The sequence below is a fragment of the Odocoileus virginianus genome, chromosome 33 (assembly GCF_023699985.2).
Source record: "Odocoileus virginianus isolate 20LAN1187 ecotype Illinois chromosome 33, Ovbor_1.2, whole genome shotgun sequence".
NCBI lineage: Eukaryota > Metazoa > Chordata > Mammalia > Artiodactyla > Cervidae > Odocoileus > Odocoileus virginianus.
The window spans coordinates 7,271,615-7,393,510 of NC_069706.1; the positions used below are offsets into that span (position 1 = coordinate 7,271,615).

General features: G+C 49.4%; 2 protein-coding genes across 4 annotated transcripts; both read left to right on the plus strand.

Annotated features, from left to right (window-relative positions):
• Window positions 1–2,051: 2,051 nt before the first annotated feature.
• METTL22 (methyltransferase 22, Kin17 lysine) lies at window positions 2,052–20,295 on the plus strand. Its single transcript, XM_020882073.2, has 11 exons — window positions 2,052–2,133; window positions 6,201–6,343; window positions 7,939–8,283; window positions 11,589–11,629; window positions 11,719–11,863; window positions 15,613–15,684; window positions 16,708–16,761; window positions 17,642–17,722; window positions 17,914–18,016; window positions 18,875–19,043; window positions 20,189–20,295. Exons 2-11 carry the CDS (start codon window positions 6,238–6,240, stop codon window positions 20,264–20,266), a joined length of 1,194 nt encoding a protein of 397 aa, XP_020737732.2. The 5' UTR covers window positions 2,052–2,133; window positions 6,201–6,237; the 3' UTR covers window positions 20,267–20,295.
• Window positions 20,296–34,496: 14,201 nt separating this feature from the next.
• On the plus strand, window positions 34,497–120,585 carry ABAT (4-aminobutyrate aminotransferase). Of its 3 annotated transcripts, XM_070460667.1 has the most exons (17): window positions 34,497–34,610; window positions 76,481–76,636; window positions 79,597–79,711; window positions 86,575–86,672; window positions 88,459–88,488; window positions 90,739–90,856; window positions 93,711–93,760; window positions 101,489–101,569; window positions 102,149–102,241; window positions 102,720–102,782; window positions 103,747–103,810; window positions 104,818–104,966; window positions 107,525–107,662; window positions 109,248–109,415; window positions 111,136–111,282; window positions 115,532–115,643; window positions 117,325–120,585. In XM_070460667.1, exons 3-17 carry the CDS (start codon window positions 79,642–79,644, stop codon window positions 117,444–117,446), a joined length of 1,503 nt encoding a protein of 500 aa, XP_070316768.1. In that variant the 5' UTR covers window positions 34,497–34,610; window positions 76,481–76,636; window positions 79,597–79,641; the 3' UTR covers window positions 117,447–120,585. The 3 variants fall into 3 exon arrangements, with proteins under 3 accessions (XP_070316768.1, XP_070316767.1, XP_020747963.2); XM_070460666.1 differs by lacking the exon at window positions 76,481–76,636; XM_020892304.2 differs by lacking the exons at window positions 34,497–34,610; window positions 76,481–76,636 and adding an exon at window positions 61,825–62,603.
• The last annotated feature ends 1,311 nt before the right edge of the window (window positions 120,586–121,896 follow it).

The following is a 121,896-nucleotide window of genomic DNA, read 5'->3' on the forward strand; positions in this document are numbered from 1 at the left end:
GAGTGGCTAACACTTCTAATCTCTGCCTGCTCTATTCTCACAAGTTTTTAAATAAAACAATTCCAGAGGTGTCTACACCATCTTCCTCAGTGACCTTCTAGCACCCAGACAGTCCCTGAGAACCCAAACAACACTAGAACGAGGTCCCAAGATGCACAGACAACTCTCTGTGTACTGTCCCAGGGAGTTCAGGAAACAATCTGTTTCCCTTGAGAATATTTATTTATGTTGCTCAGTCACCCCATTGATGCCGCGCCCAGTTTTATCCATAAAACTTATGTTAATGCTCTGTAAGTGAAGTAAAAGTGTTACTTGCTCAGTCGTGTCCAACTCTTTGCAACCCCATGGACTGTAGTCCGCCAGGCTCCTCTCTCCCTGGGATTTCCCAAGCAAGAATACTGGGGTGGGTTGCCATGCCCTTTTTCAGGAGACCTTCCCCACCCAGGGATGGAACCCAGGTCTCCTGAATTGCAGGCAGACTCTTTACCATCTGAGACACAGGGGAAGCCTATGAATTACGCATGTGTGCACTCTTTACATCTGCAGTCCTATGTGCTTGGAAATTTACTCGATGTACAATGGCTGTATCAGATTTCATTTCCTACTAAATGCCAATTAACATGGAGGTTCTTAATTCACCTGATGTTGGAGACTTGATGAGTGGATGAATGAATGAAATGAGTACCAGCTATTATATTAATGGGTACTAAGAGCAAGATGACACCACACTTATGGCAGAAAGCGAAGAAGAACTAAGGAGCCTCTTGATCAAAGTGAAAGAGGAGAGTGAAAAAGTTGGCTTAAAACTCAACATTCAGAAAACTAAGATCATGGCATCTCGTCCCATCACCTCATGGCAAATAGATGGGGAAACAATAGAAACAGTGAGAGACTTCATTTTGGGGGGGGCTCCAAAATCATTGCAGATGGTGACTGCATCCATGAAATTAAAAGATGCTTGCTCCTTGGAAGAAAAGTTATGACCAACCTAGACAGCATATTAAAAAGCAGAGACATTACTTTGCCAACAAAGGTCTGTCTAGTCAAAGCTATGATTTTTCCAGTAGTCATGTATGGATGTGAGAGTTGGGCTAGCTGAGCGCCGAAGAATTGATGCTTTTGAACTGTGGTGTTGGGGAAAACTCTTCAGTGTCCCTTGGACTGCAAGGATATCTAACCAGTCCATCCTAAAGGAAATCAGTCCTGAATATTCATTGGAAGGACTGATGCTGAAGCTGAAACTCCAATACTTTGGCCACCTGATGTGAAGAACTGACTTATTTGAAAAGACGCTGATGCTGGCAAAGATCGAAGGTGAGAGGAGAAGGGGACGACAGAGAATGAGATGGTTGGATGGCATCACAGACTCAATGGACATGAGTTTGGGTAAACTCCGGGAGTTGGTGATGGACAGGGAGGCCTGGCGTGCTGCAGTCCATGGGGTCGCAAAGAGTTGGACACGACTGAGTGACTGAACTGAACTGAACAGCAGGATAACAATAATTAACAAATACCTAGCATAGGTTTCTTGCCTAGAGAATCCTGCTGACTGAGGAGCCTGGTGGGCTGCCATCTATGGGGTCGCACAGAGTCGGACACGACTGAAGCGACTTAGCATGCATGCTTGCACTGGAGAAGAAAATGGCAACCCACTCCAGTATTCTTGCCTGGAGAATCTCAGGGACAGAGGAGCCTGGTGGGCTGCGGTCTATGGGGTCGCACAGAGTCGGACACAACTGTAGCGACTTAGCAGCAGTTCTAGGTTAACAGCGAGGCTCTAGAGCCGTATTCTCCGGTTCGAATCCAAGCCTCACCACTTAGCTGGGTGACCTTGAGCGAGTTATGTCACGGCTCCCTCACTCGCATCCAACCCAGGCCAGCCACCATCTCGCCAAACCCGGGCAGGTGACAGCAAACCTGTGCAGGCGAGAAACGAGCTTCTTCCGGGCTGCCCCTGACAGCAACACTGGCGCCCAAGCGCGATTCGGCTGGTGGGCGTGGCCACGAAGCGACGCAAGGAAATCGTACGCGCCGAGGGTGGGGCCGCGCCTGCGCAGGCCGCCCCGCCATGGCGGCCGCCTGAGCGCAGTGGTGAGAAGCTCTGGGGGCACTTCGGGTTGCGGCAGGCGGCGGGTAAGCCCTTTGGAGGAGCGGCGGCAAGGGGAACGATGCAGGTGGCCTTCCGGCACCGAATCTGGCCTTGAAGCGCGAGCTCCCACACGGACTTGAAGCCTAAGCCACTCAGCCTCAGTTTCCCTAAGCGAGGATGTTGGGGGGAGGAGTCCCTGCCTGCCTGTGGGTTTCCGTCTGGGGTCCAAGCAGCCCCCTGGGTTTCGGATTAGGAAGGGACGACGATGCCCGAGCTGTGACTCCTGGTTGAGAGGGCATGCGTAGCCCGCCGGCTGGAGTCCTCAGACGCGGCGTGACAGAGGGAACGAAGAGCCCTAACGACCAAGGACCGTGGAGCCCCTGACTCTGACCCGCGCCGTGACCGGGGCCAAGTCTCAGCTCCCCAGCCCTGGGCCTCGGCTCCGGAATCGCGCCCAGTTCCCGGTCGTTGATGACTAGGTGACACCTGGCAGAGAGAGAGCCTGGGAGGCAGGCAGGTGTTCCAACCCCCCAGATCCCGGCAAACTGCTTTTAGCGGGCACCCTTGACAGGGTTAGGATGACAGCGTCGGCGTCTGGCCCCCATAGCCTAGAAGAACCAAGGACACTTGTCAGCAACTCCTGTGAGATGAATCTGCAGCACGAAGGAGGGGGCGGAGGTCCTATCTGCAGTTGGGGTGTCCTTTCCCACCTCCCCAGTCAGGAGAGGGGACTGAAGCCCATCCAACCCCAGTATTCACAGACCAAGACCATGAGTCAGCTGTTCCTAAGTAGAGATACTGACTATTGCCTTTTCCCATCTTCCAGCACATCCTTTAATAATTATTCTTATCAATGCTATAATGATGAAAGTGAAAGTGAGAGTCACTCAGTCCTGTCTTAACTCTTTGCAACCCCGTGGACTGTAGCCCCGCCAGGTTCCTCTGTCCTTGTATTTCTTCAGGCAAGAATACTGGAGTGGGTAGCCATTCCCTTCTCTAGGGGATCTTCCTGACCCAGGGATCAAACCCTCTCTCTTGCCTCTCCTGCACTGGCAGGCAGGTTCTTTACCAGCTGAGGCACCGGGGAAGTTGAGCACTTACTATGTCTTGAACTCTGAAAGTGATCATTGTCTCGTTTAATGCTCATGTAGACCCTGAGACGGGTCCAAGGTGCCCCCGTAATTCCCAGAGATCTGGTTCTAGGAAAAGCCCCTTAAAGGGAATCCCCTTTACCTAGTACTTCATTGTAGGGTGTGTTTCCTGGTAGGCCAGGGCAGGTTGGTTTTCAAAATAGAAATTTCAAGGAATCTAGATCGTACCACCTGAAAGTGCCCAATCTTGTCTGATCTCAGAAGCTAAGCAGGGTTGGGTCTGTTTGGCACTTGGACGGGAGAAATTTCAACTGCAGGTTAAAGGAGCTTATTTTTTTGTCTATATTTAAAAGTATTGATGTATAAGTGCAGTGTTACATCTTTTAGTCCTCAGGGAGCCAAATTTGCCTTTAAAATGATTGGTCATGGTTGGCCTACACTGTGTTTAGAGTGGATCCTCTTCATGGATCCATCCTAATTTTTCCAGTCCTCATTGTTTGAGGGCTTTTGCCTGTGAGGCAACAACCCTCCCCTCCCACCCACCCCCAGCATTTCTCCTCCATCACTTTCTACACCATGAAATCTTGCATCCATTTATCAGATTCACAGCTTCACCTCACAACCCACTAACTTTGTGCAGGTTTATCGTGTCAGATACAAAAGCCAGCGTGGAGTAACTCTTTTACAGTAAACGTTTGTGTTGGTACTTTTGCTTCCCCGTGGCAAGTGCTTAAATGTAGGAACTCCAGTTATGTGGACTCAGATTATAGACCGTGGTGGCTTATGACGATCCCATTTTCCAATTGAAGGAATGGAGGCCCAAGAGGTTTCATGATATTCGTGGGGCACACTGCTAGTGCACACATCTACCCAGACAGGAGTAGTTCCTGTTAGGGGATCAGGGATTGTGGCAGGTTTGTGTCAAACACCTGAAACCAACCCCATGTCAAGAAAATTTTGGGGTTTATTTACAATTGCTGTGTACCAAGGACTCTGCTCAGTGCATGACACACACCCTCCACATCCTGCTGCCCTCAACCCCGCAAGCTGAGAATGTAGCTGAAGAAACTGGTCCAGAGAGGTGAAGTGATTTTCTCAGGGTCACAGTGAGGAGCTTGGAGACAAGCTTTAACACCTGCTCTGCCCAGCATCACAGCCCTAGGCTCTGTCCACATGCTGCTGCTCTTTGATGCTTTTTGATGAGGTGGAACATTTGATGGAGGAAGAGCCTTCCTGTTTTTGTGTCTTTTTTTTTTTTTTTTTGGCCATGCCTAATGGCGTGTGGGATCTTAGTTCCCTGACCGGGGATCAAACTCACCCCCTTCATTAGAAGTGCAGAGTCTTAACCTCTGGACTGCCAGGGAAGTCCCAAGCCTTTCTGTTTTGTTTTGTTTTTCCCACATTTTAGAAAAGTTTATTTTTGTGTGTGTATGTTGGTTTCTGCCAAACATCAACATGAATCAGCCACAAGTGTACTTATGTCCCCTCCCTCTTGAAGCTCCCTCCCACCTTCCTCCCCACCCCACTCCTCTAAGTTGTTCCCGAGCCCCAGTTTGAGTTCCCTGCATCATACAGCAGATTCCCATTGGCTGTCTGTTTTACATATGGTAATATAAGTTTCCATGTTAGCTCTCTATACATCCCACCCTCTCCTTCCTCCCCTCCCCACCCTCCCCGTGTCCATAAGTCTGTTCTCTATGTCTGTGTCTCCATTGCTGCCCTGCAAATAATTTCATCTCTACCATCTTTCTAGATTCCATATATATGCATTAGCATATAATATTTTTTTTTCCTGACTTACTTCACTGTGTAATAGGCTCTAGGTTCATCCACCTCATTAGAACTGACTCAAATGTGTTCATTTTTATGGCTGAGTAGTATTCCATTGTATATATGTACCACAACTTCTTTATCCATTCATCTGTCGTTGGACATCTAGGTTACCTGCATGTTCTAGCTATTGTAAATAGTGCTGCAGTGAACATTGGGGTACGTGTGTCTTTTTCAGTTTTGGTTTCCTAAGGGTATATGCCTAGGAGTGGGATTGCTGGATCATATGGTGGTTTTATTTCTAGTTTTTTAAGGAATCTCCATACTGTCTTCCATAGTCCAAGCCTTCCTGTTTTTAGCCACTTTGCCTCCAGCATGGTTTTCCAAATTTTAGTTGTTGGGTCACCTTCATAATTCTTCAAAACCTATATATCACCTGTACAAAGTTTCCTTTAGTTGATTTTGCTTTAAATCCACTCACTTTTTTTAAAGTTTAAAAAGAAGATTTTAAAACAAATGATATGTGGGCAGCTGGAGTCAATTTCTGGGAAGAGAGACGATTATAGGGAAAAAACTACTCAATGTGACGTGTAAATTGTGATTAAATACTGTTTTAAGAAAAACTAGCGGCCAGAGACAAATTGGGTGACTAATGGAGAAAACTGACCATGAACTGGGTTTTAAATGATATAAAGGAATTGTTAGCTATCTTAGGTCTGCTAATGGTCTTTTGGTTATGCAGGAGCATGTTCTTACGAGACAGACAGATGCTGAAGAATTATAGAGTTAAAATGTCATGATGTCTGGAAGGTGCTCAGTTCAGGGGAGAAAAAAAAACCTAGATAGATGGATCACGTACGACAGTGTGCATGATCATTGAATCTAAGCAGTGGGTATATGGCTGTTCATTACACTGTGCCCTCAATTTGCTAGTATTTGAAATTCTTCATAACAAAAAGGTTGGAAAAAATAAAAAGGGTAGGAAAACTGTTTTCAGTGTAAATGGAAATTTGGATCCCTTGCCACATATAAAAGGTTACTTACTATGAAAGTCAACACAGTGCTAAACAGAGTAACAGCTCTGTTTATTATCTCAGCAGGGCTCTGAAACGTTTACCTGCAGGATTACGAGAGGACTGAAAAGAGAAGCCTTTTTTCCAGGGTGACCTGGAACGCTCTGCCCCCAGGGTGGGTCACTCACACCGCTCCCCCCAGGACCTGCTGTCTGAGGACTTGCTCTCGCCCCTCAGGTGCTGCCGTCCATGGTCACCAGCTCCCGCGCCCGCCATGGACGAGATCACCTTCAGAAGTGACACTGTGCTGTCAGACGTCCACCTGTACACCCCGAACCAGCGGCGCCTCATGGTGCGGCTGAACGGCATGGGGCAGCCGGGTAAGCTACCGCAGCCCAGGAGCCCACTGTGTTTTCTGCATTCTCACAGAAAGGATGGGGAGGACTGGCTTGTCTGACTTAACCCTCGCAGCACTTCTTAGGAGCCCCTGTCTCACAGGGCAAGCCACCTCCCCACCCTTCCCCGAGCCCCTGCCATGTGCCAGGCCGGATGCGATGCTGGGAAAGTGGAGGGGATGGGCTGAACTCTGCCCTCGGGGAATCCACAGACCAGTCGGGGAGACGTGGCCCTCTCCCAGGCTGACTCCTCCCACCAGGGCCCCCTGGTTTCTTCCCACACACCCTCCCCAACTCCTCTAGCCCAAGGGATCTTTTCTTTCTTTCTTTTTAATATTTATTTTTATTTAATCATTTTACTGCACCAGTCTAAGTTGCAGCACACAGGATCTTTGCTCTTCTCTGCTGCATGCGGGACCTAGTTCCCTGACCAGGGATCGAACCAGGACCCTCTGCACTCATAGTGCAGAATCTTAGCTGCTGGATCACCAAGGAAGTGCCCCAGGGGATCTTATGAAAAATGCAGATCACACCACTGCCCAGATTCAGACCCTCCAGTGGCTTCCCGTGCTCTCAGAACGAAACCAGAGTCCTCACCTTGGCCTTTGAGGCTCAGCCTGGCCCCTGCCCAAGTGTCCACACCTCTCTCGCCTGCCATCAATGCCCAGCAGCCACTTCTGGGTCCTTTCTGTCCCTCACACCAGGCACACACCTTCCTCTCTGAGCACCTTTGCGCCTGCTCTTCACTCTGCCCAGAACATTCTCCCCTCCCGGGACCTCCCTGGCCACCCTCCCCAGCTCCTGTCACCCTGTGCTTGCTTATTTTTCTGTCGTGATTAGTTACTCTCCCTTTCCCTCCTGTCCCCGTTTGGATTCCAGGATTCAGGAAACTGGTTCAGAACAGATGAGCTACTTGGCCCAGGGGGTCAGACAGCAGGGGCACAGAGGACTGGCCCGGGACTGTCCACTCAAGTCCTGGCACCCCCTACCTCCAGCCTGGCACCGTACTCTTACTGAAACTTGTCCCGGTGACTCTCTGGGCCCCAGGTGGTGAGGACCTCGGCATCCGTGTCCCAGCCTCCAGACCTCAAGGCAGGACAGTGTGGCAAGGAGGGCAGTGGCCCAGGGGTCGGGGAGACTGGATTTGGATCCTGCCTCAGCCACACCCACAGCTGTGTAACCTTGGTCAGCTCACTTAACTTTTGAGCCTCAGTTTCCACGTCTGTAAAATGGAGCAACACTGTTGTGTTCATGGCTGCTGTGAGGAGTAAATGAGAGCACGTGAGCTGAGTGCCTGCAGTGTAGGTCAGAACGTGGCTGCTCTGAGACCACAGTTTCACAGCCGAATCGCACGGGCCTTTTCTGCTGCCGTCACGATGTCTGCACCTGGCCCTTTTCTTTTCCACTGTGGTTTATTATGTGACAGTGAACATCGTTCCCTCTGCTATGCGGTAGGACCTTATCTGCCTCCCCGCCTCTCCCCACCCCACCCAGCCTTTAAAATTCTTTCCAGGTGGAAATTGAGGAAAGGAAATAGGAAAGGAGACAGTGTAGAAATACTCTGTATGTTTCGCTTTCAGTCTTCCTGTCCCAGTTCAAGCTTCTGTGGGACCGAGACTCTCAGACTGACTCAGGGGCCGAGGGTAGCGATCACACAGAGGGGACCCCTCCCGCCGGCACTGTCTGCAGCCACGTGGGGGCCTCCCTCCAGGCGGGGGCCGACACCACCACCCCAGAAGGGTTGGCAGCTCAGCTGGACGAGGACGGGGACTTGGACGTCGTAAGAAGACCCCGGGCTGCCTCTGCCTCCGAGCCACCAGGGCCTCCGAGAGACAAGGTACATCCCATGATCCTAACGCAGGAGGAAGACGACATCCTGGAAGACGAAGCCCCAGAGAGCAGCCCCTACAACGTCATCAAAATAGGTAAATAAAGGGCTGCTCACCTGCCACCAGGGCAGCACCACGGTGGGTCAGGGCACACGGCCCCCTGAGCGCTGGCCGGTCCAGGCATCGCAGGGCGGGCTGGGTCAGCGGAACCTGAGCACGGACACTGGAGCCTGCCGGGGAGCGTGCCAAAACGTGGTCAGATCCCCCTCCTCCTCCAGACTCCTCACTGGCTCCCGCTGCCCTCAGGACACAGCCCGCGAGCTCCGCTTCGCTCGGCCCACCTCCCCAGCCTCGGTTCCCACACCGCCCACCCTCTTAGCTTCCATGCGCTTCCTCACCTGCTCACCTCTGCTGGAGCGAATCTCCGTCCCGGAGGGCCTGCCCCGCCGCTGCTTCCCTGGCTGACACGTTCCCGGTTGTTGTAGTGCGAGTCCCAGCTCGGCAGTCAGCTGTTCCAGAAGCCTTGCCGCTGCCACCTGCCTCAGCATCCTGAGCCCACACGGCTGCCCGGCTGTGGGTCGGGGTTGTCGCTGGAAGACTGGGCCAGCGGGGGTGGGCAGCAGGGAGCCCTGGCAGATTCCAGAGCTGGATCGGGGCAGAGGAAGACAGAGAGGGAAGTAGGTCCATAGTCAACCTGGAGGAGCAAGTGGGCCAGTCAGATGGCCCGGGGGGTGGGAGCTAGAAGCTGGGGGCGCGGGGCGGGAGGGGGTCTCAGCAGGCCCTCAGGCAGGGCCCAGAACATCCACACCTGCCCGGGGTCAGGGCAGAGGGCATTGGCGGAGCAGGGATTTTGATCTCCGGAAATGCCAGGGGTGGAAAGCAGCCAGGGCAGGAAGTAAGCCAGCAGTGACGAGGCACCTGTTGTGTTGTGATGTCCATCTTCATCACCTCAGTGGTCTTCACAGGCCCTCTAGGGCGTGGTTCAGATGAGGACGTGACAGGCTCAAGGCTGTGCAGTTTGGGGCCAGTGAGGGAGGTTCTGAACCCATGCGGACCGTCTCCGGCCACCCCTGCCCCTCTCATCTGCAGGGAGGAGCTCTGATTTGAATCTGTTCATTGAGATCTAGAATCCAGGTGGTGCCTGAGGTCCCAGGTAAAGGCCTCCCTCAATACTGGCCCAGGTCAGGGGCATGGGGTCCACTGGACTGTCTCAAAAACCCTAACAGAACAGCCACTCTGATTGGTAGCAGCCTGGTCAGCGGCCCAGCACACAGTGACCAAGTGCCTGCTGCTCCTCGGCCAGCTGGTTCTAGATCACCGGCGGGGCCCCTTCTCTGTTTCCTGTGGATTGTCTCTAGTCCCTGTGGCCCTCCCAGGGATGAGTATTCCCATTTCCCAGAGGAGGGAGCTGAGGCTCAGAGAGGTTGAGGAACTTGCCCACGTCACTCAGCTAGTCAGTGCAGAGCCTTGACTCTCACCGGCGGTGTCGTACCTCACCGGCTCTGTCTGCCCACGTCGTGTGACCAGAACATTGGAAAGTTCTGTTGTCAAAAATCTTAACGCTTACTCGTGGACCAGCCAGGAATTCACAGACACAAGGTTTCAAGTAAATTATGAGCATTTCCCCCATTTTATAGATAAAGAACTGAAACCCAAAGAGAACACAGAAGAGGCAGGGCTGGAACTTGGGCTGTCGGATCTCAAGTCACTTGCCTTTTCCATTGGTCTGAGACTCACACCAGTACTTTAACCTCAGAGCTCAGTCTCCTTTTCTGTGAAATGAGTGTAACCTCCCCTGGTTGTAAGGAACAGAGGGAGCTGGCCCACATAGAGCTTAGTACAGTGCCTGGCACATAGTAGGTGCTCAATAAACATGAGTTGCCGTCAGCTTCATTCCTGGGGACCAATCTGAGTGCGCAGGAGGGAGGTAGCTGAGGAGGAGAGTCTGGGTTCCCACAGGCCTGGAGGCTGTCCTGACGGGCCGGTCACCCCTCAGACACTTGAGACTATTTGCCTCATCCCCTTTGCTAACCCTGGGGTTTCTCATGGGGCTTCCCGGGTGGCTCGGAGGTAAAGAATCTGCCTGCCAATGCAGGAGGCTTGGGTTTGATCCCTGGATCAGGAAGATACCCTGGAGGAGGAAATGGCAACCCACTTCAGTATTCTTGCCCGGAAAATCCCATGGACAGAGGAGCCTGGAGGGCTACAGTTCATGGGGTCACAAAGATTTGGATGCAACTGAGCTACTGAGCACACATGAAAGTTCCTCAGGCTGGGCTTTTATGCTCTTACGAGGCCACTGGGATTGTTTAAGTGTAAACTGGCTTTCCCATGAGGCACCCTTGACCCTGGTTAGGGAGGCCTTTGAGCCCACAAATGAGACGATATTATTTCTGCATCTTGTGAAGGAGCAACTCATGGCTCTGGTGCTGAGGTTGGTGACTCATGCCACCAGCCAGACCTGTGACTGAGCCTGGGTCACCCTCAGGTCTGTGAGCTCAGTCCACGTTCTCGCTCAAGGGAAGCCAGGCACCCCTTAAATGCAGCCAGAGGCAAAACTTCAGTCCACGGGACCTCTGGGAAAAAAGACCAGGCTCAGACTACCGAGATCCCTGTGGGAGGGTGCCCCCAGCTAGGCCATGCAGAGTGGAAGGAGGCAAAGAAAGATGGGATGAGGCCCCTCTGCAGGGGGACCCGAGTCACGGCGGGGACAGTGGGCCAGGGACAGTGCAGGGGCCGCAGAGACTGGGGAGGAGGTGCGATGCGGTCTTTGGACTAAAGGTCCAAGGCAGCTGGAGAAGAGAGCCCCCCGGGAAGGCCTCTTCTCACACACACTCGCCCCTTCAGCCTTGCTGTTTCTTCTCCCAGCCCTGCTCCCTGCTCCTGGCTTGGCGTGAGCTGGGGTTTGATGTGAGCCAGGCTGCCCTGCTGTGCGTGTGTCCTGGTGTTTGATTTGCTGGCCGTCACCATCTCACTTAAAGATGTGAGAGCCGGTTCTTTAACAGGAAAAATGTTTTCCGTCACTCTTCTTGACCTCATAGTTCTGTGCTCCATCCCAACGCCACTAACCGGCACTAGATTGTGTCCTGTGTTTGAAAACACTTCAAGTGGAGTGTGGGGTGTGTGTTGGTGGTTAAGTTGGGCCGAGTCCTCTTGTGACCGGAGTGTCCCGGCCGCAGTCTGGACTTGAGTCCAGGCTTCAGTGATCTGAAGGAAAGGAGTACTCCTCCTGCCCTGGAGGCTAGCGGACTGCCGCGTGACCTGTTTTGCTGCTGCTGTTTAGAACGCCAGCCTCCAGCCCCTGTCCCACCATGTCGGCCACCTCCCCCGCACCCCGTCGCTGTCCTGTCCATCCCTGTTTTCACGGTCGCCCTTTCTCTCTTGGTTTCCACCCTGTCCAGAGCACACCATGGCCACCCCCCTGGAGGATGTTGGCAAGCAGGTGGGTAGGTCCCATCCTCTCCCCGCGACCCTGCAGGGTCTCTTGAGAGCCTTAGGTCACCCGCCGTTCCTGCCCCCTCTCCCCTCCAGGTGTGGCGGGGTGCCCTGCTCCTGGCAGACTACATCCTGTTCCAGCGAGACCTCTTCCAGGGTCGCACGGTGCTGGAACTCGGGGCGGGCACCGGGCTGGCCAGCATCATCGCAGCCACCGTGGCACAGACCGTGTATTGTACAGGTAATGCCCCGCCATCACAGGCTACGGGAGAGCTTTTTCTTCACAAAGGGTGTGCTGACTGGATAAAAGAGGGAGGGAGACTGGGAATCCGACCTTGGCAGCTCTTGATTCTGCCCTTCTCCCTGGCTGGTTTTCTCCACCCTCTGTGTTTTCCCAGCGACTCCAGCAGGTTCAGGACCAGCAGCTTGGCTGGTACCTCTGCTCACACCCCCTCAAGAAAGTAACCATCTCAGAAATCAGGAAGAATGTACCTCTAATAAGGCTTAAAGATGGGCTTCCCAGGTGGCACTGGTGGTAAAGAATCCACCTGTCAATGCAGGAGACATAAGAGACACAGGTTCAATCCCTGGGTCAGGAAGATCCCCTGGAGGAAGGACTGGCAACCCACTCCAGTATTCTTGCCTGGAGAATCCCATGGGCAGAGGAGCCTGGCGGGCTACAGTTGCAGAGTTGGCTATGACTGAAGTGACTTAGTAAAGGCTTCAGTTCAGTCGCTCAGTCGTGTCCAACTCTTTGCGATCCCATGAACAGCACGCCAGGCCTGCCTGTCCTTCACCAACTCCCGGAGCTTACCCAAACTCATGTTCATTGAGTCCGTGATACCATCCAACCATCTCATCCTCTGTCGTCCCCTTCTCCTGCCTTCAATCTTTCCCAGCATCAAGGTCTTTTCAAATGAGTCAGTTCTTCACATTCAGGTGGCCAAAGTATTGGAGTTTCAGTTTCAGCGTCACTCCTTCCAATGAACACCCAGGACTGATCTCCTTTAGGATGGACTGGTTGGATCTCCTTGCAGTCCAAGGGACTCTCAAGAGTCTCCTGCAACACCACAGGCTTAAAGACAGTTTATTAAAGACAGTTTATTATTTTTTTCCTGATTATAGAAATCTTGCCTACTCTCTTGGACAATTTGTAGAACAGCAAATAAATTTCCTCATAATTTCACAATCCCCAGATAGTGTCAACAGTGTGCAGGTAACTGCATGCCAGACATGGGAAACCTGGGGTGAATGAAACACATCAAGTCGCTGTATGCGGGAAGCTTCAGAGTCTATTTTTTAATAATTTTTTAAATTATTTTTTACAATCTTTTCCTTTGTGTGTACATGCTCCCAAATAACTTAGATCAAACTACATATATTCGGTGCCTTATCCTGTCAAAAATGTCAGAAAATAGGAAGCACATTTTCCATTGTCATTAAGTTATTGGTAAATAACTTAATGGCTGATTCATGTCAATGTATGGCCAAAACCACTACAATATTGTAAAGTAATTATCCTCCAATTAAAATAAATAAATTAATTTTTAAAAATTAACTTTTAATGATCAAGCAGTATTTCATCCCTTTTCTCTTTCTCTCTTTTTTTTTTTAAACCATTCTCCTGTTGCTGGACATTTTGGCTGTTTTCATGTGGTATGGTTTGGTTTTGATTTGTTTTGTTTTTTGTTTTTCTTTTGCACTGCAACCAATACCTTTGTGCCTCTTCAGTTGATGATCCTTAAACCAGATTCCTGGAAGTGAGTGGGACCTTTCTTAAGCTTTTGATGTTAGTGTGTTAGTCACTCAGTCGTGTCCAACTCTGCCACCCCATGGACTATAGGCTTCTACTCCAGGCTCCGCTGTCCATGGAATTCTCCAGACAAGAATACTGGAGTGGGTTGCCGTGCCTTCTTCCAGGGGATCTTCCCAACCCAGGGAACAAACCTGGGTCTCCTGCATTGCAGGCAGAGTCTTTACCATCTGAGCCACCAGGGAAGCCTGTACTTACTTGTTAATGTACTTAATGATTGCTTTTTAAAAGCTTTATTTTGAAATAGTATTAGATTCACCCAGAAGTTGCCAGAACAGCACAGAAAGTGCCGTGCACCCTCCCCCCAACTCCTCCCATGATGACATCAGGGGTCACAGCCGCAAACTGACACAGGGCAGTACCTCCAGCTACACTCCAGACTTGACCGGGGTGCTTCCTCGGGGACAGTCTCCCAGTTTGTAAGAAAGTAGGATCTCAGCAGGCGATTATTATTAATGTTGTTCTTTTTTAAATCTTTAATAGCCGCTAGGCAGAAAGTGGTGTCTGCTGACACGCTTTGTGTTTCACCAGATTCTTAGTTTATGTTTCCATGGCGCCCGTCTTTTGCATCTGAGCTGAGAAAGGGGAAGCCTGGGAGGCAGGCGTCCTGCTCAGATACCCTGTGTCAGCCGCTGGTCAGGAGTCTGCAGCAAGGCCACTCTGTGGCTCCTGGACAGTTGGTGTAAATGGCCAGTGAACTTCACAGAGTCAGGCCACCAAGCAGCACCCAAGGGCTGTGCTCACGCCTGGAGCCTGACACCAGCATCTCATCTGTTAGTGTTTATCTTCCCCTTGAGACCGCGTGCCTGCAGGCAGCATATTACAGTTAGTAAGGCCTTTTCGTGAGCGCCAGCACCTGCAAGCTCACAGCGACCCCAGACAGCCTGTCAGCATCCCCTCTTTCCAAACGGGAGGGGCTGAGGTCAGGAGGCTGGCCCACAGTCACCCGGGGAGCCCCCTCAGGGCCAACTGAGGGATGAAGGGCAGAGGCAGCCCCAGGCTCCGGGTCTCCCACCCCCACTCAGCCAGCACTGCCCCTCTCGAATCTGCTTGGCACATTAGAATCCAACACGAGATCTTCTGACAAAAATACCATAAAGGCTTAAAAACTGCTGACCCAGCCCTGTGCTGCCAGGAACATCCCTCAGTGTTCTGTTCCCAGAGCCCCAGCAGCAGGGACAGGGCTTCCCGCCACCCCCACTCCTACCACCCCCGGGCTCTGCATGGTCCCTGGGTAGAGACAGTGGGCCAGTCCCAGGGAGGTCTGGGGGTGGGGGGACGGCGGGGGGTGCTCCATGGTCAAGGAAAGCCATTCACAAGGCTTCCCGTGCACTCCACATGCTTGCTCTCCTGATTGAAAAGTTAATTTTGGCAAAGCACCGCCCTGGCCCCCTTCCAGGGCTCACTGAGCTACAGCTCAGTTCTACTCAAGTGGCAGGAACCCCTGCCTGGTCAGAGCAGCAGGCGGGTGGGGAGATGCGATGGTGGCGACAGTGAGTCAAACCCCGGGGCGTGGCTGTCAGCCCGCCTGACGCTGCTCTGTCCCCACCAGTCACATCCAGATGCCCTCCTGGCTCATCCATCTTTGGTGGCGTCAAAGAGCGAGCCTCGATTTGGAGTCAGAGATGCTTGGGTGCAGACTTTCCTGATGGTCTAAGGATCCGCTAAGGATCCTGCCAGTGCCGGGGACACGGGTTTGATCCCTGGTCTGGGAAGATCCCACGTGGCGCAGAGCAGCTAAGCCCCGGGCAGCACAGCTACTGAGCCCGTGCTCTAGAGGTACTTGGGTTCTACTCCCAGCCCTGGCTCCACCCAACCACATGACTCGGCCCCGGCCACTTCGTCTGTGACAGGACCGTGAGGCCAGCTCAGGGTCGTTAGAAAGGTCAAGGGTGGACTCGGGAAGCACATGCATGTTTCATGAGCTCTGAAGATGCTGGGAGCTCTCATTCCTCCTCTCTGGAATGCAGAGTCTGCCCACGAGGACAATTTTCTCTAAGGAAGAGATCGTGAGAAGGAGCCTTAAGGTGAACATACTTCATTTTGGCATGAAACACGCAGGAGGAACGTCGGTTTCCATTTTGCACGTCTCTGCCGCCGGGCCGTGGGCAGAGTTCTGCAGGCGGGAGCACGGAGGTGAAGGGCCGGTGCTTCATGGCTGCTCTCTGTCTCCCCAGATGTCGGTGCAGACCTCTTGGCCATGTGCCAGCGAAACATCGCCCTCAACAGCCACCTGCTCGCCTCTGGAGGTGAGGCCTGCTGGGTCCCCGCCCGGGAAGGGGGCTCCTCTGTCTGGCAGGTGGTCCAGACACCCAGAACCGGGGCACCGGGCGGCAGTTTCCCCCCAGACAGGAGGGAGCAGACATCCTGGCCTCGTGGCCCTGCAGCTGTGTGATGGCTCTGTCCTTCCTCCTCTCTGCCCACGCCTCCACTGCGCCCACCTCCGCCCTCTCCTCCCCGCAGGCCATGGGGCCTCCGCCAGGTCTCCCCAGCTCCTTGTCTGACCGCTTCCCTCCCCTCTGAGCATCTTCCAGGGGCAGAGTCTAAGCTCCTCCTCTGGCTCCTGCCCCCTTTCCTGACAGCTGCACCATCCAGCCCTGTGCCCAGAGAGCCACAGACTCACCTCACATGCCCTTCCTTCGGCCCGGGGTGCCCCCTGCCCCATCGGCCTGACCACCCAAAAGAGGATGCTGCTGATGGAGGCGCCGCCTGTGCACACCCCTCCCTCACACAGCCAGGGGCATTTCCCAGACTCGGACAGGGTCAGCCGGTCCCACAGGCTTCAGACCCTTCCGAGATTGCCCTTTGTTCTTGGAGCAGAGACCCAGCTTGTTTGGTCATCTGGATCCTGTGCAGTCTGGTCTCTGCCCATTGGCAGTCCCTACCCTACCTCCACTCCAGACATCCTGGCCTGGCTGGAGACTTGGTCTGGAAGCATGTCCTTTTCATATCAGCATCTGCTGCCCACTGGTCTCCTGGGACAGGGACGTGCCTCATAAGACTGCTCCCTGGGCCAGCACCAGGCCTGACGCTTAACATGAAAAGCATGGGATGGGGGACTTCCCTGATGGTCCAGTGGCTACTATTCCATGCTTCCACTGCTTGGGGCCCCAAATTCAGTCCTCGGTCAGGAAACCAAAATACCACAAGCCACACAACATGACCAAAAAAAAAAAAAAATAGTGGGACGGGTGGCCCGTGAGGTGAAGTGTGAGGCTCGCCTTCCCTCACTGTGCTGAGTTTGGGGAGCTGCGCTTGCATCTGTTTTGCAGGCGGTGTGGTCAAGGTCAAGGAGCTGGACTGGCTGAGAGACAACCTCTGCACGGGTGCGTGGCCGCCTCGCTCGGGTCCCTGTTCCTTCCTGCGGGGCTCCTCGGGCCGCCTCGAGGCCGTGCGCCCTGTGGCCTCGGCTGACCAGCCGGGCCCTGTGTCCACTGGCCGATGAGCGACAGCTGCCCTCCGTGCTGCCCATGCCAGGCGTCCCACGCTCGTCCTGTCGTTCGGACTCACCGCATCACTGTCCCATCTGTCCTGTAGTCCCTGGGTTGCGCGGGAAGACGGGTGCTCAGAGAGGTTCAGTGCTTGCCCAGGGCCACAGGTACTGGCCGGGCAAGGTGTGAACCCAAGCCTGTGGGACTCCAGGGCTGAGACCATTTGCCTGCAGGAGTCGGCTCGGGGTTCAGGGTCCGCTGGGCGGGGGAGATTGCTAAATTTTGCTTTTTAAGTTTCTTGTACAGACTAATTCACACTCACACCCTTGCTCTTTTTCTTGGTACAAGAACTTTTCCTGCCAGACGTGGGGTGAGGAAAACCATTGTTGCGTGCGCCCAGTGCACTTGAGGTCCCTCGGTCCCCCTGACAGTCCTGTGAGGGAAGCCTGTCAGGCCCATCCTAGCATGAGCACCGCAGCCCAGAGAGGTGAAGCGCTTTTCTCAGGTCACACAGCAAGTCCACGGGGCCAGGAGTGCCGAGGACGGAGGGGCAGCCCCTGTTCTGTTCAGGCTGCCGGCCGAGGCAGCAGGTCCGGCCCCTCGTGGCTGAGGCAGGCCCGGCAGAAGCTCCTGCTGGGATTCAGGGCTGCCTGGTGGTGCCCACTGTGCCCCCTCACCCGCCCCGGCTTCTTCTCCTAAAGCTTACTGCAGTCCAGTGAGAACTGGTGGCCCGCAGAGCAAGGGCTGAGCCCATGGTGTGCTTCCGCTTCCACAGACCCCGAGGCCCCCTTCAGCTGGTCCGAGGAGGACATCTCCCACCTGTACGGCAACACCACCATCCTGCTGGCGGCCGAAGGTGAGGGCGCCTCTGCCTCACCACACGTGGTCCTCGGGGGGTGGTCCTCAGGGCTGGCCTCCCGCGCCACGGCTCCTGCTGCTTTCCTTCTGAGCTGCGACTGATCACGTCCATACAGGTTCCGTCCCGGGGTCCTTGGGATCCGCTAAGGGATCCTCCTCCCTGACGTTTGCCTGTTTTCTTCCCCTCAGTGTTTTATGATGACGACCTAACTGATGCTGTGTTTAAAACCCTCTCCCGACTGGCCCACAAGCTCAAGAACGCCTGCACCGCCATCCTCTCGGTGGAGAAGAGGTGAGCTCCGCGCGGGCCAGGCCACCCTCGCCTGCCATATGCGTCCATCCGTGTCGTCCTTGTCCCTTCCTCATCCAGCGCCTGCTGTCCCTGACACACACAGCCTCGTGTGACCCCCACTCAGCAGCATGTGTACAGGCGCCGCCGCCCCCATCACACAGCCACGGGGAGGAGGCTGAGACTTCAGGGGGCTGGAGCTCTGGGGACCCGTCCAGGCCCCGCTGGGCAGTGGCCACCCCGGAGCCCAGATGCATGGCCGCAGCGTTCACCAAGGCTCTCCCTGTCTGTGCCCCGTGCCCCTGTCCTCCCCGATTGCACTCACAGCCCCTTCAGGGCGCTTCCCCCAGGAGGTCCCGAGATGCTAGGGCTCCCTTTGCGGGAGTGACCCTCACGGTAGACGCAGCGCGGGGCCGGCTACACACATTTTCCTCTAATTCATAAGCTAGCCCACAGCTCTCCTGAAGGCAGTTTAGAATCGATAGCAAAAATCAAACCCGAGCAGACTGACCGACCCAGCAGCTCAGCTTCTAGAACCGGCCCTGTGGCAGCGATCTCGGGCGGGCACAGAGCCATCCAGTCGGGCACGGCTGCTCCGGCAGCTTTTACACAATGAGGCCCAGGACGCCCACCTGCTTGGTCCCCGGGACCTGTGGCACCTCGTGGACCTGATCACTTGGTTTGAACTTGACACCTGCCCCTCCCCTCTGAGCCCCGTCCTGCGGGGGTGAGTGGAGGTGGTCACTGACCCTCCTCCAAGGCTTCCTGCTCAGCACGCGGAGGCGCTCGCTTAAAGTCCGGAGGACGGGAGGGACCGAAAGCCCCGGGGGTGATGGCCGCACTCTCTCTGGTTTTGCATAGGCTGAACTTCACGCTGAGGCACCTGGACGTCACGTGCGAGGCCTACGACCACTTCCGCACGTGGCTGCGGCGGCTGGAGGGGCTGGCTGGCGGGCGCCTGCGCTTCGCGGTGGAGCCGGTGGACGCCTCGTTCCCGCAGCTCCTGGTGTACGACCGCATCCAGCAGCTGGTAGGTGCACACGCCGGCGCCGGGCTGCCGGCTCTGGGCGAGGCCGCGGGCCGCAGGCGCAGGAGGCGATGAGCCAGCGTCCTGGTTGGGCCCGGCCCGAGCTCTAGCGGCTCATCGCTGCGCTGGGCCCTCCTGGTCTGGCGCAATGAATGGTCACCCGGCTTTAGGGCACGTCCTTTCCACGCGGGCAGTGCGGACTCCGGGGGAAGCCGGCAGGCGGGGAGGGGGCGTTTGGTTGGGCCGACGGCCACTCTTCACTGTGAAAGTGTATGGCCTCGCCGGCTGTGGGGGGTGGGTCTGATGGCCCTGGGCCCTTCTAACTGGCAGGCGGGGTCCTCTCATGTGGGCCTCTGAGCGGTCACCCTGATGACAGGCGCCAGGTGCTGGCTGCCCCCCAGCCCAGGCAAGGTGAATTCCCAGGAAATGGCAGCAGTGTGTGCTCGGTCGCTCAGTCGTGTCCGACTCTGTGTGACCCCATGGACTGTAGCCCACCAGGCTTCTCTGTCCTTGGGATTCTCCAGGCCAGAGTCCTGCAGTGGGTAGCCTTTCCCTTCTCCAGCGGATCTTCCTGACCCAGGGATCGAACCCAGGTCTCCCACACAGGAGGCGGATTCTTTACCAGGGAAGCCAGGGTTAACCCTACAGGCACATCACTTCCTATTTCAGTTTTAAAACCAGCACTGGGGGGAAATTTGGGAAGTCTAAAATCCCCTTTAAAATTCCTTAAAATGCCCAGGAGCTGAATTCATAGAAGTCCCAAGGGCTTTCGTTCCCTCGGCCCCTTGTCTGCAGCCGCCCTTTCTCTGGGCCTATGGAGACCAGGCCTGGCTCCCCCTCGTTCTGTCCCACCAGCAAGCGCAGCGCTGGGCGCGCTGCTCCCAGAAGCAGGAGCTGTGTGACCTGCTGCCATCCTCGTCCCTTAGACCACGGGGCAGCCTCAGCCTCTCAGATCCGTGCCAGGACTCAGCACGCAGCTCCTCCACGGAAGAGCCCGAGCCGTCAGAGGGCCCGCCTGTTCTCCAAGTAGCTTCCACGCTGCCCAGTGTTCACCTCTTGTTGGGGCTTCTCTTTTGTCAATTTACACCCCTTTGTGAAACTAAAGTCTTGTTTGCTCACCTGGGAATCCGTCCCTCCGTTTGCTGCAGGAACTCTGGAAGATCTTTGTGGAACCAATAACAGAGCCCATCGTGTCTGTAGACACAGCTTCTCGACCGTTCTCGTGACATTTCTAATAAAATTGAAAGCTCACAAAGTCATGTGCTTGAGAATTTTATCATTGACTTTTTATCATTTAAAAAATATGGTAAATGGATCTTCTCTGACCCAATATGGTTTTAACTCTTCATAACCAAAATCAGGGGTGTTTGGAGCAGACGTAAAAGCTACTCCTCTGGTCCCCCAGGCTGCCCAGGGTCCAGCCTCCCCAGCCAGCTGCCTCGTGGGCGTTTTCCTTCCTCAGCCTGGGCTGGTCCCCCCTCCCTTCTCTCCACCGTGTGTCACCGGCACTGGTGTCTGTCTGTCTGTCTGGTCTTTAACCCGCTTCCCTGGGCCTCACCTCCGCTCCTCCCACCACCTCTCTCCCTCCTTCTCTCTCCTGCTTTCCAGTTCGAGTCCTACCGTCCGTCCCTGTGCTCCCCTCCCCGCACCCCCTCGATGCTCCTGCACGCTTTACCCTGCTCCCCAGGGTGAGCACAGCCCCACCCCAGTGCCCCTCCTGCTCCAGCCCAGCCACCCCTGCCCACGTCGCCGCCCCCCAAGCACAGGTCCCATTTCTATCCTGACACACTGGGCCAGGCTTCTCCAATCTCAATTCATTTTCTTTTCCCAACCACTCTACTCTAGTAAGTCAGCAGCCTGGTTAGACCCATTTAATGGTTAAGAAGACTAAGGCTTTTGAATGGGAAAAGTCTCCATGAAGTCAGGGACATGTTTGTCTCACACACCAATCCATTCCTGACGTCTGACCCTGGCCCAGAGCAGGGGCTCAGTACATTTTATGGAATTAATTGTTTGGAGGAATTGTCACTTAGAGTGGTGTTTTTCAGTTGTGGGTGCTCTTGCTTTCAGGGGCATTTGGCTAAGTTTGGAAACATTTTGGGTTGTCACACCTCGGGGAGATGGGTGCCCCCAGCCAAGGAGGCTGCTCAACATCCCATACCGCAGGACAGCCCCCACAGCAAAGAACAATCTAGCCCGAAAATGGTAGTGGTGCCGAGGCAGAGAAACCGTGACCTGGAAGAAGAGGATCAGCTACTTTAGGAAAGAAAATAGGCCTCGGTTGAACCTGCCGTGAAGGCAATGCAGGAGAATGAGTCCCAGCCTTTCCCACCAGGAGTGGAAGGAGATGTACACGCACCATCTTTAAATCTTACAAAGACCTTGAGAGGCAGAAGGATCCCTATTTTAAATGTGAGAAATCTGGAGTTCAGAGAGGTTAAGCAACCTGCCCACGACCACACAACTACCATGTGGCGGAGTCAGGCTCCCAGCCCAGGCCTGTGCTCTCCGCGCATCCCCATTGTGGTTCCCAGACCCAAGTCAGACCTGCATTCCGACAAGACCCAGGGCGATTTGTGAACACAGAGGTTTGCGAAGCCTTGCCTCTGAGATCTTCCCCTTTTCCAAGGTTACTATACACACCAAAAAACTTCCCTGATTGTTAATTGGCTGTACCCCAATACAAAATGTTTTGAGTTTTTAAAAATTAAAATTAAAAAATAAATTTAAATTTGTAAAAAAGAAAAAAAACTTCCCTGATTGACTTGCCATAATCAAGCAGAGTAGCAGATCAAGACAGGATTCATTTATATTTTAATATGGATTTCTGATGTAATTCCACAGTGATAAGACTGTATCATTTCAATACCTTTAGACCGTGAAGTTTTTGCACCTTGTTTTATGTCCCTGGATATGTTCCAGTGTCTCCTGGTTTATAGTCTATGGGAACTTGAATAGAATTTGTATCCTACTGTTGTGTGAAAATTGTATAAATCTTAATTATGTTGAATTGGTTCACAATGCTTTTCAGGTCTACTATATCCTACTTTTCTGTCTATTCTAATAATTTTTAAGAGTGATATTGAAACTCCAACTAAAAATCTTAATTTATCTACTTAAATAATTTTAATATATAGTGGAGCTATATGTAACTTGAAGAGGAAATAACCTCTTGATGAAAGTGAAAGAGGAGAGTGAAAAGGCCAGCTTAAAACTCAATCTTTAAAAAACTAAGATCATGGCATCCAGTCCCATCACTTTATGGCGAATAGAAGGGGAAAAGTTGGAAGCAGTGACAGATTCTCTCTTCTTGGTCTCTAAAATCACTGCAGATGGTGACTGCAGCCATGAAATCAGAAGATGATTGCTTCTTGAAAGGAAAGCTATGGCAAACCTAAAAAGCAAAGACTCACTTTGCCGACAAAGGTCCATATAGTCAAAACTATAATCTTTCCGGTAGTCATGTATAGATGTGAGAGTTGGACCACAAAGAAGACAGAGCACCAAATAATTGATGCTTTTGAACTGTGGAGTTGGAGAAGACTCTTGAGAGTCCCTTGGACTGCAAGGAAATCAAACCAGTCAATCCTAAAGGAAATCAACCCTGACTATTCACTGGAAGGACTGATGCTGAGGCTGAAGCTCCAATTCTTTGGCCATCTGATGTGAAGAGCTGACTCCCTAATGCTATGGAAGATTGAGGGCAGAAGAAGAGAGTGACAGAGGATGAGATGGTTGGATGGCATCACCGATTCAATGGACATAAACTTGGGCAAACTCCAGGAGATGGTGAGGGACAGGGAGGCCCGACGTGCTGCAGTCCACGGGGTCACAAAGAGTCAGACACGACTTGGCGACAACAATGACTTTCACCATTTAAAAAAGAAAAAAGAAAAAAAAGACAGGATTTATTAATAATAAGTGTTCAAAACAGTACCACCGGTGACTTTCCCAGCACTCCCGGGGACAAACCTATCAAGGTAATTGACACCAAGCGATAGAGTTGTCATGCCTTTCACTTGGTACATCAGGGGACATGCTTTTATGTGCAAACCACTCGGCCTGAAAGCTTCCTCTAAGTGGAGCCTGGAATTAATCTTGATTCACTATAATTCAAAGCATCATCAGATTTTCACTCCTCAGAGTCAAAATGCACCCTTATCACCATGTTTTACAGCTTTGCTTGAGCTTCTGGAAGTGCCTGTTTGGCAGTGATATTTCAGAATCATCAGACCATCAAGATGTTGTACTAGGGTAGGGAATTAATCCAGGCCATTGGACTCAATTTTTTTTGGACATGTTCTAACATTTTCAGAAGATATACAGCCCAGGGAGGGGACTTGATGGTTCAAGCCTGCCTGGGAAATATTTGGTAAAACTAACAAACAGGAATGATACGGGCCCAGCACTTCTCAAATTCTATGCATACGAGTCACCCAGGGTTTTGACAGACACAGCTTCTCAGTCCCAAGTGGGGCTGCATGTTGCAATTTAACAGGCTCCCAGGTGATGCTGGTGCTTCTGGTCAAGGGACCACAGGTCATCCCTGGTTGAGAGCACAGACTCTGGGGTTGGGCAGATCTGGGTTCAGTCCTAGCTCTGCCATGGACCAGCCAGGTGACCTTGGACAAACAACCTAGTCTCTCTGAGCCTCAGCTTCCTCATCTGTAAGATGGTAAGACCCCATATTCATGGAGTTACTGCAAAGACGACATTAGATAAGCACAGGAAGATGCACCAGGGGACTTCCCTGGTGGTCCAGTGGCTGAGAATTCGCCTTGCAGTGCAGGGGACACACGTTCGATCCCTGATCGGGAAACTAAGATCCCTCATGTCCTGGAGCAACTAAGCCCAAATGCCACAACTACTGAGCCTGAGCGCCACCGCTAGAGTTGTTCCCATATGATACAATTCCACATGCCACAACTGAGGCCTGACACAGTTGAATAAATAGTTAAATATATATATCTTTAAATTTTTTTAAAAAGATGAACCGGGGAGGTTTTCACTAGATGGCAGGTATTGGCCCAATGCAGACTCATTGGGGTGGGAGCATTTTCTGTTTGTACACTGTGGCCCGCATGATTTGGTCTGATTGTCATCTTCTCCTGCTGGTTGGAATCACCGAGAACCGTCTCTTCCTATCCGTGTCAGTAAAAGGGGTGCTGGGAATTCCCTGGCAGCCCAGTGGTTAGGACTGCGTGCTTTCACTGCCATGACCTGGGTTCAGTCCCTGGTGGGGGAACTAAGATCCTGAAAACCGAGCAGTGCAGCCGGGGGTGGGGGGGGTGGGCGGGAGCAGGGAAAAACAGACACAATAGCTGGACATAGAGCAAATCTGAAGAGTCGCATTGAACAGACCTGGCTAAAATCCCCAGCTCCGTGTTATACACAAAAGTCACTTTGGAGGAGTTGGGTGGCCTTTAGAGGAGGAACAGGCAAGTCACCCTCGACACCGCCGGTAGGGGAACCTGCTTCCTGGGGAAACGATCTCGGGGTCCAGGTATCTCCTGCAGTAACAGTGGCCCCCAACCTTTTTGGCACCAGGGACGGGCTTCATGGAACACAATTTTTCCACGGAGTGAGGTAGTGGGCGAGGGGCGGGGGCTTAGATGGTTTGGGGATGAATCAAGTACGTGACATTTATTGTGTACTTTATATTTCTATTATGATTACATCAGCTCCCCCTGAGATCATCAGGCATTAGATCCCGGAGGTTGGGGACCCCCGTCATACAGGGTGGAGCTGAAGTGGGATGTCGTGTCTGCCCATCTGTGGTGAGACCCTCATGTGTGGGGCTGACCATGCGCTGGCATGCCAGTCCTGGCCCTCTGTGACTCTGATACTAAGCTCCTTACAGGCGCCCCAGCTCGCTGGTCTCTATGTCAAGGTGACCCTTAGGCATCTGGGCGCTCAACTGCAGCAGCTGTCCGGGGTGCCCCGGCACTGGTCTCCTGATGGGATGACAATGCCATGCATGCAATGCCCGCAGCCTTCTAGAAGGCTACACAAGAGTGGTATTAGATCTCAGGAGTATGACTGCAGGGTCAAACCTGGGCTCAGGTGCTGAGCAGGCGGTCAAACCACAGATGAGGGAAGAAGGCAGCAGTTCACCCCTGGTCCCAGCGAGAACCTGGGAGAGGCTCCTCATTCTGAGCCGTTTCCCATCTGGCATGGTGGTACAGTGCCTCAAAGCCGGCATCCATCAGGACTTGTGGACCCTGATTAGTGATTCTGCCCTGAAACACTGGGGCAGCCAACTGGTGGCTTTGAAATCCACGAACTTTTTTTAAATCTGTGAACTTTTAAGTGATGTTACGGTCTCTCTCACTCTCACTCTCTCTCTCCAATTCCTGGGTCGGGAAGATCACCTGGAGGAGGGCATAGCAACCCACTCCAGAATTCTTGCCTGGAGAATCCCATGGACAAAGGAGCCTGACAGACTACAGTCCAAAGGGTTGCAAAGAGTCAAACACAGCTGAACAACTAAGCATGCACACACACAATGTCTCTCTACCAGCAGACTGAGAAATCAACCAGCTGGCTTTGTGCATTTTAACCCTCTGTTAAAACCACAGGCGATTTCCCTGGTGGTCCAGTGGCTAAGACTTCGAACTCCCAATGCAGGGGGGCTGGGTTTGATCCCTGGTCAGGGAGCTTAGATCTCACATGCCACAACTAAGGGTCTGCATGCCCTAACTAAAGATCTAGCATGCTGCAACAAATACCCAGCACAGACAAATAAAATGTTTCTTAAAAAATAACACCGCAAAGGGTGAGGTCAGCCCCCTCAGACCAAAAAGATATCTGTGGGCTTGGGTGATGGAAGAAGCCCTAAATGCTCAGGCCTCTGTCCCCTCACAAACACTCTTCTCGTCAAAACAATCTGGCACCTGGTGACTGTGATTTCTGTGCTGATTAGACAATGTTCACAGATGATTGGAAAGAGCATAGGAATCAGAGAAAGAAACAATCCCACCTTTGATGATTATATCCATAGGAATAAACCAGTGCAGTGCAGTGCAGTGGACAAATGAATTAATGGAAAAAAATCAGTCTCTGTTGATTGATAGATACCTGATCCAAATGGATCTTGAGTTTGTTTCCCATACGGAAAGCTTGCTGATTTTAAGCAGCAGAGTTATAATGATTACAATCTAACTTTGTTCTTAAGCTGCCCTCTGTATTGTGTCTGCGAGTGTGTGTTAGTCACTCAGTCATGTCTTGACTCTTTGAGACCCTCATGGACTGTAGCCCGCCAGGCTCCTCTGTCCATGGAATTCTCTAGGCAAGAATACTGGAGTCGGTTGCCATGCCCTTCTCCAGGGGAACTTCCCAACCCAGAGATGGAACCCAGGTCTGCCGCATTGCAGGCAGATTCTTTACGATCTGAGCCACCAGGAAAGCCCACCCCATGTTGTAAAACCTTAATTAATTAGAACTCAACCTCCTAAACTTGCTTCCCCATCATTTCCAAGGCTTACGCCACTGGGACGTAAGCATAGTTTGGCGACTTGAAAAAGAATCGTACATAGCGCATAAGTCGCTAAACACCTGGGCAGTGAGGAGCCACCTAGAAAGATGGTGACCTCAGAACATGAGAAAGCCTGAGACAGGACTTCCCTGGTGGTCCAGTGGTGAAGACTCCCCCTTCCAATGCAGGGGGCACGGGTTCAAGCCCTGGTAGGGGAATTAAGATCCCACCTGCTGCAAGGTGCAGCCAAAATAAATAAAGAGAACTCTTTAAATTTAAAAAAAAAGATTGTTTAAAAAAAGAAAACATGCTTTAGATAGATTGGGAGTTTAGGATGGACGTGTACACACTGCTATATTTATAAGAGATGACAAGGACCTACTATATAGCACAGATAAAGCTGCTCAATATTCTGTAACAACCTAAATGGGAAAAGGAATTTTAAAAATAACAGATACATGTATCTGTATAACTGAATCACTTTGCCGTGCACCTGAAACTAACACAACATTGTTTTGGGTTTTTTTTTAGTAAATTTTTAAAAGTAATTAACACATATTGTTAAGATGAGATGCAACAGAGAATGAGATGGTTGGATGGCATCATCGATTCAACGGACTTGAGTTTGAGCAAACTCCAGGAGACAGTGAAGGACAGGGAAGCCTGGTACGCTGCAGTCCATGGGGTCGTAAAGAGTCAGATGTGACTGGGCAACTGATCAACCATACATTTTGTTAATAAACTATGCTCCAATATTAAAAAACAAAAAACAGACCTGAGTAGACTGCTCCTCTGGGAGATTCGGATGAATGAATGAACCTCTTGGGAACCAGGGCTCCCCGGCCTCCCTGCTCGGCCCCAACCTGAGGTGACAAAAGAGTTCTGAAAACTCCTTTTCTCCTCCCACCTCGCCTCCGAGCTGGCCCCTGGAGGCCTCTCGCCAGGAGGTGGCGCCCCAGCCTCATGAATCGACAGCAGGAACTGCAGTGAGGAATCCAGGACACAGTCATCTGTCCCCTTGGCCACTGGCAGCCTCTCCCAAGAGTCACGGGGGGACTCTCTACCCAACCCACGCTACATTATCTGATGGCACATTAGTTCCAAGAGCGGTCAGCACCCAGCTAAGCCCATACCCTAATTCAGATCAAGCCTGGCTTCCTGGTGGCTTTGATGGTAAAGAATCCGCCTACAATGTGGGAGACCCAGGTTCAATCCCTGGGTCAGGAAGATCCCCTCTGGAGAAAGGAGTGGCTACCTACTCCAGTCTTCTTGCCTGGAAAATCCCATGGACAGAGGAGCCTGACAAGCTATAGTCTGGGGTCACAAAGACTCAGACACTACTGAGCGACTAACACACACCATGGCTCTCATTTATCAGCCCACCAACCTTGAACCCATTTTACAGATAGGTAAGCTGAGGCTCGAAGAGCACATGTAGGCTGTCTGAGGTCACACGACTCTGAAGTAACAAGAGCGGGATCTAAGCCCAGGTCTGCCTGGCTCTGTAGCCAGCATTCTTCCAATTACCCTTTTGCCCACGGTGGGGACTGTTTGTCTGAAGGCAAGCAGGAATCCTGTGGATCGGAGACTATGTTATGACATTGTGCTGGGATAGAGCCAAGGGTCTGATAGGCCAGGACTGAGGTGTGATTCTGCCTCAGGCCTTAGGAAACAGTGGACATCGGAGCCACACAGGACCATTCCTCTGGGGCCGGAGTGTCTGGACCAAGGAGTCAAGCTCCGAAATGGGTCCTGTGGGCAGATTGAGCCTGGAGCTGATGGTTTGGATGCAGGGGTCAGGGACGAAAGGAACTGAGCCTTCTTTCCCCTACCCTCCCTGCTGGCGGCTCCTGAAAGGCAACAAAGATTGGTGGCTAGAGCACAGGCCTGGCGTCGGAACTGGGCTCAGACCAGCCCGACACTCGTTTCTCTGAGCCTCGATACCTGTGTCTCTTAAAGATGGTACTTGACAATGCATGTAAAGCATGTGGCTCACCACCTGATTCAGGAGAGGCACAGGAGACGGCAGTCATCATTTTCACCTTCATCACCACTGCCATCACCATCACCATCATCACTCTTACTAATTATTCACTGTCGCATTTCTATTAACTGCCTGTCTCAGTGGGGGATGGAAACTCCCCAAGCAGCTAATGATGTAAAACCACCTCACTTGTCGAACCATTTTGCCTAAGTGTTATTTGACTGACAGGATGGGTTATTTTGGGGAGGAAAAAAAAATCATTCGAGCTCTTGAGTGCACCATCCCTGAAAGGTTTCCACGACAACGCACCCCTGGATGTTCCAGGGGGAAGGCAGCCACGTGGGGGAAGAGCGAGAATGAAAATCAGAGATGGGGAGGGGTCCCCCCACTCCTCCTATTTTTCTGGCTGTGTGCATACAGCAAGACGCTTTACACAGGTTCTTTACACCTCACCACGACCTTCAGGACTAAGCACTATTACATTTTCCAGATGAAGAAACTGCAACTCAGAGAGATTAAAACTTGCCCAAGGGGGGCTTTCCTGGCGGTCTGGTGGTTAGGACTCTGAGATTCCACTGCAAGGGGCACAGGTTCAGTCTCTGGTCTGGAACTAAGATCCCACATGCTCCGTGGTGTGGCAAAAAAAAAAATATATATATATATATATATAAACAGTGTTTCTCTGGTAGCTCAATGGTGAAGAATCAGCCTGCTGATGCGGGAGGCTCAAGTTTATCCCTGATTGGGGAAGATCCCACATGCCGTGGAACAACGGAACCTGAGCACCACGCTCTAGAGCCCAGAAGCTGCAACGACTGAAGCCTGAGAGCCCAGAGCTGTGTTCCTCCAGAGCTGCTGCAGTGAGAAGCCCGAGCCCTGGAACTAGAGAGCAGCCCCTGCTCACAGGTAGAGAAATGCCCTCGCAGCAGCAAAGACCCAGCACAGCCCCAAAAAAGCACACACAGAAGACTTGCCGTTTGGGGCCAGACAGCTCTTTGTCGCGGCTGTCCTGTGCACTAGGGATCCTGAGCAGCATCTCAGGCCTCCTTGCCCTCGGTTCCAGCAGCACCTCCCTCCTCTCCTGCTCATGACAACCCAAACCTGCTCCAGACAGAGCCAGGCATCCCAGGTGCTGACCCTGGGCTAGGTTAATAGTCATTCCGTACACATGTAGGGCACACTCCATCTGGAAAGCTCTGTCACAGGACTTGCCTCCTGGGATCCCATTCGATGGTGTGACTTTGAGGTCTTTTAACAGTGAGGATCCTGAGAACTGGGGGTGAGCCCCGTGCCTGACCCAGCAGACAGACACGGGAAATCAAGGGAAAACTCAACCGTCTAACCTCCTTGCTGGGCAGACACATCTTGCAGTACCACCTCTTCTAATGGGCAAGGAAACAGAAGGTCAGGGCTTCCCAGGTGTCTCGGCAGGAAGGAATCCTCCTGCCAATGCCAGAGACTCGGGTTCAGTCCCTGGGTCGGGAAGATCCCCTGGAGAAGGAAATGGCAACCCGCTCCAGTGTTCTTGCCTGGAGAATTCCATGGACAGAGGAGCCTGACGGACTGCAGTCCATGGGGTCGCAAAGAGTCAGACATGACTGAGCAACTAAACAAAAAACAAGAGCAAAACTGAGGGTCAGAGAGGAGGAGTGGCCCAGGGACCCCTGGGCCTGTGAGCGGCAGGGCTGGGTGGGCACCCAGTGAGTGGTCTCCAGTGCAGCCTCCAAGGGCTCCAGACCTCAAAGGTCACATTTGTTCACATGGAACCATCCAGCTCTACTTGCTCTGTGGTGTCACAGACTCGAGGATGGGCTGAGGCAGGCGAGGGTCACGGGCATTCCGCTCGGGACCCAGCATGGTAGATGTCGGGCCCTTGGTGACACATAGGACCGTGGCACTGAGGGGAGGGCTGTCACCTGTGGCTGCTGAGGAGAATGGAGGATATTTGAACGTTACATGCTGCGACGAAGATGGAAGATCCCTCCTGCCACAACCCGGAGACCTGGTACAGCCAAATAAATAAATATCTTTTAAAAAAAAAGATATTAAGGAGTTCCCATCCTGGGTCTCAAAAGACACTTACTCCTTGGAAGAATAGCTATGACAACCTAGACAGTGTATTAAAAAGCAGAGTCATCACTTTTTTGACAAAGGTCTATCTAGTCAAAGCTATGGTTTTTCCAGTAGCCATGTACAGATGTGAGAGTTGGACTATAAAGAGGTCTGAGCACTGAAGAATTGATGCTTTTAAACTGTGGTGTTGGAGAAGACTCTTGAGAGTCCCTTGGACTGCAAGGAGATCAAACCTGTCAATCCTAAAGGACATCAACCCTGAATGTTCACTGGAAGGACTGATGCTAAAGCTGAAGCTCGAATACTTTGGCCACCTGATGGCGAACAACTGACTTATTAGAAAAGACTCTGATGCTGGGAAAGATTGAGGGCTGGAGGAGAAGGGGGCAACAGAGGATGAGATGGTTGGATGGCATCACTGACTTAATGGACATGAGTTTGGGCAAACTCCAGGAGTTGGTGAAGGACAGGGAAGCCTGGCATGCTGCAGCCCATGGGATCACAAAGAGTCAGACACGACTTAGCAACTGGATCTCAGTCAGCCCCTGGAAGACACCTGGAGCCCCAAGCGGCCCCACAGGAAAACCGTGGGGCTGCGGGAAATGCAAGCAAAGCTAAGGTGAGCAGGGCTTTCTCCACCTGCCCACAGTTTTCTTCGCAAGTGTCACAGTGAAGCTATTTGAGAATCAGCTTGCAAAGCACCTGGCTCTAAATATCCTTCTCACAGGCTCCCCAAAGCAGAAACAATGCGGCACCTCCTGAGTGTCCTGCACCAGGCCCTGACCCGCAGTGATGCTCCAAACGCAGACGAATGAATGAATGAACAGATGAATGAAGACGCCGCCACCCACTTTGTCTCCCCCCATTGCCTTAGACCAGGGCTTGGCAAACTTTTCCTGAAAACGCCAGATGGTAGATATTTTTGGCTTTGCAGGCGGTACGGTCTCTGTCGCAACTGCTCCTCGGCTCTGACATGGTAGCATAAAGACAGCCACAGACCTCCAGAAGTCGGTGGGTGCAGCTATGTTCCAGTAGAACTTCATGCACAATGAAATGTGAATTTTATGCGATCTTCTTGCCATACAAACTATTCTTCTTTTGATTTTTTTTTTCTACCATTTACAGTGTAAACCCCATTTTATAGACTTTATAGCTTGCGGGTCTTGTAAACTGATGGTGGGTTGCATTTCACTTACACTTTTGCTTTTTGTTTGTCACGTTAACTATTCTTACAAAAGCAATGTGTGTGTGTGTGTGTGTGTATATATATATATATTTGTTATATAGAATAATTAGAAATTAGTAACATACAGATAAAAGTATAGTCATCCACAATTTTAACATGCGGAGATAACTACTTCTACTAGTGGGCACTTATTTCATTCAGTCTGTTGATCTATATATCATCTATATTGGTGCTCTCCAGTGTGATAGACAGGGGTTTCCCTGGTGGCTCAGCGGTAAAAGAATCCACCTGCAATGCGGGAGATGTGAGTTCGATCCCTGGGTGGGGCAGATCCCCTGGAGGAGGAAATGGTAACCCACTCCAGTACCCTTGCCTGGAAAATCCCATGGGTGGAGGAGCCTGGTAGGCTCCTGGTAGGTCCACGGGGTCACAAAGAGTCGGACACGACTGAGTGACTTCACTTTCACTTTAATTTCATGCAACAGATGTCCTTTCTGAGTCCCTGTTGTACTTATAAGTACTTATAAGTTGTTTCCAGTTTTTTGATACAAGAAACAAAATTACAGTAAACCACTTTATCACTAAACTTTAGCACCTTTCATTGTTTTAGGATAAATTCGTAGAGATTTAACTGCTAGGTCAAAGGTCAAGCTTATTTTTCAGATTTTTTGAATAGGAATACTCAGCTTCTTCCCAGAAAGGCTTTGAACATTGATATTCCCTACAGCAATTTATGAAATAGTCCATTTCCTTGAAACCTCCACAAATAGTGCTAGTTATAATAATAAAAACGAGGCCATTTTGGTAAATGAAATTTTCTATCTCTTTAACTTGTCTTTCTTTGGCAAACCTTCCTCCCTTCCATATTTACTGACCATTTTATTTCTTTGGACAGTAAAAGGGATTATCTGCATGGCTTGGGTTTTAAGGAAAAATTTCTAACATAGGCCTCATAAAGTTCTGCAAGGTGACAGCATCAGCATACCAAAGGGACTGGCAAAGCTCTTGCTTTTAGCAGAACTGTGGTTCATGCTATTTTCCAGCGATTCCTTTGTGTTACTCCTCTTTTTGGCTGCACTGGGTCTTCGTTGCCTCACTCAGGTTTTCTCTAGCTGCAGTGAGCTGGGGCTACTCTCTACCAGTGGTGCACCGGCCTCTCACTGGGGTGGCTTCTTTCATTCTGGAGCCCAGGCCCCAGAGCTCACAGGCTTTAGTAGCTGTTGTCCACGGTGTTAGTTGCCTCTCTGCATGTGGGATTTTCCCAGAGCAGGGATTAAACCCATGTCCCCTGCACTGGCAGGCAGATTCTTAGTCACTGGACCACCAGGGAAGCCCTCCTTTGTAATATTCTTACTTATTGTTTCTTTTGGTCCCTGTAGTCACAGACCACACTTGAGGGCAGGTGGTTTGTTTGGCAGTTTTTAAACGTATTCGTGCTCAGTTGGTTTAGTCGTGTCCAACTCTGTCACCCCATGGACTGTAGCCCACCAGGCTCTTTTGTCCATGGGACTCTCCAGGCAAGAATACTGGAGTGGGTTGCCATTTCCTCCTCCAGAGGATCTTCCCAACCCAAGGATCAAACCTGAGTCTCCTACATTGCAGGTGAATTCTTTACCCACTGAGCCACCTGGGAAGCCCCATTTTTTTTTTTCTTTATATTTATCTTAATTCCCAGGACTATAGTCCTGCTCACCTGATCAGAGACCGGGCTGTGTGGATTCATGGAAGGCAGGACCTCAGGGTTTTGCAAGATGCAAACAGACAGAGGAAATAGTTACCTGGTCACGCTGAGTGGGGAAACCCAAGCTGTATTCTTTCCTGGCATTTTGAATTCTGGAACAGCTATTCATCATGAGCACTGGTGAGCTCTTGTTGTTCTGATGGGTAGTTTCCTGTGTCTTTGATTTTACCATTGAATGATTGCATCCTCTTTCCAAATACCTTTAGAAAGCTACTGGGTTAGGAGTCATTCACCCTTTAGTATTATCTAGTTTTCATACAGCACTTTAATTTTTGTGAAGGCAGCTTCATCACATCTACCCTCTCACTTGTGCTCATGAAGGGGGTGTTATCACCGCTGTCTCCACTATTGAGGATCAGAGAGGCAGAGTGACCTGCCCGAGAACGTGCAGCAGGAAGCATGGCCTGCTAGTCCAGTGATCTTTGCACTGCCCCAAGGATGCAGTAGCTGGGAGCTGAGAGCGAGAAGGCCCTGAGCACTTGCACGGAGGGAGGGTGTGCGTGGGGGACGAAGGAGTCGGAGGGGGACCTTATGCTCTTCCTCCCTCCCTTTCTTAAGGAACCTTGTCTAACTCTGAATCTAGGTTTCCGGAGCCCGCGATCCAAGGCGCATGGTGCAGAGGGAGCAGTTACACACGTCCGCAGACCCCAGTATCCAGAAAAGGGGCAGGGGGCAATTAAGGTCTAGGTTAAACCAGCCTATAGAGCCTCCCCTCCTACCCCCCATTTCAGAGACGGACTCCCCACACCCCAGCTCGGCTGAGGCTCCTCGCCGCCGCGGTCACAACCCGGCTCCTCCATCCCGGCCTTCGCGGTCCCTCCTCCGGGCCCCCGGCTCCTCCGCCCCCGGGAGGCAGAACTCTGCCCCCGGCCCGCCTTCCCCCGCCCTCCCGGGGGCGGTGGCCCGTGGCGGGCGCGCTCATTGGCGGCGGCGCGCGCGAGGGCCGGGACCCGCAGCGCTGATTGGCTAGCGCGGCTCGGCGGAGTCCAGGAGCCCGGCGAGTCGCTGGGGGAAGCGGGGCAGAGACCGGGCGCCGCCGGAGCGCAGGGCGCGGATCGCTGAAGTCGGAGCCCGGCGGATCGGAGTCCGCACGTTGGAGCAGAGGCCTGGAGGTAAGGACCAGGCGCCTGGTCGCGTGAGGCGAGCCCTTGCGCGCGAGCTGAGATGGAATCCTTCGGCCCTGCCCCCCAGGGAGCAAACACGGGGCATCTTCTCTTAAGAGACCGAGCCCTCATCTTTCTGAGACGCGGGTCCCTCTCCCCCGAAAAGAGAGAGCCGTCCACCGTCCAGAAAACAAAATAGTTTCCTTTTCCCTTCGGAAATGGGCCCTTCCTTCCTGGCCCCCCGGCTCTAAAAATAAGATTGGTCTCCCCACATTCCCCCTTGGAATGGAACGTGCTTCCCTCCGCCCCCAAAGTGGGTTCCAGCCTCCCCGGGTTTCTAGGGCCCATCATTTCTTTGGAGACGCATACCTCTCCCCCATCCCTAAAAAACTAAGTTTGGATTCTTCTCCCCACCCTCCCTTCTCAGCTCGGAGATAAAGGGGTGCTTCCTCCAGGAGGGAAAATAAGCCCCTCCCTAAGAGAACGATATCGCTGGCCAGAGACTCTGCATGTAACCCTCAAGTCCAATACAGACCTCCCTGTACACACACCCCCCAACTCAGAAACTAGACTCAATTCCCTATCTCCCCCCACCCCAACCCCTCTTCATCCATCAGAGAGAGAAGGTTGATTGCCTTGAACACCTTCACACTTAAGGCATTTGGGAGATTACTCCTCTTTCTCAAGATGTAAGAGGAGGGGTTTTCACATTCAGAAACAGGGCAAGGGTTCGGTCACCCGTCTGGACCAAGCCACACAGCTCACCCCACCCCTCTGTAACCCTTTCGCACAATCCCATCCCATTAACCACCCCCTACCCTGTCCCATCCCTCCCACCTCTCTACTCCACCTAATCCCATCTCTCCTTTCCTCTCCCACCATGGCCAGAGACAAGAACAGACTGAAACCTTTAGAGCTGGGCTCCTCAGCCTAGAGATCGTTCCCGGAGCCTCCAAACTGCCACCAGAGATGGCCTCTGAGGCAGCAGGACCAGTAAGGACCGCCCCCCCACCCCCAACAAACACACACACATACACAAAGGACTGTGTTCCAAATATCCTCCCCTGAGACAGACCAACCCCTCTCCTGGAGAAGAGGGTGTCCATGCAGAGAGAAGGGCCCCCATTTGCCTCCTGGGGCTCCCCCTTCCTAGCTCCTGTGGGCATTGCCCAGAGGAATTCCCTAGGCTTTTAGCCAAGAGAGATGCTGCAGGAGCCATCCATTGGACTGGCTTTGATGAAGCTGGACTAAGGGACAGGTTGGTGGTGACCTGACGGGGGCAGGGAGCTGCTTTGATCCTGCCGGTCAGAGTAGGGGGTGGCGGCACAGGAGAAAAAGCAAGGAGCTTTGCTCTGGAGCTGCAGCTGAGAGGTGGAGAAAGGAGAAGTGTGTGTCCCAGACGCCCAAAGAGGTCAGCCCCGAAAAGAGAGAAATGGTGCGATCTGGAGACCTTAGACCTCCCAGGGACTTGGGACCAAAGATCTTGCTCCTTCATTTGACAGTTGAGCCAGCAGGGGCACCAAGATGGGAAGAGACTTGCTCAAGGTCACCCAGCCAGTGGGTGGTGAAGCTGGTCACAGCCTCTGTGGGACTCGTGGGTCCTGAATACTACCTCCTGTCCTCACATTTAGAACCAAGGTAGTTGGGCACCAGGCTCCCCAACTCGTCAGAGGTGGTGCAGAGGCTCTGCCAATGTCACGCAGCTAGGAGGGGACACAGCTGAAACTCGGTGCTGTCCCCCAGCAGGCCACTGCACAGAATCTATTCCCGGGCCCCTGCACTTCCCCACTCAGCCCATGGCATCGTTTTATTGAGCCAGCTGCCAAATCTAGGCTTGCCAGAATCCAGATAGACTCAGGATGGCAAGTGAGATCAGGTGTATTAGTCTGGAGCCCATGCTGCTGCCGGAGTATCTGTTGCAGGCGAGGCTTGATCCAGGTTCTTTGGACAGCACCCCCCCACCCCCGCAAGGGAAGTCACAGCCCCTCCCCCCAGGGGCCCCTCCCTCTCCATCCCTGCCTTTTCCCTGTGACCCCAAGTTCTCTGCTGCCGTCTCCCATCCTAGCTCAGAGCCTACTTCTTTTCCTGAGGCATTGAACTCCCACGGAGTAGCAGCAACCCAGTCCCTATAGACAGGAGGGTCTTGAGGTGGGGACTCCACCCTGCCTCCAGCTGAGGGCTTGGCAGTGCTCCAAGTTGGAGCAGGGATCCAAGTTCAAGGTGCCAAGGAGAAAGTTCACAGTATAAGGGAGAAGCGTAGTGCAATGGGGGTTGAGGGATCCATCTCTGCCCCTCTATTCAAGGGTCAGAGCCCAGATTTGCTACTTCGTATGTGTGTTGGTGAAATTATTAACCTCTCTGCAACTAGTTCCCTTAGCGTCCTTATTAGGGTAAAATGAGTTCGTCTTGGTAACGTACATAGCATATGGCAAGTGAGGGGAAGCAGTGATTATGACAAGTCATAAAACCTCTAAACCTGGGTAGGGAGCTTATGCTTTTAGGTATGACTTATGACTCACAATGTAGATCATCTGTCAAGCAGCGAACAGTCTGCTTTTGCTTGGAGACTAGGATGGTGTCTTCCCAGAGAGATGGTACAGGATGTGGAAGGCACCCCATACCCTAAAGCCAGATGGAGCCGGGATCCACTTCCGTTACCGCTGGCTGGGCAACCTTGGGCAGGTCATCCGCCTCTCTGAGCCTCAGTTTCCTCATCTTTGAAATGGGCTTGTTGGTGGGGGAAGGGGCTAGGCATCAGATAAGAGATAGGTCTGAACAGGGTTTTCTTTTTTTTAATCAACAGTGTTGCCATTTGGGGCCCGATCATTCTGTGTTGCAAGGGGTGGGGAGGGGGGCTGTCAGTGCATTGTAGGGTGTGGAGATCATCCTTAACCCTCTACCCATAAAGCCAGTCGCAACCGCTTCTAGTGACGACAACTAAAATCGTCTCCAAGCATGTTCTCTGGGGGGCAAAATCCCCCTCCTCACATTGAGAACTGCTGATCTAACGCAGCTACTCCACTTATAGCAGATGATTGACCTTAGGAGAGCATCCTTCTTACCCAGGCCCCTGGTTCCACTTTGTGCATCATAGAGGTTGTGTGTCAACTGCCGAGCCTCCCGATTTTGAGGGCAATATTAACCCCTCACATTTCAACAGGAAAATCCAGAGCACCTGCATGTGTGTTATTGTAGGTTTCCCATTTTACAGGTGAGCAAACTGAGGCCCAGGGAGGTTAAAGGACTCTGCTAACCGCATTACCCCATCCCTGCTAGAAGTCAAAGCAACTGTCCCTGCTGGAAGTCAAAGACAGTTTTAGAAATAACCTAGTTCTGGAGGCTTCTCAGTTGCTTTAGCAGTCTCAGAATTTTAACTGCATGCTCTGGGGCCCAGCCATCCCATGACTAAGAAAGAATCTCCTGTAGAAATGCTAGGCCAAGAAAGAATCTCCTGTGGAAATGCTAGGCCAACACAGGAATGTTCACCCAAGGGCTTGGCAATCCAAGATGGGAAGGGGTTCCATTATGTGGGAAAAGGAAGCCATCTTTTTAGGAGAATGGGGTGGAACTATGTTCCTGACCTGGAGAGATCTCTAAGACATCATTTAGTGAAAATGATAAAGTCACAGGATCGATATATAGGTATTTTAGTAAGTATATGTACATACACATAGGGAAGTGAGAAACGTGAAAGGGGCCTCTGTGTGTGTGTGTGTGTGTGTCTATCCATGGGGGAGGAAGAGGATACAGGATCCTTTAGCCAGCTTATCCTGCTTTAAAGATGAGCCGGGCCCAGCCCCCAGAGGTTGAGACTTGCTCAGTCCTTCAGCCACGAAGATGGCAAGGGATGACTGCGTCCCGAGTTCTGCGCAGCAGGCTGGGGCTCTTTCAGCTGCCTGGCCCCCAGGAAAGAGAGGCAGGCACGGCCTGAGGACTGGACATTCCTGCACACCCAGTCCCTCTTTCTCGGGAAGTGGTCATGCCAGAAGCTGCCAGTGACCAACACTCAGGCCTTTGAGCTTCCTAAGAGTTCTGGGGCCAGGAGACAGAAATCTGAGGCTGCCTGTCCACAGGCTGAGCCTCCGCCCTGCCCATGGGGGATTCTTGTCACCAGCATCTTGGTGGGGCCTGAGGTCACACTGACCAGAGCTGAACTGGGCTTCCACTAGCATGAGGTGGGCTTCCCTGGAGGCTCAGATGGTTAAAGACAGCCTGCAGTGCGAGAGACCTGGGTTCAATCCCTGGGTGGGGAAGATCCCGTGGAGGAGGGCATGGCAACTCACTCCAGTATTCTTGCCTGGAGAATCCCATGGACAGAGGAGCCTGGCGGGGCTGCAGTCTATGGGGTCATAAAGAGTGAGCGACTAACACTTTGACTTCACTTTTTCCCTCACAGCATGACAGCCTAGGCCATGGCCATTTTGTTTGTTAGTGTCACATTTTCCCATCTTTAGAAAGGCAATGGTAGTTGAAAGAAAGGAAAGAAGGAAGGAATAAAGAGAGAAAAGGCAGAAAGAGAAAGAAAGGGAGAAAAGGGGGGAAAGGTAGACGGAGGTGCGATGGTAGAACGCAGCTCTGGGTTACTGTGAGGATTGGCTGAAACCCTTGTTCAAACACCTAGCGGTCCCTCTTCAGTAGTGTGAGCCCTGCTCTCCCCATCTCTGTCTCCTTGCCTGCCCTCCTTGCCAGGAAGCCGGGGACAAAAGCATCGTGGGTGACAGCTGGGGAGCCTGAGGGCTTCCAGAACGCCCGGCTGGCTGAATCACCACCCGCTCCCCACTGCATCCCCGCAGAAGGTCCAGGAGGAGGTTCTGAGCTGTGTGTCCTCCTTTCTCTCCACCATGTCTGAAAGCCTCGCTTTCCTAGAGGCACCAGGCATTTTAAACTGTCTTACCCATTCCAGGAATGGCATCGCCTGATGCAGCCTCTAATCACACATTCTCTGTCTTGGGGTCGACTTCCCAAGGGCAAATTGCACTCCTCCGTCAAAAGCTGTCTCCCTGACCCTTCCCGCCTCCAGCCTCCCCACAGCGAGGATCCCTTTATCCTCAGAACTGAGCGCTTAAACATCTGAGGCTTCCTTGGGTCTGTGACTGCTGGCTGCGTTTCCTCCCCGTCTGTATCCCTGGGGTGTAGACATATATTTGAGTCTCTTTCACTTCCATCCTGGATGCAAAGCACCGTTCCTGGCACACAGTAGAGACTGGATGAGCATTTACTGCGCAGTGTGTGCAAGAGAGTGCTTGCATGCTCCGTCGTGTCCTGCTCTTTGCCAACCCCATGGACTGCAGCCCGCCAGGCTCTCTGTCCATGGGATTCTCCAGGCAAGAATACTGGAGTGGGTTGCCATTTCCTTCTCCAGGGGGCCTTCCCAACCTAGGGTTTAAGCCAGCGTCTCTTGCATCTCCCCCATTGGCAGGCGAATTCTTTATCACCGCGCCACCTGGGAAGCCCCAGGTGATTAAAAAAATGCGTGTGGGATCTTAGTTCCCCAACCAGGGATCAAACGCATGTCCCCTGCATTAGGAGTAGAGAATCTTAACCACTAGACTGCCGGGTAAATCCCTTAATAATTTTAAAAGGTACAGTTCAGTGACATTAAGTACTTCCACAGTGTCATGCAACCGTCACCTCTCTCTAGTTCCAGAACTCTTTCATCATACTGAAAGGACACCGTGTCCCCACGAAGCAGTCACCCTCCCTTCCCCCAGCCCCTGCCAACCAACCCCATTCATCTGCTTTCTGATTTGATAGATTTGCCTGGCCTGACTGTTTCATATAAATGGCATCATCCAACATGTGGCATATTGGTTTGGCTTCTCTGCGGTAGCATGTATCAGTACTTCGCTCCTTTTTCATGGCTAAATAATATTCTGCCTTGTGGATTTTATGCCAGTTGGTTTATCCGTCTGTCAGTTGAGGGACATTTGCGCTTCTGACTTTTGACGGCTATGAATGATGCAGCCGTGGATGTGTGTGTACAAATTGCAACTTAAAGATCTGCTTTCCGTTCTTTGGGGAGTGGAACTGCTGGGTCACATGGTAGCTCTTTGCTTATCCTTTTGAGGAACACCATGCCAGACTCCACCATTTTACAATCCTACCAGCAAGGTGTGAGGGTTCCAATTCTTTCCACGTTTTTGTAAACACTTGTTATTTTCTGATTACCAGTATTACAATGTATTACCTTATTCTAGTGGATATGAAGCAGTATCTGATTATGGGGGATTTTTTAATCTTTTTTTCTTACTTTTTCTCACTGTGGTTTTGATTTTCGTTTTCCTAATGATTCGTGATGTTGAACATCTTTTCATGTGCTAATTGGCCTGTTTTGTATCTTCTTTGGGGAAAGGTCCATTCAAGTGCTTTGCCCATTTTTGAATTGGGATGTTTGTCTTTTTGTTGTTGTAAGAATTCTCTATATACCTAAGTATATCTTTGTCTTGCCATTTCCTCTTGCATTTAAACGTTTGCTTAGCTCCTGGGGGTCAGGCCCTGTCTCGTGACTTCGGGATGTCAGTGACTACAGGACAGTTCCTGCCCTCAAGGGGTTCCTAGTTTAAAGCAAAGTTTCTTTTTCTTTTTCCTTTTTTTTTGCCACACTTTGCAACTTGCAGAATCTTAGTTCCCCAACCAGGAATTGAACCTAGGCTCCAGCATTGAAAACACCAAGTCCTAACCACTCAACCACCAGGGAATTCCCAGAACAAAGTGTTTTTACTACACTATTGCCACGGCTGGGGTGAGGTGGGCATGGAGACGGGTGGGGGTGTCCTGTGTACTATGGGACGTTCAGCAGCATTTCTGGGTTTTGTCACACTCAATGCCAGTACACACTTACCTCCAAGTTGTGACCAGCAGTAATGTCCCCAGACATCACTAGGTATCCCCTGGCTGAAAGCCACTGGTTTAGAAGCTTAGACAGGCATGTCTATCTACAGCTTCTGGTGCCTAATAAGTCATATTTCTTGTGCCTAACAAGATGCCTGGTGGGCATTCACAACTTATCTGTTGGATGTGGATGGATAGATAGATCCAGTAATGAATGCAATTTACAGGGTCTGGACTTGTGCCTGAAATTCGATTATGTGCAACAGAACACGGTTCTTCCAACTGGAATATTCTACCCCTTTCTGCCTAGCACAATGGTTCTCACACTTGCACATCAGAATCCCCTGGAGGATGTGTTAAAACAGAGGTCGACAGGTCCCACCACCAGAATTATCGCTCTGTTGAGTCACCGGCCTGGCCGAATGATCACGACCTGGTTTCCATGTCCCTTGGGAACCCTGCACCCGACTACCCTCGCTCACCAGCCTATCCATCCTCGGAGCCTCATAGTCTTCACTGTCAGCCTCTCCTACTTGGCACTGACATTTATTACTTTGAACGATCAGCAACCAGGCCTTCCCCAGTGGCTCAGCAGTAAAGAATCTGTCTGCAATGCAGGAGATTCAGGAGACGCGGGTTCGAACCCTGGGTCAGGAAGATTCCCTGCAGGAGAGAATGGCAACCCATGCCAGTAATCGTGCCTGGAAAATGCCATGGATAAAGGAGCCTGGAAGGGTACAGTCCGTGGAGTCACAAAGAGTCAACGTGACTGAAGCGACTGAGCACATAACACATCAGCCACGTACTGGTTATCTGTCTTTCAACCACGGCACGGAGACTTCCTTCCAAGCTGGGACCCACTGTGTCCTGGCATCTTGCTACTCCCAAGTGTGGTCCAGCGCCCAGTGGCATGACATCACTGGGGAGCTGGGGGGAAATGCGGGCGCTTGGGCCCCACCCAGCCTCCTACAAAATGCAGTCTGCAGTTTAACACTATCCTGATGGGATGAGGGGGTTCGTGTGCACCTTCAACTTAGTTTGGGAAGCTTGTCCTTGGCCATCTCTGTAACCTCACAACTCAGAGCTAACCCCTGTAGCTTCGCTGATGTGTTACCTTGACAGCACCTGTTACACTGTAAATGGTGCCTGAGCCGGAACTTCATTAGGGTGTTACTGGCCATCGTATCTCTGCCTGATGTATTTTATCTCTTGGAATGCCTGAACTGACCTTGCTTCACCCACTAGAAAACCAGAGGGGCGGCGTCTTGCTCAAGATCACGCGATGACCATAAAGCAGAACGGAGAGATGGCCATCTGTTCCCTAGAGGGGAGCAGTTGAAACCCCCACGGTGGCGACACATGAAAATACAGGGCTGGAGGGTAGCGTTTGGAGGCTACTGGGGTGCTTTTTACATGTGGAGAGCTGGGAGATTATTTAAAAGCGGGCCAAGAACAGGAACTGAAATGGTATTCTTTTGTTAATTAATTTGGTTTTGGCTGTGCTGGGTCTTCGTTGCTGTGCGGATTCGCTCTAGTTGCAGTGCGCGGGCGTCTCATTGCGGTGGCTTCTCTTGTTGCGGGGCAGAGGCTCCAGGGCGCATGTGGGCTCAGGACCTGTGGCTCTGAGACTAGGCTCACAGGCTCAGGAGTTGTGGCTCACGGGCTTAGTTGCCCCATGGCATGTGGAGTCTTCCTGGACCATGGATGGAACCCGGGTCCCCTGCATTGGCAGATGGATTCTTAACCACTGGACCACCAGGGAAGTCCTGAAATGGTATTTTTTTCTCATTATACAGCCAGTGTTTGTTGAGTACTTTGTAGATGTCAGACACTGGCATCCCGTGTATGGTATCAACATGGAAAACAGGGTCTCCCTCTTAGTCTCCTGTCTAGGTGGGCATTCTAGCAATCTGCATTCATTCATTCCTAAGTGAATGTGCCCGTTTGTTGCACAACTGCCACTTGTCTTATACACTAATGGTAGGGTGTGTGTGTGTGTGTGTGTGCGCACGCAAACTAAGAAGAGAGAAATACCAACTTCCACACCAGAGGATCTTCTAGGCTAGCTGTCGGGATGTGCTGTGCATGCTAAGTCAGTTCAGTTGTGTCTGACTCTTTGCGACCCCATGGACCATAGGCCACCAGGCTCCCCTGTCCATGGGATTCTCCAGGCAAGAATACTGGAGTGGGTGGCAGTGCCCTTCTCCAGGGGATCTTCCCCACTCAGGGATCGAACCAGAATCTCTTATTGTCTCCTGCATTGGCAGGCAGGTTCTTTCCCACAGGTGCCACCTGGGAAGCCCAGCTGTCAGGGAACAGGTCCATAAACAGCCAGTCAGAGAGAAGAGTATCAGGCAGGTGGGAGTAGATAGAGGAGCTCAGAGGAGGAAGAGGTTCTCTGTCTCTGTACCTGGGCATGCTGGGAAAGAAATTTCTGGAGGAAAAGGCAGAAAAGACAGATAAGACACAAACAGGGGCTCACAGACATCATGGAAAACTCTTAAAAGAAAATCTTCAGGAAAAAATAAAAGGGGGGGTGATAAAACCATGACTCCCTTACAGATAGAAAGACAAACACTTAATGATTCTGTAAAGCTCATTCAATGAAAGAACAAAGCAGATGTTGGAAGAGGTTCAAAGGGAAAGTCAAATAAAGCACAGTTGTCTATGGAGTAAAGGAATGGTGAAATGCATTGCAAATGGAGGCAAGAAAATGACTGGACAAGACAGAATTGGCTCCTCAATGAGATTCCTGGGCTTCCCAGGTGACTCACTGGTAAAGAATCCGCCTGCTAATGCAAGAGACATGGATTCAATCCCTTGGTTGGGAAGATTCCCCTGGAGGAGGAAATGGCAACCCATTCCAATATTCTTGCCTGGAAAATCCCATGGACAGAGGAGGCTGGCAGGCTATAGTCCATAGGTCACAAAGAGTTGGACACAACTAAGCGACTGAGCACGCACACACACATCAGATTTCTACAACTTAGAAAGAGTTGAAAAAAAAAATAGCTTGAAGATAATGTAATGAACAAGGCTAGAATCAGATATCTTAAAAGTTTGTGTGGTTTGTAAACAATGCATAGTTTTCCACTGAGATGCCTTTTTTAATACAAAACCAATGTTCAGAGGATGGGGGAGGTGTTTGGCAGAGGCTCCCCAGGGTGGATGGCTAAGAAGAGGGGAGCTATGAGAAGGCCAGATCATAAACAGCCTGGTGACCCTTGATGCTGAGTTTAGACTTGACTCAGAGACCCCTGGGGAACCTGGAAGGGTTTTAAGTAAGGAGGTGACCTGATTTGATTAGCACTTGAGAAATACTTTTCCGGAAGCTTCGTGGAGAGTTGTCTGACTCTAGGAGGAGCCTGTTTGTTAGAAGATGAGACACTGGGGGCTTCACGTAGAGTATGGCTCAGCAGATTTTTTTTTTTAAGGGATAGATAGGAAATATTTGAGGCTTTGTGGGCCATGGAGTTATAGTCGCAACCACTCAACTGTACCGTGAGATGTAAATGAATGGATGTGTTTGTGTGCTAATAAAACTTTATTTACACAAACAGGCTGGGGGGCCGGATGTCTCCCACCTCCCAACCAGTTTGTCAATCCCTGACCTAGAGCGGCTGGAGCTGTCCATGGTTTTGACAGGCCTCCTGCATCCCTTTCTCTAGATGTTTAGAATCTACCAGCAGCTACTGGCCAGACTTCCCTGATGGCTCAGCAGGTATTAGTGGGAGCCCAGGGACACGGGTCCCCTGACTTTGCATGTGTGGGTTCCCTGAGGGAATCAGACAATCCCGGGGGCGGATGATCCTTGGCCTTTCAGCAAAAGTTTTCAGGACCTCGAAGCTCCTTCAGGGCAAGACTAGCTGAACAGCCTCTTAAAGCAGCCAAAAGAGCAAGCCACCACCACCTCAGCAGGGCCATTCCCGAGTGAGATCAGAGCCTGCCTCCCTTCTCCGCGCCCAGAGCTGTAAATAGCTCTCTGCTGGCTTTGCAAGCCGAGCGCTGTTCTGGGGACAGGCTGGAAATGAACACACTGGGGAGCATTTGTGCAAATTACTGCCTGCATGCGGATTTGCATGCCTGGCATTCTGCCCCAGCTCTAGGTGCACAGTCCTACCAGGGGCTGCAAACGGGACTCAGAAAGAGCCACCCACAGAAAAGCATGGACATCACGACCTAGGGTCAGGGTCCCAGAGGGATCCAGGGCGGAGCTGCCAGGGTAATGATGAGCTTCAGGGATGAGAGGAAACATTCAGAGGACCCTGGGCAGGCTTTCAGCCTAGGCTCTGTCCATCCTATTGCAATGACCCATAAACACTGGCAGCTCATATTTGCTGAGCATTCAGCTGGTGCTAGGGCTGTTCTGAGGGTTTCATGTGTATCTGCTCATCTCATTGCTCATAACAACCTAAAGAGGAAAGACTGATCAGGTTTCAGAGGTGGGAAATGCAGGCTTAGAATAGATGCTTGACTTCAGGCACTCATAGTAAAAACATCAAGTCTAGAGAGAAACCCAGGCTTACAGACCTGGACCTCTGCTAACACTAAGCCACATGGATGCCGCTGCTCTCTCTGGCCTCATCCATCAATGGGAATAATCTTGTCTTATCCTTTGATGATCACAACAGAGTTTGCGAAGACTAGCTGTGACGGCAAACGGGAAAGCAAGGTTTGAAAGTCCAAAATGATGAATAAAGCTAGCAATGAGTGGGTTCAAAGTTCAAAGCACTTCCAGAGGCAGCCAACAACTTGGATCATTTGCAATAATTGATCAGATTCAACCCTGTGCAGCCCCTTGACATCCTGCTATGGGCTTAGGTTGGAGTCTGTTGCTTAGATATTCCTTTGGGCTCGAGGAAAAAGTCCTATGTCTGGAAAGCAGCTGTGTTGCTGGCCTCCTGAGCTCCCTGGAGGTTGTGACTTCTGGGTCTCAGTTTCCTCATCTGTAAAATGGCAACAATACTGCCTTTTGAACTAGCATATTGGTGGTTATTAGAGCTTCCCTGGTGGCTCAGTGGTAAAGAATTTGCCTGCCAATGTAGGAAACTCAGGTTCAGTTCTTGGTCTGGGATGATCCCTTGGAGAAGGAAATGGCAACCCACTCCAGTATTCTTGCCTGGAAAATCCCATGGACAGAGGAGCCTGCAAGCTATAGTTCATGGGATCACAAAAGAGTCAGACACGACTGAGCAACTGAGCATGCACACACACACAAATTAGAAGATAAGAGTGAGTGATCAGATGCTTTCTACCTGCCAGGCACCGGGTTCTATTTGGAGTATCTCATTTAAAACTTTCAGTAATCCAGGTGGGAATGACCTTTGTGGATGTGGAAACAGAATCAGAGAATTTTAGGTTTCTTGGCCAAGGTCACAGAGGAAAGAAGGGCCAGAAACTGGACACGTGAAACATAATTCAGCCCATAGCAAGACTAGTATAGTGCTGTCATGAACATTCTAGAACACAATGGTTGCCCCACTTAGACTCTGCCAGCTGTGCGTATGAGGGGTTCCCTTCCTCTATACCATCTCCACCTCCAGCACTTCAACTTGCTGTTGTATTTCAGCCATTCCAGGGGTTGTTTATTTTTTTAAAAACATTTCACTACTACTGAATTCATCACCTTTTCTACATTATGTATGTTGACTACCTGGAATTCCTGTTTTATGACGTGCCTATTGACATCGCCTGTCCATTTTTCTTTGCATTTGTCTATTTTTCTATTTCTTATAGATTTGTAAGAGTTTTCTTAATCTTTCTGGATAAAGATCCCTCTGCCAGTTACGTGTCACGGATCTTCTTCTACTCTGTGGCATGAATTTACTTTTCAATGGCGACTTTGGGTTACTGGGATTTTAATTTTTACGTAGCTCATACTCATTTTTTTTTCGTGGTTTTGGGTGCTAGTTCAGAAATTTAAAGTCATTCATGTTGCCCTTCTATTTTCTAGAAGCTTTCACATTTAGTTTTTCATATTTATCTCTATTGTCTGCCTGGGGTTGATTTTTAGGTATTGATTGAGGTAAGATCATGATAAATTTTTCTTTCCATGTGAATAATCCCACTGAGCCAATATCGCGGACTCTTTAATTAATTAATTAATTAATTAATTTTTGGCTGTGCTGGGTCTTTGCTGCTGTTCACAGGCTTTCTCTAGTTGTGGCGAGTGGAGGCCACTCTTCATTTTGGTGGCTTCTCTTGTTGCAGCGCACAAACTCTAGAGCGCAGGCTCAGCAGCTATGGTGCACGGGCTTAGTTAGTCTGAGGCACGTGGGATCTTCCCGGCCCAGGGATTGAACCCATGTCCCCTGCACTAGCAGGCGGATTCTTATCCCCTGGGCAACCAGAGAAGTCCTAGGGTTGCTTCTTTGCAGGGAAATCTGTTACCTCTGTAGTAACACATGGGTCCTCTGGCCTAATCCCACAGTTCCTGGCTCTGAGCATCTTGGTTTTGCTGGCAGTGGAAGCGACAGTTTTTCCTCGCAGGCAGCCCAAGTTCTACTGGCGATAGCATCTGCCAGGCTCGACATCAGGTCTGGAACCCTTCTGTCCCCAGCCAGCGAGCATGTCCTGCCTGCTGGGCATTTGCAGGACGCGCCTGATGTGGGCCCTGCGCCACGGCCTTGAGCCAGTGCTCTCCATTCATCATCATCTCTGCTCATCACCCCACAGATGAGCAAACAGCAGCCCAGAGCGCTCAAGCCACTGGCGTAAGACCACACAGCTTCCAAGGGGCAAACGTGACGGTTTTCTTTCTTTTTTAAAATTTTATTTATTTCTCACTTTATTTTTGGTTGTGCTGTGTCTTTGCTGCTTTGCACAGGATTTCTCTAGCTGTGGTGTGTGGGGGCTGCTCTCTAGCTGCTTCTCATTGAGGTGGCTTCTCTTGCTGTGGAACACAGTCTCTAGGCTCGCAGACTTCAGAAGCTGTGGCTCGTGGGCTCTAGATCGAAGACTCCATAGTCGTGGTGCGTGAGCTTAGCTGCTCCGTGGTATGTGGGATCCTCCCGGACCAGGGATCGAACCCGAGTCCCTTGCATTGGAACGTGGATTACTATCCACTGTGCCACCAGGGAGGTCCATGACAGTTTTCAGCTTGCTATGGATTTTATTTTCTAAATTTGAATAGTACTTTTTTTCCCTCTTCCAAATGGTAGATCCGATTTTTCAGGAATTTTGACTGAAGAATTCCAACTTTGTTTTGAGTCTGGATTCTAAAATATCCCCAAATCTCTGCCTAAGACCCCCTCATTCTGCCCTTGGCACTGCTTTTTCAATTTTGTACCCAGCATGGGGTTTCGTTTCTTCCTGCACCGCATTGAATAATTAAGAAGATTTTAATGTGTCAAGATACATGTCTGCTGGTTTTCTACGGAACTGGAGGAGTGGGGAGAGAGTTCTGTTTGCCATCACTTAAAATCTCATTAAAAGGATCCATCCCTGTTTTGGGAGGGCTTCCCTGGTGGCACTAGTGGTAAAGAACAATGTAGGAGATGTAAGAGATCTCTGGGTCGGGAAGATTCCCTGGAGGAGGAAATGGTAATCCACTCCAGTACTCTTGCTTGGAGAATCCCATGGACAGAGGAGCCTGGTGGGCTACAGTCCACGGGGTTGCAGAGAGTCAGACATGACTGAAGTGACTTAATACGCACTGTTTGGGGATGGGAAATCCAGACAGAGCTGACAAAATTGATGATGTTTTCATGAAACTGGGCATCTGTTGTGTTCCTTGTGGGTTCTTATGGCAGGAATTTGCTGGCGAGAGGACAAAGAAGCAGGAACTTTAGAGTCTGTAGAGATGGTGTAGTTTTGGAATAAGGATCGGCTTTCCCCCTCCACAGCGGGATGCGTAGGAGGTGGAGATGACTACACTACCAGACTACAGATTTTCATTAGTCCCTCCATTTGCAAACACTGCTTCCCATACTGGCTCCCACTTCTGTACTGAGCACCTACTCTGCACGGCAGCGTGCTGGGTGCTGCAGTTACCCTCTCCTCATAGCTGTCGTTTAGTCGCTAAGTCGTGTCCAACTCTTTGCAGACTTCGAATCCAGACCTGGACTGCAGCCCACAAGTCTCCTCTGTCCATGGGATTCTCCAGGCAAGGACACTGGAGTGGGTTGCCATTCCCTTCTCCAGGCAATCTTCCCGACCCAGGGATCAGACCCACATCTCCCTCCTTGCAGGCTGATTCTTTACCACTGAGCCTCCAGGGAAGGTCATCTCAAAGAGAAATAAAGCAACTAGACTCCAATAAAAATGAACTAAGAAAGAAAGCTGACCTTGGGCCACGTCCGGGCTGGTGCTCACGGACAGAGAAGGAGAAAGAAGCTCTGGAGGCCATTGCATCCTAACACCTGAGTTCCAACTGGGGACCCTCAGGGGGTGAGTTCACACAGCTCTATGCCCCGTTCCCCACCCACACGGTGCACATCCCTGACCTCCTCCCCGCCCCCCACCTAAGACCGTGCTCCTGGAGCCGCTGAGCTGGTCCTGGGGACACTGGCATACATCTGTGTGTACCCCGAGTTTGTATCCAGGAGAACTTTTTTCCCACATCTCTTCAACTCTGTGAAACAAAGAGTCCCAGGTTTGTTTGGGGACATCCTTTGGAAAGAAGTGGCATGTCAATGCCACATGGTTATCGGGGTAAGTTGCTGAGTCTGCAAGGCATCTCCGCACTTGAACTGGCGTTGGAAGCGAGAACTCCTTGGAGACTTCTGTGAAAAGACAGGAATGAGAAGCAGATGGTTCCTAGTGGCTGCGATAAGAGGCCAGTGGCTTGCTGTACTTCTCATTTTCTGCAGGAGCCATGAATGATTATGTTTCTCCGCAAGCATAGTATCACCCCATCGCACCGCGCTCGTGATTCCGCAGAAAAGCAGGCCCGATGGTCATGTATTCGATACAAGGAGGGGAGATGAGACTTACTTAACCTTCCATGGGTCTCAGTGTCCCCATGTGCAAAAAAGCCCTGCCTTTGCCTCACAGGATGTTTACGAACACCAGCGAGCAGAGAGCATCAAGGGGCACTTCGGCTTTCTCGGCCTCGGCTTCCTCATCCACTAAATGGGAAGAAGTCTTCCTTGTTACGGAGCATTGTTTTTCTGTGCTGGGTCCTCGTCGCTGTGTGCTGGCTTTCCCTAGTTGTGGTGCACATGCCTCTCATTGCGGTGGCTTCTCTCCTCGAAGAGCATGGGGTCTAGGGCTCAGTAGCTTCAGCACTCAGGCTTAGTTGCCTGAGCATGTGGGGTCTTCCCAGACCAGGGATGGACCCCATGTGCCCTGCATTGGCAGGTGGGTTCTTAACCAACGAGCCTGACGTCCCAGCCCCAGAGGTGTCCACATCCCAAGAACTGAGCAACACTCAACACATAAATTATATTTCGCATCGACAATATGAGAGAGGTGAAAGGGAACTTATATCCTGGGGCAGGGAGACAGATGTATCCATGAAGAAATGGGAAACAGCGAAGGGCCTCAGTGAAAATAAAATTCCATGACTTGAATTAGTGGGTGTCAGCAAGACCATGTGAGAATCAGACCATAAAGAAGGCTGAGCACCAAAGAACTGGTCCTTTCAAACTGCTGTGCTAGAGAAGACTCTTGAGAGTCCCTTGGACATCAAGGAACTCAAACCAGTCAATCCTAAAGGAAGTCAACCCTGAATACTCATTGGAAGGACTGATGCTGAAGTTGAAGCTCTAATATTTGACCACCTGATGTGAAGAGCTGACTCACTGGAAAAGACCCTGATGCTGGGAAAGACTGAGCGCAAGAGGAGAAGGGGGTGAGAGAGGATGAGATGGCTGGATCGCACCCCTGGCTCAATGGCCGTGAGTTTGAGCAAAGTCCAAGTGAAGGACAGGGAAGTCTGGCGTCCTGCAGTCCGTGGGGTGGCAAAGAGTCAGACACGACTGAGCAACTGAAGAAAGAAAGAGAGGCCTCTCTGATGGGGTGGTTTCTGAGCTGTGAAAGGTGCCAGTCATTCAGAGATGGGGAAGCATGTTCCCGGGTTGGGGGCTAGGCTCTGTGCAGCAGGTGCACACAGGACCCAGTCCTGGATTTTGAGTTTATAGTGAGAAGGTTGGGTTTTATCCTCTTTGCAATCAGACACTGTTGACAGGTTGTTAACCAGGGAGTGACGTGATCTGCTTCACTTTAAAGCAATCCCTCTGGGTCCAGCCCTCGCTCCAAAACTGGTCCCTGGTGCTGGAAAGGATGGGAACTGCTGCTCTTCTGTGACCTACAGTATTTACAGCAAACGATACTGCTTTCCAGACCAAAGAGTGATGTACAGGTTTTCACTTAAAGTTTTTTTCTGGTCAAAAAGCAAGATGGGGGCTTCCCTGGTGGCTCAGCGGTAACAAATCCACCTCCCAATGCAGGAGACACGGGTTCGATCCCTGGTCCCAGAAGATCCCACAAGCCACCAAGCAGCTAAGCCAGTGCGCCACAACTACTGAGCCTGTGCTCCGAGCCTGGGAGCTACGGCTATGGAAGCCCAAGCGCCCTAGAGCCCGGGCTCAATAACAAGAGAAGCCACCGCAATGAGAAGCCCACTCACGGCAACCAGAGAGTAGCCCCACCTTGCCGCAACTAGAGAAAAAGCCTGCACAGCAACGAAGACCCAGCACAGCCAAAAATAAACAAACAATTAATTTTAAAAAAAGCAAGATAGGGACTTCCCTGGCGGTCCAGTGGTTAAGGCGCAACACTTCCATTGTAGAGGACTCTGGTTAGATCCCTGATCAGGGAACCAAGATCCCATAGGCCACGCGGAGCAGCCAAAAACTAGGAAAACAAAAAAAGCAAGATCACGTCAAGGTGGGTGTGGGGGAGTCTTGTAAATGTTGGTAAAGTCAGAAAAATGGGGCAGACAGCAAATGCTGGGCAGACAGAAACACACACCTCCAGCACTGCCGGTGTGTTAGCAGGAAAAAAAAGCCCGCGCGTGGCTGCAGTGGGTGGCTCGGCCAAACCCGCGCATGCGTGCTTTCTCTACAGAATGAACTCTGAACCTGGATACGCGTGCGTCACCGTTGTATCCTAAGGAAGACAGGATCAATCTGTGGTTTCAAAGCTTGGAAAGCCTGGATCAGTGTCGGCTAACTTTTTCTGGAAAGGCCAGATGGCCAGTGTTTTTCGCAGTGCGGCTGTGTGCTTTCTGTCGCAACCACAGAAGCGAACGAGCAGAGATGGGTCTTCATTTGCAAAAATCACGCAGCTGGCCACAGTGTGCAGACTCATAGCCTAAAATTTGAGTCCCCGGGCCGCCAGGCCTCAGCACGTGCTCTTGCCTGGCCTTCCAGGAATCCCAGAGTTCCTTTCCCAAGCTCCCCTTTCCTTCTGTGCCTTGGGATGAGTCTAGAAGTTTTGCGTTGTGGTGACAAGACGTGCCCTGCGCTCCCTGACCCTGCTGACCTACTTTCAACTTTCAAGTATTTTACACCCGGGATCAGAATCCAGTTTGACCTGGTTCAGTGCCAGCAAACAAATGTCCTCTTTGGAGTCCATCTGAGAGCTCATCTCTTTCCACACCTTCGGAAACCAAACTAAACATAGATCAATGTCCCAGTGCCTGTGAGGCTCTCTGTGAATGCCAATAATGTCAAGTTATCCAGTACTTATTTTCCTGTGATTAAATGTCTAGACACATTCGGCTGCCATCAACTGACGCTGCCCTAGCTCCATGTTATAGTTTTTTCCTGTGTATTATTAGAGAAAGAGAGTGTCTGCTTTCAGGTCATTAAGGATGATTCAGAAAATACCAAGAGGTGGAAAAACGTAGACTTCTCCATAGCCCCATATCCAAGACAAAACAGTGTTGAACAGAAATTTCATTTCTTTCCAGCCTTCTTTTTTCGTGTATTGGTTTATGGGCTTGTTTTTGCGACTGTATGAAATTCTAGCCAGACTGCATATAAAATTTTATGGTCTTTTCGCTCTCATTTACATCACTTCAAAAATTGTTCCCCTGCCTTTTTACATGGTTTTCAGTAAATAATTGTCGTATCACAATTTATTTGAGCAGTCCTTTGCTGCTGGTTGTTTACATCATTTTTAGTGGTCCGCTCTTCTAAAATACACTGTTCTGAACAGAGCCCAGAACTATTACTTTATCTAAGATTGATTGCATTAGCTATGTTTCTGGGGGTGGAATTATTTGGGATTCAAATATTTAATATCTCTTGACTCTTTGGGGCTCCATTGTTTTATAAAAGTGTTGAACCCAGATACTATACATCACGGTCTGTTTGGAGAGACAGCAGGCATGATATTCTGACTCTCAGATCGGAAATGCAAATAACATAACTCTCAGGTGCTTGCTTGCTTGTTTGGTCCTACCTTCTGGGTCTCGTTTTAAAGAGAGGGAATTGACTCCATAGTTAACACACACCCTTAACTTCACAGATGCTATTTCTTGAGTTTAACTGTGTGCTAGCAAATTGGCCACATTTCTAGAACTTCTAGACCCTTTGGATTAGGACTTTGCACACAAGAAGATGTCATTAATTTTTTTTCTTTTCCATTTTAGTTGACTTTAAGATGTTGAATATACTTCCCTGTGCTATACAGTAAGACCTTGTTGTTTCTCTATTTTATTCAAAGTAGTTTGTATCTGCTAATTGCAAACTCGTAATTTATCCCTCCGCCTCCCGTTCCACTTTCGTAACCATAAATTTGTCTTCTGTCTGTGGGCCTCTTTCTGTTTTGTAAAGTTCATTAGTATCATTTTTTTAGATCCATATGTAAGTGATATCATATGATGGATATCAATAATTTTGTAATATAGTTGTGTCATTTTGGAGAAGTTCGTTTTCTTCCAAGTCCTGAGCTCTCTCATCTGTAACATGGGAATAGTAAAAATTCACTCAATACATAGTGCTTGGGTGCCAGGCACTGTGCTGGGTATGCACCCCTTCTCTGGAGAGTGGGGAATGGCCTGGAAGACAAATATGCAGGACTTCCCTGATGGTCCAGTGGTTAAGATTCCAGTTGCCAGTGCAGGGGACACTGGTTCAATCCCTGGCCTGGGACGATTCCAAATGCCACAGGGCAACTAAACCCATTCAGCACAGTTGCCGAAGCCCACGCTCTCCAGAGCCCATGTTCCACAACAGGAGAGGCCACCACCGTGGGAAGCACAGCATCAAAGATCCAGCACAGCCGAAAATAAATAAACAATAAAAATTTTTAAAAAGGAAGATACACAGATAAATGCAGATGTGCAATCTGTGATAAATGGGAAGGAATAATAATACAAGGAGCTGTGAGAAATTCCAGCAGGATAAGCATATTGCCATGAGGTTTAAAAAAAAAAAAAACAAGCTTCTCCAAGGAAATAACATGTGATGTTGGAGACCTGTGTGTGTGTGTGAGAGAGAGAGAGAGAGAGAGCTCAGATGTGTCCAACTATTTGCGACCCCTTGGATTACAGCCCACCAGGCTCCTCGGTCCATAGGGTTATCCCAGGCAAGAATACTGGGGTGGGTTGCCATTTCCTTCTCCACAACTCCAGTATTCTTGCCTGGGATAACCCTATGGACCAAGGAGCCTTGTGGGCTGTAGTCCACAGGGTTGCAAAAGGGTCAGACTCGACTTAGCAACTAAACAAAAACAACCTTATATATAACCTTAAAAAAATTTGAATCATTGTATTAAACTCTCTAAACAGCATGATGCTGTCATCATACCACTTTTCATATATATCCTTCCATATTGAAATCCCCCTAAAAACAACTGGGTTTACCTCATTGTCATTAAAGAATATGAAAAAGGAAACAAACAAACAAAAAAGAATACTGCAGTGGGTTGCCATGTCCTTCTCCAGAGGATCTTCCTGACCCAGGGATGGAAACTGTGTCCCCTGAATTGCAGGCAGATTCTTTATATTCTGAGCCATCAGGGAAGCCCCAAATAGGACACACAAGTAACTTTAAAATTTTCATCTCTTTCCCTTTTTTGGTAACATGTTCAGTAGGAAAAAAAAAAAGTTTTAACAGGGATATTCAGTCATTTGAGAATGGCTCAGTTCTTTTTTTCTTTAATTTTTATTGATTAAAATAAATACAGTTTATTTTAAATAATTAAAATTTATTTTTATTTTTTATTAAATATAATTAAATTAAATTTTAAATAATTAAAATTAATTTAAAATTAAAATTTAAAATAATTTAAAATAAGTACAGTTGATTTACAATAGCTAAGTGAATCAGTTATACATATATCAGCTCTGATCTTTATCCTGTCCTATTTTAGATGTTAGGTAATCTATGAATTTCCCAATGATTTATATCCATTTTATTTATTTTTAAAATTTTATTAAATTATAGTTGATTTAATAGAAAATTTTAAATTACATACCTGATTCGCATTTAGAATTGACCCTTGACCGACACAGATTGAACTGCATAGATTGTTTTCAATAAATATAGAACCTAGAGACTTCCCTGGCAGTCCAGTGCTCAAAGACTTTGCCTTCCAGCACAGGGGATGTGATTCAGTCCCTTGTGGGGGAGTTAAGGTCCCACATGCCTTGCGGCCAAGAAATCAAAATATAAAACAGAAGCAATATTGTAACAAATTCAACAATGACTTTAAAATAATGATCCACATCAAAAATATCTTTTAAAAAATATAGCACCTATATGTTCACTTTACAGGTCTTTGAATTAACTAAGCATGGTGGAGATTTGTGCAGGATTAGAGCTCACAGTATATGGAACACAAAAAACTGGGGTTTGAAGCCTGACTCTATGCACATATGTCAGCTTCCTGCCCTTGGGTGAGTCATTCATTTATCAGTTCTTTTGTTTTTGAGGCAGAGAGAGCGCTAGGCAGATTTGGGGCCATGGAGGTCGGTGACCATGACCCCCATGTTGTGTGACGGTCAGGTGTCCATTTTTAACTACAGTGGTCTAAATGGGGCTCCCCAGGTGGCACAGTGGTAGAGAGTCCACCTTCAGTGCAGAAGACACAAGAGATGCAGATTTGATCCCTGGGTCGGGAAGATCCTCTGGAGAAGGAAATGACAACCTGCTCCAGTATTCTTGCCTGGAGAATCCCATGGATGGAGGAGTTTGGTGGGCTACGGTCCCTGGAGTAGCAAAGAGTCAGACACAACTAAAGTGACTGAGCTTGCACACACACAAAGTTCTGATTTAAGAAGTAGGAATGATTAAGGAATGAGAAAATTATGGACTCCGCAGCCAGAAAGATTTGGGGGTACCCAGGTAGCACCCCTCTGTAGGTTATCAGGGAAGCTTGTTAACCTCTCTGTGCCTCTTTCACATCTGCAAAATAGGAGGGAAAATTCTTAAAAGAAAGGAGTCGTTTTGAGGCTTAAAAGAGATTACATAGGAAAAGTGCTTACCTCAAGTCCTAGACAGAAAACAGGTGCTCAGACAGAAGCGACAGGTACAGCTTTGGTTCCAGGTGCTTAGGGGTGTTGGGCATTCAAAAGTGGGCTGAGCATACTATGGAGAACAGTATGAAGGTTCCTTAAAAAAACTCACCATGCATGATCAGAAAACTAAGGTCATGGCATCCAGTCCCATCACTTCATGGCAAATAGATGGGGAAACAATGGAAACAGTGAGAGACTTTATTTGGGGGAGGCTCCAAAATCACTGCAGATGGTGACTGCAGCCATGAAATTAAAAGATGCTTGCTCCTTGGAAGAAAGGTTATGACCAACCTAGACAGCATATTACAAACCAGAGACATTACTTTTCCAACAAAGGTTCATTTAGTCAAAGCTATGGTTTTTCCAGTAGTCGTGTCTGGATGTGAGACTTGGACTATAAAGAGAGCTAAGTGCTGAAGAATTGATGCTTTTGAACTGTGGTATTGGAGAAGATTCTTGAGAGTCCCTTGGACAGCAAGGAGATCCAACCAGTCCATCCTAAAGAAAATCAGTCCTGAATATTCATTGGAAGGACTGATGCTGAAGCTGAAACTCCAACACTTTGGCCACCTGATGCGAAGAACTGACTCATTTGAAAAGACCCTGATGCTGGGAAAGATTGAAGGCAGGAGGAGAAGGGAACGACAGAGGATGAGATGGTTGGATGGCATCACTGACACAATGGACATGTCTGAGCAAGCTCAGGGAGTTGGTGAAGGACAGGGAAGCCTGGCATGCTGCAGTGCATGGGGTCTCAAAGAGTCGGACATGACTGAGCGACTGAACTGAGCTAAAAAAACCTAAAACTAGAGTTTCCATGCCATCCAGCCATCCCACTCCTTTGCATCCCAATGTTCATAACAGCACCGTTTACAATAGCCAAGACAGGAAAACAACCTACATGTCCATCAACAGTTGAATGGATCAAGACGATGTGGTTCATGTACACAACGGAATACTACTCATCCACAAGGAAGAATGAAATAACGCCACTTGTAGCATGCACAGAGCTAGAAGTTGTCATACTAAGCAAAGTAAGTCAGAAAGAGAAAGACAAATACCATATAATACCACTTATATGTAGAATCTAAAACACAACACAAATGAACGTATCTGTGATACAGAAACAGACTCACACATAGAGAACAGACTTGTCGTGGCCAAGGAGAAGGGGCTGGGAGAGGGAAGGACTGGGAGTTTAGGATCAGCAGATGTAAACTGTTACATATAGGATGGATAAACAACAAGCCCCTACTGTATAGCACAGGGAACTATATTCAGGATCCTGTGATAAACTATAATGGAAAAGACTATTTTAAAAGAACACACAGATACACACACATATAGGTGTAATTGAATCACTTTACTATTCGGCAGAAATTAACACAACGTTGTAAATCAACTATAAAAAAAAAAAAAAGTGGGCTGGGGCTTCCCTGCTGGCTCAGTGGTGAAGAATCCACCTGCCAATTCAGGAGATCACAGGGGTGTGATCCCTGGTCTGGGAAGATCCCACATGCTGCGAGGCAGCTCAGTCCCGGCGTCACAGTTACTGAGCCCGTGCTCCGCAAAGGAGAAGCCACGGCAAAGAGCATCCCACGCACTGAAACTGGAGAGCAGCCCCCAATCGCCACAACTAGAGAACAGCCCACGCAGCAACAAAGACCCCACACAACCAAAAATAATAATTTTAAAGCAACTAACAATAATAAAAAGAAGTGGGCTGAGTAGATCTGAAGGTAACTCCCTGGGTGTAGCAAGATGGCTTCAGCATGCTGTTTTCACCTCCATCACCACCTTTGATCTTGAGAACCACCCTGCAAGGTACAGCCAGCCCCTTGCAGAGCTGGGGAGACTGAGGCACGGGGGCCCTGCCAGGTCCGAACATGACCTCGGACCAGGTATCTTCCTGTCAACGCCCTCGTGCTCCCTTGAAACTTGCCACACCTCCGAGGTATGTTCCAGTTTTTGCTTCACCCTCTGGTTATGTATGGTGCTACTGGTGAAAGAACCCGCCTGTCAATGCAGGAGACTCAAGAGATAAGGAAATAGCAACCCCCTCCAGTATTCTTGCCTGGAGAATCCCGTGGGCAGAGGAGCCTGGCAGGCTGCAATCCATGGGGTCGCAGGGTTGGGCATGACTGAGCAACTAACACACCCTCTGCCGTCATCCTGGGACAGGGAAGAAGACCATCATCTAGTACCAACTAGCCCCTGCAGGGCTGACCTTCCCTGAGGGTGCAGTGGGGGTGCTGTGTGTTTTCTGGGGAGGCTAACAAAGCGGGAAGACATTTCTCATGAAGAGCTAGTGTTGACATTTGTGACTGCTCATAAAGCCAAGTTCCCCAGATGCACTGGTCCACTTAAGTCTCAAACCAGTGTGATGCCCAAGTCTAAGAGCTGCTGGGGGCTCAGGGGACATTTTCCCATACTGCTCTTTTGCAACTTCTTTGGCTTAGATTTTGATCAGTTGCTCTCCCAGATATTTGTAGAAATGTGTGCCCCCTCCAGCATAATCAGGTAGTTCATGATGATCAATCAGCATGGAGAAAGCAGAGGGAGAGTGAGGTGGCAGCCGGGAGGCCAATCAGAAGGCTGGGGCAGCCGTCCACCTAAGACACGATGGGGACCACAACTGGGACAGGAGGAAGAGTAGAGGCTGGAGGCTGGAGCTGGTGTGGAGGGAAAATGCCAGGGTGTAGTACTGAGTGGAGGGAGGCGGGGAATCAAGGCTGTGTCTCGGGTTTCCAGCTTGAATAACTGGGTAGACAGTGGTTCTACTTGCTGAGATGCTGAACACAGGGAATGGAATAGAAGCGGTGAAGGGGCGGAAATGATGGTTTTTAGCTGGAAATGTATCGAGTTTAATGTGCAGGACTCTGGCTGGAACAAAGAGGAAGATTCAGGGATGGGGAATCATGTGTGGAAACCATGAGCACACATGAGCACTCCCAGGGATGCATGGATGGATGGATGGATGGGTGGACAATTGGGAGACTGGGTGGGTGGATGGATGGAAGAAAAAATAGGTGAACAGATGGATGGATGTAGAAGTAGATTAGTGGGAGACTGGGTGGGTGAATGAATGGAAGAAAAGATAGATGGGTGAAGGCAACTGGAAGTATGTAGAAAAGCTGATTTGTGTAATGATCTCCAAAAATTTCTGATATAATTTGAATTTTTTTTAAATCAATACTCTGATACTAGTTTTGAGTTGAGGCTCATATATATCTAAATCTGAACATTGTCTTTCTATTTCCTTTTCATGTGAAACTTGTTAATTATGTATTATACAAATATTTTTCTCCTAGATGGACCTCGAAGGCATGTTGCTAAGTGAATAACTCAAACAGAGAAACACGTATACTGTATGATCTCACTTATATTTGGAATCTAAAACAAAAGTACCCACCAAGCTCATAGAAAAAAAGGTCAGACTTATGGTTGCCAGAGGCATGGGGTACAGGAAGAGAAAACTGAATGAAAGCAGCTGAAAGTTATGAACTTCCAACTATAAGATAAATAAATACTAGGGATGAAATGTGTAATGATGACGATAGTTTACACTGCTGTATAATACACAGGAAAGTTGTTCAGAGAGCAGATCCCAAGAATTCTCATCCTAAGGAAAGTTTTTATTGTATCCATGTGAGATGATAGATTATAACTAAACTTACTACAGTGATTATTTTACAGTATATGTAAATCAAACCATCATGCTGTATACCTTAAACTTAGTGATGTATGTCAGTTATTTCTCAATAAAACTGTGAAAACTTGAAAAAATAAAGATAGATGGGTGAATAGATGGATGGATGGATGAGTGGGAGACTGGGTGGGTGGCTGGATGGAAGGATAGATAGATGAGTGAATAGATGGTTAGACAGATGGGTGAATAGGTGGATGGACGGATGGATAAATGAGTGGATGGATGGATGGATGGATGGATGGATGGATGGATGGACGGATAGAAGGATGAGTGGGAGACTGAGTGGGTGGATGGATGAATGGATGAGTGAGAGACTGGATGGATGGGTGGATGAATAGATGGATGGATGGGTGGGAGGATGGATCGATAAATGAGTGGTTGGATGGATGGATAAATAGAAGGATGAGTGGGAGACTGGGTGGGTGGATGGATAGAAGAAAAGATAGGTAGGTGGATGGATGGTCAGCTAGATGACAGACAGAAATCTAGATTTTATTCTATTTAGATTGAACCAGGTGGAATTGCTGTTTTGGTTGTTAAAAATGATCAAATATTTAATTTTTGCAGGCTGAAGCACTTGAGGGGGAAGGGTACTGATGTCTGCAATTTACTTTGAAATGCATCAACAAATCAGGAGGGTTAATGGATGGAGAGAAGGGTAGATGCTGTGATGAAGTGATTATGGTAAAAACGTTAACAGCAGAAGCCAGGCTGTGGGTGGACAGGTATTCAGTGTCAAATTCATCTTTGCTGTATGTTGGGAATTTCCATAATAAATTCAGGGGAAATGTTTTCCAATGGTCAAATGTTGACATTTTCGTGTGGTTTCACCGAGTGTTTACTCCTCATTTCGCCAAAAGATCCTTGCAGGTTTCCTTTCTGTGTCATCAACAGATCTGCCTTGCTGAGACTCCTCTGGCCTTATTCTTCCCAGAATTGGGGGCTGGGGGCGGGGGTCATTGTCCCCCACACCACCCCCAAAGTTCAGGTTGAATTGCCCCAACGTGCTGATTACCGCCCCAAGTTCGCCGGTTTCTGGCTTGTAATAATTATAGATTTCCTCTGCGATTTGAGCGCATTGGTTGCCACGGCAACGGCGTAATAGCTCAACTGAAGCGCTGTCACGGTGATTTAGAACCAACCCGTCTCTCTTGCAGCCTCCGGTCTGGGCGACCCCACCTCCTTGCCGTCGTCATGGCAACTGATGAGCAGCATGTGATGGAAAGCTTTGGGCTCCCCCCACTCAACCTCCCCATCTTGTGACCATTGCCACGCCCTCTTCTGGGCCCCCCTGTGGACAGGCACTGACCCCAGCTTGGGCTGTAATGGGGAGGCTAGAGTAATCCCGCAGACCCCCTCCCAGAGAGGGGGGTCAGATGGACTGTAAGGACCAGGGCAGCCGCCCCTCCCCCTGGCCCCGGAGGTCTTGGAGATGACCTGGCGCCCCTCAGAGCCCCTCAAGGCTGTGGCCCCGACACAGGCTGTTTCTGCCGCCACCGTCCAGGGGAAGCCATTTAGTCTTCCGCAGCCTTGGGTTTGTGCTTTGTAGCTTCAGGAATTCCTGAGCTGGCTAGAGAAAAATCAAGAGAGAGGCTCCTGGAAGGGGTCAAGGCGACAAAAACAGCCTATTTCAGAAAGTCCTAGAGCAGGTGGTTCGTGTGGATCTTTTCCTTTCTGCTTCTGTGCGGAAATTTCTCTCCCTCTCTCTCTGAATCCATCTTTCCACCTCACGCGCTCTCTCTCCCTTTCCTCCTCCTCACCTTCTCCTGATCCCTCTCCTCAAAGCGCTTGCTAGGAGCCAGCTGAGCGCATCCTTTTCCAAAGCTGCTTTGCTTCGCAGGCTCCCTGTTCCCCCTCCAGTATCTGAGCCAATGTTCTGGGGACAGCCTGGGAGTCTAGAGCATCCTCCCAAGGCGGGATCTGTTACCCGGCGGCGCCTCTTAGGATGAACCAGCTGACCGCGTCCCTGAAACTCTGCAGGATGGCATAGAGGAGGCATTGTAAGCAGGCAAGAGCTGGGCTTGCTGCAGGACCCTGACGACCGGGCACTGTGAGTGCAGACATGTGTGTGTGTGTGTGTGCATGTATTTGCACGTATTGCATGTATCTGCTGACATATGGAGGTGTGTCACTGCTATCTGTGTAGCGGGTGTGTGAGTGTATACCCCGTGGCACATGGGCAAGTGTGCCTGTGGGTGACTTTCTATCTGAAGGACACACAAACCTGCATGACAGATTTTTCAAGGATATTTTGCGAAGAGAACGTGGCAGGATGAGCCCTCCTATTTTAATTATTTATTGAAATATAGTTGACTGGGTTTTTTTGATGTATGAGCCCCTTTCACATGATAACAAGATAAACAAAGATGGATGTTAAAATGCTAAGCAAGGAATTGAATTTGCATCAGTAGGTTGGCAGAACCACTTCTTAATGCATCTGCCTTCTGGCCCTAGGAAATGAAGTGAGGGTCACCTTGAAGGGCATTTTTGCTCAAGCCCCCAAAGAGATCCTTGCCTTTTGTCATAAGGGCTAAACAGCACACACGTGCACACACACATATACATACATACACGTACACACACACACAACTTCCTCTTTGAAACTCGAAGGCTCAGGGAGCCCCTTCAGGGCACATTTCGCTTTCTTCCTCCATGAGACAGAAGGAGTTTGCTTGCCATGTAGGGGGCTTATGACAAGGAGGTATGGGAAACTTTGGCTGGCAGCATGCTCACCGTGTTCATTTCTGTGGTCGATTAGAAGTTCCTTTTGTATTTTTTGACCGAAGCAGCCCAGGCCTCAAGAGGGAAGCAGGTTGAGAAAGGGAGATTTGATTTCCAGGGCAAGATGTGGGAACCCTGGCAACTTGCCGCTTAAGATTGAGCAGTTGGTGCGTGAGGGCAGGCGGCCGCATCACCCCCTGGAAGGGAATTCTTTGTGCTTCTCCACTCCTGAGTGTTTGGGAGGCTTGGCGGCCAGTATCTGTGGGTGAACGCTGCTGGTGGGCTGGGCAGTGCCCTTGGCATCTTGAAGGAAAGAACAGATCCGAAGACAAGGAAGTTTCCAGTTCACGTAGGCACAGACCCTGCTTATTCAGCACCTCGACCTAGCAGCCTCGCTGCTACTTGTGATTCTGAGTCGCTGCCCTCATTCCCCTACGCCACGGCCTCTGTCTACAGAGGCCCCGCCACCCTGGCCCACCTGCCAAAGCTCTAATCACCTTTAAACATCCTCCATCACTGCTTCCGGGAACCTCTTAGACCCAGGTAGACCTGATGCCCTACGTCCTCCTCGGCCGGCCCCCAAGTCCCCTGCACCTCTGGCATCAGGTACCCTGCAGACCGCTTTCTGCATTTACCCATGAGCTACAGTTAATTTTACAAGGAGTCAGAAAAATACGAAGACATTCAAAGTGGCCAGCCTGGACTCTTAAAATATCAGTGGCATGAAAGGCAAAATGGCTGAGAAATGGTCCCAGGTTAAAAAGAGATGAAAGAAAAAAATGAGAGAGAGAGAGAGAGGAAAGAGCCTGGCACAACCAAGTGCAGTGATGAGTGGTTCCCAGGGGAAGTTTGAAAAACAGAAAGAGCCGCCAGAAATGTTTTGGGAACAAATGGGGGAATTTGAATACAGAAAATATTTGATACTATTATGTAAAGAATCCGCCTCCCAGTTCAGGAGACACAGGTTCTATCCCTGGATTGGGAAGGTCCCCTGGAGAAGGAAATGACAACCCGCTCCAGTATTCTTGCCTGGGAAATCCCAGGCAGAGGAGCCTGGCAGGCTACAGTCCATGGGGTTGCAAAAAAGTTGGACATGACTTAGCAACTAAACAGCAACAAATTATGTCAATGGTGAATTTCCTGAAGGTGACATATCTGTATCTCGGGTCATTTGTACTGAAGTTCTATGAGACAAAGGCTTGTTTTCAGAATGTACAGGCCGGAGGATTTAGGGATGAAATATCATAGAATCTGCAAATACTTCTCAAAGAATTCAGAAGAGAGATAATCAGTACATAGACTGGTTGATAGATAGGATAGGTACGTATGTGGCTCACTGTTAACGGTTGGTGATTCTGCAATTACAGATGGTTGTTGAGCAACTTGTAACTTTTCTGTAGGTTTGAGACGGTTTGAAGCGCCACCACATGCTGGACATTCTGCCTAGCTCAATCCGTGGACTGCCTTATATAACGCGCAGAGCAGCCTCGGGATGGGGGAGCTCTGTCATACCCATTTTCCAGTTAAGAAAACAGAGGCGGAGCCAGATTCCAGCCCCAGCCAAAATCCACGCAATGCCACTGCTCTTCTGGGGAAATTACGAAGGGTAGCAGTCTTGCCCACTTTCAGTCTGAGTCTAAGTGACTTCACATCTTCACTATGGTGTAGAGGTTAAGAGCGCTGGATCTAGAGCCAGCCTGGATTTGTAGCCTGGCTTGTCTATTTAGTGGTTCTGTGTTTGGGGCAAATCACTTAACCTCTCTGTACCTCCATGTCTTTTTTGGTAAGAGAGGATGGTAATTGTAACTGCTTCAGAGAGCTGCTCTAAAAATTAAAAGCACTAGTATGTGTAAAAGCCTGAAACAGGGTTTGACCCAAAGCAAGTGACCCCTGGTGGCTCAGAAGGTAGAGAATCTGCCTGCACTGCAGGAGACCCGGGTTTCCATCCCTGAGTCGAGAAGATCCCCTGGAGAATGGAATAGCAACCCACTCCAGTATTCTGGCCTGGAGAGTCCCCTGGACAGAGGAGCCTGGCCAGCTACAGTCCATGGGGTCACAAAGAGTCGGACACAACTGAGCAACTAACACATACACACACACGTGAGTGATCCCAAATATCAACAATGTTTATTGTTGTTGCTGTTACTGTGATTCTTGTAACCCCAGCGTCCTTGCCTCAGCCAGTGATGATTAACCCTAGAGGGGTCTTTCTCTTCCACACCTAGGCCTGGCTTGCTTTCTAGACCCTAGCAGTATCTGCAGAGATTTCAGGCTGGGGTGGGGGGTGTGGTAAGAGGTCATCTTATCCCACCTCTTCCTAGCAGAACTGCCCTCCATAACTCACCTGAGAACCAGTTACTCAGCGTGCCGTAAAGACCTCCAGGGAAACACACAGCGGTTGGGTTGGAGCCCACAAGCCCAGGAGTTCACCAGAGCCTGCAAAGCCCATCCCCAAAGGCTGGAAGCAGGCACCTGTGATTTGTCTGTTGTCACTCTCATGGCTTGAAGTTTTGGCGGTGACTCCTCAGGGTGATCAAGAAAGAACCTCGATCGGGAGTACTTATCTGTTCCCTCGTGGCCTTTTGTGAACCAGATGTTCACACACTTGAAAAGTCATCCTAGGAGTGGATTGTGGGGGCCAGGGGTTGGGCGGGGGATTGTGTCTCCGTCCTGAGCCGCTGGGGTGGATCCTCAGTCACCCTGGTCCCCCTCCACGTCCCCCTTTCGAGGGGTGGGAGAGGAAAGGACTGTTAGCATAGTGACCACAGAGCCCAGGCTGCCTCGGAGGGACCCTGTGCTCAGAGCATCCAGCATGTGACGTGCTGCTTGGTGGGGAGGTGATGGGACGAACGAACCGGCTCCCTGTCAAGGGATGCCGATGACTCTCATCACAATGGGAAATTATCTTCTTTGTTTACTTATTTATTGTCTGCAAGGGCTCTGCTCTCTGGTCCCACCACCCTCGCCTGGGTCCTTGGGATTTACTGTTGTGTCTTTAGGTGACAGGCGGTCAGGAAATAGCAGAGCCTGATGGCAGACCCGTGAATGAAAGAATGAGTGAATACATGCATTTCACAGGCTAAAGGCAGAGACAGGGATTGTGAACAGATTGTCATAGTACAGGTGAACATGCTTAAGAATATGTGTATAAATCCATGGCTAATCTCATCATGACAAATATTAACAGCTGGAACAAGGTGATAGGTAGAGCTAAATTTGTCTTGTGTGTTTGCTTTTTTCTTGGGGCAAGGGGGCCCACACCATTCAGCTTGCAGAATCTTAGTTCCCCAACCAGGGATTGAACCCGGGTCCCCTCCAGTGGAAGCTCAGAGTCCTAATCACTAGACCTCCAGGGAATTCCCCTGAAATGTTTTGTTAAAAAAAAGAAAAGAATGATTGCTGGGATTTCCCTGGTGCTCCAGTGGGAAGCAGGGGGCGTGGGTTCCATCACCAGCTGGGGAACTAAAATTCCGCGTGCCTCAAGGTACGGCCAAAAAAAAAAGAATGATTGCTGGAGAAATGCAGATGAGTGGCATCTAACCCTGAACTGAGAGTCAGGAAGGCTTCTTGGAGTAGGTGACCAGAAGTGGCCACTCTGAAAAAGCGCCCAAGATTCAGGGAATACCCACAGGGGGAGGGGGCAGAGAGGACAATCCAGCAGACAGGATCTCGTGAGAGAGAACCTGGAGGCAGCAAAGAGCAGAGTGTATGTGAGTCTGCACCCAGAGGACAGGGAGGGGGGCGGGACATACAGGTTGCAAGATCAGGGTGGGGGGTTACCCGGATGAGCAGCTGGGCTTTATCCTGCAGGTAGCAGGGAGCCAGGGAATGTTGGGGCACCCATGTTGTATGAAAAACTAAGATGATTTCAATATAAAGCCTTTAATTAGTTCCTACAACCCTTACCTTTATGCCTGGAGGATGGCTGGGGGTTTTGTACTTGTCTCAAAGAGTATCCTTCCCCAGTGGTTCAATGGTAAAGAACCCGCCTGCCAATTCAGAAGATGCGAGAGACTTGGGTTCGATCCCTGGGTTGGGAAGATCCCCTGGAGGTAGGAGGAAATGGCACCCCACTCCAATATTCTTGCCTAAAAGAGAAAGCCATGTACAGAGGAGCCTGGTAGGCTATCCATGCGATGGCAAAAGAGTGGGACACAACCAAGGGACTGAACAGAAGCAAGGAGTGTCATTTTAGAGATGTGCTTTTTTTACTTAGCAAGTTTGTTTTCCTAAAATTGTCTAAAGGCATAAAATGGAGGCATTTTTCTCAATGGGAGGTGAGGTAGAAGTAAGGTGGAGAATGACTGCTGATGACAGAAACCAAAGGAGGTTTGGACACCTGGGTGGGTTTCTCCTCCAGGGAGCATGCCAAACAGGATAAATTCCATCCCAGGTTTTTGGGGGCTTTTTGTCTTTTTTTTTGGCGGTGGGGGGGAGCTGTGCCACGAGGTATACAAGGCTATCTCGGTGGCTCAGCAGTAAAGAATCCGCCTGCAATGCAGGAGTTGTAGGAGATGTGGGTTCAATCCCTGGGTCAGGAAGGTCCCCTAGAGGAGGGCATGGCAACCCACTCCAGTATTTTTGCTTAGAGAATCCCATGGACAGAAGAGCCTGGTGGGCTACAGTCCATGGGGTCACAAAGAGTCAGATACAGCTGAAGCAACTGAGCATGCACGCATGCAGCATATGGTATCTTAGTTCCCCAGGCCAGGATAGAACCCAGGCCCCCTGCAGTGGAAGCTCACAGTCTTAACCACTGGACCCCCAAGGAAGTCCCCATCCCAGTTTTATTTACTCTGAATATCTGGCTCTATGTGGACAAAAGACAGGAGAGGCAACTGGTATTTTGCACTTGCTTGACACTCTACCTTGCGCACTGATAATCACCAGCAGCTGGGATCAGCCTTCCTCCCCAGGTTCAGGTCCCAGCCCTTTCTTTGGCGCTCTTTTTGTTTTGTCCTTGGGGCCCCCCTCCTTTCAATAAACAAGCTAAACAATGCATTGCAAGCTGTAGGGTTAAGAGCTTCAGCCATCTGCCCTCTGGTACCATGTGAAGGCTCCCTAAACAGACAGGCTACGTTTGATGTCTCAGATGCTGCCAGACTGCAGGGGGTGTAGTGGGAGGTGAATAAGACTGGCATGAGGATCTTGGAAATCAACATGCATTCAGAAAGCCCTACTTTGATGCCCATCAGCAGATGAATGGATAAGGAAGCTATGGTACATATACACAATGGAATATTACTCAGCCATTAAAAAGAATTCATTTGAATCAGTTCTAATGAGATGGGTGAAACTGGAGCCCATTATACAGAGTGAAGTAAGCCAGAAAGATAAAGACCAATACAGTATACTAACGCATATATATGGAATTTAAAAAGATGGTAACGATAACCCTATATGCAAAACAGAAAAAGAGACAGAGATGTACAGAACAGACTTTTAGACTCTGTGGGAGAAGGCGAGGGTGGGATGTTCTGAGAGAATAGCATTGAAACAAGTATACTATCAAGGGTGAAACAGATCACCAGCCCAGGCTGGATGCATGAGACAAGTGCTCAGGGCTGGTGCACTGGGAAGACCCAGAGGGATGGGATGGGGAGGGAGGCGGGAGGGGGGATCGGGATGGGGAACACATGTAAATCCATGGCTGATTCATGTCAATGTATGGCAAAAACCACTACAATATTGTAAAGTAAATAGCCTCCAACTAATAAAAATAAATTAAAAAAAAAAGAAAGCCTTACTGTTTGGCCAGGGTCACATGATTGACGGCCATTGTGCCAGTCAACAGCTTGACTGGTTCAGAAGATGATGCATTGGGGGCTTTTTCATGACTCTGTCCTTGGATCTCCTCTCCTCTTCGCCATCTCTCCTGCACCAAAATTTTGAAAGCATAGGCTAGAAGAATTAGGAAGCAAGAAAAGGTAGGCAAACTCTTGGTCATATATTGATTTTTTTTTTTTTAATTTTATCTTTTGGCCATTCCAGTGGCATGTGGGATCTTAGTCCCCAGACCAGGGATTGAACCCACTCCCCCTGCATTGGCAGTGCAAAGTCTTAACCACTGGACCACCAGGGAAATCCCTCATATACTGATGTTTGAAATGTGCAGGCAGCATTCTCTGTTACCTGGAGCTGTCCTGAGTGCCGTAGAGTCACAGAGATGTTGCTTCTTGCACACCAAGGATCTTACATGCCTTAGGGTAGGACAGAGTGCTTCATGGAATTCAGACCTCTGCACCCTGAAAGGGAAGGTGGGATAAGAATTGGGATGTAGGGAAGGTGTCAAGTGTGGGCTGAGGTTGGAAATGAGTGCAAGGCCAAAAGATGAAGACTTTCTTGGGTCTTCCCTGGCACTCCAGTTGTTAAGACTCCATGCTCCCAATGCCAGGGGTGTGGGTTCAATCCCTGGTCAGGGAACTAAATGTCCACATGCCACAGCCAAAAAAGAAAAATACACAAACAAAAAAGATGAAGATCTTCAGAAGACTGCAAACAGTGACAGCTGCTAAGTTTTTTTGCCCCTGTAAAGGAAGTGTATGTTGGTCTCAGTTGATTGATGAGGTTTCTGGGTAAGGACCACAACCACCAAACTGGTAATATTCCCAGATCTTGGTCTTCAAGCCCAGAGGGCCGTTGTTCCAACCCAGCTCCACGATCTCTGGCTGTGTGTCCTTGTGCAAGTGTCTGAACCTCTCTGAGCCTGTTCCCTCACCTGAAAAAAATGGCAAGAGTCGAATTTGCATTTGGAGAGTAGATGAGATAGAGTGCGTCGTGTTTGGCACACCAGGCATTTGTTCACTGAGCAAACCCTCCATCACACATCAGCTCCTTTGAATTTCTGAAGCTAAGGCATTTCTAAGGGACTACAGGACTACCGTCAGGCATATGTGGTAACTCCAACCACCAAAAAAGTGTTTCCAAGTTGCTCTCAGTGCAGACCTGGGAGAAAATAAATGGCTCATTTGTAACACGCTGTGGTATTTGCACCCTCAGCAGTTCCTGGAGTCCTTAAAAAGATTTGGTTTCTCCGAACAGGGAACATGTCTCCTCCCATCACGCGGACCTTATCTGCTGGTTTTTGCCGCCCCCCCACCTCCAACCTCACCCCGAGCGGGAACGCTGGGTCCCCAGGGCAGAGCAGAGCACGTGCTCAGTGGACAGACACCTGGTAAACAGTCATGAAACTGAGCAAACAGCCTCCAGTCCGCTGGCCCAGGCCGGCTTGTTCAGCGTTGGCACAGATCTTTCCCAACCCAGATTCTATTCTCTCACTCCCACTCCCTGTGGGGTCAGAAATCCGAAACTCACCCAGCACTTCCAGGATGTGTCTTTCTGTTTGTGTCCTGCCTCTAGAGCGAAGCCTCTGCCTCTCCCATTCGGAGCTTGTATTCGAAGCCGTGTCTGTTCTTTTCTCCCTTCACTCTATTCTAGAGACACCATGTCCATGCTGCCTGCGTGCAGGATTTAAGTTCACCTTATTCTTCCTGACTTCCTATTCTTCCTGGGGCTTCCCAGGAGTCTCCATGGTGAAGAATCCGCCCGCTAATGCAGGAGACACAGGTTTGATCCCTGAATTGGGAAGATCCCCTGGAGGAGGGCATGGCAACCCACTCCAGTATGCTTACCCAGAAAATTCCATAGATAGAGGAGCCTGGCGGGCTACAGTCCATGGGGTCACAAAGAGCTGGACAGGACTTCGTTACTGAGCACGCACACCTTCTTCCTGATAGAGTCTCGGAGGCTGGGGCAGTGTGGGCAGGTGAACTGGGAGACAGAAACCTAAGGATGGAGAGATTGGGGCAGGCCAGCTTCTGTCTCGTGGAAGCTAGATCTTCAGGCTCGAGCAGAGCCAGAGATTTGCACGAGCACATGGTCCCTCCCAGGACGTTAGACTGTGGAAGAAAGGCCTTCCCTACAAGGTGGAGGTTTGTTTGGAAACTGAGAACGTGGCCTGCGAGGAGTGTTCTTTTCTACATCCTGTGTGCAGGCTTCAGTTGGCCAAATTCTGTGCCTCGTGACCGCGTGGGTAGGTTTTGTTCTTCCCATTTCACAGATGAGGAGACTGAGGTCCCAGTGAGCTGAGCAACCTTTTGGGGTTTTTTTTGGGTTTTTTTTTTTTTTTTGGCCACACCATACAGCTTATGGAATCTTAGTTCCCCCACCAGGTATTGAATCCGGGCCCTCACCCGGGCCCTCGGCAGGGAGAGTGCTGGACCACTAGGGAATTATTGAACTGAGCAACTTGCCCAGTCATCGAGCTACTAGATGGCACATTTGGGCCCAGTTTCTGGCTGACGTTACTTTCTCAACTGCACGCTCGGTCTGTCTTAGGAGTAAACACTTGCCGATTTCTAAGAACAGTATTCCTCTCCCCTTGTTACAAGTCAGTGATGATTGTATGGTGTTCCACCAGCAGGTTATAGGGAATCATGAATTCATGAATGCAGGGAGGAAGAGCCAGGGTCTGTTTTGCAGAGAAAGCTGGGGTGGGGAGGGGTGCTGGAGGAGGCCAGCCAGGTCCGAGATAAAACCTTCTGTCCCAAGGCCATCTTCACAGGCCCTTGAATGGGGCCCTGTTAGCCATCTGCAAAGGCCAGGCCTCTGGCTTTATTGGTTGCCATAGCGACCCCTGGCCTTGACAATGGAGGCCCACTTAGCTTGAGCCCGTCATTGTGTCCCATTGAATCTGCGGAAAAGCTGACAGTTGGGGCTGCAGACAGGGAAAGGAATGTCCCCAGCCTCTGCCAGCGTTTCTGTCTCCGTTCCAAGAGCAGATAGAAGAATGAGAACAAGTGTTTGCGGGGAGGGGACCTCAGAAAAGTCCAGGGGTTCCACCTCCAACCAGTGACACATGCAAATGGTAGATGAGTCCGTCTTCATAGGATGGTTTTGGAGTGTTTAGTATGTAGTCAGTGATTGCAGCGCGCTCTGGGGCTGTGGACAGCAGGGACCAAGTCCCGGGTCTCGGCTCACCCTCAGCTAGGCCATGAGTTAGGTGCAGTTGTTCTTGTCCCTGTTTTACAGACGAGGAAGCTGAAACCCAGAGAGGTTCCTCAAGGTGCTCAAGGTCACAGAGCAGGCAAAAGAGGCTGGTTTCACATCAAGCGTCCTGCACCCCAGCTCCCCAAAGGGCCACCTTGGTCTTCATTTTTTTCTCTTCTTTTTCATCTTTGGAATGCTTAACTTTCAAAGCCATTTCCAAGGACTTGGGGGCAGTGCAGACCTGGGTCGAATGCAGGGTCCACCGTCTACCCCTTAGGAAGGTGGTTTGTGACCCTGCCTCGGGAGCGTCGCCAATGCCCAGATCACACTCGTGGGTATCCCCGAGGGAGGGAGTGTCATAGATGGAGAGCTCCCCTGATTCTCGCCGGCAGCAAGGGTCAGAATCACTGGCTTTTGAGCCCCAAGACCGTGGGGAGTCATTCACCTCTGAGCCTGTCACCTGAGGCGGACACAAAGTGTCACACAGAAGGTATGGTGCTCACAATAGGTGAGCCATAAGCGGCAGGCAATACTGTGATTGTTGTTGTTCAGTCGCTGCGTCGAACTCTTTGCAACCCCATGGACTGCAGCATACCTGTCTTTCCTGTCCTTCACTATCTCCCAGAGTTTGCTCAAACTCATGTCCATTGAGTCAATGATGCCATCCAACCATCTCATCCTCTGCCCGCCTCCCCCACCACCTTCTTCTCCTGCCCTCATTCTTTCCCAGCACCTGTGTCTTTTTATTCTCTATGACTTTTTATTCATAGAAAAAAATCAGAAGTTTTTTTTTTTTGCCCTTTCACCTGAATTCCTCTCGCCCTATTGATTTAAACATTGCTTCTGCCCAGCCCACCCTCCAAATGCACCAGGAAGATAAGAGGCAGCAGAGAGAACTAATTAGCATTTTAATTAAAGGAACCAGGATAGGAAGAAGTAGGTGGAAACCCAAGGATTCCAGTATCTGGTGAGACCAGGGTTTCAACTTGTTTTGACTGAAACGCGCACTGAGAAACAGGTACTTTGTAGGGGCTCCACGTGTCTGAAACAAAGGTCACCCCCCACCTACCTCGTGCACTGATGGTTCCTATTCTCTTTAGTTTATTGATTGACTGAAATTTCTCTTTTGGTTCTCATCATGGCAAGGAGAAAAGTTCCGGTCTGATGCTAGCCTGCTTTTAACACCTGTCTGAGAGCTGCTCGTCTCCATCCTAGCAAGAAGATGGGGCCCTCTGCAGAAGATGGGGCCCGGCAGAGGCCGGAAACCTTGGGCAGTGAACCGCATCCAGCTTTTAATTTGACAACCTGCCTTGATTTTATTACATTCTTTCCCCAATCACTTTTATTTGCAGCAAATGAAACTTTGAGAGAAGGATGCTGGGGAGTGATTAGTAGGGGCCGTTTGTGATTAGTTGTTCAGTTCTGTTCGACTCTTTTCGATTGCAGCTTGCCAGGCTTCCCGGTCCTTCACTGTCTCCGAGTTTGCTCAGACTCATGTCTATTGAGTCAGTGATGCCATCCAACCATCTAATCCTCTGTCACCTCCTTTTCCTGCCTTTTATCTTTCCCAGCATCAGCGTCTTTTCCAATGAGTCGGCTCTTGGCATCAGATGGCCAAAGTATTGGAGCTTCAGCATCAGTCCTTCCAATGAGTATTCAGGGTTGATTTCCTTTAGGATTGAATGTTTGATCTCCTTGCAGCCCATGGGACTCTCAAGAGTCTTCTCTACCACCAGCTGTAGGAAAGTAATTTCAAATAGGAAAGTTTAAAAAGCAAGTTGATCTCAAGAAGTACATTAAGTGGGGACTTCCCTGGCAGCCCAGAGGTTAAGACTCTGTGTTTCCACTTCACAGGGCATGGGTTCAATCCCTGGTCAGGGAGCTGAAATGCCACATACCACGTGGTGGGGCCAAAAAGACAAGGATTTCAGGGACCAGGGGTGCCTGGCAAGCAGCCTGTTTTCCATTCAGAGTTGGAATTTCTCCCCCGCATTGGTCCCAAGCCTCAGGGTGGGCTGGTGCTCAGAAAGCTCCCCCTCCAGCCTGGGATCCCTCAGGCCACCCCATCCCTTTTCCAGATGTGCAGCAGATTGCAGAGAAGGTGGCGGGGGGACCCAGGTGGAGGGGAGGCTGGTACCACTTCTGGGGGCCGGGAGCAGTGCTGCAAGGAATTCTCCATAAACTGCGCCCCAGATGCTTCTCAAGGTCAGAAGGGGCCTTAGAAACAACATGTCCAACACCTACATTTTACACACAAGGAAACCGAGGCCGGAAGTGCGGTGTGTCTTCAATTCCAGAGCCAAACAAGGGCTGTGGTGGACAGGCAGTGACTCGATGACTTAAGAGTTGGGGGAGGGGAGTACTATTATTAAACTGCTGTTTTAACACGAATTTCAGACCTGCTCACTAATTTTACTTTTTTGTTATTATTATTTGTTTTTGGCTGAGCAGGGTCTTCATTGCTTTGCACCGGCTTTTTCTCTAGTCGCGGAATGAGGGGACTACTCTCTAGTTGCCGTGTGGAGGCTTCTCATTTCAGCGACTTCTCTTGTTGCGGAGCATGAGTTCAGTAGTTGTGGCTCAAGGGCTTAGTTGCTCCTCAGTTGCTCTGTAGGATCTTCCCAGACCGGGGATCGAACTCGTGTCCCCGGCATCAGCAGGCAGGTTCTTAACTACTGGACCACCAGGACGTCCCTGGATTTACCTATTCTCAAAGTTTCAGACATAAACAGAATCTTACAATAGGTGACCTTTTATGTCTGGATTCCTGCACTTACAATGTCTTTAAGGTTCATCCATGTTGTTTCAGTGCTTCTTTCTTCCCTTTTTATGGTGAATAATAGTCCATGGCATCGACAAACCACATGGTGTTCATCTGCTCATCCATCAGTGCACGCCGGGCTGTTTCCACCTTTTGGTGATTGTGAATGGTTCTACTGTGAACACGCGTGTTCATGTTTTCCCTCAAGTTGCTATCTTTGTTCTTTTGGGTATATACTTAGAAGTGGAATTGCTGGACCATATGGTAATTCTGTGTTTAACATTTTGAGGGACCCGTAATTCTCAAACCACCAGCTCTAAGGCTGGGGGTTTAGGAGCTGGTCCCTGGCTTCTTCCTCGCCATCAACTCCCACCCCACTTGATGTTCTCCACTCAGCTCATCCCAGCAAGTCCCCCTCCCCAACTCATCAATGACCCCAGCATCTCATTAACATACTGAGTACCTATTCCCTCCTTACCCTCTGGGACTTGGCTGAAGAGGTTCCTTCTGGATAAGACAAGAGCAATTGGCACCTTCCTTCCTTTAAAGGGTCTCTAGTGGGTTCCATCTGGTAATTAGCAGATTTTCTTTTTTTTTTTTTAATATTTGTTTACTTGGCTGTGCTGGGTCTGTTGCAGCATGCGGAATCTTTAATCTCTGCTGAAGCATATGGGATGTTACAATTGCCGCTTTCGGGGCTAGTTCCCTGACCAGGGATAGAACCCGGGCCCCCTGCATTGTGAGCATGGAGTCTTAGCCACTGGACCACTGAGGAAGTCCTGGGACCTAATTCTGTGTATCTTCCCTTTCACTGCTCTGAGATATCACGCCTGAGTCCACGTGCAGTCCGCGTCCTTTCATGCCTTTGAGCATTAGTTCAGCTGCCCAGGTGGCCTTAGTGGTAAAGAACCCACCTGCCAATACAGGAGACATAAGTGATGAGGGTTCGATCCCTGGGTCAGGAAGATCCCCTGGAGGAGGGCATGGCAACCCACTCCAGTATTCTTGCCTGGAGAATCCCAAGGACAGGGGAACTTGGCACGTTATGGTCCATAGAGTCGCAAAGAGCTGGACATGACTGAAGCAACTTAGCATTCATTTCTTCATTCATGACCTCCCCTTTCTTTCTATGGCTTCTGAAACCTTGCAGCTTTTCAAGGGGCAGCACTCCCCCACACACACCTAGAATTAATTTCTCTGTTCCCCTGGCAGCTTGTTTATACCAGCAAAGGTACAGATTCCATTCTGTCTTATGCAGAATTAGCTGTTGACAGTAAACTGGGCATTTCTTCATCTACATATCCTGCCAGGTTATTTTAAGGATTTATTGACATGATGAGTAAAGCAGTTACTACATTAAATTCTCCTGTTTTCTCCCCCTCATTCCTCTGACACTAAATTATGAGCTTTAGAAAGAGAGCAGCATTTTATTCATCTTCGTTTTCTCCTGTGTCTAGATAATGCAGTGCCTTTCGTGAAACGGGTACCTGATTAATTTTGTTGATTGGATTAGTGGGCCAGAGAAACTGAATGAATGACATCAACTCTTCTGATTGTTGGAAATATATTGTGCTGAGAACTAACGTCTGATAGAGATCAGGTTTCGTTATAAGGTCAGTTTCAACTGCGGGCCACTGAAATGTCAGCGAGATATATTTCCCAATGTGACATTTTGTAATTGAAAGTGTACGGGTGTGACTTTCACTTTTGCGGAGCACTCAAATGTGAACATTTGAGTTCTCCGAGATTCTCGAATTTTCAAACACACACCTAATGGCAGTTGAATGGTGTGGAGTCCTTAGTGCTCTCATTTGAGATGAACAGTCTTCAAAGAGAGACAGCAATCGCTCTTTCTGCCTCGTGTGTGTTGTGCTTAGTCGCTGAGTTGTGTCTGACTCCCTGCAACCCCGTGGACTGCAGCCTGCCGGGCTCCATGGGATTTCCCAGGCAAGAATACTGGAATGGGTTGCCATTTCCTTCTCCAGGGAATCTTCTCAACTCAGGGATTGAACCTGAGTCTCTTGCATCTCCTGCGTTGGCAGGCAGGCCTTTACCACTAGCATTACCTAGTTACCAGGCTGCTAAATTAACAGGCTTGCATTGAGTTGGTTGTTCTGGAATAGATAAAAAAATTCATTGAGTTATCACAGAAAGAGTCTGGTTTCTCAGTTAATTTATGGTCACACTTTCCAAGACCATGCTTTCCTCAATAATATTTTCTCAGGTGAAAAGCAGCAAGATTTCCTCTCTTAACAGGATCATTTGTATTCATCAAGCCCCTTGCTTCTATAGTTAGGTGTTTTGTTAGTCACTGAATTAATCCATGTTGTCATGAGCAAGGGTTTGGGGTTAGGCAGTCCCAAGCAATCCTGTGATCAAGGCCAAATATCATGACCTCTCTGAACTTCTATCTCCTCATATCAGAAATGGGGAGATACCCTACTCCCTGGATGGTTGAGCAGATTGAGGGAGATCAAATACCCTTCAAAACAGTCACTTCTTGGAGGAGGAAATGGCAACCCACTCTGGTATCCTTGCCTGGAGAATCCCATGGACAGAGGAGCCTGGCAGGCTACAGTCCATGGGAGTCGCAAAGAGTTGGATGTGACTGAGCATGCACACACATTAATTAAATGCATCAATATGTTTTTAGAGAGGGATATGATCAATTAGTTTGAGAAGCACTGCCCTGGGGTTCCTCTGGTCTCACTTATTTCTTTCCCACACCTGGAGTTGCTAATATTTCCCACCCTATCTCTTTTGACTTTTTTTTTTTTTTGGTGGCAAAGGGAAATAATAACATTTCAGCAAAAGATGGAAAATTTCAAAATCATTCCTATTCTAAGCCTCCAGATAATAGTGGTTTCCATTGTGTGTCTGTGTGTTCCTTTCTAATCTTTGTCCACATGCAAGATATATTTTTTCATAAAAGCCTTCTGTTACAACATTTTAAAAAAAACAGTCCCTTCCATCCTGGAGGATTCTGGTGGCTCAGACGGCAAAGAATCCATCTGCCGTGCAGGAGACCCAGGTTCAATCCCTGGGTCGGGAAGATCCCTTGGAGAAGGAAATGGCAACCCTCTCCAGTACTCTTGCCTGGAAAATCCCACGGACAGAGGAGCCTGGTGGACTACAGTCCACGGGGTCACAAAGAGTCAGACACAATTAATCACGTACATGCCATACCATAGCAGAAACCAACACAACATTGTAAAACAGCTATACTCCAATAAAAAATAAGTGAATGAATGAATAATACCTATTCAGTGAGAATCAGAAAAAATTATAAATGAAGGCATCCCATATTCATGTGATTGCCGTTTTTGTGAATTCTTTAAAAAAAAAAAAAAAAGCAAAACCTGAAAGTCCCACACCCTGGAACCCTCTTGGTCCAGAACACACCCAGGATGGTTGGTCGTGCTGGAGAAGCCCACCCCTCAAAATGGGCCCCAGGTGCTGCCCTGGATCTCAGGGTTCCCAGCGACCCAGCCATCAACATTCTGTGTGTGAACAGGGCGGGGGGCCTCCTGGCCTCCCCCACTGAGCGGTCACCAGGACGTCTGCTCTGGAGTTTGCTCCATCTGAGTTTTTCCATCATGTAGCACGCAGGCTGCTTTACTTATCCAGGGGGACAAGGCCCTCTCACCAGCTTGCCCACAGAGGGTCCTCCAGCCAACTCTGTCCTCTCTCTGTTTTTCCATCTGGAAAGTGGGTGTAATAATCCTACCTAGATACAAGGTCAAGAAAAACACAGTGTGGGGTACTTCCCTGGTAGTCCAGCGGCTAAGACTCCAGCTTCCAATGCAGGGGGCTCAGGTTCCATCCCTAGTCAGGGAACTAGATCCCACATGTCACAGCTATGATTCACATGCTGCAACTAAAGATCCTGCATGCTGTAACTAAGACTCAGCGCAGCCAAATAAAGTAAGAAAATATTTATTTAAAAAAAAACCCACAAGGTGAACAGACTTTGATTTAAAGTGTATATACTCTGGGAAACCCCCCCTCCCCCGCCTCCACCAGTGGTTCAGTAGTTAGAACTCTGGACTTTCACTGCCGTCGCCTGAGTTCAATCCCTGGTTAGGGAACTAAGATTGTGCAAACCACGCAAAAAATTTTTTAAAAATAAATAAAGTGTAGGACTTCCCTGATGGTCCAGTGGTTAAGAATCTGCCTGCCAGTGCAGGGGATACAGGTTCAATCCCTGGTCTGGGAAGGTCCCACATGCCGGGGAGCGACTGGGCCCAAGCACCACAACTCCTCAAGCCTGTGCTCCTGAACAAGGGAAGCCGCTCCAATGAGAAGCCTGCATACCCCAACTGGAGACTAGCCCTGATGGCCGCCACTAGAGAAAGCCCTTTAGTTGAGAAGCAGGGAAGACCCAGCAAAGCTAAAAAAATAAATTATGATTTTTTTAAATCATAAAAAATAGAGTGTGCCTTCTGCATGAAAGCAAAGGATCTGATATTAGCAGAACCTCTCCACCATGTGGGGGAATGGTGGGGAGTGGGATACTTGGTCAGCAAGGGCGTGGCCTCTGTTGGTCTGACTCTGAGTTTCTGGTTTCTTTCAGGGCTGGAGCGTGTGACAGGGGTCTCTGTTCCCAGCGGAGGGGACCATGGCCTCCATGTTGCTCAGCCAGCGGCTGGTCTGCAGCTTCCAGCACAACTACCGCCTGTTGGTGCCGGGTAAGCCCTGGGGGATCTTGGCAAGAACTGGTCCTAATGGAAGATGCAATCCAGACTAGGGACTTAGGGGTCCGGAAGAGGTCTTGGGGACAAAGGGAGCTGCTGTCCCACCCACCCCCATAAAATGTCCTCTTGGCCGCTCCTCCCATCTCCAGCGTGTGCTCCTGTGGCCAGGAGGACAGCTCAGCAATGGGCAGGGAGCTGATCTGCCCTGGAGCCGCTCTGCTCGCCCCCGAAGCCAGCAGGGCCCAAGCCATCCCCACAGGGACCGCTGGGGGAAACACAGAGCTAGGTTTGCTGCCCAGAAACAAGGAAACTACAAAAGCCCTTGTAACTCGCCTAAAAGCTTCAAAGGCACTAGAGAGTGGGCCCTATCCAAGGAATGGCCACCCTGCCCCTCCCTCTCCCTTACCTCTGCTCACCCCGCACCCAGATGGCCAGCAGCTCATGCTGTCACCCCACCCCAGTTCAGTTCAGTCACTCAGTTGTGTCCGACTCTGCGACCCCATGGACTGCAGCACACCAGGCTCCCCTGTCCATCAACAACTCCCAGAGCTTGCTCAAACTCATGTCCATCAAGTCAGTGGTGCTGTCCAACCATCTCATCCTCTGTCATCCCCTTCTCCTCCTGCCTTCAATCTTTCCCAGGATCAGGGTCTTTTCCAATGAGTCAGTTCTTTGCATCTGGTGGCCAAAGTATTGGCATTTCATTATCAGTCCTTCCAATGAGTATTCAGGACTGATCACCATCAGGATGGACTGGTTGGATCTCCTTGCAGTCCAAGGGATTCTCAAGAGTCTTCTCCAACACCACATTTCAAAAGCATCAATTCTTCAGTGCTCAGCTTTCTTTATAGTCCAACTCTCACATCCATACCTGACTACTGGAAAAACCATAGCATTGACTAGATGGACCTTTGTCGGTAAAGTAATGTCTCTGCTTTTATATGCGGTCCCTCTCAGATGCTTCCATTTCTCTCTGCCTCTCTGAATTCAGGCAGCATAGTCTAGTGAGCACCCTGCCTGTATGATCTCAAGAGACCTCCCTCCATAGGTCCCACAAGGAAGGGAAGGGTGAAGCCCAGTTTACAGATGAGAAAACTGAGGCTCAGAGAAGCCAAGTCACACAGCCCCTTGAATGCAAGTCAGATGTGGAAAATAGAGCCCACAGGCCCAAACCCAAGGGGTGGATTTGGAGACACAAGGCTCAGCGAGAAGCAAGGCTTTAATGATGATGTTGCCAGATCAGGCATCTGGGGGGCAAGCACACCCAGAGTCATTACAGTGGGGTTTTTGTCCTCTCTGCACGCAAGTCCCTCCCCCAGTCCCTCATGGTTGCATACTATGGGGTTAACAATCTTCCTGAGAAAGTCACCTGGATTTATCACTCCCCCTTCATCTGGATCTTCCCACGCAAGTATCCTAATGGCTATTACATCAGCAGGCTGTCCCTCTAGGCTAGTTGTCCTTGAAAATGGACCAAGTTTTTCTTACATCAGTCCAGCTCCAAACACTGGATTATTATCCACCCCCTCGATGTTCCTCCTGGGCTTCTCTGGTGGCTTGGTGGTAAAGAACCTGCCTGCCAACACAGGAGACGTGGGTTTGATCCCTGGGCGGGAAAGATGCCCTGGAAAAGGAACTGACGACCCACTCCAGTATTCCTGCCTGGTAAATCCCATGGAGCCTGGCAGGCTGCAGTCCTGCCAGGGGGTTGCAGAGAGTTGGACACGACTTAGCAACTGAGCATGCATGCAGCTTGCCTCCCAGCAGCTCTGGGAGAAGGAAGCTTGCGGTAGCCTGCTTCGGATGCCTGCCCCTCCAGGTTGTCCCCAGTTCTCAGATCACGATGTCTCCTTCTTATCATGTGTCCCATCTGCCTTCTGAAGACAAATTGTCGGCGCAGTCCTTGGTCTCCTTGTTGAATGTTGCAGGCGTTTGTATCTTGAGTAGGATAAAAAGCAGGAGTGTTCTCTCCTCTCCCACAGGTTTTATTTTTAAATAAACATTTATCTTGGAATATTTTAGATGTGCAGAGAAATTGCAAAGACAGAGCAAAGAGATCCCACATGCTTTTCACCCAGTTTTCCCCAGTCTTATCATCTTACATCACCAGGATTGTCATTGCTGAGGAACTGACCTTAGTACATTGATCTGAACCAAACTCCAGACTTGCCTGTGAATTTCACCAACTTTTTCTCAGGGCCTCTTTCTGCTCCAGGGTCCAATCCAGTTTCATTATCTCCTCTGGTCTATGAGTTTCTCAGTTTTTCCTTTTTTTTTTAACCTTGATAGCCTTGAGAAGTTACTAGTAGGTTTTGAGGGTTTTTTTTTAAATTAGAAGATAAGCATATTAATGCTTACCCTAATTATGTAACAAATAAACCCCAATGATGCAGGTCTGTTGTGTTCCAAGTAGAAGGGAGAGTCATTAGCACAGAAGATTCATCAGATCTTAGCTGCGGCTCATGGGCTACCTAGCACAGGCTTAGTTGCTCCACGGCCTGTGGAATCTTAGTTCCCCTGACCAGGGACTGAACCTGCATCCCGCACATTGGAAGGCAGATTCTTAACCACCGGACCAGCAGGGAAGTCCCAGATGTTCAGTTTAGTTTTTAACAAAAGCAGAGCAGATAACTCCCGTTGAACTTGATCTTGACTTTGGCTAGGCTCACATACAGAACCCTTGCTGTTTGGGAAAGTGACATTCATTTATTACCCTCAGCAGAAGATCTAGAGGACATAAAAACATCGGATGGCAGTTTGGAGTTAAAAACTGACTCTGTGGATTGGCACAGTCACGGAGGATGGCGAGCATCATTATCAGACCCAGAGAATTGGGTTGAATTTACCCACCCTGCCTGGTCTTGCCCGTCAGGGCACACCCCTGCCCTCTGGGTGTTCTATTTTATTCATGAATGAAAACGTTGGATCTTTCAATGTTGATTAAAACTTCCTCCTCCTTTTGGCAGTAATTTGCCTCTGGGGAAGTGAGTTGTTTTGCTGAGAATGTTTCATTTCAAAACCCACACTAGATGAGATGGACTATACATCCATGATGCTCACAGCATCTGGGAAAGGGGAGGTCCAGTGGACAGACTGCCAGCTTCACCACTTTCCATCTGTGTGACTTTGGGCAAATTAATTGACCTTTCTGAGCTTCTTGTCTCCTTTAACATAAGACTCATAATAACATTTGCCTCCTATGGGGTTGTGAGGATTACGTGAGGTAATCCATGGAAATAACTCGGAATAATGTCCAGTGTGTTCACCGTAAGTGCTCAATAAACAGACATCTGCTCACACAGCTTGATAGAAGGAACCCTGGAAAAGGCTTTCTGATCATTCAAATCCTGTTCTTTTTTCCTGTGGTTTATGGCATTACATGTCATCATTAAGTGTTGTGTTGGCGCTTGGTCATTTTCCTCTACAAAAAGTCAAAATTGAGATATAGTAAGAAAAGCACCAGTTTTCTGGACTCAAATTCGGGCCTTGCAAACTCACTAGCTATGTGACCTCAGGAAACTTGCTTAACCTCTCTGATCTCATCTGTGAAATGAGGACAGTATCTTCTCACAAGAAGGTTGTGGATTAATTAAAACAATAGGTGAGGGGCTTCCCTGGTGTTCCAGCAGTTAAGACATCAACTTCCAGTGACAGGGGTGCAGGTTTGATCCTTGGTCAGGGAGCTGAGATCCCACAGGCCTAGGGGCCAGAAACACCAAGACATAAAATGGAAGCAATATTGTAGCAAACTCAATAAACTGTAAAAGTGGTCCACATCAAAAAAAAAAAAAAGGTCTTAAAAAAAAGAATAAAATAATAGGTGAGCGTTTGCCTGAATATATGTGAGCTTCCCCATCTTCCTTTTTCCAATAGCACATTTGCAAAAAACAACTCAGCAGACTCTGATTTTCAGGATTTCTGCCCAGCATTTTTGGCCCGCTCCCATCCATACCCAGAAAGACTTGGAACACGGTAAGAACCAGTGCATTTCCTGACCCAGATGCATCTGCCTCGCCCCTGGCCTTGGCATCCCCGTCTCCTGCCCCATCAATCCCCGCTGTGTCTCCCAGGTCCTACCCTAACTCCGCCTCCCAGTCCTGTTTACTCATGGTCCCGGCATCCCCCCCAGGACCTCACACACTCCGTCAGGATCCTTTCAGCTGCAGGTCCCACTGCCAACTGCCTCCACCCCTGGTATTCCCACTTCCCAAACCCTAAGAAATCTGATTGCTACAATGCCATGTCAAGACATTTTCTGGAGAAAGGAAGAGAGGACTTGCGTGTCCTCATGAGAGGATGACTTACTTCTTATAGATTTTTCACTTTCCCCCCTTTTCTGGAAACAAAGGAAGAACAGCAGGTTAAGAGCCCTATTTATCCAAATAGACCTGTTGAATGGAGGTCTAGTTGGAATCAGTCTTGACTAGTAATGCTGAGTTCAGGCCAAGAAAGCAAGAAACAGTTGAGTGTGTGTGTGTTGTGTTTTTTCTTTAAGTCATCTATATGGTCCATGATTTTTAACTCTCTGCTGTTGGAATAAGATCTTTAGGAATTCCTTTTTCATTGTAAGATCAAACAAAAGGTAATAAAAGCTGGTATCTTCATGCCTGAAAATCAGGGTGGTATTGGATTTTAACTGGATTTTATGTTCAAAGGACTCCACTTTATTCCATATTAATTCAGAAACCTTCTTTGATATTCCAAGCAATTATGAAAAATTAAGAATGAATTTATGTTTTCTAATATTATGGCTTTTTATAGTTGGGCAGGTTTTGTGTGTGTGACAGAGAGACACTAGCATGTTTTAGTATTAGTGGCCTCTCCTGTGTAATGCAATAAATAACAACTACCCCTCAGGGCTGTGGAAGGATGAAATAAGATCATGTACATGGGGGTTTTTTTTTTCCTTTTAGAAAAAAATTAATTTATTTTAATTGGTGGCTAATTACTTTACAATATTATGGTGGTTTTTGCCATACATCAACATGAATCAGCCGCGGTGCACATGTGTCTGACCACCATTCTGACCACCCCCCACCTCCCTCCCCACCCCCTCCCTCTGGGTTGTCCCAGAGCACCAGCTGTGAGTTCCCTGCTTCATGCATTGAACTTGCACTGGTCATCTAGTTTACATCAGGTAATATGCATGTTTCAATGCTATCCTGTCACATCATCCCACTCTCGCCTTCTCCCACGTAGTCCGAAAGTCTGTTCTTTACATCTCTGTCTCTTTTGCTGTCTCACATGTAGGGTCATTGTTACCGTCTTTCTAAATTCCATATATATGCGTTATTTTATACTGTATTGGTATTTTTCTTTCTGGCTTATTTCACTCTGTATAATCGGCTCCAGTTTCACCCACCTCATTAAAACTGACTCAAATACAGTTCTTTTCTATAGCCGAGTAATATTCCATGGTGTATATGTACCACAACTTCTTTATCCATTCATCTGCCGATGGACATCTAGGTTGCTTCCATGTCCTGGCAATTATAAACAGTGCTGCGATGAACATTGGGGTACATGTGTCTCTTTCAATTCTGGTTTCCTCGGTGTGTATGCCCAGCAGTGGGATTGCTGGGTCATGTGGCAGTTCTATTACCAGTTTTTTAAGGAATCTCCACACTGTTCTCCATAGCAGCTGTACTAGTTTGCATTCCCACCAACAGTGCCAGAGGGTTCCCTTTCCTCCACACCCTCTCCAGTATTTATTGTTTGTAGACCTTTTGATGGCAGCCATTCTGATGGGTGAAGAACACATACATGATTTATATGAAACATCTTATTGTTTAGTCACTAAGTCATGTCCGACTCTTTCTGTCCTATGGACTGTAGCTTCCTCTGTCCATGGGATTCTCCAGGCAAGAATCCAGGGATTCCTGGCAGGGATTTCCCGCCAGGGCAGGGAAAGCATCAAAGTCCTAACCACTGGACTGCCAGGGAATTCCCATCTCCTGGATGATTTTTAATTGACACAACTTGGGGCACAACTCGAGGCGATGCCACTGACCTCTAATGGCAGTAAGCCAAGGATGCAACTAAACATCCTATAGCACCCAGGGCAACCTCCCACAGCAAAGAACCGTCCAGCTCACAATGTCAGTAGTTCCAGGGCTGAGAAATTTGAGTCTATATATATATACATATGGAGCAGACACGGGTTTGATCCGTGGGTTGGGAAGATCCCCTGGAAAAGGAAATGGCAACCCACTGCAGTATTCTTGCCTGGAAAATTCCACGGACAGAGGAGCCTGGCAGGCTACATAGTCCATGGGGTCGCAAAAGAGTCAGACATGACTGAGCATGCACACACAATACATATGGATATAGATTAATATTTTTTTACAAAATTTGGATTATTTTTATTATGGATACATAATATTCCCAATATTCTGCTGCCCATGAAAATGGTAGGACATGGCACATTCTGTTTAGTGACCCTCCTTTGTTGGACATTTAGGTTGTTTCCTCTCTGTTGCTGTTAGAAACAATGCTATGATGAATATTTTTAATCTACATCTTTTTGCACTGGTCCAGTTATTTTCTGGATGAATCCTGAAAACTGAGGTTGCTTAGTCAAAAATAATAGGAAGTCAGCATCACCTTAGCCTCACAACAGTGTGATGTGAGCATGCCTGCTTGCCTACACCATCACTGGCACCAGGCTTTCCCATTTCTTGAAATCCTCAGGGTGCTTGTGGTACCCATGTCTGACCACATGCAGAGTTCTGGGATCATCAGGCTGGCATGGGTCTCAGGCCCTGGCACTGCCTCTGCTGGGGACTCCCAGTGTTGTAAGGGCAGGATTCTCGTATCTGCTATGCTTAGGGGTTTCTCACCGCCTCTGTTTACTGCAGGGTCCAGACACATCAGTCAGGCTGCAGCCAAAGTCGACATTGAATTTGACTATGACGGACCTTTGATGAAGACGGAAGTCCCAGGGCCTAGATCTCGGGTGAGTTGAGCACACTTGAGTGGTATGTTTCAGAAAAGAACAAAAAGGGTCCATGGGGCAAGAACACAGCCCCACTGAGGGCCCTGTATCCTTAGCTACTTTCAGAGAGTTCACCATTAGAGGTCCAGAACTTTAAACCGGGCCATCCTTCCATAAGAAGTCAAAGAAGTCTTCCTAGAGGATATGTATCAGTTATAAATTGCTACAATAGTGCTGCATAACAAACAGTCCTAAAAGCCTTAACAGTATACAAGCTGCTCACGCAACCATGGTTAACTGGCAGTTGGGTAGGCAGCTGTGTCGGGCTCATCTATGTGCCTGAGGGGTGACTGGCCACCAGTTGATCTAGGTTAGGCTTGTCTTGGGTCAATGTGGTAATGTGGCTCAGCTTCATGGGTCTCTCATATTCCAGCCAGCCAGCCTGGGCTTGTTCTCACGGTGATGGAAAGGAGTGGTTGCTATAGGTCTCTTGAGCCAGGCTCCCCACTGACCCACCATTACTTCCACCTCATTCTGTTGGCCAAAGCAAGTTACGTGGCTTGTTTCTGAGTCCAGAGTCAGAAGCTGGGGCAGAGCATCCCACCAACAGTGAAAGAACCTGACCGTGTGATGTGGCACAGGGCGTGTATGACAGATGCTTCCCTGAGCTTGATCTTGAAGGGTCACAAGGAGGAACTGGCAGGAGTGCATTCTGTTCTAGGCAAGGGGAATGGTGACAAGCCCGCACGGTGACAGTGCATGGTGTGTGAGAGCTTTTGGGCAGCTCAGAATCCCTGGAATAGATGTTGGAGAAACAGATAAATGTGGCAAGGGGTGTTGCAGCTTCTCCCCAAAGAAGCTACAAAATCTGCATACACCACACTTTGCAAGAATGGTTAACCTTGATTCTGTGTTGTGATGTGCAATGCTGTTTCTGATGTTTGCATCTAAAAAATAACAGTGTAAACCTTTGTAGTACAAATTAATTTTTTTCTCTGCATGTTTTTCAGGTTTTATCCACACACAATGTCTTTGTTTTTTTTAAATTCAAAAGATGTTTCTTTTGACATTGAAACTATTTAATAAAACTAGAAATCTTTGTGCTGATGTAAATGTAGCTATTTTGCATGGTGCTTTGCTAACAAAAGACTTTTTTCATGCATATTTCTATTGTGAGGGGTGAATTTTAATTTAATAACAGTAAAATAGCTGGAATAAATTTCATATTCTTATCTGAATATTACTTTGTATTTTTACATGGAAATATATGATTTTATGATACTAATTGCTAAAGTTTACTTTCTGTGACTTCTTTTCAGAGATGAAATCTTTGTAATAGTAAAACCCCTAGGTTTTAATTCCCAGTTTCTATGTATAATTGTACAAGTGATTTATGGAATGTTCAGATTATAATTATAAATGGTGCAGATTTCTATTTTCCTAATGGTGTGTTAGAGCTCCCCCCCCCCCCCCCACTTAGTATAAAAAGAACCCATACTTTTCTGGACATTAGATAAATATCTTCAGCTCAATTTTTTTGTTGTTGTTAAATATTTTAGTTTACTTGATTGTTATCTTTGAAGTGTTCAGCCCTCCAACCTGTCTGTTGTACTGGTAATTGAACTGGCAAGAATCATTTCCCACCAACTATTTCTTTTAAGGATTTTAAAAAAATATGTATAATATTGTTGACTAACTATTAAGTTATTGACATGAAGGGGGAAAAGCCCCAAGACTTGGGAAAAGATGAAAGATTTTAAGCAAGCATGTGTCCTTGCTATGATGCTTTTTTTCTTCTCTCCTGCAGGAGCTAATGAAACAACTGAATATAATTCAGGTGAGTAGGGATGAAATAGCCATCCTATCTTTGCTTGTTGGTTACAACTTAATCTGTGCTGGCTCTTTTTATAAAACATGCTTTCGTTCTAAACCTTTTTCTTCTAATTTCATCTTTTCTTCTTTGACTCGTTGGGTTGGGTTTTTTTTTTTAATATTTATTTAGTTATTTATTTGGCTAAGCTGGGTCTTAGTTTCAGTACGCAGGATCTTAGATCTTCTTTGCAGCATGTGGGATCTTTAGTTGTGGCATGTGGGATCTAGTCCCCTGACCAGGGATTGAATCTGACTCCCCTGCATTGGGAACACAGAGTCAGCCACTGCACCACCAATGAGGGGTGTCCCATATTGGTTATTTATATAGTGTAATTCCCACATTTTGGTGAACTTCCCAAACTTCTGAGATTTCTAATCTCCTTCAACTGGGGTTGGAAAACTTATTTTGAATGATTTCAATTCTTGGAAATTTATTGACCCTTTTTTATGGCCTAGCATTTGGCCTATTCTAGAAAATGTTCTGTATGCACTTGAGAGGGACATATACCCTGCTCTTGTTGGGTGGAGTGTTCCACACGTTTTTGTGAGACCTACTGACTTTGAGCGTTGTTCACATCTGTTTCCTCACTAATTCTCTGCCTGGTTGTCCTATCCATTGTTGAAAGCCAGGTTCTGAAGCATCCGACTAGTCTCATAAAATTATTGTTTCCCTTCAGTTCTGTTAAGTTTTGCTGCATGTATTTGGGACTGTATATCAGGTTTCGCAGGTGGCTCAGCGTTAAAGAATCCGCCTGCAATGCCAGAGACATGGGTTCGATCCCTGGGTCAGGCAGACTCCTAGAGGAGGAAATGGCAACCCACTCCAGTATTCTTGCCTGGAGAATCCCAGGGACAGAGGAGCCTGACAGGCTTCAGTCCGTGGGGTCTCAAAGAGCCAGACATGACATGACTGAGCAACTAAACAACATCAGCTGCTTACATGTTTATAGCCTTCTTTGTGGATGGACCCTTCTGTCATTCTCCAATGCCTCTCTTTACCTCTAGGAATATTTTATTTGTGTAACAGTTTTATCTGATATCACTATAAAGCATCCAGCTTTCTTATGATTGCTATGAGAATCATATATCTTTTCCTATTTACTCTCAACCTAATTTGTATTCTAGAATCTAAAATATAACTCATGTAGACGGCATATCACTGAATCTTTTAATCCAGTCTGATAGTTTCCGATTTTTTTTATTGACCTACTTAATCCATGCACAGTTAATGTTAATATTGATGTAGCTGTATTTACAGGTTCAGTTTTATTTTCCGATATTTTTAATTTATAACATTTGTTTATTTGGCTGCACTGGGTCAGTGGCGTGTGGGATCTAGTTCCCTGACCAGGGAATGAGCCCCAGCCCCTTGTAGGGGCAGCAAGGAGTCAACCACTGAACCAGCAGGGAAGTGCCCAGTTTTATTTTTTGTTCTCTCTCTTCCTCTTGTCTTTTTTTATTCCTCACCTTGTTTTCTACTATTATTTTGGTATATAATGTGAAAATCTTCTAGTGTACCATTTTCATTTCTTTCACTATATAATATACATATTATATTATCAGTATATAATCACTATAGTTTTTTAGTTTTCTTACATGCTAAGACTTACCATATACATCTTAACTTTCCAGAATTTTCTTCAGATTTATTTTTCAATCTTTTTTGTTGGGATATATGAAACACAGACAGAAAAAAAAAATCATTAAATACAAACCCACAGCATAATAAACAATTATAAAGCAAATCACCTATGTATTAATAACTACCAGCAGGGCAAAAAAAATCCAACATTGCCAACAACTACAGACACCATCCATGTGTCTTTAAATGGTCAGGACATGGTTTGAACCCAGGTCTCCTGCTCTGCGGGGGCTTCCTAGGTGGTGCTAGTGGTAAAGAACCTGCCTGCCAATACAGGAGATATAAGAGACACGGGTTTGATCCCTGGGTCAGGAAGGGCATGGTAACCCACTCCATTATTTTTCCCTGGAAAACCCCATGAACAGAGGAGCCTGGCGAGCTACAGTCCATGGGGTCACAAAGAGTCGGACACGACTGAAGCGTCTTAGCACGCATACTCCTGGATTGCAGGCAGATTGTTTAATGTCTGAGCCATCAAGGAAGCCCCTTCCTTCAGCAGTTCAAGCTTAGTTCTGAAACACTGAGGGTCTAGGGAATTTCAGTGAGCCTGATCCAGTCTCTTCTTTCCCCAAGAATGCAGAGGCTGTGCACTTTTTCTGCAATTATGAAGAGAGTCGAGGCAATTACCTGGTGGATGTGGACGGCAACCGGATGTTGGATCTTTATTCCCAGATCTCCTCTGTCCCTATAGGTAAGAGCTGGAAAATAAATCCTTGGATGGAGCTTCTCTCCATGTGTTAGTCATGGTTATCCAGGCTTCAGTCAGTCCTTCCAAGAGACACATCCTTGTCTGTGTGGCCAGACACTTCCCTTAAGGGCAGAGGAAAAGAACAAGTTGTTTGCAGAGGGTATATTACAAAAGGAACTTTACATGTCTTTTCTCATGTACTCCTCCCCCAAAACCTGACAAATATGGGTCTGGGTAAATATACCCATTTTGTAGGTCGATGAGCAGAGCTTGGCAAGGAAGCACAGGTAGGATGTGAACCCATGCCCAATATCAGCAGTCTTAGGACTCCTGGAAGAAGATCGGAGGTGGGGGGTTCAGTGCCAGTGGTTAATTAAGGGAGAGGTGTAGGGGGAGAGGGGGGAAGGGAGCAGAGAACAGAGGGGAGGATAAGAAGGATGAGGTCTCAGCCAGCGACCAGCAGCAGCCTGCTTCCAAGGGGCGGAGGGGGTGGGACTCTGGAATGTGAATTGCACCCCAGTCAATCCCCCTGGGCCAGTCGGGTCATTGTGCATCAGCTGCCAGAGGGAAGGATGTGTCATCTTTCCGGCAGCGCAGCTTCCATTCATCAGGGGCAGTTTGCCAGAGGAGGTGGCTGGAGCCACTATCAGTGACCCCTCCCCCCTAGTATACAAACGCACAGAGCGGCTGGGAGAGGGGTGGCTGGCCCCAGAAAGGATCTCTCTCAGCAGGCTCACCTCCTGGCCATCCAGAGCAAGACTGTCCTACTGCAGGAGGGAGAGGCAGGGCTGATGGGCACATTTGTAGCTTGGCTGGCCCATGTTTCTTTGGTCGATGGAGTCCTCACGGCACCCGCCAGTGAAGCCTGTCCCTTCGTGGATAATGCTAGAGCCCCCACAGCTCCCCACCCTTCTCCATCCCCCTCCACTCACCCACTTAGGGTCTTTCCACAGAGATCCGCCCCTCCATTAGGTTTCCACGCCTCCTCTGCTTTTGCCAAGTTGGGTCCCTCAAACCTATTTATTTCCCATGAAGATGAGATCCAACAGCAGGCAGATGACTCACTGTTTCTGGTAAGTTCATCATTCCGAGATGCCTTGGGCTCTGAAGGCGACTTGGAGTCTGAGATTTACAACTCTCTCTCTCCATGTCCCACATTATCCTGGAACCGTGGGCCAGTCTCTTCCTGGCTAACCCCTACGTCCTCCCCACCACCACCCAGGGTTCCTTCAGCTCAAATCCCCAGCCAGCTGGCATCTCTGTTGGGATGGGGGAATCGGGCTAATCAGACTGGCAGTGGTTGTTAAAAGACCAGGAGTTCGAGGGCTTCCCCGGTGGCTCAGTGGTGAAGAAGCCAGCTGCCAATACAGGAGACACGGGTTCGATCCCTGATCCAGGAAGATCCCACATGCCCTGGAGCAACTAAGCCCGTGTGCCTCAACTTGTGAACCCGAGCTCTAGAGCCTGTGCTCCGCAACAAGGGAAGCTACCACAATGAGAAGCCCGCGCATCACAACTAGAGAGTAGCGCCAGCTCTCCGAAACTAGAGAAAAGCCCACACAGCCACGAAAACCCAGAGCAACCCAAAATAAATACATAAATAAAATTATTTTTTTAAAAGGCCAGAAGTTCTTAAAGTTCTGTCTCTGGCCACCTTTATTCCTACATCTGTAATCATTAAAATAATTTTTTTTTAACTAATAATTATTGAAAATTTCCTGTCTGGCATAGTGTCTTCCAAGGGCTTCCTAGGTGGCCCTATTGGCAAAGAACCTGCCTGCCCATGCAGGAGATGCAAGAGACTCGGGTGGGATCCCTGAGTCGAGAATATCCCCTGGAGAGGGGAATGGCAACCCACTCCAGAATTCGTGCCTGGAGAATCCCGTGGACAGAGGAGCCTGGCGGGCTGCAGTCTATGGGGTCACAAAGAGTCAGCTGAAGCGGCCTGGCCACATGCATGGTGTCTTCCATGCTTTCTCATTTAATCCCTACAGCCATCCTATAATGTCAGATCTTTTAATATCACCTCGGGCCCAGCAACAGGGAGTCAGGTTTCAAGGGGTTTCAGGGTTCCCCCAGCCACCCAGGGAGCCCGAAGCTTTGCATCAGTGACTCTGCCTCCTAAGCTTACTTCTATAACAGCAGCCTTCAGACAGCTGCCCCTGCCCTGCAGTGTGGGGCGGCCCAGGACATCAAAGACCCGGGTGTGCAGAGACTTCCCTGAGGGTCCAGTGATTAAGACTCTGTGCTTCCACTGCAGGGGGTACGGGTTCAGACCCTGGTGAGGGAGCTAAGATTCCACGTGCTGCTCGGTGTGGGTGAAAAAAAAAAGCCCAGGCGTAGGATTTCCTGATCAGAGGGGCTAGCTCTGCTTTCGTCTTTCTTTCTGAAGCCAATAAGAAAAGCTGCATCTGTGGCTTAACGTGACTCCCTGACACTGCCTTTATCTACTGAGGCAGAAAAGTCATCAACATCCAGGCAGCGTGGTAAAAGTCAGAGCCAAAAGACCTCTGGCCACAGGTCAGTTGGAAAAAACCCCACACTGTTCCTTCCTTGGGGAACAAGCAATTCCCAACCGTGGTCCCTGCACCCCTGGGCGTGGGGTGGGCAGTGGAGAGACGGAGGAAGAGTGTTAATTACTCTCTCCCCTGGTCCTTACACCACTGCCCAATCCACACCCCCTGCATCCAACAGAGTGAAGCCACAGGGCTTTTCCTGGCCGGGGCCCCAGAAATGGGCCTTTGTATGTGAGGAGGGTTATAGGGTTGGAAGGAAAGGGAAGGGGCAGGCGATGGGGTGAGGGGCAGAGGACCCCCGGATATGATGCTAGTCTCTAACTGTATCTTCCTCTCCCCAGGTTACAACCATCCTGCTCTCATGAAACTCGTCCAACAGCCTCAGAATATGGTGAGTGCCCGGAGTTGCGTTCATGGAGATTCAGAGGGTGACTGGGGCAGCCTTTGGAAATGGTCCATCCATTGAGTCCTCCCTGAAATATTTGTTGAGTCCATCCTGTGTGCTAAGCCCTTGGAACACCTTGCCAACACAGTGCCCTGCTCCTATGGAGGCAGCCAGTTAACCACACACATAAGCAGAGAATCGCAGCCATACAAAGCGCTACCGAGCAAGGCAAGACAATGATCATGGTAATAATGAACAATAATTAAGAGCATAATACATATAAACACTGTGGCTGGCACAGATCGATTATTGCCAAGTCCCTGAGGCGGCTGCTTTTGTTATCCCTGTTTTTACAGATGAGGGAACTGAACACAGAGAGGTTAAGTATTTGTCCATAGTCACACAGCCAGAAGAGGTGCTGGAAATAAAAAGCCCAAGGGAGCTGGGCTCTTTAGGGATGGATGGGCTGGGAGTTGGGGAAGAGTGGTCCCCGTAGGGAGTGGAGGGTGGGAGGGAGAGGTGCAAGGGGCTTCAGGAACAAAAGAGGGCAGGGCAGCCGGATCAGAAGAGCCCGGAAGGGTCCAAGTGTGACTGGGGCAGCAGGCAGGGGCCGGGGGCACTTTCTCATGTTTGGCATTGCTACCGTCTGGGGCTGGATTCTTCTCGGTGGTGGGGCCGTTGATTGATGACGCTGGCTGTGACACGCGTGGGGATGTGCACACACGCTAAGCGTACTGTGTGTGTGTGTTTGGTCGCTTCAGTCCTGTCTGACTCTTTGCAACCCCGTGGACTGTAGCCCGCCAGGCTCCTCTGTCCACGGGGTTCTCCGGGCAATGCCCTCCTCCAGGGGATCTTCCCGACCCATGGATGGAACCCAGTCTCCCTGGGTTTGCGGACAGATTTTTTACCATCTGAACCACCAGGGAAGCATACTACTGAATGAATTTTCCCCTGTAACCCAGTGTTTCTCAACTTTTTATTCCCATTATGTCTCGCTTAAGGAGCTTTTTTTTTTTTGGCTGCACCTTTCTGCATGTGGGATCTTAGTTCCCCAACCAAGACTTAAACCCACACCCCGTGTAATAGAAGCACAGTCTTAATCACTGGCCCACCAGGGAATTCTCTCAGGAGGCTTTTAGACATTGTTTTGCTAATTGTCCTCCCCAACCACGAAATGTTAATACTACCCTGTTTCAGTTTCCTGTTGCTGGCAGCGCAAACTACCACCAGCCTAGGGATTTAAGACAACAGCCATCTATGGTCTCACAGATCTTGTGGGTCTAGAATCCGGTGAGCAAAGCTGAATGCTCTGCCTAGCAGCTCACGAAGCTGAGGTCAGCTCGTAGCTGGAGGCTCCGGGGGAGGATCTGCTTTGGGGCTCTTTCAGGTCGTTGGCAGAGTTCGTTTCACGTGGTCCCTCCACCATCAGGCCAGCAACATATGATCCAGCCCTCTTTGTATCCCTTCTCTGCCTCTGCCCTGAGCAAAGGGCTCATGTGGTTGCACTAAACCCACCCAGAAAATCTAGAACTGTCTCCTTTCTGAGCTGAATAGGAAGCTTAATAACATCTGCAAAGCCCCCTCTGCTATGTAACACATTCACAATTGTGGGGATGGGATAAGAGTGGGGTGTCTTCTTGGAAGCCATAATGGTGCCCACCACACACCTATGGTGTATATATGGTATATATACGTGTATGAAGAAGTGTGAAGTGTTAGTCACTCAGCTGTGTCCGACTCTCTGTGATCCCACGGACTGTAGCCCACCAGACTCCTCTGTCCTTGGAATTCTCCAGGCAAGAATACTGGAGTGGGTTGCCATTTCCCTCTCCAGGGGATCTTCCTGACCCTGATCGAGCCTGCATCTCCTGCATTGCAGGCGGATTCTTTAATGCTGCAATTCTTTAACCATGGAAGCCTCCCCTTACTTCTAACAGCACATAGACAGAATCGTAATGCGTGTGCTTTTTATCTCGTCTGGCTTATTTCACTCAAAATCCATCTGGAGATGTGTCCTTGGTAGCCAAAGGGCATCCATCCTCCCGGCTTTAATTGTTCCATTGTGTGAACTGTTCCATTGTGTGAACGCGCTGTAATTAGCATCCTACCTACCGTGGATGAGCATCTGAGTCACTTCCCATGAAGGCCACTGCTGTGGACCTTCCCGTGTGTCTGCTGGTGACACAGTCTTGCGTCCCACGATACAAGGTGCGGACAAAACCAGTCCATCTCTGCAGCAGTGTGTGCACATGCTCAGCCCCAGCAGATCCTCAGATCCCAGGACAGTTTTCCGTCCGGCTACTTCCCATCCACCCCCCGCCCTGGGCACCCTGTCGTTAGGGCTTCCATTTCTCTCAGAGTGTGACATCATGTCCACACATAAGGGGTGTGATTCCCAAAAAGAAATCAAAGAAAGACAGGAAGACTGAAAGCCTGACCCCGGCAGGAACCAGCTCCCCAGCTTTTTATATATTTTTAAAATATTTATATATCTGACTGTCTTGGGTCTCTGCTGCAGCACATGGATCTTTGTGTGTGTCGCGCAGGATCTTTGGTTGCAGTGCATGGACTCCCTGGGCTTCCCCAGGGAGTGGGTCAGTGGGTAAAGAATCCGCCTGACAAAGCAGGAGTCGCAGGAGCTGCGGGTTTGATCCCTGGGATGGGAAGATCCCCTGGAGGAGGGCAAGGCAACCCACTCCAGCATTCTTGCCTGGAGAATCCCACAGACAGAGGAGCCTGGCGAACTACAGTCCATGCAGTCGCAAAGAGTTGGCCACGGCTGATGCAACTGAGCACGCACACACTCTCTAGTTCAGTGCGCAGGCTCTAGAGCACAGGCTCAGTAGTTGCGGCAAAGCTCCATGTCATGTGGGATCTCAGTTATCCAGGGAGGAATCGAACCCAGGTCCCTGCACTGCAAGGAGGATTCCTAACCACTGGACCAGCAGGGAAGTCCCCTCTCCAGCCTTAAAGAAGCAGCAGAAGATAACAGGAAAGAACTCAGCTCTTCTTTACCTGTGGGTGGTATGCCTGCCTGGGAGGGACCTGGGGATGGTTCTCACCTTCGATGGGTTGACAAATTCAGGGGCTGCTCTGGCGGAAGCCTCGTCCCCCCCCACCCCCCAAACCCAGGGTGTCTGGCAAGGCCTGTTGGTGTCTCTGAGCGTGTGTTTACATTCAGAGCCCAGCTTTGTTTCGAAACGTTCTGCAGATCCCAGATGCCTCAGCAGTTGGTGCTAAAAAACTGTGTCAACAAACACGCCAGACACATTTGCCGTGTCAGCTGCCTCCGGAGGCAGAGTGGCCCCAACAGCACGTGACTTCCAGGCCCAGGGATTCTGATTTGCGGGGGCGGGGGGTGGGGGAATGCCCTGCGTCCACCTATCCCTGCCAAGAACCTGGATACCACCCCTCATCCTCCCTTCCCCCACCCAGGCAGGGACCAGTCCTAGCTCCCCCTCTTCCATTTGGAGTTTCCCATCAGCCCCTCTCCATCTCCCCTCCCACCTCCATGTCCATTCTCACCTCCTCCAAACCATCCTCCAAACTGCTGTGTGCCTGGAACCTCTCCTGGTACCCACTGCCTTCAGGATGCCTCCCAGCTCCTCCTCTTCATGTGCAAAGCCCTTTGTGATCCGCCTCCTGCTTCTTCAGCCTCAGTTTCTTTCTTTTTTTTTAAATTAGCTTATTTATTTTTTTGACTGCATTGGTCTTCATTGCCGCAAGCAGACTTTCTCTAGTTGCAGCGATCGGGGGCCACTCTTCCTTGAGATGCACAGGCTTTTCACTGCGGTGGCCTCTCTCATTGCGGAGCACGTGCTGTAGGCACAAAGGCTTCCGTGGTTGTGGCACCTGGACTTGGTTGGTCCTGTCATGTGGAATCTTCCCGGAGCAGCGATTGAATCTGTGTCCCCTGCATTGGCAGGCGGATTCGCATCCATTGTACCACCAGGGAAGTCCCAGCCTCATTTCTTGACATCTGTTCACTTAATGATGGATGGAATACCTACTGTGTGCTGGGCACTGTCCTTGGTGCTGAGCTTGATGACACAATCACAGTCTAGGTTACAGTCCAGAATAGTCTGGACCAGTGTCTGGATCACAGATCAGATCTGCCTAGATCGCCACCTAGACCATAGTCCGGATCAAGGTCTAGATCACAGTCTGAGCTGATGTTGTTCTTGCAGAGGGCTGGGTGTGGGACAGGGAGACTGGCACAGCCTTAGAAAAGTGACCATTGACCGCTGCAAGCTCAGCAGAGTACATCTGAGGCGTCAAACAGGACGACCTTGATTGGCGTCTTCCAAACTCTTAGCGAGAGATGCGCTCAGGTGGTGCATGGTGTTTTACCTGTCTTGGACAGGCTACTGCCAAGTCATTGAAGTTCTGAGATGGTGCTTATCAACCCTTTTGTACCCCAACCACATCATCTATAATTCATGTGCCAGGTCACCTGGATCTAACCAGTTGCAGTTAGAGCTTCTTATGTCCCCGGGGCGGGCTCATCACACTGCTCACGGGTTATACAATAATTACTGGTCATGTCATATGCCTGGTCACTGCAATGAATGATGAGTGCCGACTGACATCCATGGTGCCTTGGCTGGGCTGGCTGGAGGGCAGCTGACCTTGTCAGCTAAGACATCAGTGTGACCTTCGGGCCTTTCCACCTTCGTGATTCTGTCCTTCAGGACGAGCTCCTGCCTCATTCATAGGCTGTGTCCTCTCACTGGCTCCTGACGAGCACCCAGGAAGGCATCCTCATTTTCTCAAATAAGGACCAGAGAGGTTAAGTGACTTGCCCCAGGGTGCACAGCCGCTTAAACCAAGCCCATTCTCCTCCTTCTGCACGTTATAGCTGCTGAATCTGATGGCAAGGATTCTAGAAACCTGTCCTCAATTGGTTCTGCTACCGACAGTCCCAGATACCTTCTGTTCTTAATGGATGTCACGCTTTGCCAAACAAGAACACCACCCCCACATCTCGCCTGGGCCCAGAGAGGCAGTCAGCCCGGCCATCTCCTCTGTGAGCCACTTCCCCCACTACCTGTGCTGGAAATTCACCTCCACCCCGAGCTCATGATCTGTTTGATTTCCTCAGAGGCACAGTGACTGTGTGTGTGTGCTAAGTTGCTCAATTATGTTTGACTCTTTGAGACCCCATGGACTGTAGCCCGCCAGGCTTCTCTGTCCATGGGCTCCTCCAGGCAATAATACTGGAGTGGGTTGCCATTTCCTTCTCCAGGGGACACAACGAATGGCTTGAAGCCAAAACAAAAGACAGCTCAGAGGCTCCCACAGGCCATCCAAGGTCTCCAGTCTCTGCCAAGCCTACTTACCAACAGCATCTGTAGTTTCAGGTGGAGGCTGCCTGCAGTGTCTGGCAGAGGCTGGGATCGGAAGTCAGCCAACCTGGGTTTGACTCATGGTTCTGCCTCTTTCTGTCTGTGTGACTTGAGGCTGGTTGCTTGACCTCTCTGGTCCTCCATTTCCCCAGCTCTACAATGAAAAGGGTTAACTCCCCCCACTGCTTATCCTCGACCTAGCCAGCTAGTTGCTGCTGAAAAAGAAAAACCAACAGAGGCACAAGGCTGCCACGAAGTCCAGCGGGCCACGCCGAATTGCAGGAGGATGGGTGCTAGGGCCCGCCTGTCCTTGAGTTTCCTCCTGTTTGGATTTGCACTGAGTTTGTTTACACAGCTGAGTCCGAGAGAGAGGGGTGCGTGAGACTTTCCAGGCTGTCAGTCCTTCCTTCCTTTTTAACTCGACTTGCAGGATCTTAGTTCCTGGACCAGGCATTGAACCTGGGCCCCTCGCATTGAAGGGCTTCCCTGGTGGCTCAGAGGGCAGAGAACCTGCTTGCAGTGCAGGAGATGTGGGTCAGGAAGATCCCCTGGAGGAGGGAATGGTAACCCTCTCCGGTGTTCTTGCCTGCAGAATTCCATGGACAGAGGAGCCTAGCGGACTATAGTCCAGGGGGTTGCAAACAGTCAGACATGACTGAGCAATTAACACTTTCACTTGCTTTGAAAGCATGGAGTCTTAACCACTGGACCATCAGGGAAAATCCCCCAATCCACTTCTTGATGACCTCATTGCTTATTCACTGTGCAGACCCCACTCAGACTCTTGCTGACCCTTCAGGGGGCCCTGGCTGCACCTGGAGAGACAGATCAGCTCTGTTCTTCTCCCCATTTGCATTTCCATTTGCATCTTTTCCATAAGGGTGGACACAGGTTGATACATTTATCAACACCCACAGAAGGTACAGGACTCAGTGAAGCCTAACATACAACTGTGGCCTTTCCACATGCCATTTTACCAGCAATACAACATTGTCATCAGCTAATGTACTTTCATTTGCTTAACCTAATTTTGGCATTTAGAGTGGTTCTCCCTTTTGTTCTAAGTGGTTCTCCTTTTTGCTTCCTCGTTTCCTGGGTTTCAGAAGCGAGTGTCTATATAGCGTCGGGTGTGCACAGTTGATTTCCTTACAGAGGGAATCCTTCTCTGGACCCACATCTGTCAGAAAAAGGAAGTTTCCTAACACTGCCTCTCTCATAGGCAGCTCTTTCATTAGCCAGCTCCTACATCAGATTGCTCTCCTACGCCTCACTCTCTTTAAAACTTACAGCTACTGAGACCTCTTTCTTTCCCTGTTTTTTTTTTTAATTAAAGTTTAATTCATATGAGGTCAGATCCATCCTTTGCCTTATACAGTTCTATGGGTTTCAACAAATGCATACTCTGGGAATTCCCTGGTGGTCCAGGATGGTTCCACGGCAGGGGGCATGGGTTTGATCCCTGGTCAAGGAACTAAGATCTCACAAGCCACCCAGTGGGGCCAAAAAATAAATAAAACTTAAAAAAATTTTTTTTTAATTTCAAATTGATTTGCTAATTTTTAAAATAATTGTATTTATTGTTTATATTTTTGGCTGTGCTGGGTCTTCACTGCTGTGCAGGCCTTTCTCTGGTTGCAGGGAGCAGGGGAGACCGTAGTTGCAGTGTACGGGCTTCCCATTGTGGGGGCTTCTTCTGTTGCAGAGCACAGGCTCTAAGGCGTGCTGGGAATCTTTGGAAAAGCAGGCAGGCAGTTTGTCAATGTGAGGCTGCTGTCAAGGCATCCTCTTAAATAAAACTTTTTGGTGTTGTTCAGTCGCCAAGTCGTGTCCTACTCTTAGCAACCCCATGGACTGGTATGCCAGGCTTCCCTGTCCTTCACTGTCTCCAGGAGTTTGCTCAAATTCATGTCCATTGAGTTGGTGATGCTATCTAACCATCTCATCCTCTGCCACCCCCTTCTCCTCCTGCCTTCAGTCTTTCCCAGCATCAGGGTCTTTTCCAGTGAGTCAGCTCTTCACATCAGCTCACCAAAGTATTAGAGCTTCAGCATCAGTCCTTCCACTGAATATTCAGGGTTGATTTTGTTTAGGATTGACTGGTTTGATTTCTTTGCTGTCCATGGGACTCTCAAGAGTCTTCTCCAGCACCACAGTTCAAAAGCATCAATTCTTTAGCATCAATTCTTTCTTTATAGTGATAGTGCAGTACCCCAGCCAAGAAACTGACACTTTGTTTTCAACCCAGAGCCATCCTAGTGGATTTCTCTAACAGTGCAGGAGAATCTGTCATTCCTGGAGGTGTGAAACACACCCACTCTGAAAACCATCGCCGGTGGGTGGGACCCGGGTTACGCAAGAAATCACGGCTGGCACTCTGGGTTTTTTGCAGAGCACGTTCATCAACAGACCTGCCCTGGGAATCCTTCCTCCGGAGAACTTTGTGGAGAAGCTCCGAGAGTCCCTGCTCTCGGTGAGTGAGTCCCCGGAGACAGACCGCCAGTGTGAGGACCCACCTCCACCTTCCCCACCGCTAGCCCTTGGCTCTGATCTCCAGGAGGCCAGAGTAGCTGGGAAGGAAAGGGTTGATACCCATAGCAATTAAGGATGGGGTGTTTCTGCATTAGTCTCACTCTTCCTGCTGTTTCTTTCAGGATGAGTCTTTTTAAATTTTTCCTTGCAAGAAAAGCTGGGATCCCTCGTGTGCTGGGGGGTGGGGTAGGGGGAAAGGGAACTCAGTGGAACTTAAATTAGCATGGGCCCTCCCTGACTTTGGGTTTCAGTGGCCACAACGATCAGTGTCCTTCTGAATCCTGACTTCCCACCTGTAAAATGTGCAGGCGGTGGCGGGGAGGGCCATCAGGAGGGACCTATGGGCTTTATTTACCTTTTCTCCTCTCTGGCCTCCAGCCCCCAGGCCCTTCTGGGCTTCTCACTCACCCTCCCAGTCTGACTGTGTCCAGGACTCCATACCTGGTTCCCTGCCCGCATGTAGCGGCCCAGCTGGAGGGAGGAGGGAGAGGGGAGCCCACGACTGTTTCCCTCCCCACAGGTGGCTCCCAAAGGGATGTCCCAGCTCATCACGATGGCCTGCGGCTCCTGCTCCAACGAGAACGCCTTCAAGACCATCTTCATGTGGTACCGGGTGAGGTTTGGGGCATGCATGTGTATGCATGCGCGCGCACACACACACACACACACACACACACAAAGGCTCCTCAACCCCCAGCCGCACACTCAATCCTTGTCCAATTATTCACCCCAGTTGGCCAGAATATTGGACATCAGTGACCATGTCCAAAATCCAGGGAGGGCCACTGGCTAGTCAAGCCTTTCTGAATATCCCAGCAGAGAATGGTACAAAACCTCCCCAGTGTGCTTGGAATAACATACCATCTCACAGATCTTCACTGTTGCCAATAGAACAGGGATGAGCCTTATCCGTCCATCTATTTCATCGCAAGCACTGTGAACAGTCTTGTGCCTCCATCCAAACGTGTAACATCAACATGTGTGAGCAGCTCTTGAGAAAGCATCCCCTCATTGCCTAGATGTGCGTGCAGAGCGGCAGCTCTCCCTGCCCCAGGGCATCTCTGAGAATCTTTTCTGTTCCATTTTGTCAGGGCAAGGAAAGAGGCCAGTCAAGTTTCTCCAAAGAGGAGCTGGAGACGTGCATGGTCAACCAGGTGAGCCCAGCACCCGCTCCGCCCCGTGTGTGGGGTCCTGTCCTCCTCAAGTCGGAGGGTCGTCTCGGTTTGTAAAAAGAGATGCAACATCTGTGAAGTGCAATAAAACCAGCTGCATCTCATATCCCATTTGGAGATGAACAAAGGAAAACGACGAGAGGGTATGCTGGAGTTTTTGGGAGAAGGTGATGGTTTTCCCTGGGAGTCTTGGGGACCCAGTGGAGTTGAGCCAGGTCAACCTCCCAGAGACTCAGGGGCCCCCAAGGTGGCCTCTGCAATGTCCCCAGCGGCTCTTCCTGAGTCACCTGGAGGCAGGTCTGATTTCCTTGCCAAGTGGAAGGTCAGAAGGCAGTGCTGCTGTGCCGTTTGCTTAGGGCCAGGAGAGGCCTAGGCATTCGTGAATTCCTCCTGCGCCCAGGGTCAGCCCTGGAGGGCCAGGGAAAGCTGGCTTTCCTCCCATCCTGCTGGTCCAAAGCCTGGGCGTGTCCTGTGAGGGGCCCAGCTCAGCATCACGTCATGGGAGGCAGGTACCACCCCCACACCTGGCCCATCTACGGGCTGTGGGAACCAGAGCCACCGAACCAGGGAAAGGAGGGGGGCTGGGAGGAGCTGGAAGAGCCCGTCGATGGCCGGCCGGAGTGGTGATGGAAAGGAGAAAGGGGGTGGTGGGGGCCCTGGGGCAGCACGCCCACCCACCTTCAGGCTTGCCGAGAAAGATGGGCGCCCGTGATGCAGAACTTGGGAGAAGACAGAAGTTCAGAAATGTATCTCATGAAACCTCTTGATTTAAAAAAAAGAAAAAAAATCCACAGGCTGGATATTGACCTCTGGTGTCCAGTTTGTGACTTCCACCTGCAAGGGGACCCCTGGTTCTCCTGAGACTTCATACTCCTCGAGGTCCACGCGGGCAGCCGTCTAGGTCCCTGGCTCACAGTCCTGACCAATGGCTGTTTCCTGGTTCCAGGCCCCCGGGTGCCCCGACTACAGCATTCTCTCCTTCATGGGTGCTTTCCACGGGAGGACCATGGGTAAGGAGGGCCGTGGGATCCGGAGGCAGCAGGTAGGGTAATAACAACAACACAGTGATCGCTGCCTCTGAGCGGGCATAGCAGCTTCCGCTTATGGTCTCCTTGATTGCACACCACTCCCTGCAGACAAGGGGTGGCTGTTCCCACTTCGCAGATGTGGAAACTGAGGCTCAGCAAGGGAAGGAACATTCAAGGCCATTCAGTGGCAGAGCTAGGATTTAAACACTCGCCTCTCTGCCTTCAAAGAATTAGTCTGTGATAAATCAGAAAGCATCGACACATACACACACACAAAGACACAAGCGTGCGCCTTTAGCTTCAGGATGTTCCCAGAACTGGGGTTCTGCGGGCACCGGGTCTCCCCAGGCTGCCCCATATCATTCTCAAAAACAGTCCGGCAGAAACCAACACAATATTATAAAGCAATTTTACTCCAACTAAAAAGTAAATTTAAAAATAAATTAAAAGCATTTGCTGGAGTCCTACTTTATTGAAGGTACCATTCACTGAAGGCACAGCAGTTCTGAAATGAAAAAAGTACAATCTTTGCCTTCAAAAAAATCTAATAATTAGATAAAGACTTCGAGAATTAAGAGTACATCTTGACCTGCCCGAAAGTTTTTATAACTACTGTGATTAAAACCATTCATGAAAGTTTAGAGAGACCGTGTGATGGATTTGTTGTTGTTGTTCAGTCACTAAGTAGTGTCTGACTCTTTGCAACCCCATGGACTTCAGCACACCAGGTTTCACTACCTCCCAGAGTTTGCTCCAATTCATGTCCATTGAGTCGGTCACATAATGATGTAATGAATTGGTGATGTAATGAAGTAATGGATAGATGTGTTAATTCTGTTTATGAGAAGCCCAATCTTAATTTTCTGTGATCCAAAACATGAAATTTAATAAGTTCACAAACTTTGAAATTCTAAAGAACAACAACAAAAAAAAACAGTCCACCCTCCTTCCCCGAGTCAACCTCTCCTCTTCTGTTCTGCTGGGCTTAGGTTGCTTAGCAACCACGCACTCCAAAGCCATTCACAAGATCGACATCCCCTCTTTCGACTGGCCCATCGCACCGTTCCCACGGCTGAAATATCCTCTGGAAGAGTTTGTGAAAGAGAACCAACAAGAAGAGGCCCGCTGTCTAGAAGAGGTAACACCCGGACCCTCCTGGTCCTCTCAACACCCCGTCCTGACCCTCAGCACCCCAAGAATTAGCCCAGATAAGAGGAATACACACAGTGTCTGGGGATCCATGTGGCACTCCCTGGCTGGGACAGAGGGATAGGGAGCCACGTGTCCCAATGTTCCATGTTAGGAAAGGTAACGAGACACTGGTTTTGCCACCCAGCCTCCACCACCCGGCTTCTGGTACCCACTTCTGTATCATTTAAGTTTCTTTGGGGACAAGCTTCACTGACTCCAGAGTAAGAGAATATGAACTGATGGAAAGACTATGGGACAGCTCATAGGAAAACTGATTCCAGGGGATCCTCTAGTCCACTGTGTCAGTCTTCTCCAGAATCCTGGGGCTCTGGGGGGAGCCCTGGAGGTTGCAGGAGGTGGGGGAGGGACTAAGGATGGGCATCTCTGGTCACCACACCTTCACTTCAACCAACAGCCCCCACTTGATCTGTCCCAGATATTAGGGTTCCATTTAAGACGTTGAAAGGATTCTGTTGTTTGAGGGGGCAGGTGGGGAGTGGCTATCACTCATCAGATTTGGATTTGAGCTCAAATAAGGCTGGTTTGCCTCTTACCCACATCTTTCTTTTGAATTAATAGGTTTCACCTAGTAGGTGTGAAGCTAGGTGCTAGGTATTTCGTTGTTGCGGTGATTTAGTCGCTAAGTCGTATCTGACTCTTGCAACCCTATGGATTGTAGCCTGCCTGGCTCCTCTATGGGATTTCCCAGGCAAGAATATTGGAGTGGGTTGTCATTTACTGCTTCAGAGGATCTTCCCAACCCAGGGATCAAACCCACAACTCCTGCATTGCAGGCAAATTCTTTACCTCTGAGCCACCTGGCTATTTAGTGGTAAATAAAAGAAGCAAGATGATGGAGTCCAAGCAAAATAAGACCAGCCACATGTCCCCACAGTCGTCATATTTTTTTCTAGTCATCACATTTTTAAAAAGTGAAAGGACCTGGGTGATTAATTTTAATAACATTTTTTGAACCCAGTGTATCCCAAACATTACTGTGTCAATATGTCATTAATATTTTTAAATTATTGATGAGATGTTTTATATTCTTTTTTTGTGTTAAACCTTCAAACTACTGGGTGTATTTTAGACATAAAGCACATCTCATTTTGGACCAGCTGCATTCCAAGTGCTGGACAGACGTGTGTCTCTTTGCATCCTATCAGAAAGTGCAGATTAGTCAGAAACACAGTGCTGGACAAATAAACGAGAAAATAGTCATGCGATGACAAATTGCAAATGACACTCTGAAAGCAAAGAAAAGCATCTTACAACTTCCTTGGGGTCATTGGCGAGGCAGAGACCAGAATTACATCATTCACATAGATGATTTTTCTTTCATTCTGCATCACAGAGAAAGATTGCCCTTGTTACTATCTGGGTATGTGGTTTGGGTTTTTTAAATTAAGTATAATTATTAAATTATTAATGAAGTATCACAATTACTATTCCTTAATTATTTATAAGATGATGCCTATTTTAGAACAAGACTCCAAGAAATATAACCACTTGGGGAAAATCAGGTGCTTTTCTTACTACTCCATCACTGTTAACAGTTAAAAACTTTTTTTTCTTGTAATGACCTATAGGGAAGGAGAATCTGAAAAAGAATATGTATATGTGTGTGTGTGTGTGTGTGTGTGTGTGTGTAACTTAGTTTGCTTTATACCGGCAACTAACACAACATTGTAAATTAACTACACTTCAATGTTTTTTTTAATGATTTTAAGGTAGAAGGGTGCTCATTTCTCCACATACTCTCCAGCATTTATTATTTGTACACTTTTAATGGTGGCCACTGTGACTGGTGTGAGGTTGTAACTTACTGTACTTTTGATTTGCATTTCTCTAATAATTAGTAATGTTGAGCATCTTTTTATGTGCCTGTTGGCCATCTGTATGCCTTCTTTGGAGAAATGTCTATTTAGGCCTCCTGACCATTCTTTGATTGGGTCATTTGGTTTTCACTGAGTTATGTGAGCTGTTTGTATATTTTAGAAATTGAGCCCTTGTCTGTTGCATCATTTACAAGTATTTTCTCCCAGTTCATTGGTTGTCTTTTTGTTTTGCTTACGGTTTCTTTCGCTATGCAAACGCTTATACATTTGATTAGGTCCCACTTATTTATTTTTGCTTTTATTTCTATTACCTGGGAGACTGACCTGAGAAAATGTTGCTAAAATTTATGTCAGGGAATGTTTTGCCTCTGCTCTGTCCTAGGAGTTTTGTGGTGTCGTGTCTACGTCTAAGTCCCTAAGCCATTTCGAGTTCACTTTGTGTGTGGCATGAGGCTGTGTTCTAACATCACTGACTGCCGTGCGGCTGTCCAGCTCTCCCAGCACCACTCGCTAAAGAGAGACTGTCTTTTCTCCACTGTATATTCTAATGATAAGACACCATGACATCTTCAACATAACTCCCAGGGGTCCACAGCACCCCCCATGCCCATCCTCCTTGGGGACTGCCCCCCACGAGCCCTTGTCCCGGTCCCGCTTTGGAATCCAGGTGGAGGACCTGATCGTGAAATACCGGAAGAAGAAGCGGACGGTGGCCGGCATCATTGTGGAACCCATCCAGTCTGAGGGCGGAGACAACCACGCATCGGACGACTTCTTCCGGAAGCTGAGAGACATCTCCAGGAAGGTCAGTGCTGGGGCCATTTAGTTGGTTTTCCAGAGCAAACAGATGAGCCTGGACTCCTTGTAAACTTCCAGATGTTCACAGGCTACCTGTGGGCTTGGTGCATAGAAAACTTGAGGCTGACGGCAGTACAGGGAATTCTTCCCTAAAATCTTCTTCCAAAGTCAGCCTCTAACCTGCCGTCTTAGTTGGTGGTGGTGGTTTAGTTGCTAAGTCGTGTCTGACTCTTGCGACCCCGTGGACTGTAGCCCGCCAGGCTCCTCTGTCCATGGGTTCTCCAGGCAAGGATACTGGAGTGGGTTGCCATTTCCTACTCCAGGGGATCTTCCCCACCCAGAGATCAAGCCCAGGTCTCCTGCATTGCAGGCAGGTTCCATCTTAGGGAATGCCCAAACAAGAGAACATCCCAGGGAAAGCCTCAGCCCCCTCGTCCCTTTTCTTTGAAGGGATCCTACCTCATCTTTCAGCCCACAGAACCAAACTCTCCACAGAAACCAAATGAACAAACTTTATTTTAATATCATGTCTATTTTCGGCTTCCTAGATGACCCTGTGGGCTTCCCTTGTGGCTCAACTGGTTAAGGATCCGCCTGCAATGCGGGAGACCTGGGTTCGATCCCTGGGTTGGGAAGATCCCCTGGAGTGGGAAAGGCTACCCACTCCAGTATTCTAGCCTAGAGAATTCCAAGGGGGGGTGGGGTCTCAAAGAGTCAGACATGACTGAGCAACTTTCACTTTCAAATGACCCTAGTGGTAAAGAACCTGCCTGCCAATGCAGGAAGACATAAGAGATGTGGGTTAGATCCCTGGGTCGGGAAGATCCCCTGGAGAAGGGAATGACAGCCCCCTTCAGTATTCTTGCCTGGAGAATCCCATGAACAGAGGATTCTGGCCGGCTACAGTCCACAGGGTTGCAAAGAGTAGGACACAACTGAAGCATTTAGCATGCCCGCATATCTATTTTAATGTGTCTTGCATGTATAGCTGGCCCATCCAAGCAGTCAGTTTATGGATAAAGGTTTTAAAAATTGATCTAAACACAGATGCTAAGTAAATAATAGTCCAGGTAGACTTCCCTTGTGGTCTCCTGGTTAGGACTCTGTGATTTCACTGAAGGGGCAGGGGTTCAATCCCTGTTCCAGGAACTAAGATCCTGCCTACAGCACTGTGTGGCCAAAATTTAAAAAAGAAAAAAAATAAGACCAATAATAATAATAGTCTGGGTGCTGAGCAGAGCTGGCAAACATGGCATCTGAAGTTTGGGAAACGGGGCTGCCTTACAACTGGGACACGCCTCCATCTGAGCACGTTGGCCTGCTCAGGGACCAAAGCCAGTGGTTCAAGGAGCATTTGGTGTTCCGATTTTGTTCCAGTTGGTCAGTGGGAGGCCACGTGCAGACACAGCCCTGCAGGAACTGACTTCCTAAGCCTTGGTTTGGTTTTGCACAGCCTGAGAACACCGGCTAGGTGTGAGGTTCAGAAAGCAGTGGCTCTTGGGCTGGATTCGGGGATCTGGGTCCAAGGTGGGCGGGCCCAAAGTGGGCAGGTGTGCACAGTGTTCATCTCTCCCTAACCCCGCCTCCGCCAGCATGGCTGTGCCTTCTTGGTGGACGAGGTCCAGACTGGAGGAGGCTGCACTGGCAAGTTCTGGGCCCACGAGCACTGGGGCTTGGATGACCCGGCGGACGTGATGACCTTCAGCAAGAAGATGATGACCGGGGGCTTCTTCCACAAGGAGGAGTTGAGGCCCAACGCTGTGAGTGGGGACCCTGCGTGCCTGCCCCCCCATCTTTGCTTTCCAGGGCAGGGGGCGTTGTTTTCTCTTAACTGCTTCTTTCTCACCAACAAGGCACTCAGTAAATACCTAATGTCTCACAGAAGTTTCCGAAGCCTTATTTCTCATCAACCTAGTTTAAAGGCAATGGTTACAGTCACCCTAGCTCTCTCTGCAGGGTTGACTTTATAGCAGTCTATCATCAGGCTTCTAATTTTTCTCTCTGTGCACAAGCAAAAATATTGTCAATAGCTGCTGCCGTGAACAGAGCCTTTGTCTCTGACCCAGTTCTAAATACTCTGCTTGTACTTCTAATCCTTACAACATCTAACCAAGTAAATGTTGTTTTTCTCTGCCATTTTGCTAATGAGGAATCAGGCACAGAGAGGTTAAGTAAGTTGTTTAAGGTCACACAGCCGGTTAAGTGACCAAGTCAAGATATAAAGCCAGAGCTCTTGCTCTTAACCATTTTACTGGAATGCCATATGTACATATAGATTCTCTCTCTCTCATACACACACACACACACACACACACACACACACACACACACAGAGTCATCAAGGGCCCAGGGTCCCTCCTTCCATCATTCCTGCATGTAGCTTCTACCCTCAAGGTCACCTCATGATCCAAAATGGCTACTTGGGCTCCAGCCCTCAAGTTTCAGCTCGAGGCAGTAGGAAGGAAAAAGGAGGCCAGGACAAAGTGGCCCACTTCTCGTCTTTATGCAGCCTTCCCAGAAATCCCACAACGTTTCTGTTTCTACCGCTTTTGCCTGAGATCTGTTCGCGCGGCCACTCTTAACTGCAGGGGGGCGGGGGGCAGTGTGTTTCAGTTGGGCTGCACGGGTGCCGGAAAGAGTAGTAAAGCAAGCGGCCTTTAAGGGTCAGGCTGCCGTCAGTCCACTCCTGACTCCACCAAAGCGCTGTGTTTCCACAGACAGACCCCTTAACCTCTCAGAACCCCAGCTCATCCTTTATAAAAAGAAGAGTCGTGGTGATGAGGAGCCAGCTGTCTCAGTTTCCCCAGGGCTGAGGGGTTTTCCAGGGCCTGGATGAGTTGGTGTTCCTAATAGTAGTAACTATAAGACCCACAAGGACTTCCCTTGTAGCTCAGTCGGTAAACAATCTGCCTGAGTGCAGGAGACCTGGGTTTGATCCCTGGGTTGGGAAGATCCCCTGGAGAAGGGAACGGCAACCCACTCCAGTATCCTTGCCTGGAGAATCTCATGGACAGAGGAGCCTGGTGGGCTGTAGTCCATGGGGTCGCAAAGAGTCGGGCACGACTGGGAAACTAACACACACGTACATACCTAAGACCCACAGGGCTTTCTCAGTGGCTCAGCGGTAAAGAATCTACCTCAGTACAGGAGATGCAGGCTCGATCCCGGGGTCGGGAAGATCCACTGGAGGAGAGCATGGCAACCCACTCCAGTATTCCAGCCTGGAGAATCCCGTGGACAGAGGAGCCTGGCAGGCTACAGTCCATGGGGTCGCAAAGAGCCAAACACGACTGAAGCAACTTTAGCACACATGTGTAAGACCTATAAGGTTGCTGTGATGGAGAAAATTTGGTGAGACCATGTATTATCCTCCCAGCCCTTAGCATCTGCTTGCTGAGTTGATCTCTCTCCTCTTAAACGGGGAGAAGTGTGTCTGAGGGTACGTCTGGAACCTTCCTGATACCCCGTGTCTCCTTCTAGCCTTACCGGATCTTCAACACGTGGCTGGGGGACCCGTCCAAGAACCTGCTGCTGGCCGAGGTCATCAACGTCATCAAGCAAGAGGACCTGCTGAACAACGCAGCCCACGCTGGGAAGGTCCTGCTCACGGGGCTGCTCGACCTCCAGGTACTCCGCCACCCACGCCCAACCCCGGCCCTCCAAGACCCCCACCCACAGCTCCCCACGGCCCCCAGGGCAACAGCTGAGCCCTTCAGGGTGACATCGCACCCACTGCCCCAGCGATTCTGAGTGGGCTGTGCCATTTCTGTAGGGAGCACCTTCCTACTCCTCATTTCCAACCTTGTTCCTGGCTCCTGAGCTCCAAGTTTTCTTCTAACATCCTCCTCTGAGTTCAGACATCCCTCCTTTGAGAAACTGCCCCAACTCTCCTCTCTCCTTCCCACCCGTGCGCCGCCTGTTCCCTCCCCTGGATCATCTTCTACACCCTGGTCACTCCATAGCGGTGCTCTCCAGGGGGACAGATTGCAAGCTCCTGTCGTCGTTCAGCCGTGTCCGATTCTTTGTGACCCTGTGGACTGCAGCATGCCAGGCTTCCCTGTCCTTCACCATCTCCTGGAGCTTGCTCAAACTCATGTCCATCGAGTCGGTGATGGCATCCAACCATCTCATCCTCTGTCGTCCCCTTCTCCTGCCTTCAGTCTTTCCCAGCATCAGGGTCTTTTCCAATGAGTCAGTTCTTCACATCAGGTGGCCAGAATACTGGAGTTTCAGATTCAGCATCAGTCCTTCCAATAAATATTCAGGATTGACTTTCTTTTGGACTGACTGGTTTGATCTCCTTGCAGTTCAAGGGACTCTCAAGAGTCTTCTCCAGCACCACAATTCAAAAGCATCAGTTTTGCTTACAATCAAGATTGTAAGCTATACACATAATTTCAAAGGTCCTAGTAGCCATAGTAAAAGTTAAAAAGAAGGAGGTGAAGTTAATTTGAATAATTTGACCCATCATATCTAAAATATTATTTCAACATGCCATCAATATAGAAAATACCATGATATTTCACATTCTTCTCATAAGTCTTTGAAACCCAGTATGTATTTTACATTTAGTTGTTCAGTCACAAAGTCATGTCCTACTCTTTGCAACCCCATGGACTGCAGCACACCAGGCTTCCCTTTCCTTCACTATCTCCCAGAGTTTGCTCAAAGTCAAGTCCATTGAGTCAGTGATGCCATCCAACCATCTCATTCTCTGTTGCCCCCTTCTCCTCCTGCCCTGAGTCACCTAAGGCACATCCCAATTTGAACTCACATTTCAACAGCCATATGTGGCCACCTCATTGGACAGTAGAGCTCTCTTTTACAATTATCTGCCTTTGTTGTGTCTCTTCCCTGCACAACACACTCCCCTAGATTTGAGGGTGGGAGATGTTACTGGGAGGAACCACAGTGTCTCCAGGACTGGCCAGTCCAGCCCAGTAGTTAGGAGGAGAGCTGACCCTCCCCAGATGTCTGGACAGAAAGAGCCTTCCCTTGCTCCGGGGGCTTGAAGCATCTGGCCCCTGGTGAGCTCAGCAGAACCACTGATGATGATGGTGATGCCAACAGTGCTGTTGATGTTGAAGGGAGAAGGGACAGTAGTGAGAACAGCCTCCAGTGATTGAGACCCTGCTCTGGCCACGTCCTCTAACAGGGGGCCTCATGCATTCCTGGTTAAGTCCAACAGTAATGTTACTGATGTAAACACCACTGTTAGCCCCATTTTACAGATGAGGAAACTGAGGGGTGGAGGGTTATTAACTTGTCCAAAGCTACACAGCTTCTACTGTGCCTTTTCTTTCTTTCTTTCTTTTTAAAATGTATCTATTTATTTGGCTGCACTGCTCTACATTGCAGCACACAGGATCTTTAGTTGCAGCACGTGGAATCTAGTTCCCCAACCAGGGATGGAACTCAGGCCCCCAGCATTGGGAGTGTGGAGTCTTAGCTTCTGGACCACCAAGGAGGACTTCCACTGGGGTTTGAACCTGATTTTGGTGACCTTCAAAGTCCATGTTCTTTGCCAGTGTTCACCTCTGACATGATCAAAGACATCATCCTTTTTAAAATCACTTTTCCTTCAATTGAAAATTTGCTCTGTGCCAAGCATTGTGTTAAGTGCATTATCTCATTTAATCCTCAGAATACGATTACTGCATTTTAAGGGAAAATAAATGCAGGATCCTGCAGTTACATTTAAATTTCACAAGTCCAAAGCCCAGGGGAGAAAGGCAAGTACTAGACTTGGTTTCCGTCAGAGGGAAGAGGTAGGAGCTTCAGGGACCAACTTCCTCCTCCCCGGATAGGGATGTGAGAGTTAGCAAATTACAATACAGGACTCTCAGTTAAATTTAAAAGATGGGAACTAATTTTTTTTTTAGCACAAATATATCCCATGCAATGTTTGGGACATACTTACACTGAAAAATTAGAAGTTGCTTGTCAGGGGCTTCCTTGGTGGGTCATCGGTAAAGAACCCGCCTGCCAAGTCAGGAGACGTGGGTTCCACCCTGATCTGAGAAGATCCCACATGTTGGAGCAACTAAGTCCATGCGCCACAACTACTGAGCCTGTGCTCTAGAGCCCTGGAGCCGCGACTGCTGAAGCCTCCCTGCCTACAGCCCGTGTTCCGCAACAAGAGTTAGTTAAGTCGCTCAGTCGTGACCCCATGACTGCAGCACACCAGGCTTCCCTGCCCATCACCAGCTCCCAGAGTTTGCTCAAACTCATGTCCATCGAGTAGGTGATGCCATCCAGCCAGCTCATCCTCTGTCGTCCCCTTCTCCTCCCACCTTCAATCTTTCCCAGCATCAGGATCTTTTCAAATGAGTCAGCTCTTCGCATCAGGTGGCCAAAGTATTGGAGTTTCAGCTTCAGCATCAGTCCTTCCAATGAAGGAAATGGCAACCCACTCTAGTACCCTTGCCTGGAAAATCCCATGGACGGAGGAACCTGGTAGGCTACAGTCCATGGGGTCGCAAAGAGTCAGACACAGCTGAGCGATTTCACTTTCCTTTTTCCTTTCCTTGTACGTGCTCTAGAGATATCTGTTCTTTACAATCTCAGATCGGGGATAAAGATATACAATGCACAGTCCTCAATGTCAAGCCTTCAGGCCTTTCATGACTGTTTAGCCCTTCGGCTAGTGACGTCCTTTCTCAGCAACTCCCTCAAGGCTCTGGTAACAGTCACTAATGGCTTTCCATCAGTCACATCAGTACTTCAACATCTTGTTTTCAAGATGTTTTTCCACGATGTACTTTTTACTGCTCCCAGCCCTTTGCCTGGGGGTGATGAGAAAGTCATTCTTATTTTTCAAAGAAGCCCTGTTAATTATAGTACAGGCCTGTGCATAGCATATTCCCTACAGTACTCGGCAGCAAGAGAGGCCACCACAATGAGAAAACCACGCACCACGAGTAGAGAGTAGCCTTCCATGCACCGAAACTAGAGAAAAGCTCACACAGCAAGGAAGACCCAACACAGCCAAAAATAAATAAAGTTAAAAAAGAAAAGAAGTTGCTTATTTGAAATTTATCTGGGTGTCCTGTATGTTTTTCTGGCACCTCTAAGCCAGGACAAGTTGAAGTTAGAAAAATATAATTCTCATTTTCTGGATGGGAATGGGGAGCTTTAAACCCAGGTCTGCCTGATGGCAGACGCTGAAGGGGTTAAGTGTGGCTGCTGCGACAGCTGAGCCCCTCCAACTGTGGTGCAAGTAGCTTGAAGGGGGATTTCTTTTTCTTTTCTTGGACTGGATTTGCATTTAGACTGAGGCTGGGTGGGAGCAGGTGCTAGAAAAAGCCTCTGGGAAGGATGGAAGCAGAAGGACCTTCCCTTCTGCTGCCCATTCCTTCCCCCGTTGCCAGGGTGGCAGGGGAAATGTCAGGCACTTCTTCGTCCCCTGGGGGGACAGCTGGGCCCCCGTTGCAGTTGTCAGTGCTGGAGTGTGGACGTGTCAGAGCCGGCCAGGTCCTGCAAGGATCCTGTTGTTCTGAGGCTGTCCCTGCCCTGAGCCGAGTGGCCGTGAGGTCCACGGGGACTGATGGCTGCCTTGGCTTTTTTCTTTTTTACTGACCTGGGTCTTTGTTGCGCGTGGGCTTTGCTCTGGTTGCTCTGAGCAGGGGCTCACCTCTAGTTGCAGCGTGCAGGCTTCTTATTGCAGTGGCTTCTCTTATTGCAGAGCACGGGGTCTAGGATGCAGGCCTCAGTCCTTGTGGTGCACAAGGCTTAGCTGCCTTGCAGGACATGAGATCTTCCCAGACCAGGGATGGAACCCATGTCCCCTGCACTGGCAGCGGATTCTTAACCCCTGGACCACCAGAGAAGTCTTGCTTTCCTTTGCACTGATGCCGGCCTTGTCTCCCGATTGCAGGCCCGGTTCCCCCAGCTTATCAGCAGAGTCAGAGGGCGAGGCACCTTCTGCTCCTTCGACACTCCAGATGAATCCGTGCGGAATAAACTCATTTCAATAGCCAGAAACAAAGGTAAGACAGCCAGGTGGGGGGAAGTGACCACAGTTCCTGGTCGGGGGCCCAGTGGGGGCACAGAAGGTGAACCTTCACAGGACTAAAAATAGTCTCAATCTCCTTTCTCAAAAGAAGAGAAAGTTATCAGGGAGCTTTCTTTGTATGTTGATTCATGTGACGATATTCCCTGAGGTAAGTGGTTCCTATGCTGGAAAGGATCAGGAAACCTTCCTTCAAGGAGCTTTCAGTCTAGCAGGAAGGGGTGACATCAAAGAGAATATTTCAGAAACAGTCTATTACAGTTTTAAGTCCTAGGATGGAAGAAAAGGAGCTAGAGAGAAAATAGCTGGGGAAAATATCCAGGAAGTCAGGGAAGGCTTCCTGGAGGAAGTGGCATTTTGCTGGATGAATTGCAGTTGGCCAGGTGAAGAAGGTGAGGAGGAGCATTTTGGGCAGAGAGAGGGAGGTGTTCCTTTAGCTGGGTGAGATGGGGCTTAGAGTGTGACAAGCGACAGAGGCAGCGGCGGGTGAATCAGGTTCAGGTGGATGATGTTCAAGGTTCCGGACTTTCTCCTGAGAGCTATGGGAGCCCTGAAAGTTTTCAGTGGGGGAGATCAGAGTGCCTGCTAGGTGACTAAGCTGGTATCTTTCATGTGGACCATCTTAGAGGATCCCAGCAGCAACCCTGAAGGGTAGGGTAATTCATCTCTTGAGAATGAAAAAAACAAGTCTCAGACACTGTGCAACCTAGGCAAGGACCCCCATCTAGTCAAAGGTGAAGTCACCCTTTAAAATAAGTACATTATGGGGATTCCCTGATGGTCCAGTGGTTAAGACTCTGTGCTTCCCATGCAGGGGGCACAGGTTCTGTCCCTGGTCCAGGACACTAAGATTCCCGCAGGCCATAAATAAATAGATTTTTAAAATAAAATAAGCAGATTCCAGGAACTCCCTGGTGGTCCACTGGTTAAAACTCAGCACTTTCACTGCTGGGACCACAGATTCCATCCCTGGTTGGGGAACTAAGATCCCATATGCTAAAAAAAGATAATACGCAGATGCTGTCTCTTGGCCATGCTGACCTGCCCACACTTTTGTAATTTATTTCTTTTTCCATAATTGCATTTATTCAGTTACTTCTGGCCGCACTCAGGCTTTCTCTAGTTGTGGGGAGCAGGGGCTACTCTCTAGCCGCGTGGTGCAGGGGCTTCTCACTGTGCTGGCCTCTCTCGTGGCGGAGCACGGGCTCTGGAGCACGCGTGGCACATGGGCTTAGTTGCTCCGTGGCATGTGGGATCTTCCTGGACCAGGGATTGAACCTGTGTCCCCTGCACTGTAGGCCAATTCTTAACCACTGGACCACCAGGGAAGCGCTGTCATTTAGCTCTTTACCTATTTTCTCTCCCTGCCGCACCGAGTTCCCGGAAGGCAGGGACTTGATCTCAGGGTTTCTCCATCAGCAGGGCGAGTTTGGGGCAACAGAGCTGGCATTCACAGTTGGGAGGGAGGGAAGAGAGAAGGGTGGGCAAGCCGGGCGATGGGAGAGAACAGGAAGGAAGGCTGGATGGGTGCCTGGGGGAAGGATGAAACAGTCCAGATGGATGGTAGCACCCCTGTGTGACTGCCCCCCGGGGGACCCCCAGCAGGTGACTCTGAGCCTGAGCGCCTAACCCCCCCCACCCCATGCCTCTCCTTCCAGGCCTGATGCTGGGGGGCTGTGGCGACAAGTCCGTCCGCTTCCGCCCCACTCTGGTCTTCCGAGATCACCACGCCCACCTGTTCCTCAACATCTTTAGTGACATCCTGGCCGACTTCAAGTAAAGAAGCCCTCTCCTCCGCGCTCTGAGGACGGCCCGACCTCAACCGTTGTCCAATTGATTAGTTCGCCTAATTCATGTTTTCACTCAAAGTTTCAGAGGTGAAGGCATAAACTGGAGGGTTACTCGTGAAGAGGAGGGGATGTCTCTGGCGGCTTGGGGGCAGGGAGGGGCTGGTTGGGGTCTCCGTCTCCGCGGAGCCGGTGGCGCACATTGATTTTCAGCTCAGAGATTCTGCTTGAGCCCTGGACTTAGTCTTAGGATGGTCCCCAGGGGTCCTGGCCATGTAACTGCCCCCCGGGTACCCCCACAATACCTTTGGAAGCCAGTCAAGGGAATGACACCTGCTGCTGGGGCTGGCGGCCGGGACTCCTGGGTTCCGTTCCACTCGAGTGACACATTCAGAGAGGGGAGGATGCTGGTTCCCCCTCCCCTGTCCTATGCAAACAGACTCACGTCCCCCTCACCCCCCTTCCCGGCCCTGGAGCTCTGAGCATGTCCCATGGCAGTGCAGTGATGGGCAGGACAGAGCATGGGAAGGCCGGATGGCAGAGACATGGGACTGAGCTCCGGGCTGTGGGAAGGGGGTCTTCTGGCCACTCCCCCGATGCATCTGGGGATGCCTCTCCAAACTGTGAATTCTCTCCTTGATGGGGCTTCGTCCTGGGAGAATCTCTGGGCGGCATCACCAACAGGTCTTAGTCACCACCCTCATTCCCCAAGTCCCCTCCCTCCTGGGAAAGAAAGCTGTGGCCCATCACCCTGGGACACACCCCCGGGAGTGTCAGCCCAGGCCGGGGGCAGCAGAGACCCCCCTCTTCCCGTCCCCCTGGCATCTGGGGTCTGACTTTGGACCCCTGGTCCGGAGGGGAACCTTTCTCTAGCTTTTGCTCATCCACCTCTGCTCCACATGTGAGCAGCCCCCCAGGAACGGCTTTGCTGCTCCGTCAGAGGGAATTGGTTACAGGACCAGGTTTCTTCTTGCAGGAGGCGTCACACATTATAAGTGCAGAGCTCCAGGCAGGAAAACACAGCCTGTCAGGGCGCGGCAATTCGTGTGTCGTCATTGCTCCGAGTCAGACGTTTTCCTGCCTTGTGTGAGTGTGAGAGGACCAGGCAGGTGATGTTTAGAGGCTTCACTGGATGATGGCTGAGGTTCAAGGGGGTCTCTCCTGGAGGTGAGGCAATTTTGCAACTAATTTGACTTCAGATGCTCCTAAAACAGAGCAGCAGGTCGTCCTAGAACAATGAGGTGTGGTTTAGCAGGTAGATGAAGGAAGTCTGTCCAAAAGGAAGCCACTTGGGTCTCCCCCTGTTTTGGCTGACAGTTTTGGGGAAACAGGCAGATCAAGAATCTCAATTCAGCACTTTTCTCTTTTAGTAACTAATCATCCAAAGATCTCAAAGTGCTTTGGTTTTTTCTTCCCGCTTCCACTGTTGAGCAGATTTGGTCATCAACCTATCTTTGCCGAGAGTGAAAGGCAAACTCACATGCTTAACAAGAACACGGACAGATCCATAAATACTGGTTCACCCCACATCCTGCACTCTGTGCTAATCTTGCTTTTAAGGAGCTCTGCTCTGTCCCAGGGCATGCACACTGACAGCTAAATGGAGTTCCCTCTCTCCACAGCTTTTACTCACTTGTAGATTCATTTGTTTATCCAGTTATTCATTCATGAAACTTGCATTAAATACCTGCTCTGTCCCAGGCCAAGCGCTAAGCACTAGAAATCCAAAGGTGAAATAAAACCTAGTCCCTGCTCTCAAGGGACTCACCCTCCCATTGGGAACAACAGACTCTTAAACCAACAATCAATGCAGTATGTATGGGAACATCGGGAAATCAGAGGGAGTGACCTGATCCACCTAAGGGTCAGAGGAGGGTCCAAGGAGAAAGTGACATTTGAGCAGGGTTTTGCAGGATGCGTAAGAGTTCACCTAGCAGACAAGGCAAGGAAGCGTTGCAGAAAGGGAACAGCATATGCAAAGACACATCTGTTCACAGCCTCACACCTTTCACAGGGGATCCAGATTCCACAGGCAATATCCCAAGATTCAAGGCCTTATTTAACAAACAAGCAAAATGCAAATCAAACCATACTTCACATATGCTTTCTCTTGAGAACCTTAGCATCGGATCCAAACATACAGTGAGGTTCCTGGAGTCCAAAAGGTTTTTAAGCCAGTGCACAACCAGAAACATGGCTCTCTTTGGTGGGGAGAGTGGCTCCAGTATTTTGTTCTCTCCCCATAGGGCATGGACAGATAAATGAAATCTTTTTTTTTTTTTTTTAATCTGGAGGGTCATGACCAGACTTATTCACTCCTTACCAAGGGAAGGTACTTCTTGGAAAACTTTTTAAGCCATTTATCAGCCAGTTCTCGTTGACTCAGGGCTGAGTGAGTTCCTGAGACATCCTCTTTTGGGGGTGGGGGGTCTAGCTGGAAGAATTTCAAAATAAAGATTCTCAGCAGTGTTCAAGAAACTTGTCAGAGGTTAGTGGAACACAGGGAGAGCAGAAGACAGGTGCAGAAGCGTTTTTGTGACCTATGGTCCGGAAATGAATCCATCCCACATTAGTGCAGAAGAGTCCGTGCAGAAGAGTTTTTGTGACCTATGGTCCAGAAATAAATCCATCCCACATTAGTGCAGAAGAGTCCGTTCAGAAGAGTTTTTGTGACCTGTGGTCTGGAAATGAATCCATCCCACATTAGTGCCATGGAGTTTAGTACGTGTCGCTAGGAAATCTCATCCCTTTTGCAGAAAAACGAGGTCCAGTAATAGCAAATCTTAGCACATCCTCACTTTTATTATAAATGGGTGTTTTTTTTATAATTTTTACTGACACTCAGTAACCATGCAAAGTTGTGCACAACATTCATCTGTCTATATATCTGTACGTGTCTGTATCTATCTATATATCAGCTCATGGTAGAAAACCATAGCTAGGGAACCTCGCCAACTTACCTGCATACAAAGTGATCTTGTTTACAGTATTCTGTTGACAGTGCCAATAAATGATAAAGAAATTAACATGTCACAATGTAATGGATGACCCTATGCCCAACTCCATGAATTCAACCTGTTTCCTGTGTTAATCAGTATTCTTAAATTAAAAACAAAATGTTTATAATGGAAACACCTGCGTTTAAGTGGCCTTTTTGGTTAGAAATGGTTTTGGTAAGGACTCATTTGACAGGTTCTTATTAAGCACATATGATATACCTCTTCGGGATGTCGTGGGGGAACTCTGTGCCCGCGTTAAATCTGCCTTGGGCTCAGGAAGCCTGCTGAGGCCACTCAGTTCATCAGAGTTCACCCAAGGTATACCACGTGTTGGGGGTGGACAAGGCGTGGTCCTCAGCTCATCTGCTGTGGGCCCGTGTAAGGACCAGGACACAGGATGATGCTATTCGTGAACCAAGCATAGACCCAAGGCAGGGTGGAAGTTAGGCCCTGAATTCAACTTCACGATTGAGTGAGAACTGCTCCAATGACTCAGAGGAGGGGGTAGAAGGCATTCCAGACCAAAAGAACAGCTAGCTGAAGGCTGGGTGAGGCAGGCAGGTCTGTGGCATTCAGCATGACTATATCACAAAGACGGGGAGATGGGAAGAGCCTGGAGACCAGGCCAAAGAAAAAGGCAGGGCATGGATCCAGAGGGCCTTCTGGGCCAGGCTGGGCCTTCCACACAGTGATGGAGCCACCGAAGGTCTGGGGTAAGGGGTAATCAACATGCATTCTAGAAAGAATGCCCTGAGTGTCCCCTGTGAACAAGAGAGCCTGGACGACCAGGTGGGAATCTGGCCATCGAGATGACCAGGTGGCCGGGTCAGGACAGCAGTTACGGGTTGGATGGGGAGAGGTCGAGCACAGAACTCACAGAGTCCAGGACACTGACAGTCCACACTAGATACCTTGTGCTGCTTCATTTTTTAATATTTTTTAATTTAGTTGGCTGTACCAGGTCCCAGTTGCAGCACGTGAGATCTTTTCTTTTTTTTCAGTTGTGCTGTGTGGGATCTAGTTCCCTGACCAGGGGATCGAACCCAGGCCCCCTGCCTTGGGAGCGTGGAGTCTTAGCCACTGGGAAATCCCAACACTGGATGCACTTTGGAGTCGCCCTAAAGAGCTTTATAAAACCCCTAATGCTTGTGCCCCACCCCAAACCAATTCAACTGCCTTCTTTCTGCCACCACTTGAGGTGGTAAGTGAAGGACCAGTTGGAATCAGCCCACAGGCAGGTGCAGCGTGGGAAAGCAGGGAAGAGATGCTGAGTCAGCACCTGTGAAACTAAAACAGTCTGCCTCTTCGGTCCTCCTGGTGTCCTGACCTGGAACCAGGCAGGGATCGTGGGTTCCTGACTCGTTTCTGCACCCAGCTATCTCCGTACCCCTACACAGCCCTTATTTTTCTCACGTGGAAAATGTATGGTTTGGATCACAGGACT

Coding starts and splice junctions, on each gene's coding strand:
- METTL22 (XM_020882073.2), top strand. CDS start 6,238: ATGGACGAGATCACCTTCAGAAGTGACACTGTGCTGTCAGACGTCCAC. Junction 8,284..11,588: donor CTACAACGTCATCAAAATAG/GTAAATAAAGGG, acceptor CACCCTGTCCAG/AGCACACCATGGCCACCCCC. Junction 17,723..17,913: donor CATCCTGCTGGCGGCCGAAG/GTGAGGGCGCCT, acceptor TCTTCCCCTCAG/TGTTTTATGATGACGACCTA.
- ABAT (XM_070460667.1), top strand. CDS start 79,642: ATGGCCTCCATGTTGCTCAGCCAGCGGCTGGTCTGCAGCTTCCAGCAC. Junction 88,489..90,738: donor AACAACTGAATATAATTCAG/GTGAGTAGGGAT, acceptor TCTTTCCCCAAG/AATGCAGAGGCTGTGCACTT. Junction 115,644..117,324: donor TTCAATAGCCAGAAACAAAG/GTAAGACAGCCA, acceptor CTCTCCTTCCAG/GCCTGATGCTGGGGGGCTGT.